Source organism: Stenella coeruleoalba (assembly GCF_951394435.1).
Source record: "Stenella coeruleoalba genome assembly, chromosome: 15".
NCBI classification, from domain to species: domain Eukaryota; kingdom Metazoa; phylum Chordata; class Mammalia; order Artiodactyla; family Delphinidae; genus Stenella; species Stenella coeruleoalba.
The window spans coordinates 72751945-72855341 of NC_137161.1; the positions used below are offsets into that span (position 1 = coordinate 72751945).

Here is a 103397-nt window from a genome sequence, read left to right on the forward strand (position 1 = left end):
TACACAGTAGATCTTCCTTCTGAAGTGGCAGCTCCTGGGAAAGGGCACCTACCTGCCGGCCCCTCCCCTGGTCCCGCCCTCCCTGATCAGCTCAGCCAGCCTCTCTTGTTGCCAAAGTCCTGAGTCCTCTCAGACCGTGTGTGTGTGTGTGTGTGTGTGTGTGTGTGTGTGTGTGTGTGTGTGTGTGTGTGTGTGTGTGTATGTGTGGGGGGGGCGAGGGGGTGGCGGGGTTGGGTTGAGTCCTGAGTCCTCTCAGACCCCTAGGCTGTGTGTGTGGGGGGGGGGGGGGGCAAGGGGGGTGGGGGCGTTGGGCTGAGCAGCCCCAGGCAGGGCTGGAAACCCGGATGGCTGGATTCCTGACCCAGCGGCTCTCGGTCCCAGGTCTTTCAGGTCTCCATGACCAGTTATGCCCCCAGGGCCCGGCCCGGCCTGTGTTACCAGCTGCTTCTCCCTCCGTTCCGCCTGAGGCCTAGCATCTGAGCCCCGGACAGCCAGGTCTGCCCCCGGGCTGGGGCCTTTTCAGGTCTTTCTGTGGAGCCTGCAGCCTCATCTTCGAGTGGTGAGGTGTGGTGAGCGTGTCTGGTGGTGCTAATCATTCCACAAATACTTACTGAGCGCCTAATATGTTCCAGGCACAGGAGACACAGTGGACACTGTCCCTGCCTTCCCTGAGCTCATGGTGAAGTTGCGGTGACAGACTTGAATCATAAAATGACACAAACAATTACGGAATAATTTCAAGCTATGAACTGTGATGGAGAAAGAAGAATGCGGGCTCTGGGAGCCACTTACAGGAGCGTGACCTAGGCTGGAATCAAGAAGGGCTCCTCAAGGAGGTGCCTTTAGAACTGAGACCTAAAGGGATTATGAAAAGCTGTTAACAAGGCAAAGATGGGGAAGGGTGGTCCAGGTGAATCGTCCTCAGAAGGAGGGCGCAGGTGACCTAGGTTCAGGGAAAGGAGGCCCATGTGCCTGGGTTGGGGGACAGGAGCCTCCTCTGTGAGTGTATGAATCTGGGCAATTGGGAAAGTGTGTTGGCTTCAAGCTTTAGAAATACAGAGCCCCACTTGTCCACCTGCCTTCCATAAGACTAGGTGTCTGGACCTCTGAGCCAGGACTTCAGGGCCTAGGCTGGAGGGCAGGGAATTCCTGTAATGGGAAAGGGGACAAAACTGACTCGGGGGACTTCCCTGGTGGTGCGGTGTAGTTAAGAATCCACCTGCCAATGCAGGAGACGCAGGCTCGAGCCCTGGTCCGGGAAGATCCCATGTGCCGCGGAGCAACTAAGCCCGTGTGCCACAACTACTGAGCCCGCACTCTACAGCCCGTGAGCCACAACTACTGAAGCCCGCGCCTAGAGCCCGTGCTCTACAACAAGAGAAGCACCGCAATGAGTAGCCCGCACACCACAACGAAGAGTAGTCCCCGCTCGATGCTATTAGAGAAAAGCCGCGCGCAGCAACGAAGACCCAACGCAGCCATAAATAAGTAAGTAAATAAATTTATTAAAAAAAAAAAAGACTGACTCGGGAAGGGGTCTAAGCTGGGGTGGAGGGGGAAGACCCTGGACACTGTGGGTGGGTTTGGGTAGAGGACAGGGTATATTAAATGTTTGTGGGGGATGACATACGAGTGACTGACTGGGCATGGGTGATCTTGGGTGGCCTCGGCCTGCAGTGGCTTGAAGCAGGATTTCCGTTCTCTGGCCAGAGACGGAAGTCAGGCCGTGGCAGTGAGAGCGCTGAATCCTAGCCACTAGACCACCAGAGGACGAGTGGCCAGTGCCAAGGCCCTGTCCCGTCAGCTGTGTAGAAATGAATTTCCACAAAGAGACGGAAAGTAGTGAAACAAGTAAAGTGTTTATTAGGAGGAAAAAGGGTACGTGTGGATAGACACACAGGTGGACTCAGAGAGAGAGTCGCGCGCTCGTGGGTAGTTTGAATCACTTATATGGGGCATTTCTTCCAGGTTTCCTTTGGCCAATCATCTTGCTTTCTCTGCCTCTGAGTCCGTACTTGGTTTACCTCAGGGTCCTCCCACGTGTGCATGAGCAACTCTTAGCCAAGAAGGATTCTAGCAAAGAGATCTATGGATAGGTTGGCATCATTTACTGTGGGGTGGCACCCCCTCCTTTTTGACCTCTGAGGAGCCTTTCTGCGCACGTAGAGTCGGGAAGGTCTCCTTGACCTCGAGAATGAGAAATACATGGTCTCTTATCTGGGTGGGGGCTTAGCTCCTCCTCCTCTTCATCTTGGAGTATCTGCCCAGAGGGGACAAACTCCAGCTACTCAGCCTGGGGACTATCTATCTCCTGCCTTATGGAGAGCAGGTAGGGGTGTATGTCCCTGTGGAGATATAGATGCAGAATATTCTCTCCCTGGCTGTCCAGTGGCTAGGACTGTGTGTTCCACTGCAGGGGGCAGGGGTTCGATCCCTGGTCAGGGAACTAAGATCCTGCATGCCATGCAGTGCGGCCAAAGAAAAAAAAACACAAAACGATTAGCCAGGGCCTTTAAGAACCTCTGCCCATCTTCTCAATCTCCCAAGAACTTCCAGCTTCCCTGTAAGGTCTCCCCTCCCCAACCTTCTGCCTACTCAACTCAGGGATGGTGACCCCAGCCCCAGAGGTGACCCCTCTGCCACCTTCAGCGGCTGGTTTCCATCCCAAGCACCCCTCCTGCCCCGGATGGGTCTCCCTTTTGCCCTTATTCTTTGCTAGAACCTCCTCTATGACTTGTTCCTGATCCCCAGTCCATGTGTTCCCCCCCACGTTGGGAGCACTTCATGGGCTTGTCAAGGCCCGAGCTGTGCCGGGACTTAGCAATTAGCAGGGAACGTGGTTGAATGAATGCAGGGAGGTGCACTGGTAAGTGGGGGTGGGCGGAGGTAGTGAGATGTACATACAGGGGACTCTTGATGGGGCCCAAACCCTGGGGGCACTGGGCAGGATGTCGTGGACCCTTGAACGGTACAAGTGTCATGTGTGTGTACTGGGGACACTGGAGGTGAACACTCTGGGGCACCATTCATCAGGGTATGTGTACGGGGGAGGCTCCGTGCAGGTACAGGATATGGCAGACAGACCCTGGATTCCCAGACTCCTGGACCCTTCCTCTGACCCTCACCCTCAGTCCTTCTTGCTCTGGGGGGAGGGGCAGCAGGGTCCAAGAGAGCTAGGGCTGAGGTGTCCAGCAGGTGTGTGCTGGGGATGCTGATTCCACTGGGGAGGTAACACACACCCAGCTGGCCACTCGACCTCCCCCGCCCTGGGGCAGGAATGAGGGACAGATGCCACATTATCAGGGATACATTTTCTGGGAGCCCAAGGCCTGACAGAGGCCCAGGAGGGAGAGGCCCGCTCCCTGGGGCTTCCCCCTCCCCCCCCACCCCCCCACCCCCACCCCCCGTCCCTCAGCCTGCCCCCAGCAATGCCACAAAGCCACGCATGTCTCTGTTTACACCTTTGTGGTCCACTGGCTCCCCCTGCCCTCAAGCATGCCAGGGCCCAAAATAGCTGGGCACTGAGGCCCAATTGTCTGAAGCCGCTGCAGTCTAGGTGGGTGGGGCACTCAGGAGGTTCTGGGTAAGGGAACAGAGCCGGTTGGGCCACATTCCAGCCCCACCAGGTAGGAAGTAGAGGGCTGGAGGGGGTGGGGGAGGTGAAGGGGAGGTGGCCCAGGGACCCAGGCCCCCTCAGCCCTGGATCAGGAGGGTCAGTAGCAGCAGGAAGAGAGCAGCTCGAGGGGAACCTGAGGCCCTGGCCATGTCAGGGGGACAGAGGTCGCCGCCTTCTGGGAGCCAGTGGGGGAAGCCACTGGGGGGCAGGAAATGCGCCTCCCCCACTGTCTGGGAGATCCAGGTCTCTTCGGGTCCGATGGCGGCAAATAGGTCCCTGCTGCCTCGAATAGCCATGCCCACGAGGACCCAAGAGCCTTCCTCAGTCTGGCACAGGAGCGGAGGTGCTGAGGTCACCTGCAGCATCAGAGCCAAGACCAAAAGGGTCTCTTACCCTTTCCTCCTGGTCCCCTGCACCTTCTAGGGCCCAGCCACAAAGCACAGCTTGCCTCCATCCTCAGGCATCTTGGCCCCTGGTCTCTCTCAAGGTTCAGCCAGGAAGCACTGCTTCTTCCTATCTGAGACCCAGCACCCAAGAATTCCAACCCTGCCCTCTCCCTGGTGTCCAGCTGCCCAGCACTGCCTCTCCCCTGCCTGGACCAGGATACCCAGGCTCCGTACCTCACACCTGTCCTCCTGCCCCTCTGCATACAGGACACAGAGAGTTCCAGGGGGCAGAATGCCCTGATAGAGGCAGTGACAGAGTCGTGGTGTCAAGATGGAGACAGCAGCAGCCACAGGGACTAGAGAGAGGAAGGAAGGTTGTCCCAGGGATTCTGGTATCCAGCCACTTCTCACCCCCAGGACCCAGGGCTCTCACCTCGGTCCTGGGGGTCCTTCCAGCCCAGCACCCAGCAGCTGGCCCCCAGGGGAGTACCCCCTGGGTGAAGGCAGATGGGCAAGGCTGATGGGGAGGGCTCCACCCGGGAGCTCAGCTCCAGGAGGGCCAGGGGGGGCCGAAGTCCCAGGTGCCGGGGCAGGCGGATGCTGATGACCAGCCGGGATACCTGGTGACTCTGTGGGAGGGGGCTGGCCCCAGCCCGGCCCAGGTACACTTCAATATAAGGCACTGTTGTAGAGCCCAGCCTGTTGGAACAAGGTCCAGTGTCATTTTCTGTTCCCCTCATTGCTGATAAAGTCCTTCCCAGTCCAGGGGAAAGGGTGGAATGAATCTCCAGGGTCATTCCACTAACTCCTTCATTCATTATTCCTCCTTCCAAATCTCTCTTTGTCTCAAAACACGTCGCAGCAATTACCCTGTGCTATAAAAGCCCTAAAGGGAGAACAAACCTCTACTGAAAGAGTCCTTTGGCCCATCTTCCAATTTTTCCCTCTTGCCAGGGAGATGGGTGAGACCCACCTGAGGATACAGTGAGTGGCTGCCAGGACCCAGCCTGGGGCCACGAGGATCCCAGTGCAGACTCGCTCTCCAGCTACATGCACCTCTGCCAGCCAGGGCCACAGGCCCCCCGTCAGAGCCGGCTCTGGCCGCAGTCCACAGGCTAGAGAGAGGAGGCGACTCCCTCAGTGGGGGCCCAACAGCTGACCCGCAAAGCCCCTACCATGGATCTAAGCACTCCCAGGAGCCCCTAAGCCCCAAAGGCACCTCCTCACCGCCATGCTCTGTGTGAGGGGGACAAGTTTGTGTCTCAGTCTCCTCCCCCTCAGGGCCCCAGTCCCAGGACAACTGGTCCTCCAGGTAGGCTCCCCGAGTCACATGGCTGATCCATGGGCCGTGGGTCTGCAGCGGATAGAAGGCTCTGGGACGCAGGCAGTCACTGGGTAAGTCTCTGATTCCAGCCAGGAACCAGGTCCCTTCTTCCCGGCATAGAAGGCTCCAATGAGAGTAGTTCTGCAGCGAGAGAGTGTGTGTGTTACCAGCCTCTAGGTGTGTGCCAGTTGATGAGAGGATGCCAAAGTCCTGGGGCTTTCCTAGACTCCACACTCTCGCGTACTCGGATAAACAAATCCCACCTCCTCCAAGCCAGGCTCCAACACAGATCTGTGTAATAAGTCGGCCCTCACTTTAGGATTCTCTTTAAACCTAGAGGTAGCGAAAAGGCCCGGCGGGTCTCGGGGCCCCTCCCCAAAGTCCTTCTGGGCCAAGCTTCGCCCCTAGCGCGTTCTGGCCCCGCCTTAACCCCGCCTCCGTCCCCAGATCACGGAGCCCAGTTCCTGTCTCTCTCAGGCCCCGCCCCCAGTCTGCCCCTCCCTCCTACTTAGACCCATGGGCCCCTCCCCGCCGCCGCTCACCCAGCAGCGGCCCGCCACCTCCTCCTCCTGGTAGGCGGGGCAGAGAGCTAGAGGCGGCTCTCCCGGTGGCGGCACTGACTCCCCCTGGCGGCCATACAGGCAATGACACCACCAGGCGCCCAACAGCTCCGCCTCAAGCAGCGAACCGGCTCCGGGCACTGGTTCTGGAAGAGAAAGGGAGGAGGCCTGCGCTGCGGTGGTGTCCGGCCCCGGCTCCGCCCCGCCCGGCCCGAGCCGGGTCCCTGCTCACCCGTGTGGCCCCAGCGAGCCAGGCGGCAGCGGCTCCCGGGCAGGAAATAGTGTTCTGGGTGGGGTAGGCACACTGGCCGCGGGGCCACGCTCAGGTTCACGGGCGCGCGCAGCTGCAGCAGCGCCAGGTTCGAGGCGTCGTCCCACGAGGCGTTCTCGTGCGGCACGAGGCGTGCCACCCGCTCCGCGCGCGGGCGCGAGGGCAGCATCACGCGCCAGTGGTCCAGGTCGCGGGGTGGGAGGTCTGAGCTGATGCGGCTGCGGGATGGGGAGACTGGGGACGTGGGCTGGATCCCACATGCTCACGTCTAAACCTCCACCCGTGGCTTAGACTCTGTATCTCCAGGCAGGATTCTGCATCCCGGACCTGAGACCTGTGCACTCAGACACCCCCCCACCCCAATCCTGGGTCGAATTCGTATTACCCCTCTATTCGCCCCAGAGAGACTAGGACCCGGATTTTTGAGCTGGATCATACACCTCCCAATGGCACCCCACTCCCCTACCCCTATCCTACCCAGGGGAAGGGCTGGGCCAGTTAGATAGTGTCTCAGACTGATGGGGGAAGGGGCAAGAATCTGCCTGAGACTGGGTTTTCACTCACCCTGGAAAGCAGCTGGCAGGTGCCAAGACCCAGCTTTCAGACACCAGTGCCCCATAGCAGGGTCTGGATCCTGGGACCATCACCTGGGCTTCCCAGGGCCAGGCCCCTGGCCTTGGGGCCTTCCCGCACTCTGAGGGGTGAGAGGCCTGAGTGAGGGGGCTTCCTGAACCCCAGGCAATTTCCACCTGAACTCAAATCTCCCAGATCCAGCTGACATCCAGGTGTCCTGCACCCCCTCACCTGGCAGGGCGATGGTACAGTTCTCATCCGTGGGCTCGGGGAGACCTGACTGGAGCTCCGGGGACTGGGTGGGAAAGGCAGGGCCAGGCTCTGAGCCCAACACCTGTTCCCTTATCCATGCCTCATAGGGAGCCACAGCAGTGAAGACTCCGGGGCGGTTCCTCCGTCCACAGCCAAAGCCAAAGCTGGTGATTCCCGCCTGGAACCATCGGCCACCTTCCTTGCAGACCAGGGGCCCCCCAGAGTCTCCCTGATGATAGATGACTTAGTGTCACGGGATCAGCCCAGAGACCCACCCGCTTATACCGGACCACCTCGCAAAGGTTCTACACCTCTTCTGGTTGGCCCTACATACAGCCACCTTCTCCTAGAAACATTTGTTGGCTGTGCCTTGTCCTCTGTAACCCCTACAACTCTAAACAGAAGAAAGCCTTGTAAAGTAGAAAGGCTGATGAGCAGTCAAAGCCAGGAGCACCAAGCTAACGCATTAAAGGCCATGCCAGAGAGGCCTGCAGGTCTCACTCAGAGCCAATGATTCTTGTTCAATAAATAGTTCAAACAAACGCTGTCTTTGATTTCTAAGTTGTTAGAATTCCTTGTTAAATTGTTAAAGTAAATCAGAGATGCCAGCATTCAGGAGGAAAAGGCTGTTGGAAATAGGCTATTAGAAAAGCAGCAAGAAGGGACAGTTTGAAGGCAAGTAAGGAGGAAGAACTACAAGGAACAGACAGTAAAACAAGGGTTCTGGGGCCATTTAATGCCGGGGCATTGTCCCTAAGATATCACTATATTCCAGGTTAGGCACCTCTGTGACCCCAGGAGGGTTACAAAGAAGGTGCAGAATCATCTAGAATTGTGCTGTCCAATATGGTAGACACTAGCCCCATGTGGCTATTTGAATTAATTAAAATTAAATAAAATTAAAATTCAATTCCTTGATCACACTAGCCACCTTTCAAATGTGCAGTAGCCAGTGTGGCTAGTGACTATCATATCAGACAGTGCAGATAGCAAAGATTTCCATCATCATAGGAAGTTTTATTTGACAGCACTGTTCTAGAGGAAGTTGAATTGTTGGCAGTCCTGTTCAAGAAGGCAGGGATTATGTCCCTAGGTCCTGGAACTTCATAACTGGGAAGGACCCTGAAAACCATCTAGCCTGAATCCCCATCACCACCATGCATGCTTGAGTGCCCTCAAAGCTCTGTGCCATTGCAGGAACATTTCTGGGGAAAATGGTGAAAATATATCATGTTTTGGCCTTCAGCAGGTTATCTGGAAAATTCCCTTCTGTGAAGGATTAATTCATTTTAAAAAATAACTATTTGTTGAGTATCTACTAAGTAATAGGTGCTGTGCTATAGGCTAGGATATGGGATAATAATATAATGATAATAATAATAGTAATAATAATAGCTAATACTTATTTAGCTCTTACTAAGGACCAGGCACTGTTCTAAATGTTTTTTACATGTACAAATTTATTTAGTTATCATAATGATTAATAAATCATATGATGATTTATTTAATCATCATAACCTCCAGAAAGTAACACTATCATCCCCATCTTCCAGATGAGAAAATCTGCACAGAGAGAAGTCAAATAACTTGGCCAAAGCTATACAGCTAATAAGTGGTGGCACTGAGCTTCTAACCAGGATAACACTCCAGAGTCTGGCATGTGACCACTGCGCTACACTGCCATCGATAACAGTGCCCATTTGTTGAGCCCCAAGTTCTGTCCATTTGTAATCTTCACATCAATCCCATCCACTGGCAATCTTGCCCTCTTTTTGCAGATGAGGTTCAGAAATATGAGCGAGATGGGATTTGTCTATTAATCATACTGCTTCCTATTGGTGAGGGCTCTGCCTGGCCCTTCAGGCAGGTGCAGGGGCCTCCCCTCACCTGGCAGGTGTCCTTGCGGCCCTCTGGGTAGCCAGCACACAGCATCCCTGGCAATAGCTGGAAAGTGAGATTGAAGGGACCAGGCCGGCTGTAGAGACACTGACAGGCAGCTTCTCCCAGCACCCTTAGCTCCACTTCTTGTAGCACCCAGGGGAGAGGCAGGGGGTCTGTCGGCAGAACCAGAGAAGAAATGCTGTGAGTCAGGAATGCAGCCCCCTGTTCCCCAGGGCTCAGCTTGGTCCCCTCCAGCTGCCTCCTGGACATCTTTGTCTCTGCGCCCACCACATCCCAAACCAATGTCCCCTCCCACTCCTCTCCGTTCTTCTTCCTACAGCCTCATCTCAGGAACGGCCCCATCAAGCGTCCAGTGCGGGCTGCCCTGCGGCCCCACCTGGTAGCCTCCACCTCGCCAATAACCCACCTCCTGAGACGCCCCCCCCCCGCCCCCGCCCCACTCACCGGCCTCCTGGACGTCCCCCCAGCCCGTGGCCCAGCAGGCGGTGCCGTGAGCGAAGCGGTGCGAGGCGCGGGGCAGGCAGACGGGCCGCACGGTGGGGCCCAGCCTGGCGGGAGAGGCCAGGCGCAGCAGGGCCACGTCGGCACCACTTTCCACGCCGCTGTAGTTGTCCGGTACCAGGATGGCGGCCACCGAGCGGACGTGCGCGCCGTCCAGGGGTCCGTCATAGGAGTGCACGCCCAGCACTACCGACCACTCGGCCGCGGGCTCCAAGGTCCCATTCCTAAGCCAAGGCCAAGGCCGGGGTGGGGTTAGGTGGACCGCATGGAGGGGGCAGGCCTCGTGGGGCTGGGGGCTTGGAACCAGGGAGAAGGGGGGGTCAGCGGGAAGCCAGGAGGGGCGGAATCCGATCCAGATTCGGGGCTGGGGCGATCGAGGTTGAGACAGACTCCTGAAAGGGGGAGGAGCGGTTGCGATTTGGAGGTGCTTGATGGGGGGCTTTGGAAAGGTGGAATTCAGACCCGGATATTTGGTGGAGTGGTGGGCGGAGTCTGCTGGCGGCCTCACCACACTCCGAACCTGGATACCCCGCAGAGCACTTAGCTTCAGGAGGGCGGGGAGGCGGGGGTAGCTGGGCTTCAATTTAGCCTTGAGTCCGCGGGACCCAGCTGCGGGGCGGGCTTGGCTTTTGAAAGAAAGGGGCTGGACGTGGGCGAATACTCACGTCACGAAACAGTGAGCGGCCGAGAGGACCCAGGAGGGGGCGATGAGGGAGCCCCCGCAGATGTGGCCCCCGCCCTGATGCAGGCTCACCTGCCACGGCCAGGTGCCCGGCTGCGAGTCTGAGCCCCCCATGATTCGGGCAGAGGGCTCAGGGCGACCGCAGTCTGCAATGGGATACCGTGGAGGTCATCACCTGCCCCTGTCCCCAAAGCCAGAGGCCCAGGTAACTCAGGGCAAAGCCCCACCCCCCAATCCACTTCAGTTTGCCCCCGAACAGGGAACAAAGAGAACCTGGGCACTTCTAAGTTTCTGATCATTTCCACCTCCCTCATTGCTTAGCCAGCTTTAACCTCCTTTAAGATCTGAGGACCAGCCCCCCACCCTTCCTTACCCAGATCTTCAGGTTCTTCTTTGGTAGGACTGAGAGCTGGGAGTCACAGGGTAAAAAGAGGAAGATATTGGTGACATCCAGCCCTTGACAGCGCCCAGCTGCCATCTTCCTACTTTCCTCTTCCCCAATTCCCTGCCCTCTCAGCCGCCCTGCCAGCACCCATGCTACCTCTCCCATCTTTTCTGCCTCTGTGGGTGATATTCACCTAGTCCAGCTGCCTTACCTGCGTCCTGGAAGGCTCCTGGGATGGGGCTTATGGCTGGAAAGATGGAGGCAGGAAGAGGCTGGAGACCTATTCTCACAACACGCCCTCCCTGACCCCCTCCCCGCAAACTTTACAGGTACTCCATCCCCCCATGGCACCCAGGCCTCCTTTCCTCCTCCTCTCATATGCTATTCCTTCCCCTCCCGACACCTCACTCCCACCTTCGCTGATGTCCTCCTCCCCTGCCTCCTCTGACACCCCACTCCCGAGGCAGACCCCTGGAGTCCTGCTTTCCAGCTCCCCAGATGTTAGAAGCCAGGCCCCTTACAACCATGCCCTGTCCCCTGAGGTTACCAAGGACGGCAAGTGGGAGAAGCAGGTGCTGGGACATGGTACATTTGAGTCAGCTGGAGGCACAGAGATGGGTGAAGATCTGCTCCCTGCCACAGCTCTGTCTGCCTAGGCAGCCCGTGACTCCTGATGGTCCCAGGGACAGCCCCACCCTCCCTGGCTGGAGCCCATCTCTGGGAATCTGAGTGGATCTGGGGCTAGAAGGAGGAAGTAGGGAGCCTAAGTCCCCACCCAGAGCCCTGTGCGCGTCTCAGGTCTCTAGGGGCCCGGTGTGGGTGTTGGGGGCAGGTGTCCTCGCTCCAGGACACTTACTGGGTGGGAGAACCCGCAAAGGCGGAAGGAGAGGACAGCCAGGGGCTGGGAGGCCAAAGTTCTGGGTCCTTGGTGAGGCAGGGCTGCAGGTCAGCAGTGGCCCTTGGGACAGAGAAAGTGGCCCCTCAGTGGCGTGACTCACCTGAGACTTCATCTCTCTTTGGGGTGTGGCTACCCCAATGGCTTGGCCTTTTCTTCTCACACAGCTCTGGTTACTGGAGTCGCTGGCCAGGTCTGGGACGGGAGCCCTAGGGAATTCGATCCCATCCCAACAAAAGGATCACAGATTCCGGCAGGTTGGGCAGGACATAGGATTCTGGGAGGGGGCTGGGCAGGCTGGTAAGGCCGAGAAAGACTCCACCCTTCTTTGTGTTAGCGTAAGTACTCTCAGGTGTTTTGCCACTTACTCTGTGTGACCTTAGGAAAGTCACTCAACCCATCAGTATATTCAGTAGGAGTCTACTTAAGAAATATGGTGCCTCGAAGAGGAATTGAGGAGAGTTTAATGAAGGAACTATTGACAGAGGTGTAGGCAGGGAACAGGGAAACTGACAGGGATGGTGAAGCGTCCGGGGGCTAGCAGTAACAGAGAGCCCTGCCTGAAGAGGCAAAGAGAGGGAGCAGATACTGGAACGGGAAAGAGAGAGCTGGGCTGTAGGAGAGGGCCAGCCAACAGGAGTGCCTTCAATGGAGGAAGGCAACCTTTATCAACCTGTGGCTCAGCAGGGAGGGAGCTGGGAAAGAAAAGTCCCTATCTCACTCTTCTCCTACTCTCTGATCGCCTGCCAGCTCCTCCCATCATCTGAAACCTACCAGAAGTCAGAGTGCAAGGGAGCCCATGATGTGGTCCATAAAGGTCACCCTCTGGGGGAACAGATCAGGATAGAGAAGTGTGGGGAATAGAAATGGAGGGTCAAACAAAAAGTATCCACACAAATATATCTATTTTCTTATCAATAACATAAGCTAATAATAACAATACTCTATTAGTCCAGTTTCCCTAGAAAACAGAGGCCTAGGCAAAACCTACATGCTGTTTCCTTTTTGGGAAGTACAATCGCAGGGCAGCAAGAGTAAAGGAAAATGAGAAGTGATCAGGGAGAGAGGAAATGCAAACACAGAGACCCAACTATTGATTGATAATCTTGTTAACTTTAGCTAGTCCGTGGCAGGAAATGAAGGTCAACGTGGTGGTGTGAATGTTACTAAAGGGAAACCTCACTGAAATGGAGTTGGGAGGCCAGAAGGGGGAGCTCTCACGCACATACTACTTGATGTCAATAGAGTTCCCAACTGGAAGAGACATCGCTTTGCATCTCCAGCAGGAAGTGACACTACTTTTCTACCCCCAGCAGGAGGAAGAAAGATTTTTTCCCTGCCTGGCAGCAGCTCAGCCAATGAGAGACTGTCTCAGACAGTGAAAAGCCACTATACTTTGAACTCCCAGTTTCTTCGAAAGGACTTTTTGTTTATAACAGCCCCTCTCAACTTCCCCCTCTCTATAAGAGTTAACTCTCCTTTGCGTTACCTGGCTTGCATGTGGTTTGCCATAGTTGCATGTCCCGAATGGCAAATCTTTGTTGCTCCCGAATAAACCCATTTTCCTGGTAAAATAACTGGTTGTTCTATTGTTTTAGGATAACAACTTCAGACTTGTTAACACAATCCTTGGGTTTCTAAGTCTCCCCCGGCACTTATTTGTAGGCATTTGTCCCTCCAAAGATAAAGAACCAGTCATTTATTCAACAAACACTCAGAAAAATGAGGTATGGGCAAAAAGAAGGTAGGAAGGAGAGGGTGTAGAGAGTGGCTAATGCAAAGCATGCACGCCACGAAGACCCTCACCTACAAACTGCTTCCTCCAATTCAGCACTTAAGTGTTTTGGTCTCAGGACCTCCTTAGAAATTTTAAAAATTATTGAGGAATCTGAAGAGGTTTCGCTTATGTGCCTTATATCTATCAATATTGACTGCATTTGAAATTAAAACTGAAAAATACTTGAAATACATATTAATTCATTAAAAAGAAATTCAGTATGTTAATGTAAATAACATATTTTTATGAAAAACAGCTACATTTCCAAAACCAAAGAAAAGGTGAGAAGAGTGGCATTGTTTTACACTTTTGCAAACCTTTTTTAGTGTCTCGATTGATAGAATACAGCTGGATTCTCATATCTGCTTTTGCATCCAGTCTATTGGGACATCATGTGTCAAGAATCCTTTGGAGGGCTTCCCTGGTAGCACAGTGGTTAAGAATCCACCTGCCGAGGCAGAGGACACGGGTTCGAGCCCTGGTCCGGGAAGATTCCACATGTCGCGAAACAACTAAGCCCGTGCACCACAACTACTGAGCCTGTGTTCTAGAGCCCGCGAGCCACAACTACTGAGCCCGCGTGCCTAGAGCCCGTGCTCCGCAACAAGAGAAGCCACCGCAATAAGCCCGCACACCACAATGAAGAGTAGCCCCCGCTCGCTGCAACTAAAGAAAGCCCGCGTGCAGCAACGAAGACCCAACGCAGCCAAAAATAAATTTAAAAAAAGAAAAAGAAAAAAAAAGAACCGCCATTAAAAAAGAATCCTTTGGAAACCTACATTGTACACTTGACGTCATGAAAATAGTTTTGCCCTTGAGCACCTCTTGAAAGGGTCTTGGGGCTCCTCCAGGGGTTCCCAGGCCATATTTGAGAATTGCTGCTCAAGACAATAATTCTTACCCTTTCCCCAACCCAAAAGACCTTTCTAAATAGGACAGGGGCTCCCCAAAGCAATGCATCTTGTGGGAGCAAGAGGGAACACTTTCTTCTAGGGAGACAGATTGGAATTTCTGAGGGAGTGCAAGTGCAGTTTTCAAAAGCTGCCCTGGTGATTCTGATAGTTGCTCCACGCCGATATGCTCTTGCTTAAGAATCACTGCTCTAAGTTTTCTAATAGCCAACACAGAGGGAAACCCAAGCAGGAGTCTCTCTTCCAGGTACTAGGACAGAAAATAAATTTCTCCTGAAGGTACTCGTGGAAACGACGCTTCGGTGTAATGAAATCTTCCTCAACAGTATCATTGTGCCAAAAACAGCAAAGAGGGACTCCCCTGGTGGTCCAGTGGTTAAGACTCCACGCTTCCAATGCAGGGAGCGTGGGTTCGTTTCCTGGCTGGGGAACTAAGATCCCATATGCCGTGGGGCAGCAAAACAAACAAACAAAACAAAAAACAAAACAGCTAGGAGTTTCATAAGGTTGACTTTTTTTTTTTTTTTTTTGCAATATGCGGGCCTCTCACTGTTGTGGCCTCTCCCGTTGCAGAGCACAGGCTCCGGACGCACAGGCTCAGCAGCCATGGCTCACGGGCCCAGCCACTCCACGGCACGCGGGATCTTCGTGGACCGGGGCACGAACCTGCGTCCCCTGGATCGGCAGGCGGACTCTCAACCACTGCGCCACCAGGGAAGCCCCATAAGGTTGACTTTTATAGAGCTGCTGAATGTCAGCCCATAACACCATAATCAAACATCGTCAATAAAATAATTATATGGGGATGCCTTTGGGTAAGAGAGGCAGTGCATGGACACACAGTTCACTGTTGATCTGTTTGGTGGAAGGGGAAATTATAGATCAACTAGTGTATTAGTTTTCTATCACCGACATAGCAAAATATCATACATTTAGTCACTTAAAACAACACACTTATTACCTTACAATTTTGAGGGTTAGAATTCTGACATGAGTCTCCCTGGGCTAAAATCACGGTGTCAGCAGGGCTGAGTTCCTTCCTCGAGGCTCTAAGGGAGAATCCATTTGCTTGTCTTTTCCAGCTTTCGGAGGCTGCTCTCATGGCTCGTGGCTCCTTTCCTCCATCTTTAGCACCAACAATGTTGCATCTCTCTGACCCTTTTCTGTCTTCACATCTTCCTCTCTGGCCAAAACCAGAAAAAGTTCTCTGAGTTTAAGGATTCATGTGATTTGCGAGGATGTGGAGAAAAGGGACACCTTGAGGACTGTTGGTGGGAATGTAAATTGGTGCAGCCACTATGGAGAACAGTATGGAGGTTCCTCAAAAAATTAAAAATAAAGCTACCATATGATCCAGCAATTCTACTCCTGGGTATTTATCTAATTAGAGAAGATATATACACCTTATGCTCGTTGCAGCATTATTTACAATAGCCAAGATGTGCAAGAAACACAAGTGCCCATCAATAGATGAATGGATAAAGAAGATGTGCATATATACAATGGAATATTATTCAGCCATAAAAGAGAATGAAATCTTGCCATTTGCGACAACGTCTTAGGATGGACCTAAGAGGACATTACTCTTAGTGAAATAAGTCAGACAGAGAAAGACAAATACCATATGACTTCACTTACATATGGACTCTAAAAAACAAAATAAATGAGCAAACATAACTAAACAGAGACAGAGAACAAACAAGTGATTGCCAGAGGGGAGAGAGGTGGGAGGAGGAAAGAAATAGGTGAGGGAGATTAGAGGTACAAACTTCCAGCTGCAAAATAAATGAGTCACAGGGATGAAATGTGTGGTGTGGGGAATATAGTTAATAACTATGTAATATCTTTGTATGGTGACATATTGGAACTAGACTTCTAGTGGTGATCATTTTGAAATGTACAGAAATACCAAATCACTATGTTGTGTACCAGGAACTAACATAGTGTTGTAGGTCAATTATACTTCAAAAACAAACCAACAGGGACTTCCCTCATGGCACAGTGGTTAAGAATCCGCCTGCCAATGCAGGAGACATGGGTTCAAGCCCTGGTCCGGGAAGATCCCACATGCTGTGGAGCAACTAAGCCCGTGCGCCACAACTACTGAGCCTGCGCTCTAGAACCCACGAGCCACAACTACTGAAGCCTGTGTGCCTAGAGCCCGTGCTCTGCAACAAGAGAAGCCACCACAATGAGAAGCCCGCGCACCACAACGAAAAGTAGCCCCTGCTCACCGCAACTAGAGAAAGCCCGTGCGCAGCAACGAAGACCCAACGTAGCCAAAAATAAAATAAATACATTTATAAAAACAATGATATGAATGAACTTGTATACAAAACAGAAGCAGACTCACAGACACAGATAACAAACATGGTTACCAAAGGGGAAGGGGCGGCAGGGGGCGGGAGGGATAAATTAGCAGTTTGGGATTAACATATACACACTACTATATATAAAATAGATAAACAGCAAGGACCCACTGTGTAGCACAGGAAACTATACTCAATATTGTGTAGTAACCTATAAGGGAAAAGAATTTGAAAAACGGAATCACTTTGTCATACACCTGAAACTAACACAACATTGTAAATTAACTATACTTCAATAAATAAATAATAAATAAATAAATGAACTTCGAATAAATAAATAAAACAGAACCCCTTTTATTATCTCTCTTTGTTGTGAGGGGTGACTGGGCTCCGCTGGGTTGTTCTGCTGCTGATCCAGCTTGGGGTCTGTCATGGGGTTGCAGTCGGATGCAGCTGGGGCTGGAAATTTCTGGATGTTCACCTCGGATGGCTGGGTCTCTCTCCTTCTCCACGTAATGTCAAGGTCTCTCCTCTCCATGTAGTCACTCTACATGGTCTCTCCAGCACGGCAGCTGGACTTCTTACTGGCGGCGCAGAAGTTCCCAAGAACCCTAGAGCAGACGCTGCCATGCCTTCCTGGGGCTTAGGCCTGGACTGGCACAGCCCCACTGCTGCAGCATTCTATTGGTTAAAAAGAGTCACAACCTAGTGCAGATTTCAGTGAGAAGGGGATTACAAAGGGTATGAATACTAGAAGGCATGCTTCCTTGAGGGGGTCATCTTTGGAGCTGACCTACCACAGACTCTCAGGTACTTCAAAAAAAGAGGCTACCCAACAGCCAATATGCATATGAAAAGCTGTGCAAGATGACTTGAGAGAAATGAAAATGTAAACCATCAAAAGCTTCCACCAAACACCCACCAGAATGGCTAAAATTTTAAAAGCTGTCGACGCCAAATGTTGGTGAAGAGGTAGAGTGAGTGAAATTCTCATACACTGCTGAGGGGTGGGGAGGGTGGGTAGAAAATTGTTTGGTAGTATTCACTAAAGCTGAACATATACCTATACCATGACCCAATAACAATATTCCTATGATTAGACGCAAGAGAAATGAGTGCACCGAAAGACATGAGTCTAACAAAGTGTCTGTTGAAGCTTTATTCATAAGAGCCAACACCCAGAAACAACATTAATGCCTAGTAACAGGAAAATTGATAAATCAATTGTAATATATTCATACAATGGAATACTATGCAGCAATAAAAAAGGATGAATTACTGACATGTACACCCACACGGATGGATCTCACAGAAAATGTTCAACAAATATAAGTATCCTAAATGTATGATTCCAATTATATACAATTCAAGAACAAAACTAATCAACGAATATAGAAGTCAGAATAGTGGTGACCTCTGGTGGAAGTAGTGACTGGGAACAGCACAAAAATACTTGTTGGAGTGCAGGAAAGTTCTATATCTTGATCTAGGTGGTGGCTACTCAGGTGTATACAAATTCAGAACTTCATTGAGATTTAAGATTAGCACACTTTGTGAACTTTTACTGTGTGGTCGTTACGCCTGAATAAAAAGAGACAAAGCACATTTTGCAATTAAGTGGACTCCAGGGTCAATTAAGGAAAAACAACTGAGCCAGCTCCAAAAATTCTTTCCTAGACCACAAGCTTTGGTAAAAGGTGGAGCATTCCATCAGATACACCAGAGCAGGCATGTTATGTAGTTTCTGAAAGTTTAGCCAAAAGAATGAAGCCCTTTAGTGATTGGAGAAACAATAAAAGCACACTTAAGCAAAGTTGTTGATACTACATTCCTGATAAAAAAGATAATTTCTTTTAAAAAAAATTGGTAACAAGTTACTTTTTTTTCTGAATTGAGCTTCTCACTAAAAAGGTTGATTATCACTGACCTAGAAAAAAAGACATTCTTGAGATAATCGTTAAAAAATATTGTTTCTCCCAGCCAAGCTTTTGAAAGGTGCTGAGCAGAGGGGGCAGGAGATTGTTTCCACAGGTTAAGGTCAGGGCCACATATACTCCTTGTGACTAAGCTGGACAGTGATGCATCTTCTTGTGAAAAGATTTGAAGAAATTGGAAAAGGATCTGGGGTGTCTGCTCTAACGCACGGCAGAAGGGTGTCATCACAGAGCAAGGCTGCAAACATTTTAGTTTGGAAAACTGTTAAAATTGGATGTAACCCCTGGTAAGGTTGTCAGGTAAAATAGACGATGTTCAGTTAAATCTGAATTTCAGATAATCAATGAACAAGTTTTTTGTATAACTATGTCCCACGCAATATTTGGGAAATAATTATTCGTGTTTATCTGAAATTCAGAGTTAATTTGGCATCCTGCATTTTTATTTGCTAAACTTGGCAACCCTGTTCCCTTGGCTATAACATTGCCTTGCTAAGTTATTGTGTTGTTGTCTCTCGCTTGGAAGAAGACTTTCTGGAGTGTGCTCCAAAATAACTTGAGGTGGGGTCTAAAATGCGCACGCCACGTAACTCGGTGCAGTGTCCCTCTGAGTGGGAATATTTGAGAGACCATTGATAAAAGTTGACATATTTGACTCCACTCTGTACCAGAAGCCAAGTTGACTGGTACGGTCAAGATGTCGTCTGAAGCTCCCACTTGTGGCAGGAAAGAGTAACTGCTCCTCTTTCCATATCACTCCACCAGACACTCCCATCCCCTGCCTCTATCACCTGGTCTCCAGGGACCATGCTGGCGCAAGGTCACCACCTGGGCCTCCCTTCCTTTCCTCCAATACATCCCCCACGCAGCTGAGGCACACTGGAGACAGAAATTGCCCCAGGACTCAGCGCTTTGGTCTCAAATGAGCAGCCCTACTTCAAGAGGACTCATTTTAGTGAGGCGCAGTCTATGCCACGTGGAGGGTGGTTCTTGAGAGAAAGAGGAAACGATCTGTGTTGGGGTCTGGGAGAGAGACCTCTGCCTCTGAGGAGAGCAGCTGTGGACAGGTGTGGCTGAGCCTGGTTTAGCCCCTGGGGGTAAGAGAGGGAGTCAGGAGATGATTGCGGTTGGGGTGAGGGCAAGATTTTTGAGAAGCAACTGTGGCAACAAGGCCCTGACTTGGAGGCCTGAGCTCAGGAAGCCTTCTAGACCCCTCTGTAAAGATGGGGGATGAAGCATGGTGGGCCTTGGGTACTCATACCATAGCAGATATTTCTCCTGTAAGCTGTTTGCGTTTTCTGAATTCTAAGCATCTAAAATGAGAGCGTGTATGAGGAGGGAAGCTGTAGATTACAGAAACCCACTCAGATTATATTAATAAAAAACAGGGGCTTCCCTGGTGGTGCAGTGGTTGAGAGTCTGCCTGCCGATGCAGGGGACACGGGTTCGTGCCCCAGTCCGGGAAGATCCCACATGCCACGGAGCGGCTGGGCCCATGAGCCATGGCCGCTGAGCCTGCGCATCTGGAGCCTGTGCTCTGCAACGGGAGAGGCCACAACAGTGAGAGGCCCACGTACCACTAAAAACAAACAAACAAAAAAACAGGCACATTATTTCAGGTTTCCCCTTATAAAAAATTAATAAACAGAAAACTCAATTAAATAGAGTTGGGAGACCAGAAGGGTCTACAACAGGAAACAGAGCCCAACAGCAAGAAAAAAGACTCCTTTTCTGGCAAAGACTTAGCTAATGAAAACCCATGGACTCTGTTCACTATAGCCCTCCCAACTTCCTTTTCCCCTCTATAAAAGAATTCTGCTTCCCCTGCTGTACAGGGACTTGCATGTGGCTTGAATTCCCTGCTGATTCTGAATAAACCCATCTTTGCTGGAAAAATAACTGGAAGTCTTTTTATTTTAGGTCAACATTTTGGTGGCCCATACAGAGACCAGAGAAGATCCCTGAAGGCTCTGGGGCTGGTGAGCAGACAGGTGTGGTACTCACAATTGAGCCCATTTTCACTCAGTGCTTTCTCACCAACCCTGGAGTTTGAAGGTGCATCTTTCTCCTGGATTGGAGCTCACACCCTCTTTGCATTTGAAGCTTTCCAGGATTTATTCAGGGTTTATTTTTAGGTTTTGTCTTTTGAGTTAAGGCCTTGTTCTGCATGTGAGTACTCATTTGATACTTCAGTCTGATTTTGAGATCAGACTGTTTCAACCAAAGCTGGCTGAAAATGCCTTTGGCCCATTCCTTTGGGAAGAGGGGCTGCTTCACTTAAACTGTGCCAGTTTTGCCACCTTTGGTCTATTCCTTTGGAATAAACTATTCTCTGGAAACTGGCTGAAAAAGTCTTTGGCCTGGCTCCTCTGGGTCCAAGCTGTTTCCTTAGGATTAGCTGATATTAGCTTGCAAGCTGTCTGAATTGAACTGTTTGAAGCTGGAAGCTGTTGAAGCTGTTTGAAAATTTTTCTTTTACTCTAGAGAAAAACTTCTGAGAAATGGGATCCAGGTTACCTAAATATTTTGAGAATGCCCCACATCTAGGGACTCTAGCCGATTTTATGTTTCAAAACTGCAGTTCTTCCTCATAATCATTTCTAACTAAACTGACCAACTTGAAGAAAGGCAATTTAGAATATTGATGGCCATGATGGGGAAATTTGGAAATCCCCAAACTTAATTTCCTTAAAGCCAAATTGGACTACAATAGCTCAAACATTTTCAGAACTGAGTGGAATGCTTTTTTTTTTTTTTTTTTTTTTAACGGAACGTGGGCCTCTCACTGTTGTGGCCTCTCCCGTTGCGGATCACAGACTCTGGATGCGCAGGCTCAGTGGCCATGGCACACGGGCCCAGCCGCTCCGTGGCATGTGGGATCTTCCCGGACCGGGGCACGAACCCGTGTCCCCTGCATCGGCAGGTGGACTCTCAACCACTGCGCCACCAGGGAAGCCCTGGAATGCTTATTTTGATTGATCTTTTGAGGCTTCCCAACATTATCTGGAGTCTAAATTGCTTCTCTGCAAAATAAGATTTTAAGGTTAACTGAGGCCAACAAATGATTAAAGAAAGAAAACATGTTTCCGGAAGCCTCAGGCTCTTCTTCCTTGGCTTCTTTGTCTCAGGCGCCACCTCTGGTGTCATCTTGTCTCTGTCTATGGGGTCATCTTCCTCTTTCCCTCCTACACCACCTAGGCCTCCTCTATACCCTCAGTTCCCCAGTACCAATTCTCTCCTTTTCTATGAAAATCTCCTTGCTCCCTTTTCTTCTGAACTTCTTTTCTATGAAAATCTCCTTGCTCCCTTTTCCTCTGAACTTGTCAGAATCTGTCCCTTTAAAGTTAAGTCTTCTGAGGATTCAGAGGCTAAACCTTTAATAGCTTATACTCTCTGGACTAAAGCTGAACTGCAAGCCAGAGTCAAAGATTTTCCCAAAGTAACTGAAGTTTCTCACAGATTTGCTGAGAAATTTAACAAAGTCACTCAGATTTATTAACCTGCTTTCTCTGACTTATCAGCATTTTTTTTTTTTTTTGGCTGTGCCACACAGCTTGTGGGATCTTAGTTCCCCAACCAGGGATCGAACCTGGGCCCTGGCAGTGAAAGTGCTGAGTCCTAACAATTGGACAGCCAGGAGATTCCCTTTATCAGCCATTTTCTATACCTGTCAGTGAAGGCCAGGCCCAGCATTGGATGAAAATTGAAAATAATTAGAAAAATCCTGACAGATCTCTAGAATTACAACTGGGAGACCAGCCTGCTAATTTATTGTATGATCAGGCTCATACAGTCGCTAGGTGACTCAATAGGGAAATTTGAAAGTCTGTTGATTGGAACAAAATTCAACCTTGCACACAAAAATCAGATGAACCTGTTCATGGCTACTTCAATGGGTTTCAAATTATTTGAAAAAAAGATGGCCCTTCCTTTAGATGTTGATTCCACCCAGGTAGATTTTAGCTCTATATTTGTTAATGAGCTGAGCTGGGAACTTTCCCTTTTAGTTAAAAGGACCAGAATGGAATGGGAAACTATGTCCACTTCAGATTTAAGGGAGACCGCCAAAATTCTTAATTTTCAACTCCAGCAAATGAAATCTCCTAAATGAAGCCCAAACCCTCCTAGTTTCTGCTATTATTGCAAAGAGACAGGACATTGGAAAAAAAGATTGTTACAAATTTAAGTGCTTTAGATGTCTTCAGCCCTTTAAGCAGTCTTTCCAACGTCCTCTTAATTCTCAAAATGTTGAGGCTCCAAGGATCTACAGGGGCTCTTCCCAAACTTCCCTTTTAATCAGTTTGGAGAAACATTTCTCCAGATTGCGGACAAATTTCTTCCGGTCCTAGCCAACACCAGAGCTACTCTTGACCCCACAATTATAAAACAGCCCCTGCCTCAGAGTGCTAACACAGTTCAAATAGTGAGGATCTCTAATGAACCTCAAGAGGTTCCTGCCTCAGGGGCCTCCCTGGTGGTCCAGTGATTAAGACTCCATGCTTCCACTGCAGGGGCGTAGGTTCAATCCCTGGTAGGGGAACTAAGATCCCACATGTCACACAGCTAAAAAAAAAAAAGAGGGGTGTTTCTGTCTCTGAATCTATTTATTTTGTTTAGGCCCTTTGAGAGATACACACCCTTTTTTTAATTTTTTTTTTTTTTTTTTTTTTTTTTTTGCGGTACGTGGGCCTCTCACTGTTGTGGTCTCCCATTGCGGAGCACAGGCTCCGAACGCGCAGGCTCAGCGGCCATGGCTCACGGGCCCAGCCGCTCCGCGGCATGTGGGATCTTCCCGGACCGGGGCACGAACCCGTGTCCCCTGCATCGGCAGGCGGACTCTCAACCACTGCGCCACCAGGGAAGCCCTACACACCCTTTTATACTTAGTTCCTCTGCTCTTACCCATTTATTAGGCTGAGACTTCTTAGAGAAGCATCATTCAAGAATTTCTTTCTCTCAAAAGGAGGAAATAATTTCAATCAAAGTAACCAACCAGGTGAACAAAATGACCCTTTGACATTCTTTATGCCTTCCATCTCTGACAGTACTAGAGCTGATTCTGGAAACACTAATCATTTGTCCCTACTGAATCAGTTACCACCTTTCTTATGGGAAAAAATCTCCAAATGATGCTGGCAAAAGTCAAAGCACACCTCCCATCAAAATTCAAATAGAGGGCTTCCTTGGTGGCGCAGTGGTTAAGAATCCGCCTGCCAATGCAGGGGACACGGGTTTGAGCCCTGGTCTGGGAAGATCCCACATGCCGCGGAGCAACTAAGCCCATGCACCACAACTACTGAGCCCGAGTGCTATAACCACTGAAGCTCACTCGCCTAGAGCCTGTGCTCCACAACAAGAGAAGACACCGCAATGAGAAGCCCGCGCACCACAATGAAGAGTAGCCCCTGCTCGCCACAACTAGAGAAAGCCTGCGAGCACCAACGAAGATCCAACATAGCCAAAAATAAAAATAAATAAAATAATAATAAAATAAATTAAAAAAAATTCTAATAGATTCCTCAAAACCTCTTCTCAGAATTAATCAATACCCTGTAAGTCAAGAAGCCCTTCAAGGCATAAATTCTATAACAGAAGATTACGAGGTTCCAGACCTCATTATCCCTTGTATTAGCCCCTGTAACACTCCCAGTTTTACCAGTGAGAAAACCTGAGGGCCAAGGGTGGAGGTTGGTCCAGGACCTCCAATAAACAACATTGACAATACACATCCCTGGACACCCTGTCATTCCTAACTCTCATATGTGACTAACACCCATTCCCGGGAAGCTAATTCTTTACTGTAATTGATTTACAGGAAAGAAATGTAGTGCATTCTTTAGTATTCCAGCTGATGAAGCTAGCCAATACCTTTTAGCCTTCACTTGGGAAGAAAAACAACTCACTTGGACAGTAAGTCTTCAAGGTTTTACTGAGAGTCCCTACTTCTTGCAGATCCTGAGGGCTGATCTATATGATATAAAGTTCCCTGGAGGTTTTATTTTGTTGTAACATGTGGATGATTTGCTTCTTTGCTCTTCTTTTCAAGCCTCCTCACAGGAAGACAACATCCACTCGCTAAAGCTTTTAGCCTTAAAGGGACATAAATTCACCAAAGAAAAATTATGGTTCGCCCAAACCCAGGTTCAATATTTAGGGCATTTGATAAGAGAACAAAGGCTACACTTGGATCCAGATAGGACTCATTGTGTCCTACGTTTCCCCAAACCCAAAACTAAGAGTTAACTGGGAGGTTTTCTTGGGCTAGTTGGTAATTGCTGAAACTGGATTCCAAATTTTTCTCTTATGGCCAAACCTCTGTATGTTTTAGTCAACAATAATAACCCTGACCCAATTTTGAGCCAGACAACATAGACTTCAAGGCCTTAAAAGGAGAGTTTGATGAACATACCTGACCTTGGGAATCCCAATGCTCAGATTCACCTTTTCCTTTTCGTATATGAAAAGGAAGGGAAAAGAGAGCACTTGGGCTACTCACCCGAAAATACAAGGACCTCCATCGATCCATAGGGTGTTATAGCCAGTAACTGGACCCAATGGCACACGGATACGCCCCTTACCTTAGAGCCATTATAGCCACTGCCCTTTTGGTTATGACCACTGAGAAAATCCTTGTGAGATCCCCTTTACCCATTTCTGTACCTCATGCAATAGAAGTTTTCCTGAATTTTCACCACACTCAATAGTTCTCAGTCAGCCACCTCACCTCCTATGAAGTCCTTGTGTTAACTGCTCCTCACATAACCCTTTTTTGTTGTAATGATTTTAACCCTGCTGCTCTTCTCCACTCTGTCACTGATGAAATTCCTCATGACTGCTTAACACTGATGGACCAGCCCCTGACTCCTTGTGATGGTCTGCAGGAAATTCCTTTGGATAACGCTGACTTCTCATGGTTGGATGATGTTTCTTATTTAAAAGGTAACAAGGGCTCATATCATGCTCGGTATGCTGTGCTACTCCTTTTGATGTTGTCTTGAGGCAGCATCTTTACCGACGGCTACTTCAACCCAACAGGCTGAATTATATCGTTCTTGTTCTTTGGCCAAGGACAAAATTGCCAATGTTTATTTATTTATTTTTATTTAATTAATTTATTTATTGGCTGTGCTGTGTGGCATGTGGGATCTTAGTTCCCTGACCAGGGATGGAACCCGTGCCCCCTGCGGTGGAAGCGCAGAGTCCTAACCACTGGACCGCCAAGGAATTCCCCCAAATTGCCAGTATTTATATTGATAGTAGATGTGCTTTGGGAGTAGTTCATGATTTTGGAATGTTGTGGAAGCAACATGGCTTCCCCTCACTTGCAGTGGAAATAAAATTAAAAATGGCCCTTATATTCAGGAATTAGTGGATGCCATACTTTTACCTGCCACTTTAACTATTATTAAGGTTCTGGGGCGTTCTAAACATGACTCCTTAGAAGCTAAGGAAAATCTCTTTGCTGATATTTCCACAAGAATGCTGTCCTTAATGGGACCAAGAGCAGCCAAACCTCTGTCATGGTCCAAAGAAATATTTCCCCCAAAGGATAACTTAGAAAAACTGGCTAGAGAACCCCAACAATTGGCCTCAGAAAAGGAAAAACAAGTTTGGAAATTCAACAGCTCTTGGTTTGATAAAAAGAGAAGGCTCCAATTTGGGTCAAATAACAACCCAGTCCTACTGGAGACTCTAAAATTCCCACTTTTCACCACTGTACATGCATTAAACCATTGATCCACTAATAAAATAATAGCATTCATGAATCAATATTGGTGAGGAAACATGAACAGCACCACAAAAAGTGCCTACCTCACTTGTCCCACTTGTCTGAAGTATAACCCAGGGAAGCCTGTTCGTACTGCTCCTGGACATTTTAAACTGCTTAATGGACCATTTGAAATCTGGTAAATGGATTTCATACAACTTCCTCCATCTTATGGGTAGAAATGTTTTAGTTATGGTCTACATGTTTTCACACTGGACTAAAGTCTTCCCTTGTAGACAGGTTACTGCCTCTTCTGTGGCTAAAATCCTTTTAGAAAAAACTACCCCTACTTGGGGAACTCCTTTTGTGTTTCATAGTGATAAAGGAACCCATTTTACTTGCCACATACTTCAACAAGGCTGTGCAGTTTGGCCCGTTTTACAAAACTTTCACTGTACATGCCACCCTCGACCAGGGATTGAACCCACGGGTGGCCTTTGGCAGTGAAAGCATGGAGTCCTAACCACTGCACTGACTGACAGGGAATTCCCTCGATCCTCTTCTTTACTTGAACACATTAATGGCATTATTAAGACTCAGTTGGCAAAGTTTATAGAGACCCTCCAAATACCTTGGTCAAAAGCACTGCTGTTGGTCTTTCTAAATCTCAGATCCACCCATTTTTGGAACCCATGAAACTTATCCTTTGAGATAGTCAAGGGTCATCCAATGCACTTGTCTCTTGATTCTTTTGACCCACAACTGATAAAAGGAGAGATATTCCAATATTTCAAAGGCATAATTGCTTGTATTAAAAATAGTCATTCTGGACTTCCCTGGTGGTACACTGGTTAAGAATCTGCCTGCCAATGCAGGGGATACGGGTTCGAGCCTTGGTCCGGGAAGATCCCACATGCTGTGGAGCAACTAAGCCTGTGTGCCACAACAGCTGAGCCTGTGCTCTAGAGCCCGCGAGCCACAACTACTGAGCCCAAGTGCCATAACCACTGAAGCCCGCGCGCCTAGAACCCGTGCTCCACAACAAGAGAAGACACCACAATGAGAAGCCCGCGCACCATAATGAAGAGTAGCCCTTGCTCTCAGCAACTAGAGAAAGCCCATGCAGCAACGAAGACCCAATGCAGCCAAAAAAGAAATAAAGAGAAACTAAAAAGAAAGAGAAAAGCTTTTAAAGGAATAATAATAATCATGCTTTGGTAGAGCAACTGTCTTTTCACAGTGTGCCCTTGGGAGATGAAGACCTTAAACATGACATCTTGCAACCTGGAGATTTAGTCTTTTGGAAAAGACACCTTCAGAACTCTCTTCAACCTCACTGGAGAGGCCCCTATCAGGTTCTGCTAACCAGCCCTTGGGTTGTCAAACTCCAAAGCATAGACCCTTGGATTCATGTGACACACCTAAAGGAAGCACTGAACCCTGACTGGACCTGCACATTTTCTGGTGCTCTGAAAGTAAAGAGTTCCTAGAATTGAAAGAGACAACATCTGATAAGACAGCTTTCCCAAGATATCCAGACCAGGCCTGTTGGATGTTTGTCACCAAACTGTTGACGATGACATAATGTTTCAGATGATCTCCAATATCTATGATCTTGACGACAGGTGGACTTGAGATTGAAAGTGCCTGAGAGTTCTCCCTCCTTTCCCTCCTTGTTACCCAGATGTGACCTCAACAGGTTTCCAATCTGTGTACATTCCCTCTGAAAAGAGACACTATACCCAGGAAAGGTCCTTCCTGGTGTTGTGGGACAAAAAGCTGCTGAAACTAGAAAACCTGACTCTTGATCAGCGACGCATTCAGAGAAACAACTGGATCAAAAGGAGGATCTGTAAAAAAAAACTTAATAAAGAGAAGCCTCAATTAAATAGAGTTGGAAGACCAGAGGGGAAGCTCCATACCCTGGGACCATAGTAGAGTCTAACAGGAAGAAGAAAATTCCTCTTCTTTCCTGGCAAGGACTCAGCCAATGAAAAGCCATATACTCTTTGTTTATTATAGCCTTCCCACCCTCCTTTTCCCCTCTATAAAAGAGTTCTCCTTCTTTTGCTATGTGGGGACTTGCATGTGGTTTGCCATGGTTGCAGACTCTGAATTACAATTCTCTACTGATCCTGCATAAATTCATCTTTGCTGGAGAAATATCTGGCAGTCTATTTGTTTTAGGTCAACACCCTGCTCTCTGAAAGCAGAGCATTCTTATGAAACTTTTTGTAAGCCAAAATGGCGTAAAGCAAAGAAGCAATTACTTCAGAATACATCTTGCTAACGGTTGCACAAAATAAATCCAGAGAAAGCACAGATGCTCCCAGACGTAGTTCAGAGCTAAGGGAGCTTGGTGTTGAAATGTTGAGTGTAGTTCCCAAGGAAGGAGCTTGGTGGTGCCGCTCTCGCTGCTTGGGGTGGACATAGCTTGCTCACAGCAAACACTGAACACTTTTTTCACTTCTTTTTTGTAAAAGCAGAAACCCTCTTTGTATATCTTTCAGTTAGCAAAGACAGGTACTAATGTAGGTCTTTCGTAAAAGTGAGTGGCATAAAGTGAACTTTTGAACAGAAGGAAAGATATACAAAGGTCATTAACTACATGTGGCTATTAATATTAAAATGCATTAAAATTAAATAGAATTTAAAATTCAGTTCTTTAGTTGCACTAACAGCATTTCAAAGCCTCCATAGCCACATGGGGTTAGCGTCTGCCACACTGGACAGGACAGATACAGAACATTTCCATCATTGCAGAAAATCCTGTTGTATACCTGCTGTTCTATATTGTTTGTTCAGCTTCCAGTAGCACTTCCTCCTATCTGCTCCCCTGATCCACAGGAGTGGGGCCTTAGCTGATATTAACTCAAATAAAAAAAATGTTTTCCCCTGCTTAAAAGTCTTCCGTGGCTACTCAAGTCTCTTATAATAAAACCAAACTCCTCAGTTTGGTCCTGATGGCCCAAAATGCCTGGGGACACAGGTCCCTGATTGCTTTTTTCAATCTCATCCTATCAGCCATTTTGAAAGACACAACCTCACCTCCCTGACCAGTTCTTAGTCTAGGAGAATGGATTCAAGCTGGGCCAATCAGGGTGTTAGTAGGGATGGTGGTCTGTTGGTGACCCTGACTGGCCCTGCTCTTGAACAGATTGGTATTTGTCATAGTTTTCTACAGAGGGCACCTGACCCAATTGGTTAAAACAAGTCCCATTGCTCATTGGTAGGGAAAGAGTCTTCAGTTAGGTCCAATCAGAGGGTCTGGCATACAAGGTCAGTCTAAAGCCACACCTGTTTATTAGTTTCAGCTGGTTGAGATGACATACAATATTCAGTTTTGATATCTCTTAGGCAAGTGTTACTGTAGATGGAAATCTTCCTTTTTAAGAGATACACCCTAAGTATATTTCCTGCCTGTCTCAATACACTATTCGTGATGCTAGTGGGAGAGCAGACAAAAACAAAAATGAGAGGGGAAGATTGTCACAGCCATTCCTCTCCTTTCTTGCTAACTGGATCCCAATTTTGTTCAGCCATTGGGTGGGCAGCAATATGTCCACGGATGTAGGACCCCTACCTCCTGTCCAGGGAGTGCATGAGGATGGGTGTCGGCCACTTGGGGGCAACACTGCTCCTCTTCACCAGTGATTGGTTCAGTTCTGACCCAGGGAAACTCTGCTGGAGCTTCTGTAAAAGACTTTCTTCCACTATTTGAAAGAAAAGTTCCAGGGACTTCCCTGGAGGCCCAGTGGTTAAGACTCTGTGCTTCCACTGTAGGGGGCATGGGTTTGATCCCTGATCAGGGAACTAAGATCCTGCATGCCCTGCTGTGTGGCCAAAAAAAAAAAAAAGAAAGAAAGAAAAAGAAAAATCTCTTCAAGGAGAAAGGATCCTCTTCCCATGGCAGGATTGTACTTCCTGCCCCCCTAGAGTCATGTGACTAGTTCTGGCCAATAAGCTCTGAGTGGAAATGCCATGGTGTTGGTTCACCAACTGGCCCCATAAACAAAGGGCAAAGAGAGGTCGAAGAAAGAAGCAGACGACTCCAGACTCCAGATTGGTAGATGGCAGGTGCGATAAGCAAGGGAACTTACATACGAGGCTTGTCTTGGGCAGCCACAGATGAGTAGATCTCCACACCTGCCAGCCAGTATCTTACAAGTTTATATAGAGGCCTTAACTGGGTTTAGTCATGTATACTGTCCAGATGGTCTCAGCAACCCCATACTCTCTCAAGGCTACCTCCTTGTAATAGCTCCCACTGTGGGAACAATGGGCAGAGTGTACATTCCAAGGACGGGGGTGGGTGTGGGTGAGGAGCCTCCAAAAGACTGGGTCCAGCTTTCTGACGTCAACTGGTGGTCATTTCCTCTCCATGACTTCCTCCAACACACGTGCAACTACCAGGCCAGAATTTTAGTGCTGGGACCGTCTAGCACTGGCTTTTTCCCCTTGCCCCAGTAATGAGCAATGTTTCAGCCTGGCCCCAGAATGAGAATGATGTAGAGCAGAGCCCTCGGTCAGCCCTCAGTGGACATGAAGCAAGACATAAACCTATGTGTGTTAAGCTCCTGAGATACTGGGGTTATTACCACAGCATGATAATTTAGCACAGCAGTTCTCAAAGTGAGGTCTGGGGACCTCCGTGGGCTCCCAAACCCTTTCGGAGGGTCTGCAAGATCAAAACTATTTTCATGATAATACTAAAAGGTTATTTGTTTTTTCACGTAGTTTTTTCAGAGACTACGTAACACATGATGATGTTATCACTCCGATGGCTAACGAAATGTGTTCTTGTGTTTTAAAAAATTATCAGTTTTAATTTTCAGTATAGTAAATATAGATAGATATAACCTACATAAAGAAAAGCTTTTGGGGGTTCCTTTCTTCTCCCTTTCTTTGTTTTCATACCTATACACATTTCCCCCAAATATTTGTTTTATGACATGTATTATTACACAAAGTATACATTTAAATTATAGTGCTATGCAGAGCTTTAGCTTTCATTCATAGGGATATATCCTTGCCCATCTATCTTCAAGAGTACTGATATAATTTTCAGAGGAGATGGCCAGCAGGCTGTTAAAGCAGTGTGCTGGTTCTGCTCTGCTGTTCCCTTTCGGCTCCTTATGCAGGTTCCAACGGTGCTCCTAGCCAGCTCATCAGACACTTACGGCCATAAGGTCCCTCAGCATGCCAACTGGAGTTCCTGCTGTTGGAATCTATTTTTATATTATCCCATTTATAAAATCACAGGCTCTCCTGTTACAGGAAGTTCCTTGTCATTTCTTTCCCTGTGTTGCTGGGGGGTACTTACATCATTGTTTTTTTTTTTTGTTTTTTGGGGTTTTTTTGGCTGCACTGGGTCTTCATTGCCGGCTTCTCTCTAGTTGTGGCACTCGGGTTTAGTTGTCCCACGGCATGTGGGATCTTAGTTGCCGGATTCTTAACCACTGAACCACCAGGGAAGTCCCTCATTGTGGGTATTTAAAATTTTTTAAAATTAATTAATTAATTAATTAATTATTGGCTGTGTTGGGTCTTCATTGCTGCGCGCGGGCTTTCTCTAGCTGTGGCGAGAGGGGGCTACTCTTCATTGTGGTGTGCGGAGCAGGGGCTCCAGGTGCGTGGGCTTCAGTAGCTGTGGCTGAAAGGCTCCAGAGCGCAGGCTCAGTAGTTGTGGCGCACAGGCTTAGTTGTTCCGCGGCATGTGGGATCTTCCTGGACCAGGGCTCGGACCCGTGTCTCCTGCATCGGCAGGCGGATTCTTAACCACCGTGCCACCAGGGAAGCCCCCTCATTGTGTTTTATTTTACCATTTCTATGTAATGATTCTCCAGTTTTCCCACACTTTTCAACATCAGAACCTGTTTCAGAACATGTTTTTGTGTGTGTGTGTGTGTGGTACGCGGGCCTCTCACTGTTGTGGCCTCTCCCATTGCGGAGCACAGGCTCCGGACGCGCAGGCTCAGCGGCCATGGCTCACGGGCCCAGCTGCTCCGCGGCATGTGGGATCCTCCCGGACCGGGGCACGAACCCTTGTCCCCTGCATCGGCAGGCGGACTCTCAACGACTGCGCCACCAGGGAAGCCCAGAACATGTTTTATCTTTAGGTCTGTGCTCATTTGCCCACTGGCTTTTTTTTTCTTTTTGGCCACACAGCATGGCTTGCGGGATCTTAGTTCCCCAACCAGGGATCGAACCCACGCCCCCTGCAGTGGAAGCAAGAAGTCTTAACCACTGGACCGCCAGGGAGGTTCCCCTCCGGCCTCTTTTTGAAAGATATAGTGTTTCCAGGGAGCAGAGATTAAAAATTAAAGGTCTATTCCTTAGAAATTTTAGAGGCTAAAGTAGAAGTTTGAATTATTGAGAACTACTAGTTAAAGTAGGTCCTGCACAACTATTTGCTTTTTGTAATCCAGCTGACCCTTGAACATCACGGCAGGGTTAGGAGTGCTGACCTTCCACTTGTAGTTTATGGTCGGCGCTCTGTACACGTGGTTCCTCTGTATATGAGGTTTCTCCACATCCATGGTTCCAAAACCTGACGATTCAACCAACCACAGATCGTGTAGAACTACAGTATGTATTTATTGGAAAAAAGACAAAAACCAAAAAACTGCTTGTAAGTGCACCTGCAGTTCAAACCTGTGTTGTTCAAGGGACAACTGTGATTAAAAACTTAGGCTAAAGCTGGAACAAGGGTATCCTAGATCATCCTGAGGTTTTCCTGATAAATTCCAATTACTCTGTGGTACTCGAGTATATTCAAATGCTTATTACGTTCTTTAGATAACACTGCTGAATAAGAGTTCTAGAAATGAATTCAAGATGACACAGGAAAACTCTCACCCAGAGAGTTTATTTGAACCATCATTGCAAATACTACTTGCTGTCTTGCAGCAGTAAAAGGAAGTTCTGAAATAGACAAGCCCTGGTGAATTACAACCTCATAACTCCACTATAATTAGATACATTTTGATATGATTATTAGCAAATTTCCACACAATTTTGGTACTGGTTCAGAGGGTTTTTCCTATTGTCATAGAAAAAGTAGCAGATAACAATTACGTTGAGCACAGCTACATTATTTTTCCCTGTGGACAATAATAAACTATGTTTGTATCTCCAATTTTACACTCAATGGTGGTTAGGTTTCTGGATGATGGAACGATGTGTTTCTTCTACTGCAGAGAAGAAATACATCTCCACCTAAAAATTACTAAAGCCAAATTTACCCATAATGTCTTCTTATTTCAGTAAGAACCATCAGGTAAGAAAACCCCTGAGGACTTCCCTGCTGGTGCAGTGGTTAAGAATCTGCCTGCCAATGCAGGGGACATGGGTTCGAGCCCTGGTCTGGGAAGATCCCACATGCCGTGGAGCAACTAAGCCCGTACACCACAAAGACTGAGCCTGTGCTCTAGAGCCTGCGAGCCACAACTACTGAGCCTGCCTGCTGCAACTACTGAAGCCCGTGTGCCTAGAGCCCGGGCTCCGCAACAAGAGAAGCCACCACATTTAGAAGCCCACGCACCGCAACAAAGAGTAGCCCCCACTCGACGCAACTAGAGAAAACCCACGCACAGCAACGAAGACCCAACACAGCCAAAAATAAATAAATTAATAAATAAATAAAAAAAGAAAACCCCTGAAATGAGAAGCAAATCTCTCAGTTTTACTATGCCATATTTTTCACACTTTTTTTTTTTTTTTTTAAGCAACACTTTCCTAAGTTGTTTCATATGAAGCTTTCACTAAAGAAAGGAGTTGCGGGACTTCCCTGGTGGTGCAGTGGTTAAGAATCCGTCTAACAACGCAGGTGACACGGACTTGAGCCCTGGTCTGGGAAGATCTCACGTGCTGCAGAGCAACTAAGCCCGTGTGCCACAACTACTGAGCTCACGCACCACAACTACTGAAGCCTGCACGCCTAGAGCCTGTGCTCCGCAACAAGAGAAGCCACCACAATGAGAAGCCCGTGCACCACAAAGAAGAGTAGCCCCTGCTCGCCGCACGCCGCAACTACAGAAAGCCTGCGTGTAGCAACAAAGACCCAACGCAGCCAGAAAAAAAAAAAAAAAAAAAGAGGAGTTGCTAAGTTCTCTGGTTTCTAATCAGCTAAGAGGCAGGAGCCTTAGGGCAAAATTCTTAAAAAGAAAAAAAGCCGGTCAAAACCTGTTTCGTTGAAAACAGAATTCATTGCAGTTTGGCTAGGCTCATCTTGTTGACCTACTAGATCTGAAGACATAGCTTGAAAAAATAATAGTGTAAAATATCTCACTGATTCGCTTTACTTCTTAAAATGTGGCCTAGAAAAATTAAAACTACGTAAGTGGATCTTAAGGCTTAGATAGTTCCTTTGGACATTCATTAGAAACAATTTTTTATATGTGTAGTTTTCATTTTAGGCCCCCACAAAGAAAGTAAGGAGAACTTTTCTCTTACTTGTATCTTCCTGTCGAAATATGCAAATGAAATTGAACAAAATATATTTGGAATGTTCAGGTCTTTGCATAAACAACTCAAGCATAAACTTTTTTCAGATTTTTTATTTATTTCTCAGGAAGCCCCTGTATTGCTACCTTTTCTCAGCCCTCCTCCTTTTTCCTTTGTCTGTAGAGTGAGAGACCCTCCCTGACAGGCAATGATGCGGAAATGCCACCAGAGCCTTTCATGTTTCATTTTCATGAACCGGGTACCAGCATTTGGGGCTGGCCAGTTTGTTCCCCTGGGACCTCTAACCCATTTGGAAATGGATGTGCCATTTTGACAGGACAGTTGTGCCCTTTGGTGTCGCCATGACCACCAAATTCCTCGCCCCGTGTCCTTTCTGTCTCCTGGCTCTGCTTCCTAGAAGGCTTTCTGCCATTTTGCTCAGACCCAGTGAACTGTGTGGCCCTTTTCTAGCCAGTCCAAGCAGGTTTTCTCTTAGCACAGCCCAGTGAGCTGCCCAGTATTTACTTTCCCAGTTCTGTTTATCATGACAACTTCCCACAGAGACACAGAAACTGAGTTAACCACCAGCCCCCACAGCCAGCGGCACTTCCTGTCCTGGGCGCTGCCCAAGGAAATAATAAAGCAATTATTTCTTACTTGAAGCTGTGCATCTTGAAGGACGGGTGAGAGAGAAAAGGACATTTATTCATGCAGTTATGTTCCAGGCCCAGTTACAGGTGATTTGCAGATGGAAATATCCTTTGATATTCACCTTAGACCTACAAGGTCGCTTTCTTTTATTCTTATTTTGACTTATAGGAAGTAGCAGAGTTGTCTTACACCTCAGGGCCTCTGCTTAGGTTGCTATGGGTTTTGTCCCGCAGAAAACTCGTCTCCAAGAGGCAAATTGGGGCTGCGTGAAATTCAGCTCCTGCTCTATTCGCTAAGCCTTGGGCCCTGCTTGGGCCGTACTGGCCTGGAGGAAGGGATGCCTTCCCAAGTCACACAAAGACACCCTGCAGGCTAAGTGCCCAGGTCTGGCCCAAAGCCCCACTCCATCCCTCTCAAAGTTCCTGAGAAGAGGGATGTTGCCTGCTCTTCCCCATGAGCCCTGTAGGCAGGGACCCAGCCACAGTGTCTGGAGGACAGGCCCTCGGTCAAGCTGGCTCCTCCTCCTTCCTCGGTTCACGCCATTCTTGGGCTGACAGATGCCTTGCTTGTCTTGTAGACTCCCAGCTGCAAAGTCATCACGTCTATTATAGGGAAGGCTGATCCATTCCACTGCTCACTGCAAAACTAATCAAGCTTCTTTGGTCCCACCCTACAACATCCTCTTACCACCTACTGCTATGGCACTCTGTAAGAGTCAATTCCTTTTTGGTCAATATACATTCATGGTAAAAAATTCAAATATAAAGGAGGATCCAGGGAAAAGTGAGTTTCCTTCATACACTCAATCCCAAGTTTCTCAGACTCCTTCCCCAGAAATAACCACTGTTACTAGTTTTTTTCTTCTTCCAGAGATATTGTATGCATAAACAAACATATATATATATGTATATAAAGTAACTCTCCCCCCTCACTTTAAAACCTAGATAATAGCATATTACACACATATTGTCCAGTACCTTGCTCCTTCCTCCCATTAGTAATAGAGATTAGATAGTCTTTATATCTGTGCATTCAGATCCACCTCATTAAAAAAAAAATCTCATAGTGTCTGTACACTTAGATCTATCTAATTTTCTTAATCTCATGGTATAGCTGTATCACAGTGGTTCTCAATCTTGGGTGACTCTGTACCCCCTCCCCCTCCAGCCAGGAGACAACTTTGGTTATTACAACTGGGGGTGGTTACAAACATCCAATATGGGTAGAGGCCAGGAATGCTGCTAAATATCCTATAATACACAGAACAGTCCCCCACAGCAAAGAATTCTCTGGCCTAAAATGCCAATAGTGCCGAGACCGAGAAATTTTGCTGTATAATAACTCAGTTAACCAGATCCCCTATTGATAGGCACTTAGGTGGTTTCTAATATTTTGATATATAGACAGTGCTGCATTGACAATGGTATAAATTGGAGTTCTCAGTTGCAGATGATATAATCTATTTTAGTTTAAGCAGAAAGGGATTAGAAGGTGGTGACTAAGTTTTTGAGGAGGTTAAGAGTCAAGTTTGGATGCTTCCCAGCCGGTAATAGATACCAGGCTGAGGTTCCAACAACACCACAGAAAATTTCTAGTGGAAATTCCAGTGCTGTTGCCTCATGCCATTGACATTAGTGATACCAAGGATGCTATAACCTGCACAAGAGCTACCCCTGAAGGACCAAAGGCTTGGGCTGCTATGCTGGCCAGAACAGCTGAATGTACCACAAATGACTGCTGCCTCCAATCCTGCGCGATGCATCTGCTGGACAAAATTGGGCTGGAGATGATCAAGAGACAGGCGTGGAACTCAGGAGCATCATGGCTGGACCTACACATTGGGGAGCTGAAGGCATGATGTGGATGAGATTCTCCAGAGCCAATTTTTAACTTGGAGTCTTTGCTAGGGGTCTGAGAATAGCATCAGGGGGGTCACAGATTTGGACAGGAAAGAGTACATTTAAATTTTTACTAACCTCCAGTTGACACTTAGCATTTTTCTCAATCGGCTGTCTATAGGCAACAAACCACAGCAGTGTCTGGGTCTTTGACACCAACAGAAATCTCAGAAATTTTCATATCACATTGCAGCTGTTGCAGGTAACTTAAACCACTTTTTACATTCCATTCTACTTCAAAATTCAGATATTATGCTATCAGGTCTGTATATTTGATCATGAAGATGTTTTTAAGAAATATTTTGATAACTCTATTTTCATTTAATTGGTTTCCTTTGTATTCTTACAATGTTTGTTTTATGCATTTAAAAATATTCTAAGAAGGGATCCACAGAATTCACTAGACTCTGGCACAAAAAGAGGTTAAGAAGCTCTCATCTGGAACTAATCACAAACTCAACTGCCTCCAAGGGCCAGGTAGAGGCCTGAAAACCAGGACCTGCTTTGGTTTCTTACGTTTGAAGGGAAGAAATATTTTCCCTTGCTTTTAATTCCACTCTAAGAACAACCACGTTAAACACCTGATATAAATGGCAATTGACTCTGGCTTCCATGTCAGGAATACTAGGAAGTAATGGAGACTCTGGTCAGTTGCAAGCACATGCCCCAGCAGCTTCTTGTCCCAGCTGACCCTTGCCCTGTGGGAAAGTGGGCCCTGGATGGTCAGAGCCTCCAGTTTTCAAGAAAAGCCAGAAGTTTGGATTTTTCTCTATTTTTAGTGTTGGCAAATGGTTAAAAAAATTAAAACCAACATGTAGGCTACAGACAACCTGTCTGCGGGCTGCGTTTCACACCAGGCTGCAGTTGGGGCTTTTGAGTCTCGAGGAAGAAGCAAAGGAGGCTGAAGACAGAACTCTGCAGAGCACTGCTATCTGCAGGGCGAGCAGAGGAGGAGAATGCAGGGAAGGAGCTAAATGGACAGTGGGAAAGTGGGGAGGGCCCGGAGCAGGGATGCCAAGTAAGGAGACTTTTAAGGAGTGAGAGGCCCCTGTGTTTCGTGAGTCAGGAGAGGTTCACTGAGAGAGATAAGCCTGGAGAAACAGTCACTTGAGGTTGCCTTTCACAAGTCACAGTCTGAGCCTGTTACTCCCTGCCATGCTACTGCATGAGTGCCCTTCCCCACCCACGCCTTTGACTTTGCCATTCCATCTGCCTGTTACACCATATCCTCTGCTGCTTGGTGAACTCCTACTTACCCTGTAAGGCCTGGCTTCAATGTCACCACCTCTTTTTCCTCTTCTGTGGTTGTCTACCTGATGGATGACTTGCTCTCCCAGAAGAGTTTCCACAGTCCTTGATTCCATGTTACAGCACTTACCACATTTGATTCAAATACACTTTGGGGTTTGTGGGGTTTGTGGGTCTCACCCACATCTTGCCCACTGGCTATAAGGTCTTGTGGCTCAGGGACTGGGTTTTTTTATCCTCTTCTCTCTAGGTCTGCCCCAGGCTTGGTACATATTATGCAGTGCTCAAGCGACGTTTGCTGAAGCATGGGGGTTAAGAGCCGGAACTCTGAGCCAGGCTGCCTGGGTTGGGAACCTGGCTTTGCCACTTTCTGTGTAGCCCTGGGCACAGCTTTTTACCTTTCCATGCCTTTTTGTTCATCTGTAAAATGTAATCCTCATGTCAACATTTTATTGTGAAGAATAAGATTAAACACGCTATACTTACAGCACTCAGAACACTGCCTGAAACTTAGTAAGCCTTATCAAAGTGTTATGTTATTATAAATATGTTATATATAAATATTATTATTATTATATGTTAGCTTTGTTATTAAATTGCTTCATCTGTTTTGTACACTAATGCATCCTCAGTACCCTGGACAGTCCCTGGAACACTGTAGGTACTTAATAAATATTTGTAGAATCAATGAATGAATGAGGGGTGGACTTCCCTCTGTTTGCCCTCACTCAAGTGTCACAATGCCCTCCCAGTGGGGGTGGGGTGGGTGACAGGGTGTTCAAGGGCCATTAGGGCCTAAGTCAGGAATTTAGTAGAAGTTTGTGGGCATAGCCCACAATTATTTCTCTAGGAAAACGTGTCTAACCTACAAAGGAAGTTCTGGAACCCACATCACAGGTAAGCTGGGAAGGAAAATCCGCATGGCACATGTACCAGGAATAACCTCCTTTGTCTTGTTTTATTCGATACTTTCAAATTTCCTTCTCTAGGCAAGGCTGATTAGAGTGCAAGTTGCAAGTTAATTTGAATTTCACTTTTTGTCCTTGCTCTTATAGGGAGTGAAAAGGCTTCAGAACACTTCAAAGTGTTCGCATAACCAACATAAGGAGTGTTTTGCAGCCACACAGACCTGGATTCAAATCAGGACCCCTGACCCTTAGGTGTTCTATAATCATGGATTGCACTCAGCCTGAGTCTCATTTTTCTTACCTGTAAAATGGAGATAGCTTTACCTTCTTCATAAGACTGTAATGGGAAAGCAATTAATTGTGCATTTTGAAATCACTTCAGCTCTATACAAATATCAGTTATTATTGGATCTCCACATTGGTTCCTCGGTAGGGTTTCAGGAGAATAAAGAGTAGCCCTTTATCAGTAAAAAGGCTGGGAAATCCCTGATCTAATCTCAGTGCTCTTTGAGATCCGGAGGGTTTGGGCTTTCCAGTCCAAGAGCTACTCGAGCCAAGCTACTCGCGGGCCAAGCCGTGAGGGTGTGGGTGGGCGATCAGTGCTTGACCAGATTGGGACCCAAGGGTCCATGCTTTCTTTCATGGCAAGCGCCACAATCTACAAACCCTGGTAAGGACTTCAGCAGACGCAAGCCTGAAAGACGATGAGTGAATACCTAGACGCAGGGAGAGGGTCGGTGTGTGTTGTCGGTGGAGGAACACTAGAGCCAGAGAGGGAGGCTGGCGCCGGAGGGAGGATGCATTTGATGCAGTGTAAGGGGAATGGAGCGCAGGAGCTCTCCATCCTGAGCGAAAGTGAGGCCCAGTGAAAGGGGCCAGCCTGAGGAATTTCGGTTCCCGCCCCTCGGCTCCCGGCTTTGACTACAGTTCCGCCCGCAACCGCCCTGGGCCCCTCGCCCCGCCCCCAGAGGGTAATAGGGCTGTACCATTATGCCATCATAGGGGTGAGGGTGAAACGTGGGCTTAGTCCTGAAAAGCAAATGTAACTTCTTTGTCAGAAAAACAGAGGATTATATGTATTATTTGCAAGGTTCTTAGTTAATACGCTTCCTTTCTGCCTGCTAGGGTCCTCTATACTCCCTGAAGAGTTGCAGGAGTCGGCCACGATTCCCCCTTTCCTTTCCGCAGTTGGTGCGTTCCCCCGGCATGCGTAGGCGGGGAGGCGTACATAAACCTCGACGCAGGAGGCGGGGCTGCTCAGTCCTCGAGGCGTCGGTGCTGTGGTATTGGAATCTTGCTGATTGTCGGCCTGTGCGCGCGTGCGCGGACATGGCCTCAAACGGTACGTAAGGGCGCGAGGCGGCGGTGGCGCGCTGGCCCCGGGCCTTGTTACCTTCCAGTCGGGCTTTTGTTTTTCGGTGGGACCTGAGCGGCGATCGCGTGTAGGGTCTTCTCGCAGCACTGGCGGGAAGCAGCGGAGAGGGGTGGAAGGGGGAGGCCGATGTCGCCATCTTGTTTCGCTCCTCTGGCGCCTGGCGCGGGGCGGGAGGTCTTCCCTTCGCAGCCCCTTTCCTTGAGGTGAGGGTTGGGAGGGACACTTCTTGGTGATTGGAAACGTGAGGCATGGATGGAAATGCCCGGTCCCTGTAGCCTTTTCTCCTTCTCATTCCGAGCCTCGCGCTCGGGCCCGCTTTGTCGCAGTGCTGCATCCGGGCATTCGGAGCGCGCACGCGCTCTGCTGGCCCCTCCCCCCTTTCTGGCGGCGCGAACCCCCCCTCCCGCCTCGTGTCGGCCCTGCTTTTTGTCGCGAGACCCTTCGCTGGAGGCTCCGCGGCGCGCGTCCGGTTTGGGCCTCGCCCCCGGGGTCCCTCGGGAAGGGGCGGGACCGCCTCGTTCCCGCCTCGCTTGCCACGCGGGCGGGGGCGGAGGCTTGGGCCCGCTTAACGGCTGGGGGTGGTCCAACGGACTTGGGGACCCGGCCCGAGGCTTTTCCCGCCTAAATTTCCTCTCTCGGAGGTGGTTACTGAAAGGAACGGCCGCCCGAGGCCCCACCTTCTCCCCGTCCTTTTGCTCTTTTCTGCGGGAGGAAGCGCCTCGTTTCCTGTACCGGCGAGACGAGTGGATCTGGCCAGTGCGTCTAACATGTGGCGTTTTAAAAGCGCTTTCTCTTTCTTCGGTTCGCCGAGTCTCCCCACAGTCCCGAGGCAGGCAAGGAGGAGATAAGAAAACGCACTCGTGGGGAGCCACAGGGCTGGGGACTTGAGTACCAGTCGACTTGCCTCCCGAGGCGACCGCTCTTGATGGTGATCTCTGTTGTTTGGGATCAAAGAGCGCTCTTCTCTTGGTTAGCTAGCTTTGCATTAAAAGCTTCCGTTTCCAGTCTCCAAGATTGGGCAAAGGGTGAAGAGCGGCCTCTTTGGAGACATTCTTGTTTTTCGGATTGAGAAAGTGGAGGCTACGTTCCGAACAGTTCTGCCTCTGGCTTGAATTAAAACCTGTTCTGCTGAAGCAGCTGTGTGACTTTAGCTTGACTTTCGGTGATATCTTTGTCTTCGAGCGGGTGTGAGAAGGAAATGTGTGTAAATTTGTGCAGTTCCTGACATCGATTGAAGTTGCAGAAAATTGGAGCTGTTCACCAAGGCTCTTGCTTTTTCCAGTACTTAAGGCTTCTTGGTCTCTGTAGAAATTCGCTGTTTCTTTGCTTTTCTTTATTGTAAGAAAACTTGACTACGGTCTGCCAGATTGCTCCTCTCAACTAGGGTTTCATGTGGGAACTTATGCCTCGTTGACTTTCCTCTCTGGGGGCCCCAAAGCTAGCTTGAGTTAAGACTTTTCGCCCTAGTCTACTCTTAGGGATGGTTGAAGGTAATATAATTGTGTTTTTGTTTTTCAGACTATACTCAACAAGCAACCCAAAGGTGAGTGTCATTTCTGGGCTTCCAGAGTTTGTAAAGGGCGAGGGTGGCTAAGGTGTTTTTGTCTGAGAGCACGGTTTGTCTTTTTCTCCAGTTATGGGGCCTACCCGACCCAGCCTGGGCAGGGCTATTCCCAGCAGAGCAATCAGCCCTATGGACAGCAGAGTTACAGTGGCTACGGCCAGTCACCGGATGCTTCAGGCTATGGCCAGAGCAGCTATGGTAGTTCTTACGGACAGACCCAGAACAGTGAGTCTCTTTTAGTGGGTCACCCCACCTCTTCCTGCTGTTTCTGAATGTTGCTTTTTTTAAAACCTAAGCAGTGCTGAAGTGTTTGCTTTAACCAGTCTATGACCCTTAAAGCACTTAAGCCTTTGAGTCCTTTCAAACAAAAATACTTAATTGGTTTGTAATTGTTTCCTATTATTTTCTTTGACTTTTTACTTTTCTATTTATGTTGCACTTTTCCCCATTTCCCCTAAGAGTGAAAGTGAAATGGGAGGGTGGGGTGTGTGTGTGGGGGAGTATTGCCTAAAGGGAGAAAACTTTTAGATACTTAAAGGGAGAAAATGGCTTCCTTGAAGATGTTTGAAGTCCGACTGCTGTATATCACATGATACACCAGGAGGTGGAATTTGCCCTGAGGTCCTGAAGTGTAAATAATATGGGGTTGTCTTATTGGTACTGCACACATAATGGGCAGGTTAAAATGCTGTTAATTAATAGGGATCTCTTGGGCTGTGATTAGTGGTGGTCCTGGAGGCTGGCTTTGGTGTGGGTGGGATGAGTTTGGAACTCTGAAGTTGGTAGAAGTTGGAATATTAAGCTTTAAGGTAAAAGAAGGGTAATCTCTGACTGTGAGTTGCAAGATTTCCAAGCATCTTCTAAGAGGTTGAGTTTTCAAGTATGGGAAGCATTAGGTGGTATATAATGTTTTCTTCAACCCATTCCCTGCCTTTTCTCTTTCATCATAGTTTTTGTGACTTCCTTTTTCTTCTAGCAGGCTATGGCACACAGTCAACTCCCCAGGGATATGGCTCAACTGGTGGCTATGGCAGTAGCCAAAGTTCTCAGTCGTCTTACGGGCAGCAGTCCTCATACCCTGGCTATGGCCAGCAGCCAACTCCTAGCAGCGCCTCGGGAAGGTAAGGAGTTCTGGGGAGAGGGGAAGGGACTGAAAGATTAGGGGTGCATGAGTGAGCATGAGGACTAACGGGGGTGGCCTCTGTTGGGTACAGAGAATGGGGTGTACTGAAAGTGAAAGAAGGTTTTGGACATGCTGGCATTATGATTCTGTTTTTTCCTTTTCCCTAGTTACGGTAGCAGTTCTCAGAGCAGCGGCTATGGGCAGCCCCAGAGTGGGGGCTATGGCCAGCAGTCTGGCTATGGTGGACAGCAGCAAAGCTATGGACAGCAGCAAAGCTATAATCCCCCTCAGGGCTATGGGCAGCAGAACCAGTACAACAGCAGCAGTGGAGGTGGAGGGGGTGGTGGAGGTGAGATGTCTTCAGCTTTGTCTCATACCTGCTTTTTGTAAGGAATTGTATCCCGCTCCACCCGTTCCCTAAAAGGTTCTTAAAAATGTTGCGCTTTTGTTTCCTAGCTTCATTTTAATTTTTATTGTCATTTATCACCTGTGCAGTTGAACTGCTTTATGCCACCTCACAGTCTGTTTTGTGTTTCTTAAAGGCATCCTTTCTTTCCTGACAGGTAACTATGGCCAAGATCAGCCCTCCATGAGTAGTAGTGGTGGCGGCGGTTATGGCAATCAGGACCAGAGTGGTGGCGGCGGCTACGGGGGAGGCCAGCAGGACCGTGGGGGCCGTGGCCGGGGCGGTGGTGGTGGTTACAGCCGCAGCAGTGGTGGCTATGAACCCAGAGGTCGTGGAGGCGGCCGTGGAGGCAGAGGCGGCATGGGGTAGGTGTCTTGTGAGCCAGGGAGTAACATCACTGAGCAGTGTGAAGGGTTGCATGAATCTCCCTTGAAGCCTAGTCCCTTAGTGCATGGTTAGTCTTATTCTAGGGATTTGTGGGGGCTTTGATTTAGGAGCATTGACTGTTTCTTCTTCATCCCCATTTTATTTTTGTGAGAACTTGGGAACCTGAACTTCTACCCACACCTCTGTATAGAGATTTGAGTACTGACATTTTTATTTCTCAAGAAAAAGAAACATGGGTGTATATGGATTGGAGTCATTGATATCCTAGGCAAGAAAAATGGAAGTAAAGGCTTCTTTCTCTGCAAGGGAAACCGATGATCCCACTCCTGGTAATAGGGAAACTTGTTACTTGTTACTTGTATTCCCATGTGTCCTCTGAGGAAGTTGTAAATGGTTAACCTGACTTGAGCTTCCAGGAATTGGCTACTCTCTCTTTCTGTATTCTGTAGTCATTTGAATCCACGAGCACTCATTTGACTGACAGTAATGATTTTGTGTGTGACTTGGTTCATGGGGCTATCTGAAGTGTGCAGACCTTTTGGACAAAATACAGTATGCTTGACAGTGGTATCCCACCTATTTGCTCCACTGTCCCCCTTCCTCTGGTTACTTGTCCAACTGGACCTTCTTTCCTCCCCTTCCTGCTGAAGTTGAAGTAAAACCTTAGATTTGATGTTAAAGCACTTGTCAAATCTGTTGGTAAATATGATTTGAAGGACCCTACTCTGTCTCCCTTGAGAGGGGAGGAATGTCAGTGTGTTATTCCTTTTTGGGAAAAAGTAGGTTTTTTAAAGAGTTTGTGTATGGTAAGTATTCAGAGGTGGGTGGGGGCAATCTCAAAAACCGTACAAAATAAGGAAAACTCTGTTGTGTGCGTGTGTTTAATGCAAAACTTTAAAAAGAAAAACAACTGTTAATGTGACTGTTAACTTGCTCTGCATTTTATGTGCCACAGGTATGAAAGGTGACATTGCAAAATACTCCGCTCTTCTCACAGTGTTAGAAGGGGTGACCCCGGGGGTGGGGAGAGATCAAAAACAGCTCAGTAGTTAGGGTAGGGCTTAGCTAAGTTTGTCTCGCTTTAAGGGGAAATTGCCTTTGGTTTTGACTTTTTATGGAACAGGGTTGGGTCTGCTTGCTGCTTTCAAAGCAAAAAACCACAAAAATGTGTTCAGGGCTACCCCAGCCTGGTGTGAAATGTCTTCTGGGTAAATCGGGGGTAGGGTTTTTAAACCAACTACTGGGTTGTCATCCACTCGCGACAAGAGGAAAAAACATCTGCTACGTCGGAAGAACGACCAAGGAAAATGGGTCTTTTTTTTTTTCCAGAGGAAATAGATATATAACCTTTTAAAGCAAAATCCTTAAAAATTGTGTCTGAGAAATTGCACACGTGTGTGTGACATGCTCAAAGGTCAGACAAGGGGTGGTCAGGAAGGGGAATGTATTTTAGTAGCCATTTGTATTATCATTTTCCCAAAACACCTACCCATGTTTGGGGAATGTTGAACAAAATCAAAAACCGCCCTTTTGTAGCCGTTGGAAGCTTCATGTCCTTTCTTCTAACTTGTCTTCTCCAGCGGAAGTGACCGTGGTGGCTTCAATAAATTTGGTGGTAAGTGAACAGAGTTTCCAAAATTCCCAACTCCCAGCAATGCTTTGTCTGATTGTTCATTTGCAGATGTCTTAACGTGTTTTAAGTGTCAAAGGTTTTGGAGTGTCCAGAACCACCTCCAGAAAGGGGTGGGGTAGAATGCCACCTGCTGCCAGATGTGTGCTAACCTGGAGGCAGGCAGGGGTAAGACTCAGCAGGCATCTGGTACCAATTCGGTTTGACCCAGGTTAAATAAGAGGTGTTTAAGTAGGCCTCTGAGAGGAGTGTTGCCACACCCGGCACTTAGTGAGCACCGTAATGAGAAGCTGGAGAGTGTGCTGGGACACGTGGGGCCGACTTGGCTTTAGGACCCTTTTGATCAGTGTGTCCGAGGTTAGTGTGTGTGTGTGTGTGTGTGTGTGTGTGTGTGTGTGTGTGTAACAATCTCCAAATGTTTTAATTCTGGACGAGGGATGTGAACTTTTGCCCTGCCCTGAGGATGGTGAAGTTGGTATATATTTATATATTAAATACTGAATGGTGTCGATGCGATTCTACATACACGCATTTAAACTCAATTCAGATGGGCAAATAGAAACTAGCTCTGGGAAGGAAGGTGTGGACTACTTCCAAGAAAGGTTGGGAGTATGTGTGGCTCATGGGAAATAACCAGGTCTTAAACAGCACAAAACTGAATTCATGGAAAAATGGCAAATTTGAGAAGTCTCCCAGTAAGCCGGAACTTTTCTGGTTTGGTTAACTAACAAAAGGTTTCTTGATTTGTCTCAACATTTAAAGCCAAAGGCTTGGGTTCATGATTTAGGTGTCATTGAGTGTGGGTACAATATTTATTTATGATGAATTCAGATAAACTTTGGTCAAAGATGGTCTCTGGAAAAAAAAGAGAGGCTGCATTATGGAAATAAGATTTCTGGTCTGTTCCCTGGGACATGCTTAAAAAATACAATAGCTGTTATGTATGATTTTTATTTTCATGTGGTTTTGGGGGAAACAAACATGGTTTTAAGAATGGTTTCTAAAGATGAAATTAAAAATTGTTCTACAAGGGATAAGTGTCTTTGGTGTTAAAGTTTGGAGAAACTGTATGGATGCATATCACATTGCTGGTGGTGAGCCCATTTCTCTCTGGGGTGAGAGAACAGGGCCAAGCTATGAGTTGGTTAACTTCAAGGGGTCTCCCTCCTGGCCCTCCCAGTCTGTGCTGAGGACATTTCCCAGCCTGAGCTGGGGGAGGCAGCATTTTCTGAAGTGTGGCGTTGTCCCTGTGGGGACTCAGGTTACATACAGGTCTTAAGAAAAGGGGCCTCTGTCTTCCCCAGACCTGCCTAGGATTTTTCTCTGGGCAGGCAACCCAGGACAGGGTTTGGAGTGAGGCTGTGAGCACTTACCTGATATTTTGCAAAAGTTTGGATTTGGTGTGAATTTTTCTCCTTGTCTTTCTCAACCTGTTGACTAACGGCTCCTCTTTCCTTGTTTTTTTGTTTTTTGTTTTTTTTTCATGTCACTTAAGGCCCTCGGGACCAAGGATCACGTCATGACTCTGGTAAGTCCAGAGGTGGCATGAAGGAATGGCTCAAGTGGTATCAGGACTTTTCCTGGATGTTCTTTGAAACTTAAAGGGATGTGAAGAACAGGGGTAGAGAAGAAGGAAAATGTGGGGAAGGGAGTTTAGGTGTAGCTATACTTAACAGTGATTTATAAATGAGCCATGTATCAGAAATACCTGATGTGGTGATTTCCTGTCCCAGCAACTTAGTAGGTCTGGGAGGAGCCCGAGAATTTGCATTTCTAACAAGTTTCAGGAGATGCTGATGCATCTGTGTGTGGACCATAATCCTGAACTGCTGGTTCAGTTAAAGCAGTGGCTTTTAAAAATGGGGATCGTAACCAAATTATTGAACGAAAAAGACACAGAAAGGGAAGCACTTAGTGTATTTTTTGTTTTAATTATGTTTATATACTGGATTTTAGTGTAAAATAGGTTTCTTAACTTGGGGGTCTTAACGTTGACAACGGGTGTACTTATTGTGTGGTTGGGCAGTTAACTCCTGAGCCCTGGTTTCTTTAGTGAGTATCAACATGTTTCAAAGGGTAGTTGTAAAACTAAATTTAAATTTGTGAAGTGGCTGGCATATTGGTACTCAGATAATAAAATAGAAGGGATGGGGATTTCTTTTGTCTGACCTAAACCAAAGTATATTGCTTGCTTTAGAATTTTTCTTCTTTGAAAGCGAAATAGCAAGTATTAAAGTTAGGTTATTAAGAGTCACTGACTTGTTTTACCTTTGCTTGTTTCCTCTCCAAATTCATGTTTCTTTCTGCGTTTGACAAGCAGAACAGGATAATTCAGACAACAACACCATCTTCGTGCAAGGCCTGGGCGAGAATGTTACAATTGAGTCTGTAGCTGATTACTTCAAGCAGATTGGTATCATTAAGGTACTTGTGGAGCAGAGTGGGTGCTTTCTATCAGTGCTGCAGGCTTTTGGATTTCATACCTTAGTGGAAAAAAAAAAGTCTTAATGGTTGCCTGCTTAATTTGTTGAAGAAAGAACATTAGCCTTTGCCATTTTTTAAAGGGAATCACATTTTAACACAAAGGCACAATTGATAAAAAAGGGAGTGTCTAAAACTTTTGAATTTGTAGTCTATAATTTTTACTTTCATTTTTTAATATTGAAGTGAGAAACAGTTATAGTTGATGGCTTTAATTCAAGTTACGTGAAATAGAAGGGTATGGTTGTGATAGTGCTGTCTTCTTTAAGACTGATGTTATCTCACGTTGATTTTTTCAGACAAATAAGAAAACAGGACAGCCCATGATTAATCTGTACACAGACAGGGAAACAGGCAAACTGAAGGGAGAGGCAACAGTGTCATTTGATGACCCACCTTCTGCTAAAGCAGCTATTGATTGGTTTGATGGTATGTATGCGGAGGCTGGCAGGGGTGGGGGACAGGGTAACTAGCTTTGGGAAACGGCCTGTGTTTTGAGGATTTCTATGAGTCTTCCAACACTCCTATTTTGGCGTGGTCTTATTTTTTCTTATGTTTCATGAGATTGTAAACATTTACAAGAAGGCAGAGTCTTCTCTTGATTGTACCAAGTGTGTTTTTAGACCCACAGGTTTTAATAAAAAGTCTCTTTATACCTCCTTTATTTCTTTAGGTAAAGAATTCTCTGGGAATCCTATCAAGGTCTCATTTGCTACTCGGCGAGCAGACTTCAATCGGGGTGGTGGCAATGGTCGTGGAGGCCGAGGGCGAGGAGGTGAGGATCTACTTCTGCTGGCGTAAGAGGTGATGGGGAGAGAAGGGAGAGAGGGTGGTAAGGGTTTGCATAGGAGAGAAGGTTAGGTTAACCAGACTTGGAAGCGGAGCAGACGTATTCTTTTGTCTACACTAGGACCCATGGGCCGTGGAGGCTATGGAGGTGGTGGCAGTGGTGGTGGGGGCCGAGGAGGATTCCCCAGCGGTGGCGGTGGCGGTGGAGGACAGCAGCGAGCAGGGGACTGGAAGTGTCCTAATCCGTGAGTGAAACAACTTTAATTCTTTTCTCAGCCCTCTTACACGTGTGCCCTTTGGTACTATGGTAGAGCTTGTGTTTTCCGACTAATAGATGTCAAAGGTACACTTTGACAGGCTTGGCCAGGAGTCACCTAGGTGAGGTAGCTCTAGTGGGAAAGGTATTGGACTGGGTTCAATAACCTGCAGTTTTTGTCTGGCTCGCTCCTGAGAAACAAGCCTTTTTGCTTTTCCGAGGCCTCATTTTCCTCACGTATCCGTAAGGTAACTGGAGTGTTCGTAATTCTAGGTCTTGTCTTACCGCCCCCCGGCCCTGACTAATTGTCTTATTTTCCTCAGTACGTGTGAGAACATGAACTTCTCTTGGAGGAATGAATGCAACCAGTGTAAGGCCCCTAAACCAGATGGCCCAGGAGGGGGACCAGGAGGCTCTCATATGGGTAAGGAAGAGGCAGAGCTGGTGATAAGGAGTTGGGATCAAAAGGAGGCTAGAGGGAAGGTAGGAGGAATTTGGGGGATGTGATATGGGGATATATCATATTTCTTTTTTCCTAGGGGGTAACTATGGAGACGATCGTCGTGGTGGCAGAGGAGGCTATGATCGGGGCGGCTACCGAGGCCGAGGCGGGGACCGTGGGGGCTTCCGAGGGGGCCGGGGTGGTGGGGACAGAGGTGGCTTTGGCCCTGGCAAGATGGACTCCAGGTAAGTAAGACTCTAAATTGAAATGAAAGTAGAGCAGTTGAACAGAGGTCATGGGATTGCAAGGTTTTGGGACAGTGGTTTCATTTTGAGGGCTAGGTTGGAAAGCTGAGACTGAAACCATAGTGGGTAGGGAAGGAGGGAAGGAAGATTATCTGGGGGAGCTAATCTGTAGACTCCCGTGTACTCTCTCTACCTATAGGGAGATATGAGCTAGTTCTTGGGCTTGGGTAGCAGGGGCAGATAGGATTTCTGGGGTGGGGTGGGTAGAGAGGTTGGTAACTCAGACCTAATGGATACTCTTTCTTGCAGGGGTGAGCACAGACAGGACCGCAGGGAGAGGCCGTATTAGCCTGGCTCCTGAAGTTCTGGAGCGGCTTTCTCCTGTACCCAGTGTTACCCTCATTATTTTGTAACCTTCCAACTCCTGATCACCCACGGGTTTTTTGTGTCGGACTATGTAATTGTAACCATATCTCTGGTTCCCATTAAAAACCATCATTTTAGTTAAATTTTCTTCCTCTTCCCCCTCTTCACTGTCCTGGAGCGTTGATGTCCAGGTCAAGAATGTGGGGAGTGTTCCTCTTTCAGATCAACCTGCCTTGTGGGAACTGGAATAATTTGTTTGTTCCCGCTTAGCAGGAACTGGAATAAAGTGTTTGATACTTGTTTCAGGGAGAAAAGGTCAAGTGTATCCTTGAAAGTAGAGATTAAACTTTTCTGTTATGGTAAAAACTAGATGAATGAAAGTGGTAAATGAGAAACATGTGGTGTGTTGGCCCAGAATTGTCCAACCATTTGGAAGTTTTTCTTTTACCATGTTTATTCACATGCTGGTTTTAGTGAGTTTTTTATAGTAGTTCTGTTCTTTTTTAAGGCCTCTTGGCTCTTCTGGCACTTTTCTGAGTGGGGCTCAAACAAATTAGGTTGCTTTGGGGGTGGTATTCAAGCTTGATCGTGATTGGAGCACATAGTTATTAGCCAGTTGGGTGTTTTGAAGGAAGGAGAGTAACTGAGCACCTACTTAATGGCAGGTGTTCCGTGGCCTTGCTCACTTCATGCCCAGTGCATGGGTGATGTGACTCTCGTTTCTCAGGAAATGGTCGACCCCAGGATGGAGTCCCTGTCTGATCACTTCATTTTCATTTCTTGGCATTTCGTTCTGAAATCATTGTTCTGAAGGGGACAGACTCCTATCCCAAACGTTGTTTGCCTAGGCCTTAAGAGGATGCTAAATTTTAGGGAAAGAGACTTGGGAAGGAGAGGAGATGGTAAAGGGGGGAAGTTTAGCTGGGAAAGTAAGGTAGAGGCAGTTCTTTATATTTCAGGGTGACCCCCCCCATTAGTTTTCCTGAAGGTGGGACTTTGGTAGGTGTCTTTAGGGAGACAGTGGTCTAGCTGGGTCATGTTTACATCCTGCCTATACCCAGAGGGCTGAGGTCATTGATAATTTTGAGAAAGGCAAAGGTTGGGGCCGATGAGTTGAAACCTCAGACTCCAGTGCCTGTCAACCTTAACATGCCTTTCCTGACCCCAAAAATTTCCCCCCTGCCTTTTTTTCCAGCTCAGACTGAGTTTAGAAAACTTGCCCATCCCTGCCAAGCAGTTGAATTTTAGTTATACAGAACTGAAAATTATAGCCAACAGCAACAGGCTTCTTTGCTGTCAGAAGCACAGCTCGTAGAGTGCCTGGGACCCCTGGTGGGAAGTGCTTTTTCTCTTGGTTTAAAATTGTCAAGTATGCTGTAAGTGTTCTCTTAGGAGTTGTTTCGTCTTCCAATCTCTGGTGACTTGAGATGGAAGCTGTGGCTTTGTCAAAAGGAATAGCTGCTTTATCCTCCCTACTGTGTGGAGGTGCTCTACCAAGAGTAGGTGGAGAATGGCTGAGCTGCTCCAGGCAGTGCTTTCCTTTGGCTTACTGAACTTCGTACGCTTGAGAAACCCTCAGAATTAGAGCTGAGGATATGGCATCGTTTCTCTCCCTGGTGTGTTCAGCTGCCTCTGCTTTCTTAACAGTGATGCTTGGTTTGAATGGCACTATCCATGTCTGAGAAGTTTATTGTGTGTGCTTCACCTGGTAGGGTTCTGGTGTTAGGGTTTGGTTGTGGTTCCTTCATCCCTACTGCTAGCGGTGAAGGAGGTTGAAGCTCTGGGTGAGACCCAGTTACTGACTGGGACTGTTAGTATTTAGTTTTTGTCCTTTAAAGGGCTTCAGTGATTGGTTTTGCTCTTAAGTAAAAGAAAATAGAGTCTCAAGTGTCTAGTGGGTAGATCCAGTTTGGAGTCCTTTTCCAGGAGAAAAGAATGGATGACGACAGAACTAGCAACAGAGGGAATGTTGTTGGTTCTGGTGCCAGCTTATCCATTGGCGAGAAAATAGGAGTGAGACCTCAAGGGGGTTGGACTTCGGGCCCTCTGCTCTTGGCTGCATTCCCTTGTAAGCACTAGGCCAGTAATAGCCAGTCATATTTCTCTGATGAGGATCTTAGGCTAGTCCTTAGAGATCTAAAGAATACATTATTACTGAATTATGGAAAATGGCCTGCAGTCTGGAAGCACTTAGGCGCCTGGCTTTTTGAATTGGGACAGGCTGACTAGGGAGAAGTGAGGAGGGTAGGTTGTGGTGGGGAGAAGTGTGCTGCGGGTCTGTTTGTTTCCACTGGTTTAGTTCTCAGGCTTTTCACCTTTTCCCCATCACATGCTGGATTTCAGTAACTTGGATATAGGGCTGAGGTTAAGTCATTGCTGGGTCCAGCTCCTGTGAGACTCAACACATTAACATCTTTATCTAGGCATGTTGCTTTCCACTTCCAGTCTCCTGTCAGTCTTCCACCAGGGGTTTTGTAACCAGGTCTCACTCCCTCTACTAGTCTGTGAGAGGCTCAGCTCAGTGTGAGGTCCCATCTGCAGCCATTCCTCTCCAGTCTTTTCAGAACTCAGACTCCCTTTTTTGCCTTTGGGCCCTCAATACTTAGTCTCTTTCCTTTCATCTTTAAATTTTATTTTGAAATAATTCAGACTTAGGTTTCCACAAAAATTATCTTGTTCAGCTCCCCATGCAGAGGGTAATCTTCCTGGTGCTGGGGGTATTAAGAAATGAGGAAGTAGTGTCAAGTGGATCTTGCCAGCAGGTTTGACTTTTGGGCTTGTAGAAATTGTTTGGCCCTCAATCCTATGGTGTTAGCAGTTAGAGTTTTAAGAGACCATTGAATTTAAAATTCCTAAATTTTTTTTTTTTTTTTTTTTTTTGCGGTACGCGGGCCTCTCACTGTTGTGGCCTCTCCCGTTGCGGAGCACAGGCTCCGGACGCGCAGGCTCAGCGGCCATGGCGCCACGGGCCCAGCCGCTCCGCGGCATGTGGGACCTTCCCGGACCGGGGCACGAACCTGTGTACCCTGCATCGGCAGGCGGACTCTCAACCACTGCGCCACCAGGGAAGCCCTAAAATTCCTAAATATTTTTGAGGGAGGAACAGAAGTATGTCAGAGGAGTTTGGGTCTGGAAATAGTGCTCTGTGGATGGATTGTGCTCTCTCAGCTCCTTGGATTGTCTTGGGGTTGTAGTGCTAGCATGAAGGGCTCCTTTAACATGAAGGATAATTGAGAGCCACCAGTGTGGGGATTGGAGACAGGAAGGGAGCTTGGACTACCCGGTCGAAGATAGGGGATTCCTTGTGTGTAGTGGGGAACTGAGCTTTAGGCCATTGCCGGTAGAGAATGCCAAGGAGGGTGGGGTGGGTATGGGAAGAAGAAACTGAAGGGAGGCAGGAACCAGGCTTTCCAGGTAGCATTCTGCATGCGCACCTCAGGGTGGCAGTGTTGCACAATTGCACTGATTCCTTGTAGCTGTTCCGTGCAGGATCCTTAGGGCCTCACTGCAGCCTGCTTGAGGTACGAAACTGTCAGATTTAGCTTGATGGCTGTTTTTTTTTTTTTCCTCCCCTCTTAAACCAGAATTTGAGGGGAAATGGGCCCATCCTGTATAGTCTTTCCCTGAGTGACAAGGCACATCCCTCTGTGAGAAGGCTTCTGCAAACCTGTCACAGGCTGACTGAGGTGGCAGAGCCACATTCTCGCTATAGCAGCGTGTAAGTTGAATACGTACCTGAATCGCTTGGCAATGTGGTTAGCACGTCGGTTCTAACTCAGTGTGTAGGTCCTGGTGGGGTGCTGCCACCTCTGGAGATGCTCTGAAGTTCTGCAGAGACTCCTTTTCTGCTAATTCCCCCCGTCATGTCTGGAAAGGGGAACTCAGTTTTGTATAGAACTGTTCATGTAGACAGTTTAAGCCAGGAGCTAAGAAAAAGGTCACTCGTGGAAGGCTGGGTCCTGGATGTGGGTTTTTGTTCTTATTAGCACAGGCCCAGCGGACATTACTTGTTGATCTGCTTTTTTTTTTTTCCAGTCTTGTGATGCTTAGAGGTTTGAGCAGAAAATGTTGATTGTTTCAGACTGAGGAGCCTAAGCCATTGAGCAGCTAGGAACAGAAACATCCTGGAGATCACTGTTGACACCAGTGTGTGCTCACTGTGGGCCAGTTGATTTTAGGTGATGAGCTGTGTCCTGTTATCCCTACTTTATAGATGGGATGCTGAGGTACAAACTGGCCTTAAGTCTCATAACTGGTGAGTGAGGTAGAGCAGGGATTTGAATCTGTCCTTTGGCTGCAGAAGTGTGTCCTTAACCAATATGCTGTGGCTGGTAGAACTCTGAGCCTCACCCTTCTCCCCGCCTCCCCCACCAAATAAAACGGAAAAAGAAAGCCCCCAAGAAGTCTTTCAACTTCGGGGAGCTGTTTCTTAGAACTGTGTCTTTTGCCTCAGGCTTGCACTAGTTTTTGTAGCTGCTCTGTTTGAGCATCTGCTGTGCAAGGAAGTGTTATGGCTCCATATCATGAGAAGCATTAGGTTCCTATGAAGTGTAAAAAAGAATCCTCTGTTAGGACAGTAGACATACACAGTAACTGATGTTATTATTTTTCACATGCAAGGCACTGTACAGAGGTTGAAAAGATGTCTTTTTGTGGGGATCTAATGGGAGAGTCCTGTGTGAAAGTAGATGTGACAATATGGTTTGCTCTACCACAGGGAACCTAGGTGAAAATGCCACTGGAGCCCAGAGGAAGGCCCTCTCCGGGCATGCTAGGACAGGTGGGTTTCAAGGTATCCAGAGTCTGGATCAGCGTGCGGTAGGGCAGGGTGTATAAGTAGTGTTGAGATCTGGTGGTATGTAAAGAGGAAGGTAGGAGAGGTTGGATGGGGTTATTCAGGGTCAGGTTGGAAGCGGGGCTTAGGTGTGCTAGTGTTAGAAGGGAGTCCATTTCCATCATCAGTTTTCAGTACTCAGGCCCTTTAAGGTGGTTGACGAGAAGCAGGGAGATCAGGAGGCCTGTTGTGGTAAGACATGAAGGCATACGCCAGAGGGGGGCAGTGAAGTTGAAAAGGAAGGTGTTTGGATGTAAGTTGGAAGACTGACTAAACTTTATGGAACACGCTGGTGTTTCTTGTTTTCTGGTTAGGCTGCTGCTGTTGCCATATGTCGAGATACAGGGATAGTAAAAGGAAGACAACTTCAGTTTGGGAAATGGCAAGGTCCTTCAGAACATAAGTGAGCAAACACATCTCGGGGATTGAATGAGGCTTGGTTTATAAGATCTAAGAAGACTTGGTAGAAAAGGGCTGAGAGTAGAATGGGGAGCATCACTTATTTTATGGGGTATTTGGCCAAAGAAGATAAGCCCACGGGATCCTGAGTGTTCGGGCTGATTCCCACTTTTGCGGAAGCTCAGCTTTCCTCCTGGAGTCCTAAATGGCATTAGGAGCAGTCCCATGTCACTGTATCCTTGACAGTGGTCATTAGCTTAGCTTTTTGGTAGCTTCCTCCTGCAGTAAACAACTTGTTTTCTCCTGTTGCTCTGGTGATCTGGTCATCAGAATAGGGAAGTGTTGACTGTGTGGGGTGGGGGGAGGGGGATAAACACTGCATCTGTCAATTCTTGTGTCTAGGGAGGGTGTTCCAAGTGAAGACTTCATACAGCTTTTCCATTCTGTGCTGGTCTGTCGTTGTGAACGGCACACTTTGTACCCTCATATCTGGATCGCCGAGTCTGATGATCTGACTCCTAAGGATAGGATATCTGGCCTCCTTGGGGCCTGCCTGTTGCTTTGCATCTACCCCCTGCAGGCCAGAAAGAATTTGGGTGCAAAGTGTACTCAGGATGTGGTCCTAGAATCTGGTTCTGTAACAGCCTCTGGAAAGGCTCCCTAAGTGTTTTGTGGAAATAAATACTCCTATTTTCTTTTGTGGGCACAATTTCATCGAGAGAGGGAACAGCTACTAGAACTCATTTCCTGAAGTTGCTTTTGTGATTGGCATGTTTTCTGGGCAGAGTGTAACCTATAACCTCTTGGAGCGGGTGGGAAGGAGCAGAGGGAGGAGTGACGCCTGCTGGTGTCCGTGCCAGAAGGAGCCCTAGGGACACTCGGTGGCTTGTGCTCTTTCCTGCTTAGATGGTACTCTTGTCACTTCCCCTGAAAATTGCTCTCATTTTGCAATTTTTTTTCCTATGAAAAAGCGAAAGAGAAGCTTGGCAGACGAGTCTGCTTCTAAATGCACGTCAAGCCTGGCCCCCCCCAGTTCCAGGCCCTTTGTACATATTTCTATGCTAATTTTTAGACCTTGGCCACAAGACTAACCTGTGTTCACAGGTCTCAGGGGCAGACCCTGTGGGGTGGCATTAAGGGAGCCACCAAATGGTGAGTGAGGGACCATTCCTTGGTGACTGAGGCAGGAAGGATGAAGTGTTTGGGGAGCCTGCTGCCCCAGGAACAGGCGGAGGCTAGAGCTTCATCTGAGTCACTGCGGCGCTTGGATATGTAGCTCTGCATGAGTTTCCAGGCTGGAAGTAGGAAGACACACCAAATACAAGCTGGATTTTCATATGTATATTAAAAAATCAGACTCCAGGTAAGATGGCTGGAACTGCCAGGGGTTGTCTGTGGGACCGCTGCTGGGGAAGATGCCTCAGCTCTGCTCCAGGTCGACCACCAGGTAGGGCTGGGTGTCCCTCAGGGCCTGGAGGAGCAGATTCTTGCAGGTCAGGTTCCAGGCTGGAGCAAAGCTGAAGAGCTTCCTCATCTTGTTAGAATTGGTGCACTCCGCCCGCACTGCCTGGTACTGGTCCTCTGTCAGGACCTTCCCGTACAGGGCATCCAGCACCCCATCCACGTCTGTGACCCGCGCAATGAGGGCCGCCCGATGCTGCTCCACAAAGTGCAGTGCTGGGGCGGGAGGGAGGAGAGGGGATGAGCTGGGACCAGGGTGGGTGCTGGAGCCTGTCCCTCTTGAACACTAGGCTTTCTTTAGAAATTGCCCTGAATGCAACCCTAAGCGGTGGGGTTCAAGGTGGGCATGCCACCAGGACTCTACCTATAGTGGGATGAGTTTAACTTTGTCTCCCTTTTTCCTCCCAGCCAGGCTCAGCCCTAGGAGGTGTGTGAGTAGGTGGGTGGGAAGGGTTGGCCTAGCTTTGTGCTCTTTGGGTGCTCCTGGCCTTGGGACAAGAGGCTGTGCAGGGGTACGGTGGGGCGGGGCTGGTGAGGTGCCCAGGTAGGTGAGGTTGGGCGTTGAAGGCTTTACCTGGCTTGGCTGCTGTCTGGGGAGGGGCCTTGATCCCGGCTGGCGTGGTTCCGGGGCCTGTAAGAAAATGTTAAGTGGTGTCTCCCAAGTGTTTCTGGGTTCGGGGGTCTCTTGGTCCGGAAGCCAAGGTCAGTACCAAGCGCGGGAAGCCTCCCCAGCAGGAGGATTTTATTAAAGGGTAGGAGAAACAGGAAGCGGAAGCTCCAGGAGAGGCGAACTTTTGGGTTGGGAGGAGGGTGTAGAGGGGATACTGGTCTGGCCTGGCCCTGTGTGGAGGGGGCGCACTCACCCTTGCACAAGGTCTCCTGCAGCTGCTCCGCCACCTCCTGCATGCCGATGTTGCACAGCACGAATACCGTGAGCTCGGCACTGTACGCCTCCAGATAGTAGCTGACGAGCTTGTCGGTGAGGTCCACAGCGTCCATGGGCAGCAGCGTCCCCCGTGGGATGCGTCCGTAGCCTTCGCGCAGCGGCACTGAAAGCAGCTTCATCTTGAACTTCTTGAACTCGTCAGCGGTCAGGTTTTCCAGCGCATCCAGGATGGCATCACGCGTGCACCCCATGGCTCCTGGGATCCCTTGCCGCAGCCGCCGCTTCAGCTCGCTCAGGCAGTCTGCCAAGCAGGAAGTCTGCTCTGGGGCGGGGCCTGGAATTCCCCGCCTTCAGTCCTGTCCCTGCCTCAGAGCTTTGCCCTTGGGTGTTAGGCTCCTGACTACCGCGTTCCTTCCCTTTCTCTCCTGGCCACCGGGGGGCGCCCAGATTGCATCCTTTGGCTGGTCTAAGAGGTGGGACCCAGGAGACCCGGTGGAAAAGGGCTCGTGGATGGTGCCTGCCTCTCCAGGCTTGGACTAGGTAGCACAGATCAGGAACCTGGTTTATTGGAGCGCTAAGGCTTAGGATCGTGGAATTTTGGAACCCTGAAATCTCCATGTTTCCTTAAACCTTAGCATCCTCTCTCCCTGTCATAGGATCAGAATCATGGAATCCTAACAGCCACGTAGCTCCCCAAATTCCACGGGTAGATTACTGTGTGTGCTTTCTCTCTCCAAGCCTCAGTTTCCTTATCCATGAAATGGGGATAATAACACTCATTCACTTAGTAAATATTCCAGCATAACATGGGCTACCTGATGGTGCCTGAAACCTTGCCAAATGCTTCATGGGAGAGCCAGGATTTGGTCCCCCAGGAACTGAATTTCTTGGGAAGTGATGACAAGAGACACTTGGAATGGTTGAGAAAATTCTTGACTGGAGGGAAGGTCATGGGAAGAGAGCTATTCTGGGGTCAGGGGGCTTGACCCAGAAGAGCAGATGAAAGGTGGCTTGGGTTGGTGTAGGTTGGAGTGGGATGGCGTGGGTTGGCGTTGGAGGCCAAGCTGTGCCCAGAATCCTTAATTTGCCCTTAACATGGCTGGGGAGGCCCTGCTGGTCTGCCCCTGTGCACCTCGCCAGCCTTGTCTTGCACCACACCCTGACCACACTCCATCTCTGAGTTCCAGCCACACTGGCCTCGCAGTTCTTCAAATGTGCCAGGCTTCTTTGCTTCTCCAAGCCTTTGCACGTGCTATTCGCTCAACCTGGAGCTCTCTTCCCTCACTCTTTGCCTGACAAACTCTCAAGACTTTAGGTCTTAAGTTAAATGCTACTTCCTCTGGGAGACCAGGTTTAGAATCCCTCCAGTTCAAAACACTTGCTACTGATTTGTAGCTCTTACAGCAATTGTGACTAGATTGTAACTGTGAGTATGTTTAGGCACCCACCTCCCCACTAAAACATGAGCTCTATGAGGGCAGGGACCTTGGCTGGTTCATTGCTGAATCTCCAGCATCAAGAGTGCCTGGGACAATGTAGGTACTCAGTGAAGATTTGCTGGATGAAGGAATGACTGAGGCTGTGTTACCTGCAACATGTGTTCCAAAAGCTTCCAGCAGAGTGGCAGGGCCCTGCTCCCCATCCGTGTGCGTGTTGCCCCACACAGGCTGGGTAGTACTATGTGCCAACATCCTTACCATGGGTGGCACTTGTGGCCCAGCGGCTAGTGTTCCCTGGCTCATGGCTGTTCATTATTGTGCCTCTTCACTGGTCTTTGTCCTTGCAGAATCTCCACGTCATTTTGTGCACTGTGGCCAGAAGGCTACATCTTCCTAGCCCACACATTGATGCTGTCCCTTCCCTGCTTGAAAACCTCTTATGACCCCTCAGTGCCCCCAGAATCAAGTCTAAGCTCCTTGGCTTGGCCTTTAAGTCCCTTGCCAGCTTCCTCGGCAGCACCTTCTACCCTGTGAGCCTCTGGACCTCTGCACGTGCAGCACCTGCTCTCTGCTTGGCCTCTCTTCCCTCCTGGTCTGCTTGATGAGTTCCTGCCTGTCCTCCGACATGCATCAGGAGTCACTTTTTCTAAGAAATAGAAAAACTGAGCCCCTATGTGTAGGCTGTGATCCTTCACATGCGTTATTTCTAACCCTTACAACAGTCCCTTTGGGATAGGGAATAGTAGCCCTGTTGTACAAGTGAGAAGATTGAGGCTCAGAGAGGTTGAAGGACTTGCCCAAGGTCATATAGCTGAGGGATCATGCAGGTTGTCTGGTTAGCTTCTGAGTCTGGCCGCTGTCTACTCTTCCCAGTTGGCTTTACTGTCCTCTGTGCAAAATGAATTATTCCTTGGCCATGTCGGCTGGATGCCCCTATGATGCCTTTCTCACAGTGTTTACCACACAGTGTGTCTGGTCACTCTGCTTTCCTCACCAGACTGAGGACCCTTTCAGGTCCACAGCACCCAGCACAGGGCTTGGCACAGCTCCAGCCTTGATAAGCTTTCATGAAATGACAAAAGAATCCTAGAATCTAGAATCATAGAAACCTGCTCTTTTCACATTTGTTGGAATCTTAGAAGCTGTGGGTGTTTGATCCATGGAATTTAAAAAGCGATTGCCTGATTCAAACCGCACCTCCCCAAAAGAGCAGGAATCCCCTTGGCCATACATGTGGCCATTTTACTGCATCTCTTGAATTCTTGTTTGGATGGGGTGGCCTTGGCTTTACGTAAAACCAATGTAACACATCTCAATGGAACTTTTGGGGCTGCAGGAAATTGCACACTGGGGAGTGTGTGTCATGACTAGGAGGTCTCCTCCCCACACCTGGCTTCCTGGAAGCGGGAGAGCTGAGGATGTGTGTCGTGGTGTGGCACGGTGCCCCTTCCCTTGTTCCTGCTTATCACCACCCAGGGCCCTTCCTCTTGGACCCAGCTTGGCCCCTGGCACCTGACTCAGCCTCATTCCTGCTCACACACATTCATACTGAGACACAGAAGATCCGGCTGTGATTTTTCGCCTGACATGCCTCAGAGCACACGCTAGCACTTTGGTGTGATGTCACAGGGAGCCAAGGGACAAGGGGCTGGAAGTGCAGGAGCATCCTCTACTAGCAGTGGAAGCCTCACTCCTGCAGTGATTTCAGGCTGGAGGTCAGAGAGCACAAGTGACACCTTGTCAGGTGGACATGCTCTATTGAGCCCACTGTAGACTCTCAACTCAGAAGGAGAATCTATTTGATTCTAAAAAGATGTATTAACTATATATAAAATAGATAAACAACAAGGACCTACTGTATAGCACAGGGAACTATATTCAGTATCTTGTAATACCTATAATGGAAAAGAATTGGAAAAAGAATATATATATACACACACACATGTATAACTGAATCGCTTTGCTGTACACCTGAAACATTGTAAATCAACTATACTTCAATAAAAAATAAAAATTTACAAATTAGAAAAAAGATGTCCTAAGAACCTACTAGATGCCCAACCTCATGATAAGTGATGTGGGAGACTAATAATAGTAATGACAGCTTCCATTTTTCAAATTTACTGTTCCAGGCACTGTGTTAAGCACTTAACATGCATAATCTCACTTAATTCTCCCAACAACCCCATGAGGTAAGTGTGTCTATCCTACCTCACAGAGGAGGAAACTGAAGTTTTCAAAAATTCCTCTGGAAGACTGCACTGGTAGTACATGAGGAAATACAGACGGAGCCACCTGACTCCTGGGCCCAAATTCCAACCTACGTCCTCAAAGTCCCACTCTCTGGCTTCAGAAATTGACAAATTGCTTGGAGAGATAATGTATATGGAAATGTATGCCTCCTCCAGACTGTCCGAATACACGCTTAGGAGGGCACATGTTGCAATACTAGGAATGATAACGTTAACTTCCTCCTCTTGGCAGAATGCTCAAGAAACTTACAAAGCACATTCAGAAGACTGTGGAATAGTGGGAAAAACAGGAGATGAGGGGTATCAGACCCACTCAGGTTTGATTCCCAGACCCTCTACCTCTTAGCTGTGTGACTCAGGGTGGTCACAGCCCTTTTCCGGGGTCTGCACTCGCCAGCGCATAGGAAATGAATGCTCTGAGAAGGACAGTGGCTTCTCTAGGGTACCCTAGGGAGGTAGACTCAGAGCCAGCTGGTTCTTGGAGACTGCAAGGCGGTTTCCCCCTGCAGAGGTGGGGAATAGGAGCCCTGGGCAACTCTCTGGGAAGTTGTGGTAATCCCTTCTCCCTGGGCCCCCCTTTTCTGGGGGAAGTACTCCGAGTTCTGAGCTTTGACTCCTGGCAGGAAAGAACCTCCGGGTCTCCCCTCGGGCCCACCTTCTTGCCCCCTGGACTAGGCCAGACCAGTTGTTGGTGGTAAGATGCTTCCTGGGTGTGATCCGACACCTCTACCCCTCAACAAAAGTAACTGATTGCTGGAGCCAGATTGCACCTCCTGGGGTCAGAAGACCATAGACTGCCAGGACATTGGGCAAGTCATTTAATCTCTTTATGCCTCATGGCTTCCTGTTAAGATAGGGAAAATGATGGGGTTGTTATGAGGTTATAAATGAGGTTATGAGACTATAAATGGATTGAGGATTGTGAAGTGCTTGGAACAGGCCTGGCACAGAGTAGGTGCTTTTGTCATTGTTAAAGTTTCTTAACATTCTTCAGTTTCCAAATCTGTGAAGTGGGGATGATGTTATTGACCTTACAGGGCTGTAGGGAAGGCTCGTTGGAACAATTAGTAGTAATAATATCAATATCAACATTTATTGAACATTTTCTATGGGCCTGGCATTGTTCTAAAAGCTTTCTATGAATTAGCTTGTTGAATCTTCCTAACGATCCAATAGTCTCGATAATAATCCTGACATCCCCATTTTCCAGATGAGAAAATCAGGTTGATCAAGGTCACACGATGAGGGAAGAGCAGTCAAGATCTGAGCCTAGTGGTGGCAGTCACTGCTTCCGAAGTCCTTGGGTGCCAGCATGCTGTCCTTGCTGTTTATTTAGTATATTATCTAGTTTCATCCTCATAACAACCCTACAGGGATGGTATTATTATCCTACTTATCCTTATATTGTAGCTGAAGATGCTGCAGCCCAAAAGGGTAGGTGATCTTTCTGGGGACACCCAGCATGAGTTTGTGACACCAGCATTCAGATCCTGCATCTGCAGGGGCCCCAATCGGGGGATTTCTAGCTTCTCTTTGCATTTATCTAATACAAGGAGTTCTCACCTCCCATGGTACTTATCACTCCAGCCGTTGGGAAGCTCTCCCTTAGGACAAACTGAAATCTGCCCCCTCTGAGTTCTGGGCCTCAGCAATACTAGTCCTCACCTCCTCCTCCCCGGACATGGTTTTGGGCCCCTTCTTGTCCCCCACCCTGCTGTAGATGATCTATGTCCCTTTCATGGGTCAGAGGTCAGATCTGGCCCATCTACAGAAAGGGATTGAGTTGAGTGTCACCTCCCTTTCCTGGGCACCCACTCCTAGTGACCAAAACCTTCAGCCCTAGCCTGGTAGGGGTGGAAACTCCAGGTGAGATCTATATTCAGGATGTTGACTTTTTGAACCGAAATGAAGTGGCTAGTGGTTTCAGAGACCAGCTCCAGATGTGCTCTCATCCCCACCTGCCTCCTGTTTGGGGAAGTGGAACTTCTCTGGATTTCTCAGGGTTCCGGTAAAAAGCCCTATCTTCCTGAGACTCTTCATATAACCAGAATCCTTCATAGAACCAGGATTAATTGCTCTAATCCAAAAGAATGATAAGACCTCACTTATCTCTTCCCGAGAGGCCCAAATCATTACAGCCCGAACAAAGTTCCTAGGTTAAGACCCCAAGGTGCCAGGGAGCCTGGAGCAGCTCCCTCAGCGGGCCAGCATGAAACATGCAAGAACTTCAACGGTTCAAGAAGGAATGAGCCCCAGAACTCAGAGACAAGTCATAAAAGCAGAGGTGTGCTAGGAGCTATCTGACTCCTGGGGAGATTTGTTTACTTGCCAAAAAGTTGGAGTAAGAAGATCTTTAAGGGGGGCTTCCCTGGTGGTCCAGTGGTTAAGACTCCACACTTCCATTGCAGGGGCCATGGGTTCGATTCCTGGTCAGGAGCTAAGATTCCTCATGTTGCAAGGCGTGGCCAAAAAAAAAGAAGACTTTTAAGGAGGGAAGGGGGACAGCTGCTTCCTTCTCCTTTATAAGCAGGGAAAATAATTCTTCCTTGATTCTCACGTACGGGGTGTCTGGCTACTCTCATGGGACAATTGACCTGGCTCTTGTCGAAGCTCAGACTAACAGAGACGGAGAGTGGTCGAGGGAGAAATGAACAAATCCAGGAAAAGGCTGAGAGGCCAGAAGAGGACAGAGTGAGTCTCTGTATTTATTCATTCACTAAGTATTTACTGAGCACCTGCTGTGTGCCACAGACTTTGTTCAAAGTTGGAGATGAGCAGTGAACAAAATTTATATTCTGGTAGGAGGAGACAGACAAGAAACCAACAAATAAAATATATCGTGTCAGATCGTGATAAATGTTATGGAGAAAAATAAAAAGGGGAAGGGAGATGTGAGATTTAAAATCAGGGAGGTAGGAAAAGCCCCATTGAAAAAGTGACATGGGGTAAAGATCTGAGGGAGGAGGGGGAGGCAGCCACGAAATAACTGGGGTTTGAAAGAGTGTTCCAGGCAGAGGGGAGAGAAATGCAAAGGCCGAGGCGGGAGTGAGAAGAGGGAGAGGTGAGTGATGACTAGGGTGTGAGGACTTTGGTGTTTTTTTTTTTTTTTTTTGCAGTACGTGGGCCTCTCACTGTTGTGGCCTCTCCTGTTGCGGAGCACAGGCTCCGGACGCGCAGGCTCAGCGGCCATGGCTCACGGGCCCAGCCGCTCCGTGGCATGTGGGATCTTCCCGGACCGGGGCACAAACCCGTGTCCCCTGCATCGGCAGGCGGACTCTCAACCACTGCGCCACCAGGGAAGCCCCTAGGACTTTGGTTTTTAAATTGAGATTTGAAGGATAAGCCTTGAGACTCTCGGCTGCAGGCTCTGGATCTAGTTCATTCATTTTTTCAGCTGTCCCTCTATCACTCATTTTCCAAGCACTTAGGGAGGCCCACTTTGCCCCACAGCTTGTGCTGAGCACTGGAGACACCAACAGGGAAAAGGCTCTCCCCTCAGCCCTGTAGGAATAAAAACTTTCAGGGTTGGGGGAGGTTCTATTCTCCCGCATGTGGAAATAATACTGCCGGTGTGACTTTGGAGAGCCTTAAGCCTGGGGAATAAGTGGGTGACAAGCTGGGGAGGGGGCCACAGGCAGGGAACGGGGGAGGCTGGAGAGTGCGGAGGCTGGGGTGAGGGAGAAAGAGGAGACTCCCTTCAATCATGTTTCTGTCTTTTCCGTGGTATGAGAGGCCCTGTCTCTGCTGGCTCTGAGCTCTGGCTCCAGGCTGGGCAGGGGAGAGGACAGTGGGATGGGCCAGGACAGGTGGCCTTGACATGTGATGCTTGTCCGCTGACAGCTCAGTCCTCACTTTTAGAACGGTTTCCAGAAGTGATGGAAGGGGATGGGCAGGGCAGCTAAATATAGTCCTGGGGCCAGAGGTCAGTCTGGGAGGGTCTGTCTGCTATTCAATGCGGGCCCATCTCCCGTGGTGTCCCTTGTCCTCGGTCTGAGCTCGGTGCTTCCTTCTCACCTGTCTTCAGACACAGATCTGACCCACCTACAGTTAGGCCTGACCTTGACTGGGCCTCTTGCAAGTCTTTCTTTGTCCAAGATCTCCAACCAGACCTGTGAGTCCTGCGGGTCCTGCCGGCCTGGGGATATGGGGGAGGGGAGGGCTGCGGGCCCTGGAGAGGTGAGAGGAGGGGAGGGGGGGAGGGGCGCTGGAGAATCTGGGGTTGGGGCTGAGGCCTGGGGCTAAGTCGGGGGAAGGACAGTGGGTAAGACCGTGTTTGCAACCCAGCCTCGTGTTTAGGAACTGGGATTGAGACCGGGTCCCTGATAGGGGCTATTTGGGGGTCCGGGGCTGAGAACCGCAGTTGAGGCTGCCTTTGGGACTGAGAGGGAGTCCCCTTCCCTCCCTTGGCCGGTACCAGAGTCCCTTCCTGTTTGAGATGAGAGGCTTCTATAGGCTGGGGCTCCTCCCTGCGGGGCTGCCAACCCGGCCTGGGGCTGGGGCTGGCCCGGGATTGTGGCTCCGCTGAGCCTCCCTGACCGACACCTCCTTACCCAGGCCCGCAATGTCGGCTGCACCCGGCCTCCTGCACCAGGAGCTGTCCTGCCCGCTGTGTCTGCAGCTGTTCGACGCGCCCGTGACAGCCGAGTGCGGCCACAGCTTCTGCCGCGCCTGCCTGGGCCGCGTGGCAGGGGAGCCGGCCGCGGACGGCACGGTGCTCTGCCCGAGCTGCCAGGCACCCACGCGGCCGCAGGCGCTCAGCACCAACCTGCAGCTGGCGCGCCTGGTGGAGGGGCTGGCGCAGGTGCCGCAGGGCCACTGCGAAGAGCACCTAGACCCGCTGAGCATCTACTGCGAGCAGGACCGCGTGCTCGTGTGCGGCGTGTGCGCCTCGCTCGGTTCGCATCGCGGCCACCGCCTGCTGCCCGCCGCCGAAGCCCATGCGCGCCTCAAGGTGCGGGGCCGGGTGGCCTCCGGTGGGGGGCGGGGGCGGATGGGGTTGTTGGACGGGTCGGGGCCGGGCCGATCGGGCCTCCTGAGCTTCAGGGCCCGGGGCGCATGGAGTTGCCAGGTACGCGGGCAGGGCGGGGCGGCTAGGGAATGGGGGTGCTGATGAGCTCAAGGCGGAGCTTGGCGGAGACCCGAGCCTTGAAGAGGCGCTCGGAGACCGGCCTCGGCGGGATAGGCGCGCCAGCTGGAGCGCGCCGGAGATGCGGGGGACTCAGCCGTAGGGCGGAGTCTGCGGAGCCGGGGGCTGAGCGAGGACTGAGTCGGTGCCCGCGGCCCAGGCGCGCAGGCTCTGCTGCTGGGCACAGGCCCGGGTAAGAGGGGCGGGGCTGGCCGGGGGGGGGCGTGGTGCGGGGCGGGGTGGGCACACAGTTGCTGGGCGGTGGCCCCCCCTGCGCCCCTGGAGCAGCAGAGCTTGTGCGGGCCTGACCGTCATCAGATGTGGCCTAATCCAAGGGGACCCGGGAGGCCAAGGCACGCCTGGGTACGCACCTCAGTGCACAGGCCCAGGTTGGCAACGAGACCCAAGTCCAGGCTGTTATTGTGATTGGAGCTGGAAGTTCCGAACGCTTCCAGAGCCCACACACAGTTGTGCGCCCCGAGGTTGGCGATCTCCATGGAAGCCCAGCAAAGACACCCAGACTTTGGCAAATGGGGACACAGGCACACGCTGGCTCAGCTGTCATACGTATGGCAAATCACACGCATGCAGCTACGGGAGGGTTTAGGTATACACAGGCCCGAGGAGGTCTGTCATGAAGCATTTATAGGGTCGTTGGAAGAATAAACGACAGGTGCAGGGGCGGGAGGAGGCGGGGTCTGGAGGCGTGGAGCGGTGCAGAAACTGCCAGCGTCTTCTCGCGCTGCTGTTTGGGGGGGTGGGTGGGGGGGTGGGGGGTAATCTTTGCCCACAAACATCAGCGTTGCAATGCACTTCTCCTTGGTCTCCAGACTCCTAGAGGGGGTAGATCCCGCCCTGAGGCTGGTATTCGAGGGCCCCATTCTCTCCCAGGGGCCCAACTTCACCGTACCTCCGGCTTCAGCCTAGCACAGTCCAGCTCGGTGCTGGCTGGTGGTCCCTAACCCAGTGCAGGAGCCTCCTCCACCCAGGAGCCCTCCCTGCCCAGGCTCACCTCTGCTGATAACCACAGAACTCCCATCCTTATCCATCTTTACCTGTGAAGAGAGAACAGAGTGTGTGAAATGGGACAGGGCAGCAGGCAGCCCAGGAGCCTCCAGGGGGCAGGTGGGGTGGGATACAGTCTGCCAGGGTCTGTACCAGCCCAACCCTAAGCCGCAGAGAGGGGCTGGCTGGAGGTCTGAAATGGGGATCCCTGGAAGGAGCCTGAAGGAGGAGCGGGGCAGGAAGCCTGGGGTGGGACTGAACACCTGGGTCCTTGGGGAGGAAGAGGGGCTGGGTCCAGAGACCATGTGCCAGACCCAAGTATGGTTGAATGGGATCTGCCGGGTGAGGGGGACACTCACAACCCCCTGAAGCCGTGCTGCCTCCTCCTGCACGCCTCGGAGTAGGAGACAAGCCTGTCGGTAAGATCCACCACATGCCACGTCGTGGAGCACTGCTCCCCACACCTCCTCACTGCGGGATGTTCCGAAAGTCTCTGTGCAGCCCCCAGCTTCTAGGGTGGCATTGTGCTTGGTCCCCATGGCTCAGCCCTTCTGCCCATGAACCTCGGATGGCTGAGAGCCACCAGGCCCACCCTGTCCTGCAGCAGGCAGGGCTGTGGCCCTGCAGGACGTCTGGGGCAGGAGACTGACCTGGCGGCTGGCCACGGGAGCCCATGGTACAATTCCAGTGGGGATTCATCAGCAAACAGTGCTTAGAGGGTCTCCCAGCTTCCTTTAGGGGGAGGTGGGAAGGAGGCTGCCAATTTGTCACAACCAGAGGTGAGGTGGGGATGACTGTTCCCATTCTGCAGAAGACCAAACTGAGGTTGGAAGCCATGGAGGCATGGCTGATTCCAGGGCCATGGGTCTGATTCCAGGGCCGTGCACCTCCCAGCAAACAGTGGCTTTGGCTGGAGGTATAGGAACTCCCCTACACCTGCATTTCAGGAATCACAAACTGACAGACCTAGGGTAGGAGCTGACCCACAGATATGTTTGGTTCATTCATGCAGAAGACATTTTTATTAAAATGTCTACCCCAAGAGCGCACCGGTGTGCAGAGAGGCTGATTAGGGTGTTTTGCTAAGGTTCTGCTTTTAAGTATAGGGTGAGGGACAGGAATAGGAGGAGGCTGCATTTCTTCTTTTCACATCCTCTGCTCACCACTGAAACCTGCTGTGTGCAAAGCCCCTGCCCCTCCAGTGGAGGAGACCAAACCACATTTGTGATTATCATCCTCACAGAGACCTGTGCTGGGGGGCTGTCTGCGGAGGGGATGGAATCAGGGAAGGAAGGCAAGGCTAGGGAGGACTTACCTAGCCAGACCACAGGAGGGTGAAGCATTCTAGACCTCAGAACCAGTACCGGCAAGGGCTTGAGACCAGCGAGCGTGTATGGTAAGATGCCAGTCTGGCTGGAAGAGAAGCTGGCGCTGAGGCTGAGCCAGAGGGAGCAGGTTAAGTGGGGGAGGTGGGCAGCAACATCACTTCTTTATGTCTTACCCCCCAGACGCAGCTCCCACAGCAGAAGCTGCAGCTGCAGGAGGCATGTATGCGGAAGGAGAAGAGTGTGGCTGTGCTGGAGCATCAGCTGGTGGAGGTGGAGGTGAGGGGCTCCGCACAGCAGAGCCCGGGGACTGGGGATTTAGGCTGGGGGTTCCCGGCCAAATGTTTTTGTCTGTCTGTCCCCACAGGAGACAGTGCGTCAGTTCCGGGGGGCCGTGGGAGAGCAGCTGGGCAAGATGCGGTTGTTCCTGGCTGCACTGGAGGGCTCCTTGGACCGCGAAGCTGAACGTGTACGGGGTGAGGCAGGGGTGGCCTTGCGGCGGGAGCTGGGGAGCCTGAACTCTTACCTGGAGCAGCTGCGGCAGATGGAGAAGGTGCTGGAGGAGGTGGCAGACAAGCCACAGACTGAGTTCCTCATGGTGAGCACTGGGTGGCTTTCCTCTCTGCCCCTCAGCCAGGGTTCAGGTCTCAGAGACCTCATTCCATTGTCAGGCAGGGACCCTGAGGTCCAGAGAGGGGCAGGGGAGAGCCAGTGTCACACACTGAGGAGGGGTGCACCCCAAGATGGCCATTATGGTTGTTTAAGTTGGGCACTGCACAAGGACGCTATATCTAAGTGGGCACCATTCATATCATAGATATTGTAGGTCTGCATATTTATTAGGACAATTTTTTTACCAGGTGGAATTAGTTTCTTGAGGAAGGGGGTACTTTATTCATTTTTTAAATTAAAAAAATTATTTGTATTTATTTTATTTTTGGCTGGGTTGGGTCTTCGTTGCTGCACGCAGGCTTTCTCTACTTGTGGCGAGCGGGGGCTACTGTTCGTTATGGTGCGCGGCCTTCTCATTGCGGTGGCTTCTCTTGTTGCTCTAGGCATGCGGGCTCAGTAGTTGTGGCTCGCAGGCTCTAGAGCTCAGGCTTAGTGGTTGTGGCGCACGGGCCTAGGTGCTCCGCGGCATGTGGGATCTTCCCGGACCAGGGCTTGAACCTGTGTCCCCTGCATTGGCAGGCAGATTCTTAACCACTGGGACACCAGGGAAGTCCCAGGAGGGTACATTTTTCTAATTCACACAGAGGTAAAAGGCTAAGGGCAACCTTGAATTCTAGGTTTCTTTTGTCTTCTCTGATTCTTCCTGGTCCCACACTTAGCATTTCTGTGGTCCACCCCACCCTCAGGACTCCCCAGTGTCCCCACTGCCTGCTCAGCTCCATTCTCTTTTTCTCTCTTTCCAGAAATACTGCCTGGTGACCAGCAGGTGAGATCAGCCTGGCCCTGCCCCCTTTCCCACTTTGCCCTTGTCTGCCAGGGACACTGGCTGGCTCACCCTCTACTCGCATTCAGTCCACTGCGATTCCCCTGCACTTTGTGTGGATGTAGAAAAGAACCCAACCCGTCCTTCTCCTCAGGGACCTCCCAGACTGGTCCTGGAGACAGACAGGGACACAGCACACAGGAATCACTCAGTGCTGCCGTGGAGGGGAGGGGGTGGCCAGGGCAGGTTTTCCGGAGGTGTGCATTGTAGAGTTGGATGCTGAAGGAGTGAACAGGAGTTGGCTAGGTTAAAGAGTTGGTGGAAGAGCATTGCAGGCAGAGGGAACAGCAGTGCAAACTGCTAAGAGGGAGGGAAGATGAAGCTGGTGAGGCAGGAGGGGCCCAACTGTGAAGGGCGGAGGAGCTGGACCTTATCCTAACAGAAGGCTTTAAAAAAATTCTAGTAAAATATTCATAACATAAAATTTACCATTTTAACCTTTTTTTTTATTTTGGCACGGCTTGTGAGATCTTAGTTTCCTGACCAGGGATCGGCAGTGAAAGCACAGAATCCTAACCACTGGACCACCAGGGAATTCGCCATTTTAACCATTTTTTTTAGTGTACATTTTAAGTTCAGTGGCATTAAGTACATTCATGTTGTTGTGTAACCATCACCGCCATCCATCTCCACAACTTTTTCATCTTCCCCAACTGAAACACCAACAGAGGCGTTTTAAGCCAGGAGGTGATGTGGTGGGGCTGGTGTGGGGGGGACCCTGGAACTCCACCGTAGCACGCATCCTCCTCTCTTCTGGGTACTCCCGCTTGCCCTCCCCCAACCCCGTGCCTCCTCCAGGAAGTCCCTTCGCACACACCTCACCCCCCCCCCCCCACCAGGCTGCAGAAGATCCTGGCAGAGTCACCATCACCTGCCCGTCTGGACATCCAGCTGCCCGTCATCTCGGATGACTTCAAATTCCAGGTGTGGAGGAAGATGTTCCGAGCTCTGATGCCAGGTACTGGGAGGGTCTCGCTCTGGGTTTGCGTTTGTAACTGTGTGGTTGATGGGAGGCTCCGACCACATGCAGAGAGGCCTCCCAATTCCAGCTGGGGAGGTCATCCAAGAAGGGCCCACTGCCCCTTTCCCTTGGGGTTTCCCTGCACCTTCATAACCTGTGCTCAGAGAGGGAGCGGAGAGGGCATGGGGTTTTCAGGTGGGTGACTGACATGGTGAGGACACTGCTTACTGAAAGGATGTTGCTGCCGGCAGCAGGGGAGGCTGGGGCCCGGGTTTGAGCCCTGCGTGATCCTTGGCCCGTCCCTGCCCCTGTTGACCAGTGGAGATGATGATCCCTGCTAACTGGGGGCTGAGGACTTGCAGAGATGGAATCCTGCGGTCAGACACTGACTCTGGCCTGTGGCTGGGGAGGCCCAAGGGCTCAGCCTCCTCTCCCCAATAGCTAAAGCACATTGGGATGCTGCAGGCTCCAGGCTCCAGGACACGTACACAAGGCTGGTGCAGCCCTCACTTGTGGGAATGGAGGGACCTCCATTTTATCCAAGAGAAGACTAAGGCCCAGAGACTGGATCAAGGCTGAGGTCACACAGTAGGGCGAGGTAGGGACTTGCCTAGGACCGGGCTTCCTGACCATCTCCTGCTCTGGGGCCTTAGACGGCGAGTGACATGCCTTGTATCAACTTACTCCTGCCCACAACCCTGGAAGGAGGCAATTATGGCCTCGTTTTACAGCTGAACAATCTGAAGCCCTGAGAGGTGTGGTCTTCGGCCCCCACCAGTAAGCAGAGAGGGGCTCACTTCCCAGAGATGCCGGGAGGATTAGAGGAGACGAAGCTGGCCCACAGGTTGGTGGGCAGAAGGCTCGCGGGAGCCACACCCGCAGGGCCTGACCCTCCTCCCTCCCGTGGCAGCGCTGCAGGAGCTGACCTTTGACCCGAGCACGGCCCACCCAAGCCTGGTGCTGTGTGCCTCGGGCCGCCGTGTGGAGTGCTCGGAGCAGAAGGCGCCGCCGGCCGGAGAGGACCCGCGCCAGTTCGACAAGGCCGTGGCGGTAGTGGCGCACCAGCTGCTCTCCGAGGGCGAGCATTACTGGGAGGTGGAGGTGGGCGACAAGCCGCGCTGGGCGCTGGGCGTGATCTCGGCCCAGGCCGGTCGCCGCGGCCGGCTGCAAGCGGTGCCCTCGCAGGGGCTCTGGCTGCTCGGGCTGCGCGAAGGCAAGATCCTGGAGGCTCACGTCGAGGCTAAGGAGCCCCGCGCCCTGCGCACCCCCGAGAGGCGGCCGACGCGCATCGGGATCTACCTGAGCTTCTGCGATGGCGTCCTCTCCTTCTACGACGCCAGCGACCCCGACGCACTCGAGCTGCTCTTCGCCTTCCATGAGCGCCTGCCCGGGCCTGTGTACCCCTTCTTCGACGTGTGCTGGCACGACAAGGGCAAGAACACTCAGCCGCTGCTGCTCGTGGGGCCCGACGGCAGTGGCGAGGCCTGAGCCACCCGCCGGGTTTGGGGAGGGGTGCGGGGCCCTGCCGGCCTGGAAGGAGAGACGGGTCGGGTTGCCGGGCTTGAAGGCAGGGCGGAGGGGGTTGGGGACTGGGGACTCCAAGCGTTCTGAGAACTTTGGGGTTGGCATGAACAGGGGACTGCCAGCCAGGGGTTGGGGTGGTGGTGGGAAAGGGAGATCTGAAGTCAGGTCAGTGGGGGAACTCCACTTGGGGAACCAGGAAAGCCCAAGGGTTCTGGGAAGAAACAGATTGGGGAAGGGTCAGGGGGCTTGGGGAGAATTGCGGGGAGGAGCTGGAGAACTCTGTAGAGCAGCGGTCCGCAACCTTTTTGGCACCAGGGACCGGTTTCGTGGAAGACAATTTTTCCACGGATGGGGGTTGGGGGCGGGGGTGTGGGGGATGGTTCAGGCGGTAATGCCAGCGATGGGGAGCGCAGATGAAGCTGCGGCTGGCTTGCGTGCAGCCCACCTCCTGCTGTGCGGCCCCGGTTCCTAACGGGCCACAGACTGCCACTGGTCTGTGGCCCTGGGGGTTGGGGAGCCCTGATGTAGAGTAAGAAGCCCCTGCAGCCTCACACTCCGCTCCCCCTTGGGGGCCTCCACTGCCAGGATCCAGACTCACTGTAGCAAGAGGCCTTCCACTTGGTGATTCTCCAACTGGAGCATGCATCAATATCACCTTTTCAAAGCACCTAACAGTTCTGGTTCAGTACGCCAGGGCAGGTCAAAAATGTGCCTTTCTAACAAGTCCACAGGGGGCACTGATGCTACAGGTCACAAGCAGGATCACACCTGAAGCATTGCTGACTTAGCTAGCCCTCCTGTTCAGTCAGCTCTCTGTTATAGAGAGTCAGTTATCACATAGCTATCAGCTATGAGGCATGGAAAACCCAAAACATATTCCTCCATGCAACAGCTGTTTAAAAACTGCCACAGGGCTTCCCTGTGGAAGCCCTTAACAGTGGTTAAGAATCCACCTGCCAATGCAGGGGACACGGGTTCGAGCCCTGGTCCGGGAAGATCCCACATGCCACGGAGCAACTAAGCCTGTGCGCCACAACTACTGAGCCCGCGTGCCTAGAGCCTGTGCTCTGCCACAAGAGAAGCCACTGCAATGAGAAGCCCACGCACAGTAGAGTAGCCCCTGCTCGCTGCAACTAGAGAAAACCTGTGCTCAGCAACGAAGACCCAAAGCAGCCAAAAGTAAAAAACAAACAAATAAATTAATTAATTAAAAAAAATAAAAATAAAAACCGCCAGAGCCTATGCTGGGTGAATAAACTGACCCCCAATTTTTTGCCCTTTGTCTCTGGAATATGTTCACTGAGTGTCTAGGACATGGAGGAAATCCCCCAAGTTGCCAACAAAGAGAAAGAGCCTGAAGCAAGCCCTGCCCTGGGCCCTGCTGCTTGTGGAGGATAGAAGCTCCCACCTCATCACATCCCCCACCCCCCAGTTGCCTCCTCAAAAGCCAACTTTTTTTTTTTTTTTTTTTTTTTAACTCAAAGTCCTGTTTCTTGGGTTTTGGAGTAACCACTGAAGCCAAGAGTGGGAGTCCCTCTTTCCTGGAGGGAGAGGTTTTTGGGGACTCAGGCAGGTGGGACAGGTGGCTGCTGCCTCTCTCATCCTAAGGGAGGGTGAAGGCCTGCAGCCATGCATTGTCACCAGTGGGCCTGCTGCTGCTCTGTGAAAAGGCCTGGGGCCCCCTGGCAACTGTGGGGATTTTCTGGGGGTGGGGGAGAGGAAGGTGGGCAGGATAAGAAAGGCCTCAAGACCTGGCTGGGGGTGCACTCCTGGCTGCGTCTCACAGAGGAGGGCCTCTTGGGCCCTGGCTCTGGGACACAGAAGAGAGGATTCATTTGAGAAGCTCTTTCATGCTAGAAAATAAAACCATAAAATAAAGGGATTCTTTGGTTGTCGAATCCAGCAGCATGAATAAACGCGATTATATTCCGACTCCTTCCTCATTGAATCTGTGTGAAGAGATGAATGACCTATTGCTAGGCAGTATCCTCTCATGGCCAGCCCAGCCTTCAGTCTTGACCCATCAAATCTTTTTAAAAACCCAACTGTGGTCATGTGATTCCGTTGCTCAAAACTTTCAAGGACTCCTAGTTTCCTGCAGGAAGAAGCCCCCAGTCTTTGGCCTGGCTGCCCGCGCGTGCCGCTTGGCTTGTGCGATCTTAGTTCCCTGACCAGGGATTGAACCCGAGCCCTCGGCAGTGAGAGCGGAGTCCTAACCGCTGGACAGGGAATCCCCCCTCCAGCCTCATCTTGTGCCTCGTGTACACATACGCCTACACTCTGGCCCTACTGAACTCTTGGGGTCCCTGTACACCCCATATTATGCAAGTCTCCACAAGGAATGGCTTTTCCTTCCCCCACTCATCCTACAAGTTTCTCCAGAAACACATTTCTTAGCTTCTCTTGATCCCAGCACCTCTTTACAATGTGCAACCACTGCACTGAATCCCCATCATGGGTGCCTGGGGAGGGCTGGAGGCTCTTGGGCCCAAGAGCCTCCAGCCCTTTTCTAGGAAATGGGTACTCTGAGACACAGATGCCAAGACAGGATTAAATGTGCAACGATTTTTTTCTGAGGGAAGGCGCCTGTGAGAGAGAAAATGGGGCCGTCAGATTGTGATGTCCGTCTGACCCCGAGTGAAGGAGAGAGAGAAGGTTGGGTGGATGTGTCCTTGACTGTTGTGGGGACTCCTCCAGAGAGCTGCCCCCGTGAGGGGCCATGGGTGTCCCTGCCTTGCTTGAGGGAGCAGACTGCGGCGATAGGTCTCATGGCTCTCAGCGGCTGCCCTCAGACATTTGCTCCACTGAGTTGGAGTTACAGCGGGCAATTTTCTTTTGTTGGAATTACAGTGGGAAACTTCCTTTTCACAGCCTTCACAGGTTCTTTGTGTGTAAAGTTAGCCTGACTTGGCTGTGTGCATTGAGAGAAATGACCCGGTAACCTTCCCCATGGCTGACTGAGTGAGAGATGGAGTCCCTGAGCCAAAGGCCGTCGTGGTGGGACGAGTGTGTGGGAAACTCTGCGTGATCCTTGTTGGATGGAGGTCACCTGGTTCAGTCAGAATCTCCCTGGGGCTGGAGGAAGGGGAAGTGGGAACAGAGACGTGGATCCCTCCAGCAAAGGATCAGAATCTCCTCTTTTAGTATTAATATTTCCCCCTTTGTGGACACTTTGGGAACCCATTGCAACTGGCTGCAGAGAGGTTTGCTGTGCCTCCTGACTTCTGTGTGTCCAAGAACAAACGGTCATGCTAAACTGCGGGCAAAAACATTTATTGAGAGCTTGTTTTGTGTCAATAACTTTGTATTCAATATTTCATTTATCCTCATAACCCTAGGCCTCACGACAACTAGCATCTCACTAGGCTGCCAGGCTCGGTTGTCTCTTTCCCGGGGTTCGAGTATCCCTGGGAACATGATGGTCTGACCCTGAAGGATGTACCACAGGTGCATGGTATGTCCTGGAGCCTCACCTTTACGCCAAGATCCTTCTTCTTTTTCTTGATAATGGCGGTGGTGGTGGGAAAGTTGTGTTATTCAACCAATAGGTAAACATTGAAAACATCATGTTCGTATCAAAAGAAACATTATGGAGTACAGAATTTGCACAGATTTTTGAGATTCAACAAGAGATGTCCACAAAGTTTTGCCCTGGTGCTGGCTGTTTGGATCTAGACTTTCAGACCCTCAAGGATATGAGTTCTTAAAATTATTTTAAAAATTAAAAAATATATAAATAATGCATGAATATACTTAATAATATTTTACAAGGGGAAAGTTCTCTGCCCATGCTTTCAAATCCTAATTTCTTCTCTTCCTTCCTCATCAGAAATGATCCCCGTTGTCAGTTTGGTGAGTAGTTTTCCAGGATTTTCTGTACATATATGTGTCCCACAGATAATATTGATATATAATACAGTGTTTTTCTTTCTGTATAAGTGATGTCATACTCTATATGAGTATGACATACTATTCTACATATTCTGCAACATCCTTTTTTCAATTCAGTCATACAGACAGGAGATCTGTCCATGTTACTATATAGAATGTACCTTCTCCTTTTTCATTGCAGTGTAGTACTCCACTGTGTGAGTGTGTCATAGCTTACTTTATCATTCCCTGATTGGTTGGTATTTGTTTCTAACCTTTGTTATTACAAACAATGCTGCAGTTAATCTGTGGATGTGCCTCTGTGTGCACATGTGCAAGGGTTTCTTCTCTAGGGTAGGTACTGAGTGGTAGAGTTTCTGAGTCCCAGCATGAGCACCTTAAAAATTTTAATGGTGTCACCATAAAATTGTGGACTTGAAGAAAAAGTGGTGGAGTGGAAGGATTACATGGACATGAAGTGGTTAAAACTTCAGAGCTGTTGGACTTGAAGGATTACATCAGGAAACTATCTTTTATCATTGGGTTCAGCCATGCTCTGGAGGACTGTATAGCTTTGGGGTCATTCTCAGCTATCAGAACAGTCATTCTGATGTCATTTTCGGGTATGAGAATGCCCAGTCCAGCATAATTCAAAATTTCAACATCACTGTCAATTTAAAGCCACCACTTTCCACTTCAGTGGAAAAGGGGGTGGGGATCGAGTTTTTCACTCTCCTTTCAATCCCCTTCCTTCCCCCAAACCCTCCCCACCCCTGCTCTGCTGGCTCCTTCAAGGTTCAGGTTACTTAGAGGAAAAAGAGGCAGAGTGACATATGATTGGTGGTGGCTCTAATCTGGGACCCCTGTCATGACGGGCACCCAAATACTGCTGCTTTCATGGGAGGCGTTGTTGGGTTCTTCAGAGGTGATGTAGGCAGACAATCTCGGGCCCTCCTGTGACAACCCCTCAGCTCCTGCCCTGCATCCCTGCGCCACACACCTGCAGTGGTTACACTACTCCTGGGTCCCTTTGCCAAGGCAGGTGGGCGGCTGCCCCAGGCAGGGACCTATCACACCTTGAGCCCAGTTACTTTTGTCTGCATTCACTTGGCCTAGGGCTTCTCACCTAAAGATAAGGGCGTGATCCTATCTCTCTGCTTGCCTCACCATCTTGGGCTGCTCCTGTATACTCTGTCCCTCCTTTAGAGTCCTCCAGATGGGAAACCAGCGTCAGTCTCCAAGTCCATGTAGGTCTCCAAGCCCAGGTGACATGTGTCAGCTTCTCCTAAAGTAAGTCAGAAAGAGAAAGACAAATACCGTATGCTAACACATATATATGGAATTTAAGAAAAAAAAATGTCATGAAGAACCTAGGGGTAAGACAGGAATAAAGACACAGACCTACTAGAGAATGGACTTGAGGATATGGGGAGGGGGAAGGGTAAGCTGTGACAAAGCGAGAGAGAGGCATGGACATATATACACTACCAAACGTAAGGTAGATAGCTAGTGGGAAGCAGCCGCATAGCACAGGGAGATCAGCTCGGTGCTTTGTGACCGCCTGGAGGGATGGGATAGGGAGGGTGGGAGGTGGGGGAGAAGCAAGAGGGAAGAGATATGGGAACATATGTATATGTATAACTGATTCACTTTGTTATAAAGTAAAAAAAAAAAAAAAAAAAAGAACTTCTGGCCAGCCTTCATCTTTCCAGTTCCTGCAGCCCAGGGTGGGAGAGCTACCTCCAATCTCCATGAAGGCTTCTTTTGGAAAACCCTGTCACTTGCTTCCGGGTGTGAGGAACCCTCTTTGGGGAACAGGCGGGGAAACCTCACAGCCCTCTCGTCCATCCAGGTGGGTGGTGTGGGTGGAATTTGTGGGGCTGGACCTGATCTCTCACTAGGAAGTCCCAAAGGGTATGTCCGCAGCTCTCTTTAGAATATGGGGCAGTGTATTGATCGTGATCATGTACTGTCCTCAGCTTTGGGACTTTAAACAAAAATTGTCTCTATCAGTTTATACTCCAAATCGCCAATATCGAGAATATAGTTTCCCTAGAGCTTCTCCAGCACTCAATATTATCAAACTCAAATTCTTTTTTCTTTTTGCCAATGTGGTAAGAAATAAATAAATAGTATCCTACTGTTCTTTTTTTTTTAATTTTTATTGGAGTAGACTTGATTTACAAAGTCGTTAGCTTCAGGTGTCCCACTGTTATTTTAATTTATATATTTTTCATTACATGTATTTATAGACCAGTTATTTTTCCTCTTCTAAAAATTGCCTGTGCATATCACTTGCTCCTTTTTCCTAATGAGTTATAGTGGTTCTTTATAAATTCTGCGTACATATCTTTTGCCTACTACATACATATGTTGCAAGTTTTTTCTCCTAATCAGACAGTTTGTCTTTTGTTTTTGGAATTCTATGCCTTGTGGGTTTTAGAGAAAAAGTTTTTGAAGAGCTCAGGCCCAAGTGTCTTTTGCATGGGTATTTTTGTGCCCTCAGTGTACCTGAACAAGGATAGGCGCTTCTCTTTAAGCTGTGAGTTCCTTCCAGCAGGAGAGTGCTTCTAACTCTTGGGCATGTGCTCTTTGTATCAACACCCCCACTGCTCTGCCTGGTAGGAAAATCTCTTGTCCCTAAGTGGAGTTTGAACCTTAAACCCTAACTTCTTCAGAACCTCCCAATTTCAAAGCAACCGCACCTTACAGAGGTAGTGCTTTAGGGTTGTACCAAGCACTTTTGAATCTATAATCTTATCTGATCCTCTTGGAGGGTTGGGGGAGAATGGAAATTATGTTTCCATCTTATTGGAGAAAACTGTGTTTCTCATGACAACTGACTGATGGTGCCAGGCTTGGAGCCCAAGTCTGTTTCTCTCCAAATCTTGACCTTTCTTGACTTTGTCTTCCACACAGTCATTATTTAATCCTCAGCTTAAAAGAGATCTGAAGAAGTTGCTGGGGGGGGTATGACAGGTACCTTGAGATCCTCAGAAGGAATGCTGTGTTAGTGAAATTGAAGGTAATCATAGCCAACCTAAGTTGTTACTGATTTTCAGGCTTTTTCCTGAGAATAGAGCCTGAGCAAAGAATTTCAAAAGGCTGGGTGGAGCTGGGGGTTTCAGGAAAGGACTCAAGAGCCAGGAAACCCCCTGTTCAGTTGCCCAAGGCCTGGCTGAATGGATAGAAACAGCTTCCTCTGTGTAAACGCATGTTCTTTTCCTTCAAACCATCATGAAACTTTTTTTTTTTTTTTTTTTTTAACATCTTTATTGGGGTATAATTACTTTACAATGGTGTGTTAGTTTCTGCTTTATAACAAAGTGAATCAGTTATACATATACATATGTTCCCATATCTCTTCCCTCTTGCGTCTCCCTCCCTCCCACCCTCCCTACATCATGAAACTTTGTGAACCAAATAGTGTACTATATAATGTCAAAGAGTTTTTAATGAAATGGGACTTACTCATGATTTAAGTGAGAGACAACAAACAAGTGTCATATCAAACTATACATCCACCATGGTTGTAATTATGAGAAAAAATTTCTCTCAAACAAAGACAAAAGCAATGCCGAAACACGTCACCCATGGGATTCCCGGTGATTTAAATTTTCTTCTATTTCTCTGCCGTCTCCCCGTTTTTGGCAGTGAGTGGGTACCATCATAGATGTCCACAGGATGGAGGGATGAGGACTCAGAGAGAGATGTCTCATGGGACCACACTCAAGTGTGCAGTTAGGTGGGGACCATCAGTGTTATTTTCTTTTTCAAACCAGTGAGGATATTGATGCTTAGAGGAGGTAACAAAAGTAGGAAGTGGCGAAGCTGGTTCGGTCTAATTCACAACTAGTTTACACCTCAAGGCCATGAAGTAAATTTTGTCTCTGGAAGGGATGTTCTCCAACAGTAACTTGATGGTTTTACTGGAACAGTCATTCATCAGTGACTCACACACGAGAACGTTATTCTCTTTTTGATACACCTATAATCCTGCTGATTCAGTCCAGGAGAAGGTCTGCATTTGGGACTCTTAGCACCTTTTGGACACTTACTCATCTTTGTAACAGAGAAAGATGTTCGTCTCAGGTTCAGACCCTATAATAAGCAAAATCTTGCAGGAATTCAATTTTCTTTTGTATTCATTATATTTATTTTTACCATTACCTTCTATTTATAAGCAAGTAATACTGGCTTCTATCTATGGTTTTGATATATAACGTTAACTTTAAAAATACATGTATTGGGACTTCCCTGGTGGCGCAGTGGTTGAGAATCTGCCTGCCAATGGAGGGGACACGGGTTCGAGCCCTGGTCTGGGAAGATCCCACATGCCACGGAGTAACTAAGCCCGGGCGCCACAACTACTGAGCCTGCGTTCTAGAGCCCGTGAGCCACAACTACTGAGTCCACGTGCCACAATTACTGAAGCCCGCGTGCCTAGAGCCTGTGCTCCACAACAAGAGAAGCCACCGCAATGAGAAGCCCGCACACCAAAACGAAGAGTAGCCCCTGCTCGCCACAACTAGAGAAAGCCCGTGCATAGCAACGAAGACCTAACGCAGGCAAAAATAAAAATAAATAAATAAATGAAAAAAGAAATACATGTATTAGTACAGCATAGGAAATATAGCCAATATTGTGTAATAACTATAAATGGAGTATAATCTTTAAAAATTGTTGTACGCTTGAAACTTACATGAGATTGTACATCAACTATGCCTCAATAAAAAATTGAAAAAATACATGTATTAGAGAAAACACACACACGTGCACACACACGCTTATATAGTCCTAGATTATCTCGGGAAAGACATACAAGAAACTGGTCCTGTGGCTCTGGGAGGTTGGGAGCAGGGCTGGGAGGGAAACTTCACTGTGTACGTTATTGAACCTTTTGAATTTTGAGCAATATGAATGTATTATCTATTAAAATATAATTTTTATTTTTAAAATAGAAACTAACCATGGAAAAAGAAAATTTAAGTGAAAAAGAGAGTCTATTAAAATATGTGAAGTTAATACTACAGGTGGCAATGTGACAAATATGAAAAGGTCATGTGGCTTTTGGCAAAAATTGTAAAGGCGATACGTGAATGAATGAAGTTTGGGAAACAGTCCTTAAAGGCTTTGAGGTATTTTGGCAAGTTCTCTTTCAAGTGGAGGAGGCCATGTCCGTGGTGATGACCAGGCATCAGGAGGCTGGGGGTGGGGTGGGCAGGGTGTCTCCTCTCTGGGTCTCAGTTTCCTCATCTGTAGTGGGAAGGGACTACTCTAAAGAATTCTCTGAGATCCCATGGTCTTAGTTTGGGTTCCCCCAGAAGCAGACCTTAAGACAAAGATCCCAGGGAAAGCAGGGTTATTTACGAGGTGCAGGAACCGGCCCTCTCCAGGGTGTGGGGAAGTGAGGTAGGGAAGGTGGGTTCTGAAGCAGGTCTGCACTGTGGCGAGTGGAGCTTCCTCCCCTGAGAAGCAGTCGCCTCACCCCACCTGTGGGGGAAGATCTGGACACTAGACATGACTGGCTTTTGTCAGCCACAGGTAGAGGGTCGCTCCAAGGTGGGGGGGGGGGGGCGTTTCATTCCCCTGCACTTCTAGCCTGCTTTCACAAGGGCAAGGTCACTTTCTGAGGCTTCAGAGAAAGTCCTCAGGCGGGGAGAAGCAGCTGCAGTGGGGGGAAGGCCTGAAGCACAGAGAGGTGTGAGGCCCGAGGGACCAGCCACCAGCCGGTGTCAGTCACACCCTCTGACTGGCTTAGAGTCTCTGATCTCAGATGGCTTCCTGAGGTAAATGTGGAGGCAGCGGGAGGGCTTCTAGAGGATTCTCAGTTCCTGGATGTGGGCAAGAGAGAAGGGGAGTGGCAGGGGGACAAGTGGAACAGACCTGGGAGGGACACAGCAGCAAAGCAGGCCCCCTGGCTGTTCCTTGGGGCTGAGTCACCCCTGCTGTGAGGACCTAGTCATCCTCTCTGGCCCTGCCTGCTCCTCGGGGCCCGGGAGCAACATCCAGGCCTGGAGAAGGGAGTGTGGAGGTGGCTTCATGCACCACTAGATCTGGCACTGGATCTTCATGTACTGAAGGCAGAATGGATTTCCCAAGAATGACTAGGGGCTAGGCCTGGATGACTGGGTTTCTGGGAGGGGAAGGGAGACTGAGGGGCAGATGCTGGGTGTGGGGACGTGGGGAATGGGCTCAGCACTGGTTATCCAAGACTGAGGAAGCGGGAAGAACGGAGGCCAGACCCGGGGTCCTGGAAGAGGGAGGGGTGGGAACAGGGAGGCGGGGCCTTGGGGGAGGTTGTGATGGGGTGAGGTTTCTCTGCTGTTCCGGGGACGCTGGAAGCCTGTTGCCAGAGACACCTGTCGTGTTTTGCCTCTCTACCCAGTACTCAGTCAGCCTTCCTTTCTTAATAGGAGCTTCAGCAATGATTTGGCCATATTGCTAATTTTACGGGTGAGGAAACTGAGCCAGCCACAGGAATTAGTCACAGGAACTAGCAGAACGAAGACAGGAGATCTCTTTCCCCACTCCTACTTCAGAAACCTTTTTGAGACAGCACTCTCACTTTGGAAGTGTAAGATCCCCAGTAGAGAAACCATATAATTAATTAATTAATTAATTAATTAATTAATTAATTTATTTTTGGCCATGCCATGTGGGTTGCAGGATCTCAGTTCTCTGACCAGGCATCAAACCCATGCCCCCTGCAATGGAAGTGCAGAGTCCTAACCACTGGACTGCCAAGGAATTCCCTGAAATCATATATTTAAAAAAATACATATTTTACTTTTTTAAATTGAAGTATATTGATTTACAATATTATATTAGCTTCAGGTGTACAACATAGTGATTCCATATTTTTATAGATTATGCTCCATTTAAAGTTATTACAAAATAATGGCTATATTTCCTGGTGCTGTACAATATACCCTTGTTGCTTATCTATTTTATACATAGTAGTTTATATTTCTTAATCCTGTACCCCTATCTTGCCCCTCCCCACTTCCCTCTCTCTATTGGTAACCACTAGTTTGTTCTCTGTGTCTGAGAGTCCCATATACTTTTTTTTAACCTCAGATGCACAAAATTGGATTATGCATAACACTTCATTGGTCCACTATCATCAAATGGTCTATGCATACCCCTCTTGTCTTCTGTTATCTATTTATTAAAAAATCTGAGCACCTGTGAATCCAGCGCCTAACCCAACGCATAGATTATTTCTAAGAACTTCCTCACAGACAGGCTTCTGCCCTGTCCCAGCCCCAGCCTGCTTCTCAGAAGGGACCACTAGTCTGGATTTGTGTTTTCATTTTTCTGCTTTTCCTTCTTTTAATTATCACAGATGTCTTTAGCTTCATTTTACTTGCTTCTGAACTGTATAAAAGAAGCATGAAAATATTTTGTTTTCTGGGACTGGCTTGTTTATTAAAAATGTTCTTGTTATGGAGATTTCAAAGCCACAAAACAGAGAGAAGCAGAATATCATGGACCTCTATATACCCAGCAGCCACCTTCAACCATTATCAAGGTTTTGCCACGCTTGCTTCATCTATCATGTTTTTCTTTCTCTTTTCCTGCAAATCTTAGACATCTTACCATTTCACTGAAGCCCTTCTTACTGCTGATATAAATTTGCAGAGCACGAAGTAAAAAGCCACCTTTTCACATTAGGAGACATAAAGTTGTAAAAATAACTTGAATAAAAACTACAATTTGGGTGTCAAAAAATTGTACTTGTGCATTTAATCACTTGTACATACATCAATACTCGTTTCTAAAAACTGTTGACATTTTCTTACATAACTATATTACTATTATCACACCTAACAAAAATCAACAACGATTCCTTATTACCATGTAATACCAGGGACCTGCTAATTTGACTTTACATTATTTTGCTAGGATTCATCCAGGGTGTTCCACTGGCTGTAAAATATTCTAGTTGTCCATTGTATCTGTCCATTCTCTTACTGTTGGGCGTTGGCTCATTTCCAGTTTTTAGTCATTGTGACTAGTATGGGTGTGAATATTCTAGCATGCGTCTCCTGGCATATATGTGCTAAATTTGTTTTGAAAAATACCTAAAAGTGGAATTTCTGGGTAAGTGGAAACATGGGTTCTCCAATTTTCACACTAACCAGAAGTGATTGGAGATTCCGTGGACCTCTCTAATACTTGGATGTCTGTACTGGGTTGTAAAGTAAAATTCAGATTTTTACTGTGGTGACATTCAGAAAAGTTTGAACAACCTTGGTTTAAAGAGTCAAATAGTTATACAATGTTTGTTACAAAAAACCTGCCGTTCCTTTGTCTTTCTCCCCTTCCCCCTGCCCCCTTCCCCCCTGCTGGCATTCACTTTCCTTAATTTTGGTATTCATCTTCATAACTCTAAGTAACTTGCTTATAATGCTACTTCTTAATTTTCAGCCATTATTTATTAGGACTTCCTACTACGGAAGATTCTTTTTTTAATCTCCTTCTCTTTTTCCTCCATCCTCCCAATATAGGTAAATCTTTCTTTTTGATTAAATCAATATCCTGGCTTTATATTATGATGACTATGTATATTGCTATTCATGGCAGAACCATGTAATGTACTTTGATTTCTTTTTCTCTCTCTCTTTTTTTTTTTCTTTGCAGTACGCGGGCCTCTCACTATTGTGGCCTCTCCCGTTGCGGAGCACAGGCTCCGGACGCGCAGGCTCAGCAGCCATGGCTCACGGGCCCAGCCGCTCCGCGGCACGTGGGATCCTCCCGGACCGGGGCACGAACCCGTGTCCCCTGCATCGGCAGGCGGACTCTCAACCACTGCGCCACCAGGGAAGCCCTCTCTCTCTTTTTAGAAAAATATTTATTTATTTATTTGTCTTCTCCCACACAGGATCTTCACTGCGGCCTTCGAACTCTTACAGCGCATGTGGGATCTAGTTCTCTGACCAGGGATGGAACCGGGGCCCCCTGTGCTGGGAGCACGGAGTCAGCCACTGGACGACCAGGGAAGTGCCTCTTTTTCTCTCTTGCATAGCTTTTTGTTCTCTCTATAATGAATACTTGTCTTTTTCTTGGTTCTCTTCGTGGTTATCCCTAATTCAGTCACCAGCCTCTCTGCCAGGTGTCTAAGTCTGCTCTAGGTACGTCCAGACACACCACGGGTTCCATCCAGTTCCTTATCTGTCCATCTCACCTCCTATCACCCTGTCTTCTGTGGCCACAGTCCCCAAGGCCATCACCCCTCCCTCTTCCTGGTATGGAGACCACACCTATATTTTTTGTTTTTTTGTTTTGAACTCACTCTTCAAGCCGCAGCAGCTTGGTTTCCACATGCCCCACGCTTCTGCAACGGCCTTTTTGTGTTTGTGTTGCTAAACCCAATGGACAATCTTCTGTTTTCATCTTTACGCCTCAGCAGCCTTTCACGTGGTGGACGTCTGACTTCCTTGAAGCAATGTCCTCACTCTTGATTAGCATCTGTCTCTGCCTTAGTTTTAGTTCTCCCAGAAGCAGATCCTGAGACAAGGACTCCGAGTATGAGAGAGGTGCAGGGATCACTGGCAGAGAAGTGGGGAGGGAAGGAAGCCAATAAAGAGTGCATTTAGAATTTTAATTTAATTTAATTTTATTTTTTGGCTGTGCCATGCTGGATTGCCAGATCCTAGTTCCCTGACCAGGGATCAAACCCAGGCGCTGGCAATGAAAACACGGAATCCTAACCCCTGGACCACCAGGGAATTCCCTATTTTATTTTATTTTAATTAATTTTACCTTATTTTTTTATTGAGGTACAGTTGATTTACAATATTATATTCGTTACAGGTGCTTCAAAATTTTTACAGGTTACACTCCATTTATAGTCATTATAATTGGTTATTTCCCCTGTGCTGTACAATATATCCTTGTAGCTTGTTTATTTTATACATAGTAATTGATATAATTTATACCTCTTAATCCCCTACCCTGTATTTTGCCCCTACCCCTTCCCTCTCCACAATGGTAACCACTAGTTTGTTCTCCATATTCCTGAGTCTATTTCTTTTCTGTTATATCCACTACTTTGTTTTACTTTTTAGATTCCAGAAAAGGTACATTTTTAAAAAAATTAAGAAGAAAATTTTTTGGCTGCGATGGGTCTTTGCTGCTGTGCACAAAGTTGCTGCGCAACTTTCTCTAGTTGCGGGGAGCGGGGGCTACTCTTTGCTGAGGTGCGCGGGCTTCTCATTGTGGTGGCTTCTCTTTGTTGCAGAGCACGGGCTCTAGGCGCGCAGGCTTCAGTAGTTGTGGCACGTGGGCTCTAGAGTGCAGGCTCTGTAGTTGTGGTGCACGGGCTTAGTTGCTCCACGGCATGTGGGATCTTCCCAGACCAGGGCTCGAACCCGTGTCTCCTGAATTGGCAGGCAGATTCTTAACCACTCTGCCACCAGGGAGGTTCCAGGTACATTTTTTTTCATTTTTTCCCCCAGTTTTATTGAGGTATAATGATAAATAAAAATTATATATGTTTACAGGGTACAATGTGGTGCTTTGATATATGTATACATTGTGAAATGATTAACCAGATTCAAGGTAACTAACACATCTATCATCTCATATAGTCATCTTTTGTTTTTTTTTTGTGGTGAGAACGTTTAAGATCTACTCTCTTAGCAAATTTCAAGTATACAAGATCGTTTTATTAGCTGCAATTACCACACTGTACACAAAATCTCCAGCACTTAGTTATCTTGCATAATTGAAACTTTCTACAAAGGGCAGTACATTATTAAGCCAGTCACCTTAGTGAGTGACTGGACCTTAATCCAGAGGGAAAACTCTGGGAAATGATGAAAAACACATACTTCACAATTATCCCACCTAAGGTGTGAGGGAGATGGGATACTGATATACCAACTTCTGAAAGTAATTGGTTGAAAGCTGCTTTGGAGATGGGGTGGGTATTGATCTTTCTGCACTTCTAGCTTATGGGGTGTGGGCCTACCAGCCATCTGGAAGTTGACCAGCAGGGTCTGAGGGTGTTAGGATCTGAGGGATTTGAGGGCAGGATGCTGACAGTGTCTGCTACACTCCCCAAATAGAATGTAAGGTCCACGAGGGCAAGAGCTTCATGTGTTTTGCTTATTTCTAGATCTTCAAGGCCTGGCACATAATAGTTGCTTAATACGTAGTATTTTGATGACTAAATGAATGAGTGAAGAATTCATGGATTCAATTGCAAGGGTCTAGCAAGAGACTAAGCAAACTACAGTAGTAGGTACTGTGGAAGCTAAATGCTTCAGGCAAACGAGCCTCATTGTGTATGGAAAAGGGAAAGCGAGAAGTACCCTGATAGTAGTTAAGACAAACTTGAGAACAATTCAGTTTAGCAAAATCATGGAATTCAAATGAAATGACACGAAATCACTGGGTCCTTAATAATGCCACCGAGCAGCTGGATACCCAGCTTTGGAGACACCCTCTGGTTTTGTTCTGTGATATGATACATTGACTATTGCTTGAATTGGGATCTCTATTAATTTGTAGCCCAAAGCATCCCAACAGATATAAACTCTGTTGTAAAAACTTGATATATAATTACATGACTTTTATGTGCCTCAGTTTCTTCATCTGCAAGATGGGGATAATAATATCTTCGTAGTATTTCTGTGAAGATTAGATGAGTTAACACATGCAAAGCACTTAGAGCTGTGCCTGGCACAGGGCAAATGCTCATACAATGTCAATTGTTGTTAGTGTTTTATTATTATTGCTTTAAAATATAATATGTTATTATTACTGTGCATTAATTATTTGTTCTAAGTTCTTACAATATTCAATCTTCAAAATTAGGCATTTTTAGTTGTATTTTTGATATTTTCTATTTTTCACCTTCATGTAACATGATCAGAGAATATGGCGTGTATCATTTCTGCCTTTCTTTTTTTTTTTTGCCATGCCTCAAGGCTTGTGGGATTTTAGTTCCCCAACCAGGGATTGAACCCGGGCCATGGCAGTGAAAGCACCAAGTCCTAATCGCTGACTGGACCACCAGGAAATTCCCTATTTCTGCCCTCGTGTGGCATAAAATTGGAATGGTTTTCGCAAAATGTGCTTTAGTGCTTAAAAAACTATATCCTATTTCTTTTTTTTTTTGCGGTACCTGGGCCTCTCACTGTTGTGGCCTCTCCCGTTGCGAAGCGCAGGCTCAGCGTCCATGGCTCACGGGCCCAGCCGCTCCGCGGCATGTGGGATCTTCCTGGACCAGGGCACGACCCCGTGTCCCCTGCATTGGCAGGCAGACTCTCAACCACTGCGCCACCAGGGAAGCCCTATATCCTATTTCTGAAAGTTAATCTTCCACATATATCTATTAATGCTACCTTATTAGTTTTGTTCAGATCCATCACTTAAATCCTATATCTAGAACTGAATCTGAATTTGTTCTCCATTTCTACTTTCTAATGTTTCCAAGATGCACCTCTCCCTCCTGTGTTCTAACTGGACATGATTCCAGCTTTTTCTCAAATTCCAGTTTGTTTCTAGACTCAGTGCTTTAACTCTGAGACCTTTCTACTCTCTACCCTCAAAATAACCTTCATTATAAAGATTCTGCAAATATAAACCCAGTCCGTGGCTTTTCTAACCCCACTGATGGGCCCCCTTTTAAACCCCACTTCCTCTTGCTCTGTCTGTGAGCAGGAAGTGTCTGAAACCAGATGTTCCTCTTTTCTGGACACTGTCAAATCCAGCCTCCTTCCCTCCCCTGACCATGGCCATGACACTCAGCTTTTGGCCACATGATTGCTCCAGTTTTATGTTGCAATGGTTCTTACACTTTTCTATCCGCAGGGTAATTTTTTGAGAGTGAAAACCACTATGGAACCACCTACTATAGCTTACCTAGGCTTCGTTGGCATATTTATGACCAGGAAAAGGAGTTTTTCAATGTGAACTAAGGAGCTGGGAGCGAGACCCGTCCTGCAATAATATCTTTGGTTCGTCTCTCCACTCCTTCCTTCTTTGCTCCCCAGACCAGTGGAAGTCATTTTTTGTCTTGCCCAGAGCTGAACTTTCCATTACTTATTTATTCAATTGGTATTTGCTAAGCTCCTTTAACATGGCATGTACCATGCTCAGTCCTGAGAATATAAATTGGGTAATTCAAAATTGTTGCCTTCACAGACTCACAGATATAGAGAACAAACTAGTGGTTACCAGTGGGGAGAAGGGGGAGGGGCGATATAAGGGTAGGGGAGTGGGAGGTACAAACTACTGGGCGTGAGATAGGCTCTAAGGATGAATTGTACAACACAGGGAATATAGCCAGCATTTTGTAGTGACTGTAAATGGAGTGTAACCTTTAAAGACTGTATAAAAAATAAAAATTAAAAAATTGCCTTCAATAAACAATAGTGGAAAAAATAACGTCTTAAACCCTTAACGAGATCCCAGTGTGAGGACTCTTAATAGAGCTGTATGGAAGACAGCCTGGGTCTGAGTAGGAAAATCAAAGCAGGCAGGAGTTTCTGAGGATGACAAAGAGAAGCAGAAGAAAGGCATTCTAGACATGTTCCATGGTAGGTTGAACTAGTTATCTAAAGCTTCATAACAAATGACCCCAGACTTAGTGGCTTAAAATAACAATGATCATTGTTGGTGGAAATGCAAAATGGTGCAGTCACTTTGTAAGACAGTTTGGTAATTTCTTACAAAACTAAACATACTCTTACTGCGTGAATCCAGCAACCATGCACCTTGGTGTTCACCCAAAGGAGCTGAAAACTTACGTCCGCACAAAACCCTGCACGTGGACATTTACAGCAGTTTTATTCATAATTGCCAAAACTTGGAAGCAACCAAGATATTTTTCAGGAGAGGAATGGATGAATAAACTGTGGTACATCCAGACAACCGAATGTTATTCATCACGAGCAAGAAATGAGCTACCAAACCATGAAAAGACATGAAGAAACCTTAAATTCATATTATTCAGTGAGAGAAGCCAGTCTGAAAAGGCTGCATACTGTATCATTCCAACTATATGACATTCTGGAAAAGGTAAAACTATGGAGACAGTAAAAATGTCACTGGTGGAGGATGTTGATGGTTGGGGAGGCTATGCATATATGGGGGTAGGAGGTATATGGGAAATCTTCATACCTTCCCCTCAGTAGTTCTTTTCCACCAGGGTCTCTCTACAGGGTAGCTTGAGTGTCCTCACAGCATGGTGGGTGGCTTCCTCCAGCCTCCAGAGACAGAACCATCCAAGGGAGCAAGACAGAAGCTGAAATGCCTTGGGAGCCACACACCTTCACTTCTGCTCTCTTCTCTTGGTCACACAGGTCAGCCATGATTCAGCGTGGAAGGGGGGCTACACAAGGGTATGAATATTAGGATAGGAAGATTGTTAGGGGCCATCTTGGATGTTGGCTTCCATACAGGGTACGCTAAGTGTAACTGATATATTGTGCGTGGGCTATAAATGATTAGAAATGAATCAAAGGTATTTATGGACTAAATTGTCAGGGCCTAATGAGTTTGGCTTTTAACTGTTGGTGATAAGAAATTATTGAAAGGTTTTGAAGAAGGCACCTAGAAGTCTGAACTCTCTCTTCTTATCCATATTATACGGCAAGAGCTTTCCAATATCTCCAAATAAACCCCTGATGTTCTCTGCTTTTTCTTTGGGCTGTTCAATACCTCATGTAGATTTACACACACTCTGTCTTTCAGTTTTGTGTTGGACTCCCTTTTAGAAACTGTCTGCATCGTATATCTACTTGGATATTCTTCCACTTTGTAAAACAAAATCTCTGAATCGGTTGGGATGCTTTTGGTTGCAAATGAAAAATTCAACTCAAAATGACTTAAGCAATGAAAAGAATTCATTGAGTCATACAGCTGGAAAGTCCAGAGGTAGAGAGGAGTTCAGCTGTGGTTTGATCCAGAGTTTCACATTTTCAAGTGGGATCTGGCTCTATTTCTGTGATGTGTTGATTCATCCTCAGGTGGACTTTCTCCACAATAGCAAAAATGGCTGCAGTTGAGTCCAAGTTTTATATTGCACTGGAAAGAGCAAAAGCGTCTTTTTCCTCAGATCCACTGTAATTGGTCTGGTTTAGACCACATGCCCATACTTAAACCCATCACTGAAGTCAAGGGTCTGGAATATACAAATTGTCTTAGCTTAGTCCACATGCTCCACCCTCAGACATAGTCCTTCAAATGGGAATTGAAAGTTGCTGAGAAGAGGGAAATTGGACGCAGGGAGGAAACCACAAGTGTTTAACACAAAATCAAAATTGTGATGTGGTTCATCTAAACAACAGTCACTGAGCCCCAGTCAAAGATAATATTGAGCCCTGGGATAGAGCCATGAATTTGACACAATCCCAGCTCTCTAGTGAAGCAGAGTCTATTATTCCCTGAGAACATAAACTCTCTGAGGGTAGGGATATTTTTCCTTTCTTGTTCACATGTATATCTTTAGAGCCCAGCACAGCTCCTGGCACATAATAGGCATTCAGTAAATATCTGTTGAATGAATAGTCTGGGGGAAAGATAGATGTATATGTAATTCACCATACAATGTAAGGTCCATTTCTGGCTCTAGGGACTTTGAGAGGATGGGGCTGTGATCTACTGTCTTACTCTTCCTGCTTTCCTCTTCCCTCTTCTGATTGTAGCTCCTCCAGGGTGAGAGACTGGGAGGAAAGAACTGGAGAGAGAACAGAGGGCTCCTCATGTGCCTGGCTGCCTACTGGCTGTTGGAGGTGCCCCTAATCTGACTCGTGTGCGGCTGGGTCCATCTCCTGCTCGTGGTCCTCAGGATCTGAGGTTCAAGGTGTTCCTGGGGGTGATATTTAGCTTTACCATGGCCCCCTTCTCTGCTGAGGAGCCCCTTGGAGGGGGTAATGCCTGCCTTCCTTGGCCTCTCCAGGCATACCCATTCTCTAACCCTCGTTCCTTCATTTAGAACAACTAAGTCCCCGTTTCTCCCTGTTTCTTGATCTTATTTAAGCCACACAAAACTTTTCTGGAGGAAAGCTCTTATACGTGCAGCCTTTCTTTGAACCCCAAGGCCTGTAAAGCCCTGAATATGGAGGCCCTGAAGCTGGATGTGACAATAATGATACAGCATCAGATCAAGGGTCAAGGTTACTTTGTCAAACCGGAGACGTTTCATCCAGAGGATGTTTAGTGTCGTGGCAATGATAACGTGGCAGAGAGAGCTAGTTGTCTCCTAGTATCTGTCTTCCTCTTTTTTCTTTACTAATTCAACTCCAAATTTTAACCATGCACATGGCTACTTAGAATAAAGACTATGTTTCCCAGGCTTCTTCGCTGCTGTGTGTGGTCATGTGACTAAGTTCTGGCCAATGAGATGGGACTGGAAATGATATGTGTAACTTTTGGGTCACACTCTTAAAGGAAAGAGTCACATCCACATTCTTTATTTTTCCTGCCAGCTGGAGGGTGGACATGGCGGTGGGCCATCTTTGATGGGCTGGATGGGAACAGTCCCTTGGGATGACAGAGCAACTTGCTAGAAGGAGTCGGGCTTTCCAACACTGTGGAGCCTCTCTACCTCCCTGGGCTGTCAGCAGGACAGTCTAGCTTAAGCCTCTAAGATTTGGGGTCCTATGACAGCAGTTGAACCTCACCCTCGACTAATACAAATTACCATTTGTTGAGCACATCCTATATGCCAGCCGCTGTGCTAAGCTCTTCCACATACATTATTTAACTTAATCCTTACAAGTTTTTGATTGTTGTTACGTAGTGCATCAGTTGGGGCATTCTGGGCAAAAATAACAGAAACAGACTCTAGCTAACAAGTAAAAAATGGAATTTACTGGAAGGAAATAGAGTGGCTTAAAGAATGGAAGAGAGGGTTGAAAAACACAGAGGACAGAAACCATGGCTTTGGAGGTCCTGCCAAGAGAGAAATAAACCAAATATTAGTTTTCTACCCTTGCATCACTGTGCTCAAAATTCAAATTAAACGTAGAGTCCACTTTGCCTAGCTTTGGGCAAGAGGCTACTCATTTAGTTAAGAAAAGGTAAGGCACCTTAACTTACCTTGATTTATTGTCTCACCAGGACTGTATACAATGGTGGGGAGGTAGCTGGCCAACAGGAAATTGACTGTTATTAGTAAAAGAAGGGGGGAATGAATGCTGAGTGGCCTAAAAACAACCAATGTCCACTATTGTTAAGTAACATGATCTCTAATTATATTATAAGGAAAATGAGGCTCAGAGAAGTGAGTTAACTTGCCCAAAGTCATACAGCTAGAAGAAAGCAGAGCTAGTAACTGAACCAAGGTCAACCGCCATACTCTTAACCGTGACGCCATGTAGCTTCCAGTGATTGACTCTGACCAATGTTTATGTTTATGACCAACCTTTATGTTTCACTTTCCACAGAGCACTTCTGTGCCCAGTTGGCTTTCTGCTGACTGATGCTGCTTTGAAGAGGGTATAAAGATGGATCTAATGGGATCCCTTTTCCCTGTTGATTCTTGGACCTATTTGGCCACAAATTGGGGGCACGCTTTAACTTCAAGTTTAAAAAACTTGAAGTCGGGATTGTTGGAAAATCACGGACACCTGGTTGTCACTCCTACAACCTGCTTCACCCTCCACACCGCCCACAGGTTGCAAGTGGTTCAGACAGCGATCAGTGGGCCTCTGGTGTATGAACACCTTCCTCTCTTCTTGTGCTTTGGGAAGAACAAACCCCTAATTGCCTGGATCCTTTAAATCCACCCACTTCTCACATATTAATCGTGAGAAGAACTGCTGTAATCCCTGCAGGGTTGATTATCTGCAAGGGATAGAGACCTGCCTGAATTTCTGCAAGAATATGGGGGCTTGGTGTGAAGATACATGGGGCTCAGGTGTGAGGACGTGTGTTCTGGGGGACTAAGCACCCCCAGAACCAGGCTGCTCTTCACCCCTCTCTCAGAGGCTGTGCCGCTCCCTCACATCTCTGCTCCTCTCTGTGAATAGACTCCAATTCCCTTTTCGTTACCTCTACTCCTTCGAAATTTAGTTTGCCCAAAGCATCACTTCCGCATTCTGGAAAGGGGGAGGGGGGAGAAGGGAACATCGATGGTCAAGGAGGGGCAGTGTCAGCCCTCTGTCCATCAAGGCTTTCCTTTACATCTCATTGGTCAGAATGGGGTCACATGACCACTCCTCGCTGTGAGACAGGTTGGGAAAACCTGTAAACAGCTTTTCCAGTTCCTATTGGAGAGACAGACAGAATAATGAGTGGAGGTGGAAGTCAGACCAACCTGCCCGGGGGTGTTGAGACAAAAATTTATAAAATGGCTTGAAACTATAAAGCTTTCTGCAAACATTGGCTTCAAAATAGAATGCATGTAGTACCACCCATTTGGAGAGTCATTTGGCAGTGAGCAGGAAGGGTCCCAAAGAGTGCATCATCTTAGCCCCAGTCATTTCATCTTAAAAGTTCTATCTGGGGACTTCCCTGGTGGCCCAGTGGGTAAGACTCTGCGCTCCCAATGCAGGGGGCCCAGGTTCGATCCCTGGTGGGGGAACTAGATCCCACATGCATGCTGCAACTAAGAGTCCGTATGCCGCAACTAAGAGCCCACATGCTGCAACAAAGATCCCGTATGCCGCAATGAAGATCCTGTGTGCCGCAACTAAGACCCAGCACAGCCAAAATAAATATAAAATGTTTTAAAAAATTATATCTGAAGAAAAGAATTGCAAAGAGCTGTGTGTAGAAAGTTGTTTAATGCAGTATTGCCTAAAATAGTCAAACACTAAAATTTCTCAACTTAATGGAATATTTTATACCATTAGAATATCCCTGTAGAGCTTGCGATGAACACACACACACTATTATATATAAGATAGATAACCAACAAGGACCTACTGTATAGCACAGGGAACTCTATCCATATTCTGTGATAACCTACCTATATGAGAAAAGAATCTAAAAAATAATGAATATATGTATATGTATAACTGAATCACTTTCCTATACACCTGAAACTAACACAACATTGTAAATCAACTATACCCTAATAAAATTTTAAAAATAAAGTCTTGGAAAGCTACATGAAATATTTGTGCTAAAACGTTATATGACAAAACCATAGTACAGAATCAAACCTATCCTATCATGACAAGTTTGTAAATAGTATCTGTGCAGAAAAGCTGATATATTATGGTCGTGGGACTCTGTGTTGTTTTTTCTTGTTTTCTTTAGTATTGTCATAACACTGTTTGCATAGCTCATACAATTGGGAGAAAGAAATACAATTACAGTGGCTTCCTAGGCCTGCCCCAACTTCTTAGGGGTTGAACAGTCAGATATCTTAGGACACATCAGACTCACGCTCCAGAAGAACCTGGCTTGTGGGGTTGGGGAGAGGCGGTTGCCCTTTTACATTTGCATCTACCCCCCTCACCCCAGAAGCAAAATAATCTGCTCAAAAGAGCTTCTGGTTCTTCTCCTCCCCTGACAGAAGCACAACTTCCTCCCCGTCCTATTCCAGGAATTAGTAGTTTTCTCCTCTGTTCTGCTCAGGTCAGATCCTGAGCTACTTCTGCTTTCAAGGATGGGAAGCAGGAGGAAGTATTTCAGGGGTGGTGGCAGTGCACATCTGACCCTGCCCTGTGACTGACCTCTGGCCAACCATGTTCTTAGTATGATTTTGGTGGAAACGCCCAAGACACCCATCAAGCCTGTGGTAGGAATTTTTCTCTGATCTGCCTGACATTTGGCTCCCTGCTTGGACAACTGAGGGAGCAGGTGGAAAAGTCTAGAATGCTTCCAACTGAGTGACAGGCAACTCTGATGCCAATATACCATTTATGTGTCATTGGGGTCATGCCAGCCATATCATGGTCAGCCCAAGACACAGTGGGTCAAATAATTATAGCTAATGTTGACTGAATATTCACTACATGCACTCTGACATCTATTATCTCATTTAATCATCACAACAACCCCAAGGGGTGAGTACTATTATTACCATCATTTCCCAGTTGAGGACAACGGGGTCCAGAGAGTAACTTGGTCAAGGTCCCAGGCTTATAGAGCTAGGATTTTAACCCCCCAAGTCTGGCCCCAGGCGTCAAAGGCTTAACCAGATTGTTGAGGATAACATTCAAGTGGAACTTTCCTTGGCAATTCAGTGTAATGGAAAAACAATATTTTGTTGTTGGTACTTCCCAGAACCTTCTTAGGAGGGTTGATCCTGTGAGGCAATTGCCTTTGAATGTGGTATGTCAGGCAAATTGGAGGGGTTTAGACAGAGGTAAGTTATCTGGCTAGGTGAGGGAAAAGAGATTTGGAGAGATGGGTCTGAGAGATTGTGGTGGGGAGAAAGGAGCCTTGATCCTGGGTGCTGCACGGGGCAACAGGAGATGGAGACCCTGCTACCTTCTTTCTCTTGAGAGCAAAGCCAGGAAAGTTTGGGAGAAGAAACACGGCAGAGAGGATTTGTAAGGCTGAGCATGGAGAATCATTTGATAGCAAACCCACTTGTTTGAAGGAGGTGAGGGAGTGACCCATGCAAAGATCTGGGGCAAAAATATTCCAATCAGAGGGAAGAGCTGATGTGCTGGACTTGAAGAACTGCAAGGAGGCCAATGTGGCTGGAGTGGGGGGAGCAAGGGCTCAAAGAGAAGGAGAGGCAAGGGTGGAGGCTGGGACAACAGATCACGCAGGACCTGGTAGGTTATGGAAAGACTGGCTTGGACTCTCAGCGAGGTGAGGAGACTTTGTAAGCTTTGGAGCAGAGGAATAATATATGCCTTGTGTTTTGAAAGGCTCCCTCTAGCTACGATGTTGAAAACTGACTTTGTGTTGTTGGGGGGAAATAGAGAAGCAGTGGGGCACAGACAAGGTCTAAGGCGCCATTCCAGGTGGGACAATGGTGGCTTCCACAATTTTGGTAACAGTGGAGTTGGTAAGGAGGGGTTATATTTTTGGACATATTTGAAGGTAGAGCCGTAGGATTTCCTTATGACTTTCAGTCTGAGTGACTGTAAGTGTTACTGACCAGGGTTTTTGGCCTTCCCCAATCAACTGAAATTGAGAAGAGGCCAGTGAGGAACTTCAGGCAAGTCTGTATTGGGGTTCCTGCAGCTGTAGGAGGGGGTAAAAACAAGTAACAGGTTTCCTTGCTCGCTCCCCGAAGGGGGCGGGGATGAGCCAGCTCTTTATATGGGGCGAGGGTAGGGGTGTGTCCAGGGGGTGGGGTTGGAGGCATGGCTTAGGTGGTTTGCCCACCCCTTAGGTGGTGTTGACTGCAGGGGGCATGTGCAGTACCCTGTTTTAGCTCCCTTTTCTTCAGAAGTGGCAGTTGCGTTTGTTTTTTTTTTTTGGTGTTTTGTATCTTTTGTCCAGAATTTGCCCCAACTGCGCATGCATGCAGTCATAGCCCCTTACAGTTTCTTTGTATTTTGTTGCTCAAGGAGATATTTGTCTGGGTGCAAGCATTACAGCACTGCAGCAAAGAGTCCCAAGCGCCAGCCTGCCTCACAAGGACACTACTGCCACTGATTGAAAGTGGGGGAATAGCGCTGCCATGGTGCCCCCAGCCACCTGGCACTACCACACGGGCCACACAGACAAAGGCTTGAACCACAGCTTGTCTGAGTTTCAGCAGAACGTCTGTGATCTTCCTGGAACAGAGGATGAGGAGCTGCTCGGGGGCCACCCCCTGCTCACCTCCTACGTCCCTTAGGAGGGTCTCAGGAGTCATGACTCATGTCCCAGGTTCTGAATATGCATGAGGCTCTCTGCCTCACCCACCGCCCCCTGCCCCCCAGCAGAGCTCCAGATTAAAACTGCTTTGTCTCTTAGTCTAGGATATAGCCTCCCTTTTTTGGTATCGTCCTTTTTGATGTGTAGGACGACTATGGAAGGATTGGTTTTGCTGTCTATGTAAGTAATAAACTGTATGGACCTAACAGTGGCTCATTGTAACTTTACCGGTGGAATCAGTTGTGCCTTGGCCTAGCCTTGTCTCATGCGCTGGAGGCTGAGATGGGCCCAGATGCGGGGAGCATAATTGGGAGTGATCAGGAGTTCAGGTCTAGACATCTTGGTTTGCGGAGCTTGTCAGACATGGGGCGAGCCATTGGCTATCCGAGTCTGGAGCTCAGGAGAGGTCTGGGTTGGAGACAGAAACCGGGATTATCAACGTATGGGTGATGTTTATAGCCCTGAGCCCACCCAAAGACAGGAGTAGATAAAAAAAGAGGCCCAAGGACTGAGCTCTGGAATCCTCCTTACCAGGTTGGGGAGAAAAGGAGGGATTGGCCAAAGAACCTGGAAGGAGAGATGGAGGTGAAGGAGAAGCAGGTGAGTGAGGGTCCTTGGAAGCCAATATACAAATTAATCCCTGGAGGGAGTGGGCAAATGTGAAAAGCTGCTGCGGAATTCCTTAAGATGAAGATTGCAAACCAGTTCTTGGAGCTAACCACTTATCCTTGGTGACAGTGATGAAAAAAATTTTGACGAAGTGGAGGCTGGGGTGGGGCAAAGGCTGGAATGGAATGGGTTCAAGGGAGAGTGGGAAGGGCAGACCTGGGCACAGCAAATACAGACAACTGGTCTGGAATTTGCTTTGCAAAAGTGACGCAAAAAAATGGGGCAGTGGTTGGTGGAGGAAGTGGGATCAGATAAAGTTTGTTTGCTTTTTCATTAAAAGAAATATACTAATTCTGGTGGGAATATCAGATTTTTGTATATACACCAGTATTGGTTTTATGTATTTGGTTTTATGTATTTATTCCAGAACCAACACCTTACCTTTGCTTATCTGACTTTAAGGTAGTGCTGTGATATGGCATGTCTGGCTATGGAATGGAGTTATGTAATAAGGTATGCTTCATAGTTTTTTAGGCTATTCTTGTGTGTTTTCTGCTCCAGGTGATTTTTAGAATCAGCTTGTCAAATTCGATAATAATCCTGTTGGGTGAGGTTACACTGAATTACTGAGTAATCTGACGGAGAACTGATATCTTTATAATGTTGAGCCTTGTCACCCATGAATATGGCGTCTCTCACTATTCTTTTTTTTTTTTTTTTGCGGTACGCGGGCCTCTCACTGTCGTGGCCTCTCCCGTTGTGGATCACAGGCTCCGGACATGCAGGCTCAGCGGCCATGGCTCACGGGCCCAGCTGCTCTGCGGCATGTGGGATCTTCCCGGACCGGGGCACGAACCCGTGTCCCCTGCATCGGCAGGCGGACTCTCAACCACTGCGCCACCAGGGAAGCCCTCTCTATTCTTTTATGTCCTTTAGGAAAGACTAATAGCTTAAAAAATAAATAGTTCACACATATTTCATGTTAGATTTATGCTTACGTGTTTTATAGCTTTTTGGTGCTACGAATGGTGTTTTTCCTATTATATTTTCTAATCAGAAAATTAGTCTTAGCTGAACAAGAAATGGATTAGATTTTTATATGTTGATCTTGCTGAATAAGATTAGTTCTAACAAGTTATCACTTAATGGTCTTGGGTTTTCATACTTTCTGCAAATGATGACTTTTTTGCCCATTGAATCTGTCTCAAGTAGGAAATAGGGTTATGATTCGAGGTTCCTGCTGCCCATCATTTTTGCCCTTGGGGAGGAAACAAAAGTTTCTTCTCTTTGAAGTGGTTTTCCACAGAGTTGGGCTGTGGGTTCTGGATACCCTAATTTACTCAGACTCAGAAAGAAGACAATTGCTCTGGGGTGATACGTAACACTGGAATCTTGCATTACACTGACTTGGGTAGAAAACAGATGGGTAGTAAAAAAAAATTTGACAAATATAGGAAAGTAAAATTTCCTTCTAAAAGCTTATTTTAAACTCTTTTCAGTAAATGGAACTGGAAAATTATTTGTTCATATGGACAAAAATGAAACTGGATTCCCTGTTTCACACTGCACCCAAAAAATTCAGCAGTACACAAAGTAAGAAGTTAAATAATGGAAGGAAAAGAAGTAGTTGAGAAGAATATATAGATGAAAAAAATTTTCTAACTCTGGAAGTTTATTAAACAAGTTACAGAAAAGGCTAATAATAAATTTGGCCACATGAAACAAAAGAACTTCTGCACAAGAAAGATGATAATTAGAATTAATAATAGCATCTAACTCATAGTTTGAGCATGAATATCAGAAGAGATTATGTCTGTGAAAGGGACCCATAAATCACTAAGCAAATGGTGGGTTTTTTTTAAAGTATAATTTCCATTTTATTGTCTTTCCAGGGGACCGTATTTCTTTAGCCTTTAAGGACTTAGCTCCTTCCGTGGGCTTTGGCGGAGGTCGTGGCGCAGCACCCGCAGGCCTAAATCGGGATGGAGGTGTTTGGTCCTTCCGGGCTACCGGAGAACGACTCCTGACTACCTTGCTGTGAACGGCACAACTCACGCAGTAATGTAGTTTCACATACAGCTTGGGAAGCACATAGGACAGTTCGCGCCAGGAGCTCACTCACCGTCGAAAACACTCGCTTCGGAAATGTCCCTGACGGCTGCGGTCTCTACGATGTTCCAAATGACGAACTTCTTAACGGCCTTATCCTCGGGCACGCATCGGGCACAGCTGGTGCAGCGAATAGGCTGCACGTGGCCGCGCCCCTTTTTGGCACGACCATTATTCCTTCTTTTCCTGGTCGTCTTGGAAGCGAGGAGGCGAGAGAGCATGGAGGTTGTTTTTAATCTGACCCAGCAAAACGCCTTATGCTCTATTTAGATTGATTTGATGTTAGGAACACTGGTTCACTCAAATTATTTCAAGTTTTGAAGATTTTGTAGTTAAGATTCCATGATAGGCATCATAAACGGATGGGTTCTTGACACCTTGGTTCCTACAAGCTTCATGCAACCTGCTCCTGCAAAGCTTGCCATGGGATTGCAGTTAGTGAGGTAGCTGCAGGTAGTGTAGGTAGCTGCTGCAGTGCTAAGAGCTGAAATACACTGAAATTAACCACAGGTCTTTTTTTTTTTTTTTGGTGCATTATAGACTCAGAGCTCCTAAATAGTTACATCAGAGAGATTCTTCTGGTACAATCGCTATCTAGTTGGGGAGGAAGGATTCTTGGTGCTTGCTATCCTGCCCTCTTTCCAGAATTCTCTCTCTGAGGGAGGGGCGGGGGGATCTCTCTTATGAACCAGGCACTCTTCTGTGCACTGGAAATAGAGTGATGAGCAAGACAGACAAGAATCTCTGCTCTCTGGAGCTTATAGACTCTAGCTGGGGAGTCAGACAATAGATAAACTAAATAAATATGCAATATAATTTCATGTAATAATGAGTGCTATGAAAAAATATCTGAGTATCTGTAGCAGACACTGCAATTGCTCCATTCACGTCCCATCAGTGTTTATCATTCTCATGCAAGCTGGCCAGGTTTCCAGCTGCCAGTACCTGCCTGCCTGAGGGCTCTCTCTGGCTCCTGGAGCCTTCTGTGCCTGGGTGGAGGGCAAATAGGATGCACCAGAGAAGTAAGGCTTTCCCGGAAAGCAGCCCTCCACTGATAGCTGATGTGAGTTGTGGATAAAAAGTCTAGCCCCCTCTCCTCTCAGGTGGATAACTCTGAGGCATGTTCTACCCTGGATTTCAGAGTTCCTCAGTGTATTGAGCTCCAATCATCCACAGCAGTAACTTGTTCCATCTCACAGCTTTTATGGGCTCATTTCCTCACCAGTGTTTCCTGGATTACCTCTCAGATAAATTACTTCCCCTTGTCTCAGTGTTCATGTACAGGGGAACCCAAGCTAAGCTTTTGTCAAGAGTAGGGGTAGGGGATGGATGGGAGCTTATAGCTAGGTGCCCACCTTGTGGTTACCTGGTCAGGTGCACACCATAGGGTGGGTCATTAAGAAAGGCTCTGGGGGTTGGACAATCTTTCTGAGATATTGCCTATGCCTTTCAAGTGGGCCCTTGGCCACTGCTAAGGGCACAGAGGGGCCGTGATATCCGAGCAACTTCCTGTGGTGATCAGAGTGTGAAAGTTTTTTTATCAAAAATAAACCCAGCTTATTTATTTATTTATTTTTGCATTCATTCTTTTTTTAAAAAAATTATTTATTTATTTGGTTGCGCCGGGTCTTAGTTGCAGCACGTGGGTTCCTTAGTTGTGGCATGCAAACTCTTAGTTGCAGCATGCATGTGGGATCTAGTTCCCTGACCAGGGATCGAACCCAGGCCCCCTCCATTGGGAGTGTGGAATCTTAAGCACTGTGCCACCAGGGAAGTCCCACCAGCTTATTTATTAAAATATGTCCCCACACCCTTGTTGGTAGCTTCTCATCCTGATCCAATGGTCTTATTTCTTTTTCCTCAGCCTCCTTTCCTGCTAACAAGAATGGGCCCTTTGTTGTTTAAATTACTTATTGGTGTTTTTCTTTTTTTTCTGATTATAAGCGTCACTTTTTTTTTGGTAAAAAAGTTTTAAGTACACAAATATATATAGAAGAAAATTAAAATCACCCTGTGGCAGATTGAAGCTGATCACAAATTCCTTGACACACCTCCCACTGAGACGTGACATCTTTGTTCCCCTCTCTTAGAATGTGGTCGAGCTCTGTGACTGCTTGACCACTAGAATATAGTGGAAGTGACTCTGTGACAGTTTCCAGGTCAACACCTTA

General features: G+C 48.0%; 4 protein-coding genes and 1 pseudogene across 5 annotated transcripts; 2 read left to right on the forward strand and 3 right to left on the reverse strand.

Annotated features, from left to right (window-relative positions):
* Positions 1 to 3506: 3506 nt before the first annotated feature.
* Positions 3507 to 11036, reverse strand: PRSS36 (serine protease 36; the record flags this gene model as incomplete). The annotated part of the gene is made up of 15 exons (XM_079946344.1): positions 3507 to 3972; positions 4237 to 4358; positions 4436 to 4701; positions 4976 to 5117; positions 5230 to 5467; positions 5869 to 6032; positions 6119 to 6375; positions 6722 to 6851; positions 6962 to 7211; positions 8870 to 9036; positions 9329 to 9609; positions 10051 to 10213; positions 10441 to 10476; positions 10664 to 10732; positions 11000 to 11036. 15 exons carry the CDS (start codon positions 11034 to 11036, stop codon positions 3694 to 3696), a joined length of 2601 nt encoding a protein of 866 aa, XP_079802470.1. The 3' UTR covers positions 3507 to 3693.
* A 30983-nt stretch (positions 11037 to 42019) lies between these two features.
* On the forward strand, positions 42020 to 55559 carry FUS (FUS RNA binding protein; the record flags this gene model as incomplete). Its single annotated transcript, XM_079945479.1, has 14 exons — positions 42020 to 42054; positions 42146 to 42300; positions 43052 to 43196; positions 43366 to 43547; positions 43762 to 43969; positions 45572 to 45606; positions 47117 to 47149; positions 47942 to 48045; positions 48402 to 48531; positions 48776 to 48877; positions 49013 to 49136; positions 49471 to 49571; positions 49687 to 49834; positions 50144 to 55559. Coding segments are annotated over 14 exons (1542 nt in total), but the record flags the coding sequence as incomplete, so codon positions are not given.
* Positions 55560 to 55875: 316 nt separating this feature from the next.
* On the reverse strand, positions 55876 to 59060 carry LOC307198969 (apoptosis-associated speck-like protein containing a CARD). The gene is made up of 3 exons (XM_079946345.1): positions 57758 to 59060; positions 57469 to 57525; positions 55876 to 57110 (listed from the first exon to the last, which is right to left on the reverse strand). Exons 1-3 carry the CDS (start codon positions 58029 to 58031, stop codon positions 56854 to 56856), a joined length of 588 nt encoding a protein of 195 aa, XP_079802471.1. The 5' UTR covers positions 58032 to 59060; the 3' UTR covers positions 55876 to 56853.
* A 6972-nt stretch (positions 59061 to 66032) lies between these two features.
* Positions 66033 to 72870, forward strand: TRIM72 (tripartite motif containing 72; the record flags this gene model as incomplete). Its single annotated transcript, XM_079945556.1, has 6 exons — positions 66033 to 66422; positions 69110 to 69205; positions 69294 to 69524; positions 70342 to 70364; positions 71261 to 71379; positions 72293 to 72870. The coding sequence occupies 6 exons, from the start codon at positions 66033 to 66035 to the stop codon at positions 72868 to 72870; spliced, it is 1437 nt and encodes a 478-aa protein (XP_079801682.1).
* A 25995-nt stretch (positions 72871 to 98865) lies between these two features.
* LOC307198518 (small ribosomal subunit protein eS26-like) lies at positions 98866 to 101447 on the reverse strand (annotated as a pseudogene). Its single transcript has 2 exons — positions 101029 to 101447; positions 98866 to 98916 (listed from the first exon to the last, which is right to left on the reverse strand). The product of its transcript is annotated as a small ribosomal subunit protein eS26-like (transcript).
* Between the last annotated feature and the right edge of the window lie 1950 nt (positions 101448 to 103397).

Coding starts and splice junctions, on each gene's coding strand:
- LOC307198969 (XM_079946345.1), bottom strand. CDS start 58,031: ATGGGGTGCACGCGTGATGCCATCCTGGATGCGCTGGAAAACCTGACC. Junction 57,526..57,757: donor GCAGGAGACCTTGTGCAAGG/GTGAGTGCGCCC, acceptor ATTTTCTTACAG/GCCCCGGAACCACGCCAGCC. Junction 57,111..57,468: donor CCAGACAGCAGCCAAGCCAG/GTAAAGCCTTCA, acceptor CTCCCGCCCCAG/CACTGCACTTTGTGGAGCAG.